This window comes from Brachycentrus maculatus, unplaced genomic scaffold (assembly GCF_059751285.1).
Source record: "Brachycentrus maculatus isolate JH-2025_06_01 unplaced genomic scaffold, ASM5975128v1 h1tg000305l, whole genome shotgun sequence".
Lineage (NCBI taxonomy): Eukaryota > Metazoa > Arthropoda > Insecta > Trichoptera > Brachycentridae > Brachycentrus > Brachycentrus maculatus.
The window spans coordinates 22,495-144,390 of record NW_028281055.1 but is presented as its reverse complement, the minus strand read 5'-3'; the positions used below and the strand labels follow the sequence as shown (position 1 = coordinate 144,390).

Genomic DNA, 121,896 nt, shown 5'->3' with positions numbered 1-121,896 from the left:
ATACCACTATTATTTTTTAAATCTATTTTGACATGTGTTTCGATGCATTCTGCATCATTTTCAAACACCTTATATATTTGAAAATGATGTGGAATGCATCAAAACATGTGTCACAATAGATTTTTTTTTAAAGTGGTATTTACCAAGTAAAACTTAAATTAAAAATGGATGGATATATTACCGCAAAGTCGTATTGATATTACCACAAATTGATATTGCCAAATTAATTCATGTAATTTTTATCTAGCCTATAACTAGTGTGGTATCTTTTCCATTTTATTCTGACCCTTATCCGCACCCAATGGTACTAAGACACTGCATCAGTCGCCATAATAATAACCTGCCTGTTAATTTCATGAAAACAAGGTGATCAGTCCATCGATCACAGAGGCAGATTTTTTATTTTACAGAGTCGTAAAATATGTATGCAGAAATAAAGTAATAGTTTAATAGGTGTATTCAAATAAGTCATATGTAGTGGTGTTGTGACAACCAAAATTTTTATCTGCAGTCCCAGCTTTCAACTTTTTACAGATAAAAATTACAATATTTTGGGTAAGTCCAAATTCTTTTAACATTTTGACATCTTAACAAAGAAGAAGAGGAATATGGTAGTCTGGGTATTTACAGGACTTACGATCTGTCATAGGCTGTTCAATAAATCACTCAATACACACATGCAATATTCACCATTCTATCCATGATTGACAACCATGCTTTGCAATTTTTTGGATTTGGATCAAATAATTCTCACATCACTTTTTGTCTAATTTATTGGCACTATCTATGGATGATTTAGGTAAGTTTTGGTTTAACAGAGACCCTTTATCATCACCACATTGTTTTACATACTGGGTTAATAATATAAATACCAAATAAATTTATATGTAAATATGATGCATGTACCTGTACTGTTTTCCATTAAGAATACCTTCAGATATTTCACGTGTCTTGAGATTATACAGATCTTGTAGCCTAATTAGGGCTTCTGACGCACCAGTTAAGTCTTCAGCATCAGGAAAAACTTGAGTCTCTTGGACCCTTTTTAAATTTTCTTCATACTCTACAAAATATTTTACGGATTATTATTTTCAATATTATTTCAAGTTTTAAGATTATTTATGTTTTTTACTTGTGCTTTGAGTACATGTTCAAAAAGTTTTATTTTTATTTTTAAAAGAATAGCCTGCAAAGCTTCAATTTTTAGAGGCTTGTCTGCAGGTAGGATAGTAAGGATACGGAAGGTAAATGTGAAAAACACATCATGACCAATTGAAAATAAATCTTGCTTGATTTATTTAGCAATCGGCGGGAATGGAACCCGTGACGCCAGTTTCTCAGTCGAGCATCTACCTAACTATGCCACGGCGAAAATAAAATAATAATAATAAAAACAGAGATTTAAACTGCTGTGACTAGTTTAAAAAAATACTTCTTTAATTAAAAAATGTCTTATTTAGGTATAGATAAATACTAGTATCTATTAATTCCTGGAGAAGAAAAGTAGTTAAAAACGATGTCTGTATTTTTTTTATACGTTGATTGGTCCCGATCAGATTTAAAGGTTTCACTATGTTTGTGAGAATCCCATGAACAGAAGCTATGTTTGTGAGAATATTAAGAACAGCAACCATATTTGTGTGAATCTCAGGAAAAGCAGCTATATTTACAAGATACATTTGGACCACAGTGACGTTCCAGTTTGTTTCAGTCCATTCAAAGTCCTCATTTTATAGTTATAAAGTTGCATGTTAAATGACTTCATTTATAAGTGACATATATTTTTTTTTAATCAATTGTATTTGTGTTTTAATTTAAAAAATATTTAGATATTTCTTACCATCAGGTAAATGATTCCTTATAATATTCTCAGTATGTTTCCAGTCTATACTAATCCGCTTTATCATTTTGAAGGCATTGATCGGATTAGAAATATAACTGGATATGTCTTTAGTTGCGGTCATGTATTCTGTATTGTATTGATCAAGCTGCCTGAAATCCGCATAAGAAATTTTTAAAGAAGTAGAAGTAGGCAAACCTTTTTCCACTCTGATCTAGAGTGGGAAAAGATCGCCGAGTTAGGCAGAGAAAATAGAACGCCACACCACTCTATCTTTGCAAAACAATCTTGATTAATTCCACGTTCCTCATATCTCTTTATACCATTCCGACTATTGACCTGACCACTTTCAAGGATTTGAAATACTTGATCACTAAAAATTTCCTCTGTCTTCCTCTGCTCATACTTCCAACTTCGCCTCATAAATTAGTTTTACTGTACTTTCTTCACTCTTTTTTTTACGTGCCCAAACCATGTCAACACACCTTTCTTAATTTTATTGATAACGCTTATCTCAACCTTATCTCTCTTAGCCAAATATATATTTGAAATGAATATAGTAAGTGCATACTTCTTAAGATACTGAAGGCGTTGTTCTTGGAAGCTGACATAGTTATCTAACATGTGCAAGAGGGCAGCTTCTGTCTGAAGAAGTGATTCCATCCCAGCCAGAGCAGAAAATACATCCCCATTGGCTCCAGAACACAATAAAACGTACGCAATCAATTTTAAGATTCTCATCGCCTTTGATTGACCTAAAAATATTATGAATTACTGTAACAAAAATATCAATTGTTGGCCCACATCAATTTAATTACAATGTTTTATATATCTAGTACGAGTATGGTCCAGATTATTATTCTATTCAGTTTTTCCTACCTACTATACTATACCTTCTCCGTTTCCTATACTATACCGTATTAAAGCTTTTCACTCCGAACTCCTTCCTGTTTTTTCTCATTTGCATCCCATCAAATATATTCCATTCCTAAATCCAAACACGCGGCACTGTTTGCCATAACTTCATATGATTGAACTAATACCGTATCCATCCAATGTAATATAGTAGTATAATTTCAAATATCTACATTTTTATTGTCAGATAAAGATCAATGTCCAATTTTGTGAATAACTATTTTTATAAAAAAATATTTAACCCTTATATGTATTTAAATGGTGCATAGGGCAACAAATTATATGTTAACTCGACAGCTTATTACTTGACGGTGTCCAGAATCTTAGATTAAGAATATATTTCGTGGGATTCAGATGATGTAAGTGAAGGAGCTCAGAGTGAAGGATGCTTCTGCTATATGTGAAATGAAATAGAGAACAGACAAAGTAACAGCAATATCTTTGGAACTTTAGGGTGGATTTTCGTACTTGCACTAGCTTATATAATTTGGCCATTACAAATTTGCATGAGTCCTTTGAGGAGTAATAAAATAAGTTTACCTACTATTTATCCAGGACTTGTTTTTCAATGATCCAGTTGTCTTTCAGTGATCAGTATTGAAACTTGTTTTTCAGTGAACCAGTTCAGTAGAAATAACAACTCTACAACTTTCAGTATTCAAATGTGGACATCCAAGTTATAAATGTTATATTATTATAGGACAGATAGAATATCTTATCTATTATATGTTATAAAAATATCATGACGGTTTTATCTAGCATTTGATACTTGTGGTTTTCATGTTATCTAGAACTCATAAATAATATTATACCATACTAAAATGAAAAGACAGTTGATAAAGACCATTGACCGATGAAGGGCTGGATTTACTGGGATTGGATCAACCGGGAACCGGATAACCCAGGATTTTTTGCATATCAAAAGTAGCCGATAAAGTAGAATCAAAAATAATAAATGAAAAATCCACAATGTTTTGTATTTGGGGTGTTTTGTTTATAAACTTACCATAGGGTGTATAAACTATTATTGTGATGCCCTTGAGGAAAAATTATGCATTTCAAAAATTTTATTACTAAGATTTCAGTTTGTTTTTCAGGAGAAATGGATTGAAATAATTGTCCGTAACATTTTGATGTATCCAAATACTTGTTCTCCACCTAGGAATTATTCATATTGAGATCTCAACATAGATGGAGAAAAATATTTAAGTTTGGGTTATTACAGGGCTGTAAATACCCAGACTTCCATATTTTTCTTCATCTATATTGAGATGTCATTATAAATAACTCCTAAGTGGAGAAACCCAGATTTGCAAACAAATATTAAGACTTTTAAAATGTTGTGAATAAAATAACTTTATAAGCTTAAAGTCAAATTATAAGCTTAATAAAAATTCTAAAATCATGTTTTTAGGCGTCTCCTATTATGTAAAATCTTGCAAACATTTCATAGAAAAATTAAACCTGCTAAATAGAAAGCCTACTCAACTCAACCATAGATGCTGTCAAGAACTCATTGATGAAATAATGTGTCAATTAAAGGATATATGTATACAAGTTGCAAATTTTTTAGTAGTGTGGTTATCAACCATGGGTAGTATGGTAAATGCAACATGTGTACAAAGTGACCATAGGTTGTAAGCCCTATTTAATTGTTTTCATGTATGTTGAGATTTTAGCGTGAAATATTTAATCAATATCCTGCTGTTCACCGTTTTTGAACATCCTCAATTCTTAGAAACTGTGTAACTTACCAATGGAACCGCTATCTGTTAAGAACTTTTTTGAAATAAATAGCTTTGCCAGTCTGACTACCGGTGATAATTCTTTGGAATTAATTTGAATAATGGCCAGAATGGTGAATGTTAGTGTACAGCGTATAAAGTGATCACTAGGGCTAGCCAGTGCCCGGTCGTAAGCCCTGTGAATGCCCGATTTTCATATTCCCAACCAATTTGGAAGAAATAAGCCGCTTGTGCAATACATGGAATTTTACCGTCCGGCAGTCCGGTTTTGAAAAATGAAAGCGACTACCACAGTTTAGCGTGATAGAATTTACGCGCAACATGTTCACGCACCGATCAAGAGCACCAATCTGAAGAAAGATGGACAAAAGCACAAGCCAAACCGAGCCAATCATCCGTTTTATGTGCTAACTGACGTGCCGGACGGTAAAATTCCATGTAGTGCACAAACGCCCATAGGGATTTATGTGTATATATTTTAGGTACTTGGGTACTTGTTAAGGGGGGAAATGTAAAATAAAAATGCACAATGATAGTGGAATAAACACCGATATACATTTATTGACCAAATATAATAATAATATAGACTTATCAGAACATCTAGTACATCAAATACATGGAGACAATTAATTGGCAAATTTGCCTTATGTAATGAGTAAACATCGAGTACGATACGCCAATACATCGATACACCAATACATCCACACACGGGGAAGATGGGAACACCTAGTTAGAACACCGAACATTGATATGACAGCCAGGAGTGCTACACCTCTACTCCGCTACTCCGCTACGAACACTACAGAGACTGATCAAGGAGAATGCACAAAGACAATGTTAAACTTTCCAACTCGGTCGTGGACCGCCGCGCTACCCTGTTTAAGGACGAAGGTACAAACTTTATCACAAATTCAGATCCTCGGGAGTATAAATAGAAATAAAATCTTGAAAGATTATACAACTTTTTGTAGAAAGAACATCCAAAAATAGATCAGTTCGAGTCATCTTAAAGAATAATTACTAAAGTTAAGTAATACCGTAGTGATTGTTCCATCTCGTAAATAATTAGTAATCAAACGGAATAAAATGGCCTCGATAATGTAAATATCACTCCTACGATCAGCCTTGGGAAGGTACGGGGACATTTATATATCTTAAACCACATTTGTCTACTTAGTAACATTTAACAGGTAAAACACCAAAATACATCCATTACATATATTTAAGATTATAGTTTGTGAAGCTGACTTGATGGATATTGTGCCTTGATTACACTAACTCTAATTGGGCGGCACCGACGGCGCGCCGGAGACTTGTAAAGGAGCCACAAATGCCGGCGCGCCGCATGTGCCCGTCAAATTATCACGACACGCCTCCGGTGTCCGGGGGTGGGAAGGGCGTTCGCAAAGGCAGGCACAACACCTTTGCGGCACCACAAGGAGGGACACTAGTTTACTCAAATAATCACAGGATGAGGAGTTTCATAATCGACCATAGACTAAATTTGGCAAGAAAAATTGGTCTTTATATTTTGTAGAATGTGAGAGTATACATAGATCAACAAAATTTTTAACGCCAATTCAGGCTTGCTGTTGAATGTAACTAAATACTTAAAACTTAACAACGTAAGAATAAAGATAATACTTTTGATAAATTACATACATAAATCAAATTTGATATGTATGCATTACATATAAATAAGATTGTGTAAAATGAAATATTGAATATTTCAGTAGACAATTTAACATCGTATAATGTATAACTTGAATATGGTAAAATCTCTTTAAAAAATATAAAAATATAGTATCAATATGTATATGTATTGATGACAAATAAATTAATATCAACAAGAATGTATATGCTTGATTTCATCAAAAATAATTTATTACATAGTTGAGGGTATAAGAAGCAAGCGCAGCAATTTTTAAAACATCTTTTATGCATTTGAAAAGTGTAAAATTCCGTACAAATTTTACGAATATCTATTTACCATAAATTGATTTTTATAACTGAAGTGTACAGTCCTCACCTTGTATCGAGCACCTCATTTAACGACCGCTTACACAACTGCTGTACCCAACAGCATCAAACCATCTGCATAAGACCTATTAAATATCTCCATCCCATGATAGCCAGCAGTAAATAAGATATTTCTCAGTCTTATTCTAGAGTCAAGTATCGAACAGTGCTAATGATTCTTTAATAAGAATATAATCTCCTAACAATTGTCCGATATAACCTGCTTATTTTACTTGACTTTAAATTTACTTAAGACACAAGTCTTTAAATAATTTGTTGAGTGAGAACTGCACTTATCGGTTTTCTAATCAAAGAAAACACTTGTTTTTCAAGTTAGCTCTACATAACACTGTCCACATATTCAGGCTACACATTTCTTAGTGAAATGCCATATTTTCATTTTTTTAAATCCCTTTAACCCTGAATATAATACATATATGTTTATAAAGGGACGCCTGAGTCCCAAGCGTGTATTCTTGTAACATTTAAATAAATGTATAGGTCAAGGGTAACCCTTTTCACACTTCAGGAGTGTTCTATATTTAGTCAAGTGCCATCAAAGTCTCCTGATTTCACCGAGGCCTGAGCAGATCATCTGCGACGGGTCTCAGGGTTATGCGTACATACACATACAATTTTTTTACGCTGCTACGTTTGCTTTGAATATCTTCAGTCGTCTTAAAGTTACGTAAAAAAGAGAATTTAATTGTTCCATAAAACTATTTAAATTATTAACAAATCAAAGTTAATAGAATTTTCCAAGTACCTATCTTAAAACATTAGTAAATTTTTAAAATATATAAATAGATCAATTGATTAATCGCTGTTCTCGGAACAGGAGAAATTCATTTATGAATAACAATAATAAAGAAATGGGTGGAATACGGGAGGGGAAAGACGAGTAGGATTTAGGATGGGTTTAGATCTCGTAGTTGCGAAACTTGGAGACAACCTCCGAGGGGGGCTCGGCGCCCTGCTGGCCGGGCCAGCGCCCGCCCCAGTGGGCGGCGCCGCCCTCGGAGGCGCGACGCGCGGCGGCCCCCGCGCCGGCGGCCCCGGCGGCCGGGCCCAGCATGCGCTCCTTGGTGCGCGGCGTGGACCAGTGCATGGACTGCTGCACGTGCTCTTTCATGCCCAGCCACTGCTTGTAGCCGATGGAGATGCCGCTGGAGCGCCACTTGTCGTACAGGCAGCGCTTCTCCGGGTCGCACAGCGTCTCCTTGGCCTCCTGATCACACATCAATCAATACAGATTTCAGAATTAAATACGAGGGAATATGAACAATACAACAATACTTTGATTAAATTATAAATAGAACACTTTTTTGTTACCACTTGAGGAATGATAAAAAGAAGTATTTTTTATATCATTTTGAGTGTGTCCAATTATGAGCTACATAAAAAATTGACAAATTATGTTTTCAGACAAGGCGTCTTAAGTATGTGAATTTAATCCATGATTTTGTTCAGAGTCTTTGCTTAAAAAAAGCTTTCCCTTTTCCAACACAGATGTCGGTAGTGATCTCACATGAACTGTGTCATGAGTGTGATCAATATATCTAGAGGTTCTGAAAATTGTGGTTGTCAATCATGGGTAGAATCAGTGAATGTTACAAGTGTGTAAAGTGGTCGCTAAAACCAGCCTATGATGGTCGTAAGCCCTGTAAATGCCCAGACTTCCATATTCTTCTTCATCAATGTTGAGATGTCAATAAAATGTATACCAAGTGTTTTATTTATATTTTAATCATGTCCTACCACAAAGTGAATGTCGAAACAGTAAATAAAATACTTCAATATGGTAGATCTTACTGCATGTTTTGCTTAAAACGGCTCAATATTTCACACAATATACCATTATGTATCTTTGATAATTTAACTTGGTAAATACCACTATTTTTTAAACCTATTGCTACACGTGTTTCGATATGCGATATGTGCAATGTAATGCTTAATGAAATAGACATCAATAATGTTTCTTTTAATACGTTTAAGAGAAATAAACTTGATGTCTATTTGACTATTTGATAAAGAAAATTTCTATTATTTGAAAAAACATGTACTGTTAGTTTACAATGATTGAAGAAAACACTTGTTTTTTACCACTTGAGTTTTATTATAGACTACATGTGTCAGAAGTTAAACTTCCATCATTCAGGTCTGTATAATAACTAAAATATAAAATATAAAATTGTTCTATAAATAATTTATATTTTAGTTATCATACAGACCTGAATGATGGAAGTTTAACTTCTGAAACATGTAGTCTATAATAAAACTCAAGCGGTAAAAAACAAGTGTTTTCTTCAATCATTGTAACATGTCTTACCACAAAGTTAATGCGGAAACAATAAATAAAATACTGTTAGTTTATTATATAGTTATACTTTTATGTACATGACAGTTTATTTTTATTTTTAGATTACTTAAGTGAAAACCTCTGATTGGATGGAATTTTTTAAATTTTATTATATTATGTTACCTTTGTTAAATATTCTGTTGGTTTTCCAATAAATAAATAAATAAATAAAAAAACACTATCCATAATTTTACAAACATTATCCATAATACATTACATTATCCATAATGTTTTAGAGTTGTGTCCTCGGGATGATGAAGGACAAAGAGGGGTAGGAGCTGTTTTTTATTTTTTATCAGTGGAAGCATAGATAATAGGGGAAAGCTTTAGTCATTTTGGGTTTATAATTATTTATATTCATACGAATTTCTATTGTTTCAAAATGTTGCAGTTTATGACTTTTTGTATTTTTTTTAAGATTTCTACGTTATCCTTGTTATACGTATGATTGTTATCTATTAAATGGTAAGTAAACTCTGAAAAAACTTTCATATTTGAGCATTCAAACACCCCTTAAAGGGAAATTTAAATTTAAAAAAATAACATAAACGTATCGCTCACTCCATTCAAGGTCATAAATAAAAAATCGTCAATTTTCAGTTGTGCATGTTTTCGGAATGCCCAGAAAATGTACTATATCTCAGCAAAAGCGGCATATTTTTAACTTTATATTTACCCGCTACAGGGCAGAAAGTGTTGTTTTTGCATTTTGATGAAAAGGTATTATTTAAGTATTTTTTTAAATATACTAAATATTTTTCAAATGGAGAAAAAACCTTCAGGTTTTACCTAAAAAGATCTGTTGCACAGTAAAATGTTCAATAAGTGGCTTGATATTTTTTGTTATTACATTGTATTATTGTATACATTGTATTATTGTGTTAAACTTTAAAAACGTTCTACTAAAAAATCAAGTTTTTTGATTTATGACGTTCTTGAAAGGAGTAAGCGATATGTATTAGGTACAAGAAAAATATTATGATACTTATTTAAGTACATATTTTTTATTTCTTTATTAAAAGGAATAATCCCCAAAGCTTCTATTTTAGCAGCTTGTCTGCAAGCTAGGAAAAATAGTTAGGAAAGATCAATTGACGGAAATCGAACCCGTAACTCCAGTTTTGCAGTAGAGTGTCTACGCAACTACGCTACGGCGCCTGTCGTAGTTTCAGTTTGAGATATTTCTTTGATAAAATTAGCCACATCCGGGTAATCCCTAACACTAATAAACGGTGCATTTTTTGTAACTACCTAGGAGAAAAATACCTCAGTCTGCATTTGTCACTTTACTCAAGTTATCTTGTGACATTTAATTTGTAAAGTTGAAATAAATGACTAATATTATAAAGAGCAAATGGCCAAGTAACAGATATGTCGGTCACATAACGTTTATTGCGAATGCAAGTTCAAATCTATTTAGCCAATTATTAACACTCAACTGTTTTCATACTTCATATTAAAATAAGTGGATCTCATGAAAGAACTATCTGAGTACTCAAAATAGAATAAATGTAGCACTGAATTTTAAAATAGTGAAAATATGAAAATATTTGAGGAAATATTAATAAAAGGTTATTATTTTAAGTATCAAAATCAGTCTCATACAAAATAAAACATTTTGTTTTGTTGCTTTTTCTTAAAAATTGTTTTTTTTCAATTTGAATTTTAAATTTGGTTTTTTTAACTTTTGAGAATTTTTTAAATTATCAATAAAAAATAATATAATGAGAATTACTATTTTTTTTTTAAATTGTTGTATGAAAAAGTTTCGGAGAGAAGACTTTCGAAATATTCTTCAAATTAAGGCAAAATTCCAATTAAAGTTGTTCAAAATAATGAGCTTTTATTGAATTTGTTTTTATATGAAATAATCATAACACACAAGATTAAAAACTTTATGTTATTGAATTATAAAAATAGTTACCTAATTGAATATCAGCGTAATAAAATCAAGGTAACACTAACTTCGCCATCAAGCATAATAAATTCAATAACATGTTATACTTTCAATTCGTTATCATCCAAGGTCGTACTTAAGAAAAGAAAGTGTTGTATGAGATTCGTATACGAATCCAACAAGTATATCGATTTAATATTTTAGGTACTTTATTTTAACAAAATAAAGACTAACCTTTAGTTTTTGAAACTTAGTTTCGGCTTCTTTATCTCCTTCATTTTTGTCCGGATGCCACTGGAGAGCGAGCGACTTATACTCCGTCGTGATTTGGTCTATCTGTAAAAAAAAAACATACTGATGGAAAAGTCTATTTTTAGATGTTGCGTTAATTATGCTAAAAAGGTGAAATGCCGTAATTTTAAAAGTATTATAAAGTATTCTTACGGTGGAGTTTTCATCGCAGCCGAGAAGGCCGTAGTAGTCTTCGTCTGGGTTTTTCTGGAAGCTGAGTATCTCATCCACGGCACTCATCTTCAGCACTGTCGACCCCCGACTTGCTGAGCCTTCCCCGGACCTACCCTAGCCCCTAGCGCTGCCCTAGATAGAAAAATCAATCTTTCCTCGAGAGCTTTCCACGGCGCAAAACAAACTACTGGAATAGCTAGCGGTGCGCAACACATGCAAACATAAACAGATTGTTTGACGTATGGCAATGTTGGTAGCCTGCGTTGTTCCGGGATTTGTGAGTCCAAGTAAAATGTGTGTTTCTTTCTCGTAGCGTAACGCGAGCATTATATTCTCAATTATAAAAATTATATTTAAATTCCATATTTTAGTTTTCGCTTTGAGTTAGCAAGAATTTTACAACCTCCTTTACCAGTAGCTACTGTTTTAAATGGAAATATTAAATAGAGATTTTTATTGATAAGCTCAAAATAGATGAAGATTTTTGGGGTAAGAATATGGAAGTCTGGGCGCTGATTTCAGTGATCACTTCATACACTATGTAATATTCACCATTAAATGGCTCCAAAGTGGATCAATCCACAATTTCAGATCAAAAATTCGAAAACATTCAATTTATTGTAAACAATTTATTCAATTTAATTTACAGTTTGCTGATAGATTTTTTTAACAAATTCAGATGAAATCTAGTATATTTAATCTAGTATATTAGACCCAGCAATGTCCCTAGGGAAGACGAGATTTAAGATCATTATTGGAGAAGAATAGCACCAATGGCTAGATTACTCGGGGTCGCGTACCATATTAGCTTGTGTAAGTTGTAAACTGCTAATATGTGCGAGTCCCTTGATGATCTATCATAGACACAAGTGAAAGAGATTGGTATAATAAACCGAGCTAGGATACAAAATCCCGAATCCTCTTTTAGTGCAGCGGAAGGCCTGTTGACGACAGTCAGCACTGTGGCTTCCTCCCAGCAATGAGCAAATGCTAAAAAAAGTTCCTGATTGGCCCACACTAGATTATTCCTCATGTTCCCAACATATTAAAATAAAGCATGTTTTTTAGTTAGAAGAAACAAAAATCCACCATAAACCTTGTATTTACGTTATAAGCAAGGTAAATAATAAATGCAATTCCCATTTTAAAGAAAAGTCAAATGTAACTGTAGGTATACGAGTATATCACCCGCGAAGTTACCTTCAACACGCCAAGTGTTATTGTCCGACCTTAATTCGGACACAGATGATACAAACATCTTACTAACTGACGTACCGGAGATGACTGATTATCCAATATATGTATTATACAGACATACTCCAACTTACACTTTCAATCACCCAGGTCGTTCACTCGACCCCTTCTCGGCAAATTGTCGCTAGCGGCGTTAGGTGAAAATCCTAACGAAAACAAATCTACTCGAAATAAATTTAAGCATATAAGTAAGTTCATTCCCAAAACATGCTGAACGGCTGATTTTCAAAATCTCTTTAGTAAAGTTATCACTTAAACCAGCCTATGACGGTCGTCAGTCCCGTAAATGCCCAGACTTCCATATTCTTCTTCATCTTTGATGAGATGTCAAAAAATAATATGAAAAATAACTCCTATAATTCAGATTTGTGAACAAGTATTTGGACATACTCAAAATGTTATATGTTTATTGTTTCATGAATATATCATATGCATTCCGCGTCTTGGAAAATTAAGTCATTTAGAAAGCATTTCATTAGTTTGTCTCAGTTATATTATTTGCTGTCAATGAAATTTGAATCTCAGAAATAACAAATAAAATACGAACTTTTATGATTAAATTCCGAAATATGTACTTTAAAGATTACATCGTAGGTAGGTACCTGCACGATGCGCACTAAACTACACAGACTACTTGCGACTCAATTTTTAAAGCACATAATATATCGCTCACTCCTTTCAAGAACGTCATAAATCAAAAAACTTCATTTTTCAGGAGAACGTTTTTAAAGTTTGATAATATAATACATTGTATTAAAAATAGATATCAAGCCACTTATTGAACTGTTTTCTGTGAAACAGATCTTTTTAGGTAAAACCTGAAGGTTTTTTCTCCATTTGAAAAATATTTAGTAAATTTTAAAAAAATAATTAAACAATACCTTTTCTTCAAAATGCAAAAACAACACATTCTGCCCTGTAGCGGGTAAATATTAAGTTAAAAATATGCCGCTTTTGCAGGGATATAGTACATTTTCTGAGCATTCTGAAAACATGCACAACTGAAAATTGACGATTTTTGATTTATGACGTTCTTGAAAGGAGTGAGCGATATGTGTTTATGTGGTTTCATAAAAGTTACTTTTATTTTTACGATGACACACTAGCATCATCATTGATATTCCAACATAAATTTTACTAAAATATACGTTGATTCGAGGTTGGCAATAAAATTACGAACCTTGTATTGTGAAATGGGGTTTAATATTTTATTATTTTATTTTATAAATTATATGTACAAACTCAAAATGGGTTTAAGGAAAGGGACAACCTAATCGTTTTTAATTACCAAAATATTTAAGTTATGAACACAAGTATTTTTTGAATCCTTATAAAAAGTAAGATATTAATTATTCGTAATAAAATAATATAAAGTTTTAATAAAATCATAAATAAATGTTTGTTTTCGCGTTTATGTGTGTATTTTTTTTAAGCCTTTTCTGGTTTTTGGCTCTAACAAACATAACACATTTTAATAATAAAAAAGAAAATATATGTAAGAAGAGATAGAGACAGGAGAAAAAACAATGACAATAATTTTTAACTTAAATATTTTTAACTTAATATCCACCCACTACAGAGCAGAAAGTGTTGTTTTTGCATTTTGAAGAAAAGTCATTTTTTTATTATTTTTTAAATAACCTAAATATTTTTCTAATGGAGAAAAAACATTCAGGTTTTACCTAAAAAAATCGGTTGCACAGTAACAAGTTCGATAAGTGGCTTGATATTTATTTTTAATACATTTTATAATATTCTTAAACTTTAGAAATGATATCCTGAAAAATCTTTTTTTTTATACATGACGTTGTTGAAAGGAGTGACCGATATAATAAATTACACGTTTAATAACACAAATTACATTTTCCCCAAACATTTTATTCGTAGTTTTTTATTCGACAAAACGGATTCAGCTGTCTATTGTGACGATGTTAGCCTGCCAAATAAAAGTAGAAATACAAATTCTAAAATTATTATTCCACGAGATATGACTAAAAGTTTTTTCAATGTATACATGAAATGTTATGGAATCTGGAAATGAGTGTATTACTCTCTATTCAAATTGCTTTCATATACATAAAGAAACATTGTCCTACCTTTACTTTTCATCGGGATAGATGTAAAAACTAAAATAATTTTAGTCATAAAAATACAATTTTTATGGATATATATATATATATATATATATATATATATATATATATATATATATATATATATATATATATATATATATATATATATATATATATATATATATATATATATATATATCCAACTTAATAAAAAGTCAGTTGTGTCCTAATAATTATGTACATCTTACTCTTACATCCAAAAATTTTCACATCGCTTACTCATAACCAACCATCATGTTAATACTGCTTCACTCTGTGTTACCTTGTGTACCAAATACAAGTCCCTCTCCTTCTTTAAGCAGATAGTACTTAGGGCACTGCATCAAATAGACACGATGATCATTAATTGTTTTATATGAAGGTAATCCGTACTGCTCTCCAGTGTTTTAGATATGAAACTGATATATTTAATCCGCTTCCATAGTGTAGTGGTTAGCGCGCTAGGCTACCATGCTGGAGGTACCGGGTTCTATTCCCAAGAAGGTCAAAATAAATATTAGTGATTTTTTAGTCTAATATTTATTTAATATCATCCTGGACTGGTACCGGATGCTCAAGATTGATCACTTTTCCTTCGTGTATTTAATGATCAAGATAACACTGCTTCTACACAATGCAGTGCCCTATGCACCATTGGGTGCGGATAAGAGTTAGAAGAAGAAGACAAATGACGTATTTGAAAAAGCTCAGGATGAAGGACATTGTTGATTTATGAGAAAGGAAATGGAGGAAAAATAGAATAGCAACATTGGCTAGGGCACTCGGGGCTCCATACTTATACGTATAAACTTGCGTAAGTTGATTATACAAGCCACCGGAAATTTATACGAGTCTTAAATAGGTCAGTAAAAATATCTATAAAAGCGCATTTCATTATTTAAAAAATATTATATGTAAATGTTGCATGTAAAAAAATAATACGTAAGTATGTACATATTATATATACGATTATGTATACGCAACGTAGTAAGCTCATGTTTTTTGTTGTGCATTGACACGACAATGCCGAGGAACACATGTGCTGTCGGATGTCGGATGTCGGTGGGGGCTGCGGGCTTGGGGAAGCGCTGACGGCCGACGTCGGAGACACCTTTATCTCTCGGCCAGATTTATACAATCTGTATGGTAGGGAGCGGATGCCGCACGGCTACGCACCGCCCCGTGCACATCACAACACACATGTGTGATCACCGATCGCCTTGTCCCGTTCAGTAGCTTACGGCTCGCGCGACCTAACTCCACGGCGGAAAACACCTCCGCCCCCGCGCGGTACTTACTCGAAAACAAACTGCAATGCGCATTCGCGAACATACGCGCTAAATTCGAAATTCAAACATCTGAAATTTTCTTTCATGCGCCTTTTGTTTTAATTTTCTTATGCGGCCGATCGAGCGGGAACTTTGACGTTTGGCGCCTGCATTTTATCGATGTTTGTTTTTTTCACGCAGTTTAAATATTAAATTAAAAATAATACGTAGTTATGACGTCGAGATAAACATAAAGTTTCGTGTTTACACTATCCCATCAGTGTGTGAGTTGGCGCATCGACTTTTGTTTACAAACTACTGTGCCGCGAGGGTGTAGATTTTGAACACGTGCGAAGTGAAATAATAGCCGAGGGTATAAAAGGAGAATGGCGGAATAATAATACAGGCCCGTCACGTCGCTGGGACCGTCTTTGGGTACCGGAAGCATAAAGCTACGAGCCGGATACAGCCATGGCTATGGGTGAGAGATATCTTACAGAATATTAAATAAAGACTAGGATGTTTATCTAATATTTGATTAGGAAGTCCCTTATAATGTCCAATAACGCGCATGTCTGTTTCGTCATAAAAACTCTTATGATGTGCCATTGAACCTAGCTGGAAAATAAAAATATTTTCTGCCTAAACTGCATTTTTTTCCTAAATTACACATATTTTGATTATAAAATTATTTTATATAATTGAATCAAGTATTTGATATACTAGTTAATTGATAAAATAAAATAAGACGAGTTAAACAATAGTAAATACACAGCATCAAATGTTTATAAATATTATGAAGAAAGAAAACATCGAAGGATAGATTTTTTTGTACATGCCTTTGTTTCATTAAAAATATTTAAAAAATCAAATTTTCCGCAGTTAATGGTACAAAGCGAATCGAATTGGATTGTTGTAATGTCATCTTGAACATTATATGCGAACGATGTAACTTACGGTTCAGGTTTTAAAATGGCCTTCGTTTTGTTTAAGTTTAATCAAATCAGTATTTACCTGATAAGTATGTTTGACTTTCACGTATACCAGTGGTCAGCAACCTTTTGAAAGACTGGGTAAAATTTTTCAACTTTGAATTTTTCATTTGATAAGTGGTTAAAAATTCTTTACAGCTTAAATATCAACAAAAAATAAAATAAAATAAAATTTCAGATCCATAGAAGATGAAAAATGCGAGGTCTGTACTGATTGAACTGAGGCTACATTGGTGTTGAAAATATAAAGATGGGATCAGCTGTGAAACATTTTTTAAAAACCAGATCAATTAGCAATTAAAATCTGGTGTTGTCAAAAGTCTACGTAATCGGAGGGCATGTATGACTAGTTGTATAGATGTGAAAGAACCTAGGACCGTATGGCAGGGCAGACGAGTGTGGCGTTCCATCCTCTCTGACTACCATTTCAGGGAAACGGCTTGATGGCAGTAATTGTTAAAAATGAGCGGGCGCGAGAATGCAATGTACCACTTCTAGTCATCTTATGTGCCACATTTGGCGCATTCGCCACTTTTTGACCACCCCTGGTACAAAACAGTCCGGATTCTAATCACATTCATTGATTAAATTTAATTTTAATGATCTCGCATTAAAAAAAAAATTAACATCAGCTATGATCTTCGAGGTCTACAGGAAGGTACTATACTTAATAGAGTTTGCAATTGGCGGGAATCGAACCCGTGACACAAGTCTCGCTTTTGTAAAACTGGACCTTTGGGGAGACGTATAATGTGTATCGTGTGATGATCAATACTGCATCAAATAAATTAAATTCAGAAGAGATGAAAGATATGAGAGAGTTGTTATTAGTATGTTGGATAGAAAAGATATACTATGCATACACTCGCCAAACAATGGGATAAAACACAAGGTTACTGAGTTCTGCATATATGTTATGTAAACATTTACCTACTCCGAAACATCAACAAAATATTTTATTATCTCTATTTTTTTCTTCATAGACAATTTAATAATTTTGATGAAGTGTAATCATTTCACTAAACTTGCATTTAAAGATATTTCTCTTTATTAAATAGGATCACAACGTAGTATTATCACAGACATTTTATTTACTATAAAGTATTTACAAACATATTCTTATCAAATTATATCGCTTTTTTTTACCGTGAATCAAATTTTATTATCGTACTAATATTGAAAATCTATGAAAATCTTTATATATACATATGTATATATATATATATATATATATATATATATATATATATATATATATATATATATATATATATATATATATATATATATATATATATATATATATATATATATATATATATATATATATATATATATATATATATATATATATATATATATATATATATATATATATATATATATATATATATATATATATATATATATATATATATATATATATATATATATATATATATATATATATATATATTTATATATCTATATATATATATATATATATATATATATATATATATATATATATATATATATATATATATATATATATATATATATATATATATATATATATATATGAATATATATATTGAATATACACATACATATATGTACTATTTTATAATACACCATAATTCGTAAAATACTATCGATTTTACTATTTGTTTGTGTGTGTGTGTGTGTGTGTGTGTGTGTGTGTGTGTGTGTGTGTATGTGTGTGTGTGTGTGCGTAATGTGTATGGATATAAACAGATAAATTAGAATATTATTATTTTATATATTATTTTCAAATCTGTTATCAAAATATGTGACTTATTAAAATGTCATCCCAAACACAATTAATAATATGGGCAACTACATATTATTAACAGGGGTAAGAAAAATGCGTATTTTTTTAGTTAAATTATATTCGTATCGAAAATATACCGATTATAATAACTGTGCCAAAGCTCATATTTTACTTAATAAAGTGCATCGCACTTTATGAAACCGCAAACCGCAGATGCATGCACTCGAGTTCACGTAGTAAAATAACGGTGTAATTTCTATTAAGGAATCAAGGACACATAATTAAATACCGCAACACAAATACAATCATTTGCATTTAACTGTCCGGTTCATGAAAAAATTATGTGCTGTATTTTTTTTTACTAAAAAAAATTTAAAACGTGTGATATTCAGACACGCACAAGAAATGTAGTCGAATATTTTGTTCTTATTTCTCCTTTTTTTATTCACAGATAGATATTCAGATTAACGGGTATTTTGGCGTTATACATTAATGCAGTTAAAATTTGACCTAGGAATGAATTCCCATAAGGTGGGCTAGTCCTCGACCTCTGTATCCTTCCCTCATCCAGTTTAAATCATTATATCTACTAGTAAATTGCCGACACTAGAAATCCATGTGTCGGGTTTTGGTCCCGTGGTTAGTGTCACGGGCTCTTAAGTCAGAGTTTCTTGGTTCACTCTACCACAATTTGATACCTATTTCTAATTATGATCCGCTTAGGCTCACAGATATTGTGTGTAAATAATAAAAAACACCTAAATTTTCTCTTTAAAAAAAAACGTGTCAAAAAACCCAAAGCAAACATAACCGCCTTCGTTAAACGAGACGAAATATCCAATAGATATTTTTTATCTCTATCTACTTGAGAAATATTTCATTAATTGTCTCTGGTGTAGTTGCTTTTCTATCGTCGATTCAAGATTTTCGTCACTCGTCCCTCGATCATTGATTTGCCCTTTATCGATTCTTCACCAATATTCAATAAAAACAATATGTAATTTTGTTATCAATGTACACTGTACATTGACAGTCATCAAACAAAATAACAGATAACATCTAAAATCAGCTGACTTAAGATAACAGGTCATGGATGCGTTTGAAATAATTTTTTTAAGCTACGAAGTTAAGCTCGTTTTGAGAATTTAACTATTTGCAATTTTCAGCATGGATTGTTACTATTATCATTTTATAGATTATATATATATATATATATATATATATATATATATATATATATATATATATATATATATATATATATATATATATATATAACACCTATAGTTAATTATAGGTGTTATATAAGATGTACGTGTATGTTTCAATCGTCTCCTTCAATATCGTCTCAATGTCAACAACGCTAATCAGACCATCAAAGAATAGATATGAAGGTAATCAATATGCCACAAGTATACAGTTACCCAAACATGGCCAACTGTAAATGCATAAATGCATACATGGCCCAGACCATAATAATTCTAGAATTTGAATAATTTTGATTATTATACAATATAACACCAAAATCAACATGAACATGGTCCTGTGATTCGTGTCGCGGACAGAGTCTGAGTCTGTCCAGAACTTGATTTTTTTTAATAACAGGTCGCTCAGACCTATAAAAATACTTTTACTAGCTCAGACCTATAAGATCACAAATATTTCCGTCAAAAAAATAACTGTAGTCCTAACTAAACCTAAATAAAGTTTAAAAATGCATTCGTGTATTGAATCTTCCCTCGTAATTTATTTGCGGAACTAGATTCCAAATGAAGATATAATCCAAATTGAGAAAAATAATATATGCTATTATTTGGTCCACTGAAAATTAGCCCATAAACTCTCTTTATTTACGAATGATATATTTATAAAATTGATCCAAAAAATGTACAAAAATTAAATACAATATACTACTGTTAAATTCGGAGTAAATTATGTTACTTAGTATTTCTATTATCTGCGCATAGTTCGCGGATTTAATTAAAATAGAAAAACACGATTTTAAAACGGGTAAAATGCGAGTTTTTAAATAATTAAAAATACTTATTTCATGATAGATATTAAAGATTTTGCCGATGAAGAAAAATGAGGCAAGTATAAAAAAGGAGCTTAGACGAGAATAAAGAACTTGTTGTGTATACACGTTATGTAGATATAGGGTGGCCCAAAAAACACATTTTATCGTTTGGTCATAAAACTTGAGTATTTTTAGGTTTTACGCCCAAGTGCGGTGGAAGTAGGTACGAGTACTTCTCCCTTCAATGTATGTTTATAAATACCTACATACATGTAATGTAAATATGTACATACATCCATAAATGTATTGTACATACATAACAGAAGTATAATCGTTTTTTTTTCACCAATATCATACCCATAAATATTGGAATTTTCAGTGCACAAAAAAACTTTTTAACATTTGATTAAGTATTTGCTATTTTTCATCATATGAATGTTGTTCAACGATATAAACTGCGCAAATCCAACAGCAGTTTTTTATTGCACGTGATGGTGTTATGTACGAGTAATTAAAAGTCGTTAAAAACTTAATGCGTTTTTAATAATCCAATTGGAGCTTCAACATAAAATAGCAACAGTAATAATGGCTACGTAAAATTAGTTCTAAAATTAGTACACGATATCTCAAAGTTGCCTTGAAGAGGCCTTTCTGAAAACGCTTCCAAGACAGAATTACACTTCAAATTCAGCCATTTCCAAAACCTGTACTAATGGAAATAAAATAATTAATTTAATACATTCATTTTTCTTGGTTGTAAATAAACAGTTATTCTGGGGATTTAAAATAACTTCCTAAACATTTTAAAGTTTCAGTATATACAAAGTTTCAGTATATTCAGTAATTTCTTTTCAATTAAATAAAGTGTATGAAAAAAAAACTTGTAATTTGTTACAACAACGAATGTCAATATAAAAGGCGTTGCGCTTAGGGCACTGGGGTTGAATTAATTTGCAAAAGATTGAATTTGATGTACACAATAAAAATCACACAAAATTAAATAAAATGTATCTGAAAACAATATTCAATTTTCATTCAGGTACTTATTAGGTGTAATTCAGATGTCTTCTCTACCACTTTGAGAAACTCAGTTGACTTTTACGCAAGAGCCAATAAAAATTATTAATTATTCACTAATTACATTTGATAAATGCAAATATGTCAAAGAAGCAGTACAGGTACTTACTTTTATAACTGGACACACACGTCACGTGTGTTGAGAATATTATGTGTGCATCTATATATGGGGATGGGGCGGCCAATATGGAGTTAATATGTAGGTACCATAATAATAATATACGTACTATGACATTCTATATCCGTAGGCTTCTCTGCAAACGTTCATGTTGAACTGTAGCGCATGTACAAAAGTACACTACTGGCCAAAACTACAAGACCTTACCAAATAAAATGAGCAATTTATGGAAAAATAAAATAATTCATTTTTCGTCCTATACACAAGCCTTTAAAACATGAGAGTCATCCATTAATTGTGTGGGTAAACATTAAACTTGTTTAGATCCAGCCTCTATTTTTAGTATGAAGAATGGGCGTAAAACTCAAGTTTTTAAGCCTTTACACAAAAAAATTATTTTCAAGTAGGCTTGAGAGTGGTTTAATGATTTGGGGGTCACGTAAGCTTTAGTGCTCTCTTATATTGGAAAAAGTTCAAAATATGTTTTAACGTATCTCTACATGATGATACTATGCGCAATATTATTAAGCATGTTCCTGGTAATTATCCAAGACAGCATCAGCATAGATTGTTATATATAGGACTAACCTGACGATCGTTATGATTTTTGAAAGACCTTTAACTATGTTATTCAATGAAATTTTTAATTTCATCGCAATTTTTTTCTTCTCTTTTTTTCATGTTTTCCATAATAGTATAGAATATATGTATACATTGAATTTGAATGGTTGTATAGTACATATATGATTTTTATCTTCTTCTTCTTTGTCAGCCATATCTCCACTGCTGGATATAGGCCTCTTCTAATTTTTTCCATACACCTACGTTTGCGAATTTTCGATCCACTTACTACCCGCGACTGGGACAATGGCATAAATCCATATTTTCTGGGACCGGGCTATTCCTTTCTTTATATCCCATGGTCTCCACCGCAGAACTCTGGATGTCATCTGTCCATTTTTTTGTGAATAAGTTATATATTCTAAATAAATTGTGTTGAAAATTAAAATTAGACGCAAGTTTCATAGTCACCAATACACCAATACTAATTATTTGTAATAACCAAAAAAAAAAATGTTTCGTTACTTTTGGGCAGTAGTGTATTCAGGAGCCAATAACATAGAGGTCCGATATCCGGCTATGGTGTCAGGATGAGTGCGATGCCCATAGAGGGGTAGGGACTGGTGGCCGGTAGAGATAGATGAACCCTGCGCACTGCATGTGCACTGCACACGACACCCGTCCATTAAGGGTACCGTTGCCGACTATTGACGTCAGGAAATGATCCGGTAACCATGTGCTGTAATCCTATTGGGAAACGTGAACATGTAAGCAATATGCGTGTATATCTTCAATATTAACGGCGGAATGTAGGTAAATACGTAATATTATGTAGGGTAGAAATATTATTCTAACCCTTATCCGAACCCAATTGTGCATAGGGCACTGCATCCTATTGACGAGCGTAATCTTGATCGTTACTTTCATGAAGGCAAGGTGACACCTGCGCTTCAGTAATAACACATAATGACGTATTCGTAAAAATGTACAATGTAAATATTCTAATATTTTAACAGAATTAAAAAAAAAACCTTTTGGTTCCGGTTTATCCAGAAAAGGGTAGACATAAATTCAAATTGAGGATGACCGAACGTTATTTGAATTCCCAGAATTACTTTATTTTCTAAAAATATATTTTTGTGTTTAGATTTAACTTGAAAACCCATGGAATGTGTTTTTATGCTGGTTATTATATGGTTGCATTTTAAAAATTTACAATAAAAATTAAAAATTTAAAAAACTTAAAACTAATTTCCTTCTGGTTTAAATGCAAAAAAATAACTCAAGATTGAATTTGTTTTTTATTCTTTGTTTATTAAATTAAATTAATGTGCTACGATTTTAATATATTGTGTATTTCTTCTTCTTCACTTAATTGTATGGTTACATGATGTCTCTAGTAACCGAAGAAAAGTATAAAAGAATAAATATTTATATCAAATGCAACCAGCTGTAAGCGCTCATTTTTATTGGAGCTAGTGTAGACTATTTTTATTGTGCTCTCAATTCCTTAAACTTTTGATGTACGAGTATTATGCAAAACGGCTGAAAACTTTAAACAAACACACATATTTATATTGCAGTAATAAAACACAAAGATCGAGAAGAGAATAAAGGAAAATGATGAATGTTGAAATATTGTTTCGTAATAATGGCTTGCGGTAAACTTAAAAACTGGGTGTGAAATTAATGTAAAATTCCGTTCAGGTTTTTTATTTACATTTTTACAATACTTTTGTGATTACCGTTTCTATTATCTTCAATCATTTCCATTACTTTTCTGCGGCATAAAAAATGTGCATGTTATTTAAAATATGCTCTAATTTTATTTGTACATATTTATGTTGTCATTTGAGATTTTCGATTAGTCGAGTCAATTTCACGCGTCCGGTGAGTTCACCTTGTTCTAAAAATAGACTGACCGTCTAGGGTTAATGTTTTTCAGAAGAATCGTCTGAATCAGAAGAAATAACATACATACATAACATTTTGCATACCTGCTGCATAGTTTCAAAATAACTCATTCTTACAAATGGTTATTTAAACGAAAAAATATGTATTCCTAATCCCACGATACTTTCTTAAAATATGATACGATAATAATTGCTTTCGTTCGGCTGATATCAGACAAAGGCTATGAAAAACAAGAAGAATCACATACTTAAACCATTTTTGTTACCGAGAAGTACTAATGAAAAACACCCTCAAAGACAGAGGAGAAAGAGGAAAACCTGCTGGGAAATCACCCGCCAAACGGCAAGTGCATACCGGTGTTTCCCTTTTAAATCAATCCATTGTTTATCGGTCCATAACGTGCATAAAGTAACAATGTACAATGTACGGTGCATTCGTGTTTTTATACTTATAGCGACGAGCTACTTTTAGCGATGCAAAACGCAGTTGCCAACCGTCCACTACCACCTACTAAAATCAATAGCCCCATCATCTGTAGAAGCGTACTCAGTATACACGTAATAAATGTGTATTTGTACGTATTAACTTCGCAATGCAAAATGCATAGAAAATCTATTTACGGTCACTTGTATTACGACGATCTCATTACTACGATTCGACAATTTATTACTTTTATACAGTTTACATCATGGATAAATAATTAATAGTTATTAATAAATCTTTCTAATAAACCTTTTAAATACATATTTTCTTATTATTCTTCTTTTTAATGGATTTTTCACCATTCTTGAGTGTTCTAGCCAGTGTCGAGTTATTAAATTTTGAAAACCAAAATTATTTTAATTTAAAAAAATTCCACTAATAAAATGAATTATCTTGCGTATTATATGGAACAATCGTATACATCGGATTAATTCAAGGATCGGTTTAAAATGTATTTTTTTTAAATTGTGTATATTTACATACTTTGAGTCGATTTTTTATATACAATAATAGTAACCATTACTTTTGTCGTTATTGTTTGTATTGTTGTATTTCATTTGTTAATTTTTATTCACGTATCGTATGTCATTTATACAGGAAAAAATATTTAAGAATCGTAGGAAGGGGGCATCAAATTGTGTTGCTTTGGCACATCAAAACATCAATACTCCTTCAAATTATATTATGCTACAGGATAGTTATGTTCACATTATTCTTGTTGCATGTGTGTTCGTACTCCGTACAATATAGACGAGATTATGACGTAAATGGTTTCCACACTATTACACATTCCACATACCGACTTCATAAATATCATCTATTTGTGTGAATCCGATTTTCCATGCATTTTATTGGAGCGAATCATCACAAATTTCTAGCAAATATATATTATTTACAGTATATAGCTTTTCCAACAGACAAACAATGATAATTGTACATTGTTCATGATTTCCGTGGAAGAAGTATTAAAAGGGATCAGGAAAGGAATTGTTGAGAAGAGTATGGTTACAAAAACTGAATGGGTCGTGCTGTCTACGTGTTTTTAGTTGGCCTCAGTGTTTTTAGGTGACCGCGTGTATTATCGATGAGAAAAAGAAAGGTGTGTGGGTTTTTATTACTAATAAGATTTTGCTTTGAAAATGAGTTTGACAGAAAGCTTAGGATTCGAGAATATGGCGGGAAGCTTTCAATGTTTATAGTCGAAGAGTAGTTGCCGCTAACCCGAAAGCATTTTTTTAAATTTTAAAAACATAAGAGATACTATACTCTGATTAAAAAAAAATGTCATGTCAAAAGACATTTTTACCTAGGATTTCGTTAAAAACGAAAGTCATGTTTTTTACACGTCTTATGAAAGTTTTAACATGGTATGAATTCTAACAGTCATCACGGGCAAGAGCATTACCAAAGACATTTTATTCATTTTATTTGTAATACTGATTAAATATTAGAATAAGTCTCACAAAATCGTAGATTTTGTTAAATTTTTGTGCTTTATTTTCATCGTGTGGTGGTGTAGTAGTAGAAGGTACACGACTTGCTTATAGTGAGTCACGTGTACGTAAGTAACCGCTGAATACTTGAATGTTTACTAAATACAATATGAACGTGTGCAAATATTATGGTTTGTGCTAGACCCAGTTAATGCTAGAGGAATGCGGAAAGCTTTGTTTATTTGTGTGCAAGTGTAAGGCTTGCATTTTGATTTACGCCTTCAATAATATTATTAAACCACAACCTACCTATTGTACCTACCGGGGATATAATATACGCTTTAGTTATATATACATATATTTACATAGATTTTCTTTGTTAGAACCTGTATAACCAACTAACTAACCATCACGCCGCTTCGCCCTCAGGAGTAAGCACATAGAACGCCATACCACTCTGTATCCACATTCTTCGCTTCCTCCACATTCATGCATCTTCTCATATATACCCGTTGATTATTTCAACTTCTGACCCGGCCGCTTTCAAGTATTTGACATGCCTGATCGTGCCAAGTTTTCCTGTATATGATATGAATATATGAAAGTATTTATATCATATACGTTAAATTGTAAATACGAAATTGTACCCTGTTCAAGACTTGTACAAAACGCATAAAAAGCATCACTACATTTGTGCAGTATCCAGGTAGGTACTTGACACTAAAACCCGTAACTAGGTTATTGCATTTTCATTTTGAGGGAGGTGATCGATATAGCGGGATGCGACAGGGATAGGTTGGCCGGTAGGACGAGATTCAAAAGGCTGGATGGACAATAGACACCAGACATGCGGTGGACATCGACGTAATACACACGTTGACAAAAAAACAAATGTTTTACCCAAGGTGATAAATACTCGTATTCAGTAAAAAAAACGAAGAATTGCTAGTAAATTAGTAAATAAATAAGAGCTTGGGCGAGTTTAAAGTAATGATATGTCCTAAAAAATGTACCTACGTCGTGTTAATGTACTCTCTTCTTCATGTGTCCTGCTGGGTCCCCCCGACGTTGACGATCACTCGGGAGAAACCTTGTCTGTCCTGGGAAGCACGAAACAGTTCTTCCACACCTCTCATCCTGGTCCATTCTCGAATGTTTCGTAACCAGGAAAGCTGCCTTCTTCCACTTCCAATCCCTCTGCGACCCTCAATCTTCATTTTTATGACCAGTTGTAGGATGGCATACTTTTCACCTATCGTTATGTGACCAAAATACGAGGTTTTACGGAGCTTGAATGTACTAAAATAATATAATTTAACGCCTTGATTTTTTTTGAAATAGAACAGTGTTTTCACAAAGTTACCAATTAATGTGCGTTTTTATTGATAATAATTCTAGGTCGGATAGCTTATGGCCCCACATTTAAAGGGTAGTGATTATTTCAAATTGGTAATATTCATTGTGCGTGGCGTATGTTTAAAATGTTTATATTCAGCCTAAAAAATTATTTTTAAAATTAAACATTCGTATTAAATAAACTCACTCTGCAGGGAACAACCTTTTCATTCATATCTTACTACACGAGAGGTTGAACAATCCCAATGTTTGGGCGAAATTGACATGGGCATATTTTATTAGGCACAGATGTTTAAAGATAGATTGAAAAAAGACCATTATATACGGTTGTTTAAAAATAATATTCAGTTTGGAAATGGGAAAAAGACTTATGTTCTTATATTTTCCTGAAACATTAACAGTCGAATAACTTTTCCTGGAAGAAGGTAAGAAATGGTAAATATAATAATACGGCTTTTCTGCTTTTTCTCATTATTGACGGAGGTAAAGCTTATGCTTATAACGTAATATTTTTGGAAAATATGCTTTTCTCTGTATTTTTCCATTTGGCTTTTCCCATCCATTACTGTACCGGGTACCTGCCTCTCAAGATCTTAAATTCTGAGTGCTTTTACAAGAGCTTTTCTCTAATCCGAGTGAGCCCTTCTTACATATTATAGTATATACCTACACCGTAAATACATGCTATTTTCCGGAGAATTAAATTCGTTTATAAAATTAATTATTTTGTTCGCGATTCTGGCAACACCGATCGAATCTAAATTTAATTTTTGGATCATCGATCGCGCATTATATTTCATCGTACATAATATACCTACTTAATACCGAACGTAGCTTTCGTCACGGCAGCATTATAATCTCACATAATTATTACAAATAGGCAAGCGTGTATCATTATCATGTTTAACAAGAAGATCTCGATTTGCTCAATTAAGAGCTTTACTTTAGAATTTTAGAACAATATAGAAATAATGTTTTAAACCATTTAAACTTATCAAAATTACTTTAATTGACTTGGTCACATTTCGAAGTGTGTTAGCTTGATGTCTTTCAATCCAAGTTCCTTCACTTATGTCATCTATATCCTGTCAAATATATTTCGCTCTTATATTAATGACCAATTTAATATATCGCCATTTTCGTGAAAAATCACCTCTAGGCGCTGTACAATTTAGTATCATATTTTACAATTGTGTATTTTAAAATTGAATTTATCGGAGCATTTATATTTACATTCTGAACAAGAGAATGGTTTCTCATCAGCATTTGTTGACATGTGTCTCAAGTTCCCTTCCTTATTTTTAAAATTTATATTCACACTTAAACATGAAAAATGTTTCTCGCCAGCATGAGTTAAGTCTAAGCCTTCATATGATTATCCACCTATCCATTGACATGGTGGCCTTTGCACCATTGGGTGCTGAGAATGGTAACTACGAATCGATGTGTTAACTAACGCTACTTTTGTCGTTGAATAGTCATAAAGAGTAGGCGCGATACATATTTACTTTATGCAGATTGTCGGGAACTTGTAAGTCGAGATTGTATGAAACCTCTTGAAGTTTTTCGCTCACGACCCCCGACCTTTTTAAAGCCGAGAAGTTCTGTTTTTACAAACAGGACTCATCTGCCACTGGTTGTTTAAAAGACCCCCGCTCTCCAAACTTTGAATAATATATCGACAGGCAAATAAGACGATTCTTGATAGGTTATTATTGTAGGTAGACTAGATCCTGTTAGAACTCTAATACAAGTTATTTACAAAACAAACAGAATTTTATAACACTAATCTAAAAAATGCTATCCCCAGTACAGTAAATGATTAAATTATTTTGTTTATTGTAACATATACCATATTAATATTAGTAACATGCATCGTTACTTAATCTGCCTCTAACTTTGTAATTTATTTTGCATTTTTTGTTTGTTTTTGTTGCTATTGTGAAAATTTATAATTATTAGATATGAAAAAGGCATAATTTTCATTGGATAATTTCATTCATTCATTGTTGTTCAGAAAATAATTACAATTAAGTGTTTTTACTTGTAACAAAATATTTTTAGGTAGGTACCACACTTAGGTGCATCTCGAAATATGTTATTCTAAAGCAATGAAAAATACATATATTTTTTAATTTGAATTTTACTTGGTAAATACCACTATTTATTCAAATCTATTGTAACGCGTGTTTTGATGCATTCCGCATAAATTTTAAACACCGTATTGTGAAGCTTAATCTTTTAGAGTTGAGTCCTTGGGACGTTGAAGGATGAAGAGGGGGTAGGATGTGTTTATTAAATTTATTCATTTATTTAATCATTATTTTTTACTTTTTATCAGTGGGAACTAGGGAAAATGGGTAGATATTACCACAAAGCGACTGCCTAATCAATTCACGTGTGAATTAAACTGTGTGTAACTTAAGAACCTCTGGATGCAAGCGGGTTGAATATGTTTCCTATATTTAGCGTACGTATGTGTTGGTAGTCCTAGTAGTAGTGGTTGTCACCCTTCACCCCCTCCGCCCCGCACCCCTACCCGCACCCATACCACCCTGACCCGTGGCTGATTCCATTCTCAGAACACAGCCTCTTTATGAGAGAGCTTTAGGAATAGGTTCAAAGTAAATATTCTGATCATGAGCAATTTTAACCAAGCCTTATGTAGGTAGGTAGTACGTTTCACGGTTGGAAAGTTTTCAAATAGGGGTAAATAAAAAGGTGGGGGGTAATAAAAATGAGAAATAATAACGATAATAATTTAGGATAATTTATAACCTACCATTTTTATAAAATAGTACCTTAAGGTAGGTACCTCATAGTACCTTTCATAGTCCCCATTTACGTAGTAATTTTTTAGACATTTTGAAACGTAAAAATATAAAATTCTCCCCAGATACGCCCTTTTTCACATCCCGCACCATTTATATATTTTTTTACATTTTGCTTATTCCTGCTGAGAAACTCCCCTCTCTTCATCGATATCAAAATCAATTGTAACTCGCTTCGATAGGTAATCTTAATTAAATGTTAGTTTAATATGTAGGCACTTATATATCCCCCTAAATCTAAAATGCATACAAATATAGCAATGTTTTCATCAGTCGTAGAATCGTATGTAGAAACTTTCTCAGTTGAATTATGTATCCGTCTGAGAAGCAATTTAGATTTCAGCACCTTAATTATTTGAATAGAGACGGTGATAGGCTCAAATTATCCGTTTCCTGGGGTCGAGCGATCAGAACTACGACTCCAGACTGAGAGAGAAAGAATCAAATAATTATAGCGAAGTCTTTGTCGACTGATGTTTTATAGTAATGGAGTTGTCTAATAAATGGTTCGTTTTTCACGTGTATATACGTATTAAAATCTTTATCTGTTAAATTATAAATATTGAATGCAACATCCGTTCGTTATCCTAAACGCCAGAAGCGCCGAAGTTGTGTTTCGAAACAGGGTAAAGATCTTCAAACACATTTTACTTTACTGGTAAAGTTCAAAATATCGGCTTAATATAAACTCGACTGACGCATTTACGGGCTGTCGGTATTAGACACCAAATACCGACGCATTTTTCAAATATCTACATGAACGGGAGCTATGCGGAGTGGCCGAAGTTACTTTATAGTAAAAACGTTCGGTGATTCCAAATTTACGACTTACAATGAGCGCGCCTTGTTGATTTATGTCCTTATACGTACGTCTAGAAAAAAATGTGGTCGTAGATAAAACAATTCTCGCAATTGGGGACCTTATGTCGTGTTAGGAATATGAAACGCCGTAAAGTGGACCCTTAGGCCTAGCAGACCCACGGGTCAGATGACAGAGGACCACAATACTGTATTATAGTTGCGCCCCGAGTGACGAGCGGACGACAGTGCAGCGAGTGCACAGTGCCAGTGATGCAAGCTCGCCATGTATAGGTACATACTCCCGTTGAATCGGTACCAGACAACTGAATAGATTCGTCAATTAATCTTTGATGTGACCGATATGACTGCTTGCCTTCGCATTGACTCACGTCCAACGAGAAGAATACAGAGTACTTCATCTGCGGCGGTCACAATAGCGCCTCGGATCACCCATTTCATTGTTACCTTGTTTACCCTATTCATTGGTTGTATATTGTATTGTTATCAATCGCCTGCCACAAAAGTTACTGAAATGTGTAACAATAGCTTTTTTTTTTATATTTACACTAAATCAAACCTAAATATTATTACGTAAAATATAATCCATGCTGTGGTTACACTAGTATAATTCCCATTATACCATATTTTTTGTTGCGGGATAATATACTCGTATTATTCTTGTAAATATTATACGGGTGATTCAATCGAGCTTATACGTTTATTTTTTCTCTTGTTTCAGATAATCCATCATATTTCGCGATGCCGAAGAACGATTTGTACATCCAGCCCGATTCGAACCCGTTCAGGCACAGAGAAATTAAAATGGGCGCCAACAAGCTCGGCGACGGCTACATCAACGCAAACAATAATATCGTCAAACCGAGAACCTTGAGTTTGGGAGAACCTTCCAGTCTCCGGAGGAGAGACTCCCCCCTGAGCCCCAAGAGCCCGACGAGCAGCGCCTACCTCATCCCGAATGGGGGGATGCCTTCTCCTAGAGCCGATCCCAACAAGAGGAGTTTCAGATCGCTGCTGAGGTCACTGTCCGCGAATGCCGCCAGCTCTGGTGACGCTCAGTCCATCTTGCTCGGAGAGCCGAGGCCCGCGGACATAGCTCCCCCTAATCATTCAGACCCGTTCTCCATGAGGACCAGCCGGCGGTTCACGCACAGCAGAAACACCTCGCTGAGGTCTTGCGCAGAAATCAGGGGTCCGGAGATTCAGCAGGCCCCCCCGGTGAAGAGGAGAGGCCAGGAGTTCGGAGGCCAAGACGACGTCTTTCACACCATGACTCTTCCAGGATCCAGTCGCAGAAGACACTCTATAGGTGCTTATCTCTCGAGGGAAAGAAAAACATCAAAGACCGTATTAAAGGTATAATTTTTTTTATAAAAGTTTGCATTCTTTAAAAAAAAAAGTTGTGTTAACCTTAGACATGTTTAGACTTTAGTCGTATGTTTTGTGAATCAACAAACCGTACATTAAAAAAAACAGAAATATTATTACTAGCGAGTAAAATTCAATTACCTAACCTTTAAATTTGAAAACCTGTGGACATTGATCGCTTTTTGTAAATCCTAATTTTTAAAAGAAGGTTTCAACTTTTAATATTGGAAGTTCTAAGGATATTTTTGAATTTTCGAACATTTCATAGATCGTGCTTCTATTTATTTGAAGAAAAAAACTGTAAAATTTCAGAAGGGCAAGTTTGTATATAAAATACAAATAAAATAATGGAAATGGATACCGCTAATAAATTAAAAAGATTCGCATGCCAAAATTGATTTTTTAGTTGGTGAGAATCTTCTTTTTACTTTTTGATTTGTTGTGTTATAAATTAAAATAATTACTGATTAATTTTTTGTTAAGGAGTCCAAAGTCACACAAATCGATTATACCTAAATACTGTATTATTATTTTATACATTTATTCCTTAGAATTTTTAAAAAATATGTTTTGATTTCCATTCCCGCAGGTGACCTCAGTTCCAAGCGAAGTGCCTCGCGTGGAGGCCCCGCGCGTGGGCAGCCCCAGCGCGCTGGTCCGCGGGCCTCCCGGGGGGCCCCGCGCCCCCGTGACCACCACGCTGCACTGCCAGGAGCCGCTCTCGGAGCCCGACCTGCCGCGACCCCTGCCCTCGTCCTCGCCCTCCTCGGGAGGGCACCGCAAGAGGAAGCAAAGGAGTCAGAGCATCAAGGGTAAGCTAAACTCTTTAATATTTTTTATGTAGAAGTAATTATGTATTAAAAAAAACGAGTACCAGAGTAAACCCCTAAGGTCCAAATATGAATATGTATTTGATGTATTGCGATAGATCATAGATTCCCTAACTTATTTGACTCGATTTCAATACTTTTCATTGCCCACCTTTGGGAATCCGTATCTCTCTGTATTCACGATAATATTTATAACATTTTGAGTGTGACCACAAATTGTTAACAAACAAGTAGTGGTCTTTTTACATTTTTTTGACATCCCAACATGGACGAAGAAGAATCTAAAAATCTGGAAATCTGGGTAAAATACCCAGATGTTCTGTAAACTGCCTTACCAGCCTATGATAGATAAAAGATATCCCTGTAAATACAGAGACAAACTTCTGAACTTCTTCAGTTGAACTTGATGGTATCAAACGTTTTGTTCAATATCGCTAGTCTGTTTTTGGTGGGTTGGAAGATATTGCTTTTTGGCAATAAGCCCGCCAATGTACTTATTTATTTTCTGTACATGAAGTTTAAATAAAATAAAAACAAATAAAATAAACATCTGTGTTGAGATGGCAAAATTAAAAAAAGGAAGTGGAGAATTCCCAGATGTGTGCACAAGTATTTGGACACACTCAAAATGTGTGATACCAATAAAACAAAGTTGATATTAACATTTTATGAGATGGGTACGCCTGGTTTTGTACTATGAATATGTCAATATTTGGCTTTATTTTTATCACTCCAATCTTCCCATTCATCTATTCGTAGTTGATTTCTCGTTTTAGTAAAAATGTGTAGTAGGAATAAAATGGAAATAATTCTTAGAACGTAACTTTTGAATCCACGAGTGTTTTTTTCAATAATTACAAATTTAGTAAATATTTAAATATATAAAAAATGCGTACATTTTTAAATCTTCGAAATCATTACATCGAATTTTTTATTCGTGTTTTGGTTAGAATAGGGGTAAGCAACCTGCCACCTAACGACTGCATTCGGCCTGTTGGCTACTGTGATACGGCCTTTTTAATTTTGCCGATTAAAAATATCTTTAAATTTAAAAATTCAGCTTCCGTAAGTAAAAACCGTAAAGTAGTCGATGGATTGACTTTTTTTACAAACGCAGCCTTGTGTTGAATCAGCTAAATGAATATGGCTTTAAAAATTAAAAGGTTTCCCACCCCTGGGCTAGAACGTTCACCAAACAATAAAACTAAAGTTTGTGTCCCAGTCTGTGGTTTATTGTACCTACAGTAGATTTAGGGAATTGTATAGCCGGATACCACTTGATATTTATTTGTACATTCAAATATACGTATCCAATCTCCCCGATGAGGCCAATACGAATCCTATTTTTTTTCTATTTCTTTTGTCATCGGTCATCGCAGTACCAGTATAAATGATAATGTGCGATTGAGACGGATGGATGATTTATGCGCCATTCAGCCATACGTGTCGAACCTACGAATGTCGCATTAGTACATCGTCCGCTTTATCTAGACTCTAAAATCGGTGGATTTTCTTTCAACATTGTTTAAAAACACTCGAGTTAGTCATGTCGCATATTCAAAAAAGAATGGTACTTCATCAAATTTATTACCTCCGTAAAGAAGCGTACTGCTGAAATTTTAATGGAAATCTCTGGACTTCAACACCTTGTTTTGATTTATTTCACAAAAAGAGCCTCGTATTTCTTCTCGGAAATACTTTATTATTATTATTTTGATATCAAATCTTATAATTAACATCACATGTGGATGTATCGCTGGTTCAGCATAACAAAAATAATATCTGTCAACATTGTTTCTTTCTCCTTCTCTTTATTTTGATTCCTATGCCCATGCAATAGTGCATGGGGCACTGTATTATATAAAAGCAGTTTTATCTTGATCGCTAATTATCTTAAATGAAGGAAGGTAATCCGTCCTGCGCTTTAAGTATCAGTCCAGTGTTATAATAAAATATCAACTAACTAACTGGTTATCACGCCGCTTACCCGCAGGGTTAGGCAGAGAGAATATAATGCCACACCAATCTGTCTTTGTACGCAATCTTTGTCTCTTCTACATTCTTGCATCTCCTCACTATTTTTTTTTCAAATATTAAAATAACAAAACCCAAACCCCCCTAGGAATTGAACCTGGGACTTCATGCACGGTTGCCAAACGGTCATATAGAGATAAAAATATATATAAAAAACGACACAATTGCTTTAATGTAATGTAGAGTGAATTGATATAGGTTTATAGGTCACACATTGTCACGAACTATGCATTCAGAAATCGTTGTAATAAACTAGAGGGCATGTTGACACTTTGTAGGAAACCACCGAGACCGGGGTCAAGAGCATTTCGAATAAACAAAAATAAAAAGTGCCAATCGGTAGTCGTAAAGGCGGCAGGCGGCGGGAACGGCGAACCATGCGCCATTAAACGCGGAAATGGGTCTGGTTTCTTCGGTTCTCCGAACTCAGATACTTGGATACTTGGAACTGCTTGCGGTGGATGTGGGTACAGTGCAGGATCATCCTAAATCAGTGGTATCATCCCCCATTTTTAATTCAAGTTTTACTCGGTAAATACCACTGTTTCTTATATCTAACTAACTAACTAACTAAACCATCACGCCGCTACCCCGCAGGGGTCGGCAGAGAGGATCGAACGCCACACCATTCTGTCTTTGCAAACATTCTTCGCCTCTTCTACATTCATGCATCTCCTCATACATACCCGACGATTATTACGACTCCTGACCCGGCCACTTTCAAGTATTTGACATACCTGATTGTGCCAGGTTTTCCTCGGTCTTCCTCTGCTTCTTTTTCCAACTACATTCGCCTCATAAATTTGTTTAACCGTTCTTTCCTCACTCATACGTTCCACATGACCAAACCATCTCTACACATCTTTCTTAATTTTATCCTACTCGTGGTGATAGGTTTCTTATATCTATTGTTATATATCTATTGTCCGCCTCCGTAGTGTAATGGTCAACACGCACGGCTACCGTTCTGGAGGTCCCGGGTTCGATTCCCAGGGGGGGTCAAATAAATCTAAGTGATTTTTTCACTGTAATATTTATTCAATATTACCCTGGACTGGTACCTGGAGCGGAGAGCTGATCACCTTTCTTTCATGTGTAAACGATCAAGATAACACTGCGTTTATATGAAGCAGTGCCCTATGCACCATTGGGGTGCGGATAAGGTTTTATTTTTATTTTATTATTATTATTGTGACACGTGTTTCGATGCATTCCGTATAATTTTCAAACGCCGTATGTGAAGCTATGTTTAAATTTTAATGTTGAAGGATTAAGAGGGAGTAGGAGTTTTTTTTACAGTTAAAACATAGACAATAGAAGGAGCCTTTAGTTATTGTCAAGTGGTTGATTATGGTCTATTATTGTTAATATTTTTATGAATTTATATTGTTTCAAAATGTTGCAAAATTAAATAAAAATGGATAGATATTACAAAGTGACTGCCGAATCAATAAATGAAAGTACATGTAATCCCATATCTGTCATGGATGCAGTCAGTCTCTCAATACATCAGTATTTTATATTATATTATGAAAATCTCTCTTCTTTGAATAATGCTCTTCACCATCAAAGAACATTTTAATTTAACATCGATTCTTAGATGTACAGATTAAAATAATTTGCGCTTCTTAGAAGAAGAAAATCAATTGGCAATGTGTCACCTCTTGAGCTCTCCATTGACGTTTATTATTGCTCTGACGATGAGTTTGTCATCAATTTGATTAATTTGAAGATTCATAAGTATAACAACTGCATTGGTTAAATAAACCTTTTCAATACCATTTGATATTAAATATTTGACAAAGCATCTCTTTATACGAAAGGAATCTGGTAGTCTGGGAATTTACGAATTTACAGGACTTGTCATAGGGTGGCATAAATCACTTAAAACACAGTGCGACGTGCTCTATTTTGGCCGTTATTGAAAAACCATTTTATCTATTTATCTAAAATCTTAATAGTTATACTGTACTTTATACTATACCAATACCAATATATTACCAATTGATTATTTGCAAATCATTTGTTTATTATTTTCAATTAATAAATAAATATATATAAAGTCCTTAGGCGTTAAATTCAATGTTAGAGTGAAATAGAACAAACAAATAGTAAAATCGATAGTATTTTACGAATATATATATATATATATATATATATATATATATATATATATATATATATATATATATATATATATATATATATATATATATATATATATATATATATATATATATATATAAAATATTAATCACGCCTACTTACATGAATATCAGCAAATTTAAGAATAGACTTGATTATGTCAAACCGAAGGCTCAATTCATTTTTAGATAACAATAGCAAAAGGATGCAACCCAAAATAGGCTTACAGTTATTAAGCACGCATTACATTATGCACATCTTTTTTCGGTTAATTATATTCAGAAGAATGTGCATCATTTGAATACCTGGCGCCGATCCTGCCTGTAATAGATCCGATATTTTTACTAACCCAGCTGAACCTAATCCTTATTCCATTTTTCCTGCGCCTTTGAATATTGATGCACCCGAGAATCATTCGACACAATGAAACTGCAAACTAGCGGTTAATCTGCATAAGTTAAAAGCTTTAACTTTAAGTTTGAGTTTAACATGATGTTTTTCAATTTGTGAGGTGACTAAGAACTTTGAAGCTCGGGACGTTCATAAAAAGTTGTCGGTGCCAATATTATTTAATGAGCTACTGATACGGTGGTGGATGTGGCTTTTGATAAAGAGTCTGTCGCTTCATTATGGTGCATCGAGATTGGCAGCTACGGACGTCAGCCGCCTTCTGAGTGACACAACTCTCTAACGCATTAATGCTGATGCGCTCAATCGATGGGTCGCAAAATTATGAGTATAAAAAATACAGGAAAAAAAACATCCAAGCCGCATTTTTTTATTATTCAGAAAATTTGCACTCTAAATTATGTGTATCATACTTTAGCTATCTTAAACCCATAATTTATTTCTTACAGTAAGAATTAATGGAAATTTATTAATAAAATAAATATCTCATAAAATTGAGACAGATTTTCTTCGATTAAACTCCACATAACATTTTTCTTATTCGGAAATTTTAAAATCATCAAGCAAAGACAGCGCGAGTGTCTCATCATATGTAATGTCCTTCGCTCTGAGTTCCTTCACGTACGTCATCTGTATGCCTTAAAATATAAACCCACTCATCTCTCAGAACTGGAGCGCAGACTGATCACATCTTCATATAATTAACGATCGAATCAACACCGTGTTGATCTGATGCGATACCCTATGCACTAATAAGGTTGCAGTAGCTCAGTCTGGTTAAATGGTAAAGAAATAAAATTGACAGCATAACATTTCTCATATAATATATTTCATTTTGAAATGCTTGCCAATCTATAAATATAAATATTTAAAAAAAATCTATTTAACAACATATTGACTGCATTTGTCAAGACTGTGTATGAGCAATGTTTAGTATTACTTGTATTGCTGTTACGATCAACAGATGGCGCTGACATTGTAATTTCGCATTTAAAAAACATTTTTACCTCTAAAATAAATACACGCGCGCATTCGAATGCAACTCTTTTTTCAAATTTTCAGTGCAATTCGTTAATAACTTTAAGAGATTGAACTTTTTTAAGAAACATTAACATTTTTATTTTAAAAGATTTATGCGAGTAAAGTTAACTATTGACATTATAAGATATTGGGGTCCGATGCACATATTTTTTTTACTATAGTGTTTTGTCTCTAAGCACGTAATGTACAAAATCTTAGGCAGTTGCTTCCTGGGTTTTGTAACTCGTAACTCCATTCAGATTGCATAATGTGTTTCGGGAATCAAATGGCTCCTTTGTGTAGGTACCTATCGCTATTATACCCCCCCAATAAAAAGTATAACCTCAAGTAGTATTTCACTTCCTTACACGGCTTACACGCTAGATACTTCCGGTAATGTTCTAGCTACCCGCCGTGTGACAGGAAGTTCTAACAGAGACATGCTCTGGTGCGAGTTGCATGTTTTTTGGTAATTCTCCCTAAATTTCAAGGAAATAATAAAGAGAGGCAATGTGTACTCGGTACACGGCTGCACACTTTCCTATGGGGACGACGTTTGTCTTATTTATTTTGCGGGTTATATGATATTTAAATATGAATTTTTCCACCTTGTTCTTTGAAATTTAAATACGTAGTTTATTTAATTGACTGAGATTTATTATTTAGGTTTTTATATTAGGGGAATACTTGAATGGTGTTTAACGAGTGATTTTTAGTGTAATGAAAAACAGCTAAATTTGAGGTAGTATTTTATGAATATCCAAAAGTATAAAAAAATCAATGGTAATTTGTCTGAGAGTATGGCGCGTATTTGACACTTTCAGAGAGTAAAACAATTTGTTTTTATTTAATATTTGTGAAGAGAAAAACACAGAGTATTTTTACTTGTAAAAAAAACAATTTGGCGTTTCTTGAATAGAGGAAATTTGAAAGTTTTTACGAATATCGAATTATTGCACATCCAGTTGGAAATTTGATTAAACATAACGAATGGGGATGCGTTTATATCGAATTACAGCGCATTGGATACGCACATGTTAGGATACAGGGGTTGAGGATCAGTATCTTATTGTAATATATGGTCTTTTTTATACGTGATAAGGTGAAACTTTTAATTGAAACAATACCGACATTAACGACTCATTGATACATTGTATGTTTAACTAGATACATCTTTCGTATGTATAACTATCTAGTGAGGAAGTGACACATTAATAAAATACATAAACAAAATATTTTTTACCAAAAATAGTAAACAACAAAACTTATTTTTGAGGGTACTTTGCGATAAGGCGTCTTATGCTCTTCCCTTATCTATGCTATAAAAAAACATACTCTCCACAATGATAACTATTGTCTAATAATTGCTTTAAAGCCAGGGGTCACTTCGCATGGTTAATGTGTGATCCCTGGCCTATTTAGCATTCAGCAGTGCGCCTAGTTAGGAATGCGAATCTCATACAGCGGCCGGCACATAATAATAAATACTTATGCCATTCATTCGCGAACACGGCCCGAGTTCACAGCACGCGCGCGCGCAGATTGCCGCCCATTTCTGAATCTTAAAAAGTGCATTTACGAACGTGGTACCTACTACAGTTGCTACCGATTATCATTTCACATCCATGGTTGGAACCGGACATCCGCTGGCGGGAGATTCAAATACCTGGCACCGCTCGAACTCGAACGTACTGAGGTATTTCAAATTCAAATACTGTTCCATTCTTTATTCAAAGATCATTCTGACATTTGACAGTTCCTGGAAAACATAATAATGGAGTTTTAAAAAGGCAATATTTTCGGCTGTTGTTGTTTTCCGAAGAGCACGTGATCACCTTGCCATCATGATATAAATGATCAAAACAACACAACATTGATTAGATGCGTCATTAGATACTTTATTTAAAATCACATTCTTATGTATGAGGTAAATGTAGTTGAAAAAAGGAGCCGAGGAAAACTTGAATCAAGTATTTCAAACACACATCAAGTATTGAAAGTGATCAGATCAGGAGTCGAAATAATCGGCAGGTATGCATAAAGAGATGTATGAATATGGAAGAGGCGAAGATTGTTTGAAAAGATAGATTAGTGAGCGTTGTATTTTCTCTGCCTACTCCTGCGGGGTGATGGTTAGCTAGTAAATGCATATTTATATCAAAACTGCAAAGAATAATTATTACCTTAACTGCTTTATAAACCTGATTTTTTCTTCTCCCTTGATTTTCGTGTGATATTTATTGTGAATCTTCTTTGCACACAGTTGTGAAAAGATAATATGTGTTTTATGTATATGTATTTTAAATATGTTTGTGTATTGTATATACACGTAGTTCAAATAAAAAGATTTTAGTAGTTCAGAGTGCATCCTAATCAATTTAATTACGTTCAGAGTTTAAAATGCGTAAAATTAAGTATCGAAATTATTTAGTTGTGTAACATACCAACTATACACACTATAAACACTCGATTTGTTACAAAAACTTTTTTATTTTTAAAAAATCTTTGGATTTGTAAAAATGATCTAGCATTTTAAATATTGCTAAAATATTATTTTCATAATTCAATTTGTAGTGAAATGTACCTTATTTTTAGTAGGTACCGCCTCCATAAAAAAACAGTTAGCGTATTTAACTACTATGTTAGAGGTCTCAGATTCTATTACCAAGAGGGGTCAAAATAAATGTAAGCGTTTTTTACCATTATACTTATTTGATATTACCCTGGACTGGACCCTGAAGCGTAGGATTGATCCCGTGCCTTTTTTTTAACATCGCATCAATTTGATGAAGTGCCCTATGCACCATTAGGTGCGGACAAGGTACAGTAGTAGTATTTAAAGTAGCTCTTGATTTTATGTAAAAATAATGATTTTTTAAAATTTTATATAACCGACAAAGAGCTCCGTCAATAAATTGAACTTTTATTCATACAATATTATCACATCCGCTATATCGCGCATATATTATATTTGAGTACAAAATAATAAAAGTGCTATTTTAGTGAACGACTAATGAATTACACACAATTTTCATAGCGTCCGAAGTAAATTGAACTAGTTTTTTTTTCACTCAATTCTTGTCTTGGCTTCTGTCGCGTCTAGAGATATTACTTCCGCCGGTATCTAATTGATTTGGCTTAGTGACCAACATTTTTTTGTTATTATTATTTTAATTTAATAATATTTTATTACAATTTTCAGTCAAACAGGTCAGTTGAACGTAAGCGGCCTGGTTTGAAAGCTCTAATGACTTGACGTGATTTTAAACACCTGGAATAGAATTTCTGACTCATAATATAATCAGTTTAAAAGAACTAGCATTTTCTGTTTCACTATACATATTTATGCGAAAATATATTTCAAGCATGAACCGTATCAAAAGTAAATTGAGTAATCGCCTTATTGATTTGAACTGCAATCGTGCCTAAAAATTATATATTAAAAAAAATATTCTTAAGGTCCTTGTCGCATCCAATGATGCATAGAGCATTGCATTAGATCATAAATTCCCAACGGAAGCGGGTGATATTTAAAATAAAATCAGCTTAAGAAATATCTAGCATTAAGTCCACTTTTGGAAATCGAACCAATGAAAATAATAATTATAATAATATTCATAATTTATGAGGCGCCATTTTTCTAAAATACTAACTCGGGCGTGTTTCGTTGTGATCAAATTGGGGAAAAGAAAATTGTGGAAATTATTTCTTTAAAATGCGTTTTCAGTTTTTTTTCTACTAACCATGTCAGTCTCACTGTTTTTGACTGCTGTTGAACAGTATTTGGTGCCATCGGTTCCAAAACAGCAAAGACCCGTTTGCCAAGTTCAGTGCGCTGAGTGCTGGTAAGATCACATTACCCATGGTAGTTGTTGTTAATCGAAGGGGTGAGACGTCTAGTAAAAGTTTGTGTGTATGCAGGTCCGTGTATGTATATATTGTACATACGTCCGACTGGCCTCTGCCCATACATCATCGTTCTTTCCTCGGATTTTCCCGTTAGTTATAATTTTTAGAATTCCCCAAACAGATTGCGCACACGTGGCGCGGCGGGCTGCTCGCATCTCGCCGGACCGACGCTCTCCAGCTTCCCGCCCGTAAAGTTGGTCGTCGTCCCATACGTATGTATATTGTAAATAGAGTACCTACGTCTTTCGTTATTACTCATAGCCAGATGACACTTCAGACATCAGCTGAGTAATGTCTGGCACATTGTCACGCACAATATGCTCTCTGGGAGCGTTCGTAAAAATACAAATTTGACAAAACAGATCGGTCATTATTTACATATAAGTAGAAAGATCTCAATTCGCTGTCAAGATGAATTCAGAATACATATTCAGAAAAAAACTCTTATCTCTATAGTAAACTTTATAAATTATTTTATTTTAATTAATTAATTATAACCTCTATTTTTTAAATATATTACAATAAGAGCCCCTTAATTAATACAACGAACGACAATGAATTATTTGAAAATTTAAATTATTCAGCAATTAAGGGTGTACTCTCGAATAAACAATTCAGTACGCGACCGACTTCTCGAGAAGCCACACGTGTATTCCGTGGACAATATATACTACTACTACTACTACTACTACTACTACTACTACTACTACCATCACGCCGTTTCCCCGCAGGGGTAGGCAGAGAGGATGGAACGCCACACTCTTCTGTCCTGACATACACTCCTAGCCTCCTTCACATCCATACATCTAGTCATATATGCCCTCCGATTACGCAGACTTTTGACACCGCCAGATTTTAGGTTCTGATTAATCTGATCGTGCCAAGTCTTTTTCGGTCGTCCACGTTCTGTTTTCCCTCTCACATTCGCCACATATATTTTCTTAGTCATTCTCTCGCTATCCATTCGCTCCACATGTCCATACCACCGCAAAGAGCTCTTTCTAATCTTTTCAATTATTCCTCGTTCAGCCTTACATTCCTTTCTTATATCTTCGTTTTTAATTTTGTCATACAATGATTTTCCACACATTCGTCTGAGGGAGCGCATTTCAACAGCATTCACTCTGCTTTCATATATTAGATATGTAGAATAATTTTTTTTAACTCCTCACTTTTTAATAACTCTTTTCTTTTCGAAACCATATATTTATTTCGATTAAAAACTTGTTTTTTTTCTACACATAATCTATTTTTTAGCAAGAAATTCAATTACGTTAAATGTTACCTGGATTTAAACAAAAATTGGTTGCGGGCTATTGATTATCCCGCCGCAATGTCCAAAATAATCAAGATGTTTTTTTTTATTTAATAAATTTCAATGACAAAAATACTTTAGTTTTTAGTTTGAGACCTAAATTTATCTTTATACTGCACATCAATATAATACTAATAGCAAAACATCTTCATTTGTATATTGACCATCCAGAAATAATGTCTATTGTGTTCAAACATTGATCATAAGTAAATAGCAAAATAAATTCAAATGTAATTAATTTAGCGACACAGTTATCAGAATTTTATCTGAACTGTCAATTAGATGTCTACTAAATGAAACAGCCAATATTACTTATTTATTTAAGTAGGCACCCACTCCACCATTCTTGAACTTTCATCCTCGAGTATGGGTTCAGTGTTATACTTATGAATCAATTGAATGTAGATATAAAAAAACGCAATTTCTTTGTTTAGTCTATGATTTATCCTTTGTTTGCCAAATGTCATTAATTAAATCGGCAGTCACTTTACGGTAATATCTATTATTTTTTTATTCAATCTTTACTCTGTAAATACCACTATTTATTCAAGTCTATTTTCGTTGCATTCAATGCATTCAGCATCACTATTGATGTTTAATAACGACGATGAATGCATCGAAATACACGAAATAGATTTTAAGGAATAGTGGTATTTACCAAGTAAAATGTTAAAATAAAAATTAATATTTTTTTATGAAAATATTTTTAACACAATGTAAGCGAATAAAATTATATGCAAACACTCGCGTAGGTTGGACAGATTATGTGGGATATAACGAAACACGGCATTGATCCAAATTTAAAAGTGTTCAAATATTTTTTATATAAATTTAATGACTTTGAATGAATGAATCAAAGTAAATTCATTCATTGATGAGAAAGAATACGCTTTACAATAAATTTTGTTTGAAAACTTTTATATAATATCGCCCTAAGAAATTCATTTCAAATTACACATGCCTATTCTGATAAATTAGAAGTATCGAGTGTTTAAAAATATCGTTATATTGTATGAGTACGGGTATGCAACCTCCCGTTCATTGTTCTAATTCTCTGTTTTCTGCCTACTATTCCTCCCCCATGACCTTTTCTATACAGCAGTAATGTCCTTCGACGTGGGATCCTTCACTTCCGCACTTTCGACCGTTTAACACTCATTGATATATTTCTATAATACCCATTTACTCAAATAAGCAGAAACCTCTCGTATTGAGTAAATATAGGGAAATAAAAAAAAATGAGAAGAAATGAAATACACAAAAATACAAAAAAAAACACAATAAAAATATGTCACCCACAAACATAAAGAATAAATAAAAGGTGTAAGTCCCTCTTCAAGCACAAGAGCTAAGTCTCTTTATTGGAGAGGAACAGCGTTATTTATTTTAAGATGGTTTGTGTCGGGTTGTGGTCCCGTGGTTAGTGTCGCGGACTCTTAAGTCAAAGTTTCTCGGTTCGAACCCACTCTACCCCAATTTGATACCTATTTCTAATAATGAGCCGCTTAGACTCACAGAAATAGTATGAAATTGAAATATTTGTGTAAATAACAAAAACACAAATATTTCTCTTAAAAAAAAAAGAAAACAAAAAAGTAGAAATGTCTGCAAAATTAATTTTAAAAAAAACCTTTGGTAACCATATTAAATCAAATAAAAAAATAATAAAATGCGTAAGAATACCAGCAAACTATTTGACCAACACCATTTATTTAATAAGAAGACCCGTATCACGAATGGAAAAAATAGTCTTTACCAACACACTGAGCTGGTGTTTTGTTAGGAGTACCTACATGGAAAATGAAGTTACAATTCAGTGGTGAGAATCACCCCATCACGCATCGCATGGTATTGCAGTAAATTATTCCGCAAAGCTGCCATCGTAATGCTATTTTTATGCGATTGTTCCTCTTGATCGTGATTTGGTGGACCATTACATTTGTATCCGCCCAACGTACCGGCCACTGCCTGCCCACTACCCACTCAGCATGCACCGCTCGACACATTTCCAGGCATGTCCGAATCCTCACTAACCTAACATGGTATTGCCAGTCCGTCTTGAGTATTGACACTTTAAAGTACATACAAGGAGCTTTCGTTTAAACTTTTGTAGAGTGAAAAAGTCATATTATTTCATGCCATTTCTATACTAATTAAAAAATTTCAAAAGTAGAAAAAGTCATATTGTTCAATCATTACTACCAAATACTTTTTTTCGTAAGTAGAATACGGTGACAAAAATCTGTTAGTGTGAAAAGTCCAAGTAATCGGAGGTACATGTATGACTATTTAGTCATACATTTGTATGGATGTGAAGGAAGCTAGGAGTGTATGTCAGAACAGAAAAGTGTGTGGCGTTCCATCTCTCTGCCTACCCCTGCAGAGAAACGGCGTGATGTTAGTAGTAGTAGTAGAATACGACGTTTATTTGATTCGCACTAAATTCTGTCCAGAATCTACGTTTATAATAGAAAGCTCCACATGGAGATAAAACTAACTAGCCGCATATTATTAAAATGATTTTCATAAGTGCATTTTTCCTCGTTGTTTTAAATACCTCTGTTTTATATTTCTACATAATCTGTAAAATTGGGGAAAAAACTGATTCATTATTTAATTTAGTTCGTTTATCTATCAAAATAAAATGTATTCAAAATTACTGATAAGCTTATGCTTTCCTGTTTTAACAGGATAAGTTTACTTATGTTTATTATATGAAAGCAAATTAACTTACACATTTCATTATTATTTTATCAGAAAAAGTAATTAAAAGGTAACTTTCCTATCAAAATCGTTCCTAGAACCTCTGGCTTGCAGGGGAAAGGGTAAAGTCTCGAGATAGCATCTAAGTGAGTCATGATTTTGTGTTGATACATCATACTTACGAGTATTTCGATATATCCGTATTTACAAATCCTGTTTACAAAATTCGAACCTGTAAAAGATATTGGGCCGATTCTCAACTCATAATTTTTTATTAATAATATTTAATAAATGCCGTTTTGTGCGACGATACTACATGTTAAATCAATATAAAGGCAGCCCGTTTCGTTACGTTTGATAAAAAATTTAACGGCAGTAGATGGAAATTAAAAAAACACAATAATTGGCGTGCTTACTCTATATTTTCGTTCGTTCAAATAACGTCACTTTTTTTATTTACTAAGCTTTCTATTAAACTATCTGAAATTTATGTGACTTTTTTATTCCAAAAATAATTACTGGAAAAAATACCGTTAAGTCTCTGGAACATCTAACGATTATATTTTTTTGCATAGATCGAAAACAAATGACATAACAGGGGTGCGTTTTTTTATTACCCTTTTTCATTATATTTAAAAGGCTTATCTGGTTTATATAGTAAAATACATCTAAAAGTCTTCCGCAATATACAAATGTATTTTGTTTCTAAGAGATTTCATCGACACCACTGATCTTGGTAGATTCCTATGTTGAGTAATAGGAATTCGGAGAGATGAAGTAGGGAGAGGGGGATTTGTTTAGTGTTGTTGACACCAATGTCGGGTTAAAATACAATCAATACATTATCAAGACAAAGTCTAACAAATAATAACTAGAAGTGATTAATATTGATCGGGTATCGTCAACCATTTATCTGCGAATCTCGAATAAATATTCAAACGCTCGTTTGGTATTTTATTTATTTTAAATACTCCGGAGCCTTATTATGCATTGATTTATACATACGTAAACATACAGAGTTTATACTCTACTTAAGTTTTTGCACAGTCCATTACGTTGACGTACATCATTTAAAAGAGTTTTTACTGTACTCCTTTTCCCCATTTGGTCACAATAAAGCGCCCTTGAAGTAGAAAATAAGTATTATTGCCCTCTTGGGAAAGCACACACCAGTGCATTTTGTGAAGTAATGGAGTGATGTGATTGAATTTGCCATAGAAATCCCAAAAATCGCAGAAGTCGGTCTCTCTGGAGCATTTAATACCGTTTGCAGTCGAATCATTTTATTGTTTGGTAGACCCATACATAATATTTTGTCATAATAATCACACTTAAGGAAAGAATGCAATGCTAAGATAACCATAATCGACAGAATTTGTTAAAAGGTAAATTTGGACATGTGGAACGAATGAGTGGGAAAGAACGGTAAAACAAATTTATAAGGCGAATGTACAATAGTTGAGCAAAAAAGCAGAGGAAGACGGTGGAAAACTTGCCACGATCAGGTTTGTCAAATACTTATAGTTAGCAGCCGGGTCAGAAGTCGAAATAATCAGCGGGTATGTATGAGAAGATGCACGAATGTGGAAGATTCGATGAACGGGTGAAGAGTACGACAATTATACGAAAAATACGTATGAATAGTCAGGTTAGGAGTCGTAATAATCGTCGGGTATGTATGAGGAGATGCATGAACGTGGAAGACGCGAATAATGTTTGCAAAGACAGAGTGGTGTGGCGTTCTATTCTCTCTGCCGGAGAAGTGGCGTGATGGTTATTAGTTACTTTAGTAATAATCACACTCTATCTCGAACTGTTGTTATTTGGTAGGTACCAGTCTCCTTGTTTGTTTGAACTTACACATCTTTTCCTTACCTACTATTAGTGGTAGGGTCCAGAAAAGCATGTGTTTATTGTAGCGCGTTGCCAAATGTTGGTTTTCCCTTCCCGGGCGAGAGATAGTGAGCAGACCTCCACTCCAGTAAACATGCATGACTGTTGGTCGCTAGCCGCCAGCTCCGGGGCTCAGTAGCGCGTCCGAGCGGTAAACAATGCGCGGCCGAAATACTCCAAACCGACTCCACTTGCTTAGATATCATTATGCCAGTTACTCGGTGCGCGCAGTAAGTCGAGGCGCGAAAAGCTCATCGAACTATTGACTCTGCGATCAATCGTAGTATATAGTGTGGAGAAAAAAACATTTTCAAGTGCATAAACGTCAGGAAGCTACCGTGATTATGGAAATCAAAGGTAATTGTTTATTTTCGTCCTCACAATATTCTATACACATTTTTTTCAAATGTCAAACCGCATTTCCACATATTTGTGTCATATTTTAAAAATACATGACATGCAAACAATGAATGATAGTTTATAGTTTGCAATTTTTACAAGATACTATCTCATAAGCGCTTTAATTAACTGTCAAACTATATTATTGATTGATTTGGCATTAACTTTGTGGAATGACATGATTATTTTATTAAAATTAAACACTTGAATATACCACTTTATCGAGTTTTATTTTTATTTACGACTAGTTTCGAAAACGACAGTTGTTTTCATTTTCTGGTACAAATTAAAACTCAATTTAATTTAATTTGTACCAGAAGATGAAAACAACTGTCGTTTTCGAAACTAGTAAATAAAAATAAAACTCGATAATGTGCTATATTCAAGTGTTAAATTTTAATATATATATATATATATATATATATATATATATATATATATATATATATATATATATATATATATATATATATATATATATATATATATATATATATATATATATATATATATATATATATATATATATATATATATATATATATATATATATATATATATATATATATATATATATATATATATATATATATATATATATATATATATATATATATATATATATATATATATATATATATATATGTATGTGTGTGTGTGTGTGTGTGTAACATTTTTTTTATACATGTAAGATTTAACAAAAATATGTTATTGTGGTTGTCTTTGATTTTAATGTAAGTTTCCTCATAACAGCTATCAATGATTATGATATAATTATTTTTTCGTACTGACATTTCTTGATGGAACTGCATTTTATATAATAAAAATAACAACTACATAGTTTTTTTGGACCAGTAACCGGGTTTTGTCGTTACCGAAATTATCGGTAACGTTTTTAGCGCTTTTCAACGTTTTTAGCGCTTTTGGTAAAAATAACTATAAAATATAACGCGCTCGATAACACTATCGAAAATATGTCGATGGAAATAGCAAACACATTTGAGGCTGAAATAGTTCAGCGCAAGTATTTTCAACCGCAATTTCACACCCACTAATGTATGAAATAGGTGTCGTATAGAATTTTCCGCAGCTTATAACATAAAGATAAAACGGCACTCTACACAAAATTGCGAGCCAAGAATTTTATCTAAACCTAAAATGGCGGGAAAATAAGATTATCCGTATTATGTGCTTTATTCCTATCAACCAACGGTTGAAAAATTATTAGAGATTGCGATACTTGCTTTTGTTGCTGTATTAAAAAAAATTCTAGTATCATATAAGTATATTGAAATACAAAAAAATATATGTATGTATATTAGGAGTCGAACGTAAGAAAGAAAAAATGAAAATGCATTATATCTAGATGAAACTTTATAACATGCTTTTCACACAAGTTCGTTTTTTTTAAATTATTATTGCAGTATTATAAATACAAAATATAATTCAGTACTGTAATATACATAAACAATATTCAAATCGACTTACATAAATTTCAAACACAAACTTTCTTTGAAGAAACAAATAAACTGAAAAAGTATCATTACCCTCATCCGCAGTAGGTGCATAGGGCACTGCGTAAAATTATATTGCTGAAGCCAAAGTAATAATAATTTTATATACGTAATTTACATATTGTTATTTTCATAAAATACTCTAATTGTGATTAAATTATTAAACAATATTAAAAACCATTCTTTAAAATAAGATGAGCACTTAAAAAAAACATATTTTATTAACATATATTTGATAACTCACATATTTGTGATTTTAAAGAAAAGTTTGTTAGAATTTTTTTTAAGTCTGACAATCTTTTGATAAATTTTTAGGATAATTCAGCATGTGTATATGATTTGTCAGCCAGTATAGGTCTCCTGTGCCCATTCACAAAAAAGCAAATATAAAAAAATAATCACTCAAATCCAAAACACGTGTTGTTTTCGAACAAGATGCAAAACACAAGCACAAGACGCTAGGCACCAGCCAGCGAAGCATCGAGACGAAACGTTATTCGGGATTCTGTCAGCGATGCCAACTTATGCTAATGCCCGATCATTGTCATGTGCACACTGTGCAAATAGATGAGTAGCCAATATTCTCCCGGATTCTATTACGGCCTAATCGTTCACTAATCACGCACCAAAAAAATGTATACATTATGTGTCGCTTTGAACAATGCGCTTGGCATTATCGCATTTAGCGATATTAAAGCTATGTATCATTTAGCTAAAAATCTTGTGAAAATAATGCTTAAGTTCCGAGACGGACTCCAACAGAGGAAATATTTCAATTTCATTAATTGATTTGGCAGTCACTTGGTGGTGAAATCTATCCATTTTTAATTAATGTTTTACTTAGTAAATACCACTATTTTGTAAAATCTACTGTGACACGTGTTTCGATGCGTTCCGCATCATTTTCAAACACCGTATACGGTGTTTGAAAATGATGATTTTAAGAAAAAATGGTATTCACTAACATTAATTAAAAATGAAATATTTTAAGCTGAAACAAGTTTTTGGTTTGTTGGTATATATTGTTTCTTAGCATTAAGCCCGCCAATGTACTTTGTTTTTCATGAATTGAAAATGATGATTTTAAGAAAAAATGGTATTCACTAACATTAATTAAAAATGAAATATTTTAAGCTGAAACAAGTTTTTGGTTTGTTGGTATATATTGTTTCTTAGCATTAAGCCCGCCAATGTACTTTGTTTTTCATGAAGTTAAAATAAATATAAAAAAATCAATAAAATACAACTTATGACGCTCAAACAACTAAATGCTAAAACAATCCTTACGTTTGCATTTAAGAATTACCATCACATAAAAAATAAAGCACCTCTCAGTAAAGTACATAAACTACAATTGACATGTTTATGTTTATGTTTAGTTTGTGGAAACGTACATAGAACTACAATATCCAAAACACAGAAACACATCAAACAAAACCTAACACATAACATCTTCTGGTCGAAAGAACTTTGATTATTATGCAATAATGTGCAACCTGCTTCCAATACCCATGAATTTATTAAAAAATTAAAGTAATTATAACTAGCCAAAATATATTTAAAAAAATAATGTTATGTGAAGATAAAAACGCGTTTTTTTTTGAGATGTGTGTACCTACCTACCTACCATAGATAGAGTTTTTTTCTGTGACCAGAGATATACCGACTACCGATTCGGCCAAGTAGCAACCTAGTGACTTGTCAGCCATTTTTTATGCCGACCGGCTTTTCTTAGAAGCGGGGAATATTTTATGGGGAAAAAAATCGCAGTACAGCTAACTTTCTCCATTGTCTTTTACTATTAATAAAAATACCAACGGAAGTCAAATTTATTGTTTCTTTATAATGTAATAATTTCTTTGTTTCCGCAGATACCGCGTTAATTGTAATAAAAAGTAAATGAATGGTAAGGTGATTAATCAAGTCTTGCCGTTCAGACATCAGTCCATGCAACCCTAAATTTGGCGATCGTGCCTTTGTTGTTGCAAGACCGATGGCAGAAAATACTCTTCCACCAGCAGTTAGAAATAGTGAGAGTGAGATGATCTTAAAAAAAACTGAAAGGTATTATATTATATGTTGTATACACAATACCTGTGTTAATAAACAAAATATAAAACATAATATATAATATGATAACGTGTGTTCCACTATATTATTTTTTGACATCTCATCAAAGATGAAGAAGAATATGGAATTCTGGGCATTTACGGGGCTGACGACCGTCGTAAGCTGGTTTAAGTGATCACTTTACACACGTGTAACATTCACCAATTCTACCCATTATTGACAACCACTCTACTTAAATTCTTGGAAGTTATATATATATATATATATATATATATATATATATATATATATATATATATATATATATATATATATATATATATATATATATATATATATATATATATGAACCAATTTAGAAATCTTGTTCTTGAATCACTAGAACTTCACTAGAGACATCTATTGGCGAGATGTAAATAAACCCTTATATTGTGTTCCACTATACTACAGTAAGTACAAAACGAATAATGGATCTAGAATTATAACTCTTCGCCTCGACCTTCCGCCGCGCGTGCTAAAGAAATTTATCTTCAATAAATACTCAATTAGTGTTATTATGAAAGCTTCCTTTGAAACAACGGTCTCGTTAATTTATATGTACATTCCAGTTTGAGGGGATTATTACAAAAAATGATACTACGCAAACATCAATCGAGTAATATTATTCCCTTATCTCTCCAATTAAACGGTTACAAGATATATGTACAAAGGATTTCTTGTGTTAATAACAGCAACGCAAGATTCGCCGTATATATCGTCTTCGGCACATTTATAAAAAAGGCGCTGAGTCGTGAATCACACGAGCTTCTTGTTTTAGCTCGCCGTACAAAGGATGACTCTATGATGAAGATGTTCCAACGATGAATATGCAATTCATTCCATAAAGAATAACAGAAAATATTTTTCAGTCTTATCGCGCGATGTATTACAATAATAAATTACTGAATTCCTTATGGATGCATGCAAATTGCAGCCCAAATATTAATGTTAAAACATCATTCGACAATGCTTATTGGTTGAGCACAAAGTACACGACGTATACTCGTAATCACAAGATGACACTAACATCTTATTTCCTACAATTCGAAGCATTGTTTTCTTTTAAGGGGGGAAAGCTCGGTAGCGCCACTCGTTTATTTGTACGTTCATGGGATGATTCAATTAATTATGTCTTATGCCAATTGACTTCCTTTGAAAATGGAAATATTTTGATTCTTGAATATATATAATTTGTAGGTTCTTGTACATGCTACAGCTCAGTAAATTAAGATATTTGGCTTGCTGAATAAGATGGAAATTAGGAAAAAATACATCTTCTGTTGTAGTTACCTATGCTGTTTGACGTATTCACAGTCAACTATTTTAAAAACTATTGCTTATAAATTAACCCTTTATACTAGCCCTTATCAGCGCCCAATGATGTATAGGGCACTGCATTTTTGTTAAATTATACGAAGACAAGGTGCAAGATGCAAGGTACCCATCTAATGTTATATAAAGTATTAGAGAGAAAAAATTACAGATCTTTATTTTTATCCCCTGGGAAACGAGCCCGGGACCTCCAGCACGGTAGCCGAACCCCCTTACTACTACACTACGGTGGCAAACTACTGTACAACAATATAAATCAGATACTATGCCGGTTATTTGAATAATAAAAAGAGCCTCCGGAAATATCATGTACGTGCCTAAATATGTTGGCAACAGAATCAGATATCACCCTAACGACACAAACTGAGTGCTAATTCATATACCTACTTTATTTTTATTTATGCAATAATGGTTTAATAGTTTTACATCCGTATAAGACCGAAATTATGGCTTCTTAATTACTATTAATATTCATATAAATAGTGCATACAGAAACGACGCAATTGACGCGTTAAATTATATAGAAGCATATATACAATGCAATTTTCATCAAATTAAAACTATCGATATACTTTATTAATTAGTTGAGTACATAGTTTCAAAGCATTATAATTCCCAATTATATTACGTACTCTAGCTCGGTGCAGTTTGCGTTGGAAGTATTATAGTAATCCGTCCGCACACAGCTAACGGCTAACGGTCGCCATAAGCCTCCCTCGACAATACGCCAGTACTCCCAGAGAGGAATTACTAACAGGAAATTGTTTATTAAAAAGGTATGGAAGCTATTTAAGAAGTGAGAATGTAGGTACACGGCACTTAGTATGCGCGCACTGGCCCGCTGATAGAGATAAGTGTACGCGCTTCGTGAACCTAATCATTCTCGAGTATAACACATTTTGGGACTCAAAAGCACCATTTAGATTTATACGCCTTTCAATTATCGTCTGTAAAATCGCTTACATTGTCATTCCATGTAGGTACCAGGCACCAGGCACCATGTTACGCACTCCGGTGCGAGCAAATAGGGATAAATTACTGATGATGGAAAGATTGATTGATATTGAAAGGAGATTGAATGCTAGGAACAGAGTGAAAGGTGCATTGAATCAGTTGTAGCAAATAAAAGCCTAACAGCGAAAGCCATACTGGCAGTGCACAATGAATAATCTTGTTTGCGTAAGGAAAGTAATTATTTTTTTATTTGATCAATATGTCGGTTCATATTTTTCCCCACTCCGCCTACTCGATACCCCGAGATCGATTAACGTCATTTTTAATTATCATCATCATCATCAAAGTCTTTTTGAATGCCCTTGAGGTAGTATTTTACGAAAATGACGCTTTATAAAGTATCCAAATTATTATTATTTGGAATTACCTAACATCCACGTCACTGACTTCTTGCTACGGTTTATGTAACACCCTTATATAGCCTTTTAACTTTGTAGCCTTTTCATAATTGTGAGTGGGTTCACTCTTTATGATTTTTGTCACAATCATTTCACGTACCGTAGAATGGGGCTACTTAAACTTTGATGTGTTACTTGAGCCCAGTACAAAAAAAATAGATCTGTATTTAATCTACAATAATGAACGTATGGACATGATTCATTATTTCCCTGATACGTGACACTTATTGTCACGATACGTTCATTATTGTAGACCAAATACAGATTAATTTTTATTTAGTAACGCATATACCCTAATGGCTGGAATACCGGCCTCAACATCTATCCTCATTACCCTACGGCCTGGAATACCGGCCTGGGAAGAAAAAACCGAGACAATACTTTTAACTTATTGCGACGTCATCACGAGTGTGAGAGGGGGAGAACTTGTTTGAACATGAACTCAGATTAATTTTGGATCGAAATTTCATTTTTAGTCAAATATATTTTTTTAGTAAAAAATTACCCAGGAGCTCAGGGTTAGGGTACTTGTACAATGAGCGCTTCAGGGTTCAAAGGGTTAATCCGCATCTAGGTTGGGATCTCATCAAAACGAAGCGGTATAATTTGATCGCCAATGATACGAAGGCGTTATAATCAGTCCCGCGCTTCAGATTCTTAGATCGAGGACTGGAAGATATTTGATGAAATACAGAAGATGCAAGTGAGACTTTCTTACATTTGAGAATGGAAATGGACGAGGAATGTTACGTAGTAAACGGAGAATAGCAAGAATGACTAAGGAACTCGAAGTTGCCTACCCGTACTCGTACCAGCTTGTGTATATTGATGAAAATTATAAAAATATGAAAAACAAACTTTTCGGTAGCTGCTACAAGGCTCTTAATTGGATAATTAAATTTGCCGAGCTTTTGAGTGCTACTCAGATTGCCCTCAAGTAGGCGTACTAAAATTCATTATCAAGTTTTCGGAATTAATTTTAAAAATCGGACCCTGTTCTAAGTATTTTTAGGAGAGAAAACTGACAGGAGCAGAAAAGATGTTGATTTTTCGAAAAATTATAAATGCAGAGAGTTTTATAAATATTTTTACATGTAGACACGAAGACACCGATTAAATCCGATATTCTTACTAGATTAACACTATTAGTTACCTACCTACTTATGTACATTAATTTATATGTTTTGGTAGTTTTTATAGAACGAACTTATACTGCTTAGGCATTTGTTCAAATAACTAAATTATTAATACGAACTAATTTTGACTGGTTTCCAGGTTATTAGCACTCTTGCTAATCCAAAATATATTTGTATGAAACATGAGCTTTACTGATAATAATAACGATTATATGATTCAAATAACAATAAAATTTTCTAACTCGTTCTCGCTCTTCTGAAGCGCATATATATTTGCACTTATTCATAGTATTGGTCGCTAATCAATAGTTATGAGTATTTATAACCGATTCTGAGTTGCCCGATCACGTGTGAGTGTGTATTTTTGTTCACACACATGTTAAACATTGAAGATTATTATAATGGCGCCATTTACTGGAAACATGCGCAGGATCACAAACATCCTGCATCCTGCACAAAATGGATGTTATTAAGATATTAAATTTATTTGTGTAACTAACAAGTACCTACGTCTCCTGTTTGCCATGAAAACTCCATGAAACATGAATATCCTCGCGGGTATATATGGGATTTAAAACAACGATTATTTGTTCAACTTTACGTATAGAGATGTGTAAATACCATTCAGATACTAACAATATATTTAAATCAATGTTTTATTAACTACCTACTGACATATTACAATAAATTGATTCAATGGCTGTCATTTTTTATCACAGTATTTATTTGATGAAATAAATACAATAGGCGATAATGTTCACGGCCGTTTCAACAATTTTTAATTGAATTATATCTCTCATTTTATAAATAACCTATCATTTCATTGACAGGCGCCAGTTGACAGGCGTAGTTGGGTGGACGCTCGACTGCGAAACTGGCGTCGCGGGTTCGATTCCCGCCAATTGCAAAGTAAATTCAGGAAATAATTATTTTCGATTGGTCTAGTTGCTTCTTTAAAAAAAAATAAAAAATTATTTCAGCCTAATGAAAACCGTTTAGAATCTTCTCTCTCTATAAAACATTAATTTAAAAAATTAACCACAGAAAATACAAAAATCGCATTGTAGAAAATATTTGAAATAGAATGTTTCTTCCTAGTCTCTTTTTATTAAAAAAACTATTATAAATTTTATATATATATATATATATATATATATATATATATATATATATATATATATATATATATATATATATATATATATATATATATATATATGTGTGTATATATATATATATATATATATATATATATATATATATATATATATATATATATATATATATATATATATATATGTATATGTATATTTGCCCCAGGTGGATAGTTTGCAAGATGCGTACCGCACGCCGGTAAACCGGAATTTCAGTAATTCCATTCCCGAAGTATTCCCGGTCTCTGGGCGGTGTGTGCGGCACGGGGAGCCAGAGCTCGGAAGGTGTTGTATTTGCAGTTAAATCGGAGCGTTTACTGTTTACTGGATCATTGCACGTGGCCGCTGGCTGCTGGCTGCTGGCTGCTGGCTCCTGCCTGCTGGCACACGTGCTCGCATTCCGTGCTTCATTCATACCGAGGCGCAAGGAACTGAGAGCAATGATCAAGGGCAGCTTTTTATTATGTGTTTAATAAGCGCAGCTGTTGTTTTTAGGCAACATCGGTTTTGACGCACATTCTCCAAACCCTTATCCGCACTTGATGGTGCATAGTGCACTGCATCATATAAACGCAGTGTTATCTTGATCGTTAACATATGAATGAAATGTGATCAGCCCTCAGGTACCAGTCCAGGGTAATATTAACGTACTTACTCTGAGATTATTTGTTCTTGAGGTAGCATTTCACAAAAATGGTGCTATAAGTGGTAGAATATAAATTATCCAAAAATATTTTTATTTTGGCCTCAGCTTTCGTTTCTTTGGTATTTTTTTCGTTCTTATTTCCATCACCTCCTATAGACTTTTTTTTTGCATTTCAATGTTTTATTAAACTTTTTTATGAGATAAAATTAATATCAGGAACAAAAACAAAAAACACAAATATCACAATTTTTCAGCGGTTAATAGGAATTAACCGCTGAGAGTTTGCGATATTTGAATATATGAAAAATATTCTCTAGTAAGAGAAAACATGATTTTTTTTAGGTTTGTATAAAAATATTGGTGAAACTTACATGTTCCAAGTTTATATACCCTTAAGATAGTATTTTACGAAAATGGCGCTCTTCAAATTATCCAAAATACATGTAATCATAGTCGAAGTTCTATTTAACATTTAGGATTTAAATAATCGTTATAAATTTAATTGACATTTAATATGAAAATGCGATATTTTCATCGTTGTGAGATAATCAGGGAAAACATTTATATACATATATTTTGACAATCGTAAGGACGAAAAATGCACCTTTACTTAATTACAAGGTTTCGTCCTCGGCCTAGATATTATTTTCTTACTTAATCATTAAATTTGTACATTAATTTATAACCATGCTTATTTTTTTGCAAAATTGTGATATTATTGTAAAGTGAGCCTCGTTCGCGTTCCCCCGCACCCGCCTAGCGCCTAGCGCCTAGAGACGGACTGGTGGGTTGGTGTAATTATAGTCTCCGGATCCAGATGTTCGGTACAGCCGCCCGCTACAGGAAGCCGCCCAGGGCGGGGGGAGAGGGAGGCGCACTCACCCGAAATATACATACCTACTCCCTACTCCCTACTCCCGATGTGTATTCCGACGTGAAATGTAATTTTAGAATATCATATTATTTGTCATATTTGCCGAGACCCGAGACCCGACACCCGAGGCTGGCGAGAGTCTGCGGATACCTGGAGAGAAATATGAAATCGCGACATATGAGAATATACCAAATTATCATATGTGAATATGAGTCATAATACTATAACAGCGAGAGATTCGCGAGCATTCTATGAAATTGGGTCAAAAATATATTTTTATTACTGGATATTTTAGACAGATTGGTGTAACGTTCTATTCTCTCTGCCTACCCTTGGGGAAAAGTGGCGTGATGGTTAGTTAGTTTTAGGTATTTTAAATCAATCAGAACCTAAAATCTGGTGGTGTCAAAAGTCTGCGTAATCGGAGGGCATGTATGACTAGATGTATGGGTGTGAAGGAAGCTAGGAGTATGTCAGGACAAAAGAGTGTGGCGTTCCATCCTCTCTGCCTACCCCTGCAAGGAAACGGCGCGATGGAAGTAGTAGTCATTTGTAAGAAATATGTATGAAAATACTATACATAAAACATAAGTCCTATTTAAAACAGAACCCAAAAAAAATATCATGGCAACGTGGAGATTTTTTTCTCCGAATTATTTTCACTTTTCAGAAACTTTCGGGTTCTTTTACTTCTATGTAGTACCATGTTAAATAAAGTGCCTGGTCGTCCAAACGACCCTTGACTAGGCGTCCTCGTTTTTTAAAAGCCCTCGACCTCCCAAAAGGCCGGTACTTAGTGGTATAGTGCCAAAGATTTAAGCACATTTATAAATATAGACATTTGAAAGTTTTTCTTTTGCAAAACCACTTTTTCAGCAATAATTATCATTTACGATTCATTACGTTATTGTAATATTAAAAAAAAAGAATATGTACATTGATATCTTTATAGTACATGCTCTTTTTATGTATGATTTTTTTGTTTTAAAATTCAAGTATACTGTTTTAGTACTAATGAAATAATAGTTGCGGCCATAGTACCATACGCTCGCGTATTGCTTATTACCGAATATTGATTCAGGCGAGAAGCAAATGTAATTCCAATTGGAACACATTACAGTTGCCAGTCCCTGATTTGTGTGCACTGAGCATTGAGCATCGAGCACTGAGCACATAACATTTGATTATTGAATCGGAATAATTGATTATGATGAACGCTGATTAAGTTAGGTCCTAAACATTAAACATGTCATCCCGGTCGTTATTCGTGCTACTAACCGTCAAATATTTTTATTCGCTCGTAAATTTGACCGCTTTATATAGTTCCTCAAACCCTCACCCGCACCAGCTGGCGCATAGGGCACTGTATCATATCGTTAACACATGAAGGAAAGGTGATGATCAGCCCTCCGCTTCAGGTCCGGGGTAATATTGAATAAATATTAGAGTGAAAAAATCACTTACATTTTATTTGACAAACAGTTTATACTGTTAGAAAAAATATTGATTGGTCAATTGTAACTTCATTTCGCGGTTCTCTGTTTGATTTTCTTCGTTTTAACGTTTCATAACTAGCTCGCATAAAGTTCATTTACCTCCAGATAAGAAATTTATCTACGAGCTAGGAGCGTCGTCCATTACTTCATAATTTACATACAATTGTAATATTATTATATCCGTACATGTACAAATTGCGTAATGTAAAAAAAATACAAGATGAACGAACTTCTCTAGGCGGATATAATTTTATTACTCGCAAATGAATAATTGATCACTGGGAAGCTGTTAAAATGGGAATATTTTCACCCATTCGTCACGCTCCGTCTCTGCTTACTATTCGTGCTGCTATTGGTTTATGACCGCACGTGACTATCCCGCTGGACATGTGTGCATATATATATATATATATATATATATATATTATTATTTAATCTAATATTTATTCAATATTACCCTTGACTGGTACCTGAAGCGGAGGGCTCATCGCCTATTCATGTGTTGACGACCAAGCTAACACTGCATTAATACGATGCAGTGCCCTATGCACCATTGGGTGCGGATAAGGGTTAGAATGAGTTGAAATGAATATATATATATATATATATATATATATATATATATATATATATATATATATATATATATATATATATATATACACATATATGTGTGTGTGTATTGTATGTATATATATTATACAAAAAACACTTAAATCATAAAAATGTGACTGATCATGTACATGTAGGTTATTACAATAACGGGTTGAAGATAACAGAAAATGTAGGGTTGAAAATATTGTGATGAAAAATGATTCAAACATCTTGTTTCCTTTTGTGTCTTTACATGTATCATAGCAAAAATGTATTAATATTTGACGTTATAAATTGTTTCAGAAATGGAGAGCATCGCGGTAGTGTCGTGTCGGGAGTCCCCCGAAGCCGTTCTGTGGGCTGAATACCTCACTTCCTGCTTCAACAAGATCGTCTCCCAGCGCGCTCGGCTGCACTACAAGTCAGTACCTACTTGCCGTAATACACCCTGCCACATCCTTATATAGGACACAAAATGCCGAACCGTCTTCTAGTGGAACGGAAGGTCTGCTGATGACAGTCAACAGTCCGCCTTCTCCTGAGGAGTGCAACGTGGTTTCCTCCCAGCAATGAGCAAATGCTGAGAAGTTCCTGTTTGGCCCACACTAGATTATTCCTCCTGTTCCCAACACAGATTCAAATAAAAACATATTAATTTAGCTAGAAGAAACAAAAATCCACTAAATGATCTATTAAAAACCTTGTACATAATAAGCAAGGTAAATAATAAATGCAATTCCCATTATAAAAAAAATCCTTATATTACATATCCACCCACAAACGTGTCCTATCAATCGATGTTTCCCCGCTCCCTGCTGACTATCCCTGACCATGTCTTACTGTATGAAAATCGTATTTTTTTATCCAGGGTATTTTCCATCCATATTGAAGACCTGTGCGAGAGCGTTGAGGAAAATGAAAATGCGAAGATGATTGCCGGCGCTAAGCTGCAGCTGATGATCATGTGTCCTAGATTATTGGTTCACGTCGAGAACCTCCCAGAAGGCCTTCTGGAGATCCTGAACATCTTCCAGCCTGACAAGGTTTTGACGATGCTGCTCGGCGTGAATGATGACATGATATCCGAAATTCATAGAAAAGGTAAGGCAGTTAAAAGTCTACACAATTTATGTTTGATATGTCGCTCGCTCCTTTCAAGAACGTCATAAATCAAAGAACTTGATTTTTCAGGAGAACGCTTTTAAAGTTTTAAAATATAATACAATTTATTAAAAATAAATATCAAGCCACTCATTGAACTTTTTACTGTGCAACAGATCTTTTTAGGTAAAACCTGAAGGTTTTTTCTCCATTTGAAAAATGTATAGGTTATTTAAAAAAATAATTAAACAATACCTTTTTTCAAAATGCAAAAACAACAGTTTCTGCCCTGAAGCGGGTAAATATTAAGTTAAAAATACGCCTCTTTTGCTGGGATATAGTACATTTTCTGGGTATTCCGAAAACATGCACAACTGAAAATTGACGTTTTTTGATTTATGACGTTCTTGAAAGGATTGAGCGTATTCTAGGAGTGTATTCTAATAATAATAAAAAAATAATACGGAAAATGTATTTCAGCATTCCCCACATACGATCTATGGCAAAGGATGGTCGTCATAGAACAAGATAACACATTCATTGATAGCTTTCTCACCAAAGCTGTCGACATTATGAGTAAGAAGCACCGACCCGTAGTAGACAAAGCTTCGTTCTCAATCATTCCAAAGAAAATAAAACCGGTTGGTATTTCAATATTAATAATCAAATAAAATGGCTTAAAGTCTGCCTATTTTCTATTTTGATATCATTTTGTAGGGTCAAAATCGAGTTATTGCTCTTCTGAATGAACCAATCACAAATGACGACGTTATAACGCTCCAAGTTGATAAAAAAGGAGAAATACTTCAAATACATTCGTTCAAGAAAAGGAATCCTTACACTCTACAGTTCGATGTTCCAGGTAAGAAAACATGATTTTTTGATACGAGTTTATTTCTCAATTTTTACTGTACAGGGTGACGCAAAATTAATCACCCTATTGGAAGATGTTATAATCTTTGGAAATGGCGTCGTACGTCAATCATATTTGACATTTGTGAACTAAACAGCTGCAGTATACAATCAAATTGATAAAACGGGCACAAATGTGTATCAACACTGGCGGCAGTCACTTGACGGATACTCGTATCATCTTTTCTACTTAACAAAAACAAATTAAAGGTTCAATTATCGCTCATTTTTTTAATTGGAAAAAAGTTATTAAAAAACAAAATCGGATGATATCTTTTTTTTCTTTAAAAAAAAAAAAAGATAAATATTTACACAAATAGTTCAATATCATACTATTTGTGTGAGCCTAAGCGACTCATTAGAAATAGGTATCAAATTGTGGTTCGAACCGAGTAACTCTGACTTAAGAGTCTGGTTTATCACTTTATTCTTCCCAATAAAAAACAGTAGTAGTTCAGTAGTTCCTTCTCTGTCCAAGCGGCCAGACTATGGAATGAATTACCTCTCCTTGTGAAAAATGCAACTTCTCTAATAACTTTTAAGAAACGTCTGACACATTTCTATTTATCATTAGAATCCATCAATCCTCCTCCCTTAGTTTTTCCCTCTACCTCCTTCCTTAAACTCCCTTTTTCCTTTGCCCTCCTTATTATCATCTTTTGTAATTTATGTTTTTTTAAATGTTCAAGTACTATCTACCCTCTGATTGCAAACAGCTACTATATAGCTATACAGCTATATACCATATATATGGTATCAAACGTTTTGATCAATATCACTAGTCTGTTTTTGGTTGGTTGGAGAATATTGCTTTTTAGCAATAAGCCCACCGATGTACTTATTTATTTTCTGTACATGAAGTTTAAATAAAAAATAAACAATAAGAGTCCGCGACACTCACCACGGGACCACAACCGGCACATTGAATATTAGATTAATTTTGCGCCTCTCTAAATCCATTTGTATACTGCAGCTGTCTAGTTCACAAATGTCAAATATGATTGACGTACAACGCTATTTGCAAAAATTATAACATCTTCCCATAGGGTGATTAATTTTGTATATTATTTTGAGAAATAAAAAGACTTTGTTTTTTGCTCCACTCACATTTTTATTAACAACCAACTAATTTCGGCAACAACCTGTTGCCCTCTTCAGGGTTTAATTTATGATTTTATTTTAAATATTTTTTTTCTTTATTATATGTTCCTTTTAAACCCTGAAGAGGGCAACAGGTTGTTTCCGAAACTAGTTGGTTGTTAATAAAAATGTGAGTGGATCAAAAAACAAAGTCTTTTTATTTCTCAAAATAATTTATCAATATGATCCACAAAGTTAATGCTTTCAATATTTAAAACATGATTAATTTTGCGCCATCCTGAATAAAGCATAGTATATCATTACAATATCTGTACCCGACGGATTCTCCAGTTCTTTGGACATGTTGCGCGTGGCAACGAGGGTAGCCTGGAATGACTAGTTGTGATCGGTAGACTGGAGGGAAAGAGAGGGAGAGGAAGATCCCCTACACGATGGACCGATCAAATTAAGGCAGCAGCAGGCACCTCAGTGGTTGGAGCGCTACGTGCAGCGCAGTCAAGGGATAACTGGAGAAGAGTCATTGCTTCTGCAAGGGTCACAACCCTCAGCAATGAGGAATAAGACGGAGAAGAAGAAGAATCATTACATGATTATTTTATTTTCCAGACTGCTGCTTGGAGGTGTCCATGCTCGTGTGGATCAAGATAGAAAAAAATGGAGTACCGTGCGGAAGTCGTCAGATCAAATGCGAAAGTAGGCTAAGGGAATTGGACCAAATTTTACGTGCTAGTGACAATCCGTTAGAGTTTATGTGTCAGGTATGTATCATAGCTCTCCAAATATTCATATATTCTAATAATATTCCTGATATTCCAAAATGAAGAACCCTAGTTTTAATGTGTTGCCAAATTTCAGACACTCGGGTTTAAAACAACCGACAAGGACCAACTGGACAGTTGGATGCTGACAGCCTTCCAAAGGAACATTCCACCACATTTCAACTTGCTCACCACCCCGCTCCAAGGCAACTTGAAAACCAATACAAACAGTAAGTTGATAAACTATTATGGAAGTCTGGACATTTACGGGGCTTACAACCGTCATAGGCTGGTTAAATGATCACTTTACACGCGTGTAACATTCACCAATTTTACCCATGATTGACAAGCACACTACTAAAATTCTCGAGTCTTCTAGATATATTGATCAAACTCGAAACACAGTATGCGAGAGTTCACTAGATACATCTATGGTGGGATGAAGAAAGCTTTAATTAGCAGACACTTTCATTTGTATGTGAGGTCCAAATTCTGGATTATATTCACATATTTGAGAAACGCTTCAAAACATCATTTTCTTATGTTGAGATGTCAAAAATAATGTAAAAAATAACTCCTAATTGGAGATAATACAGATTTGTAAACAAGTATTTGGACACACTCAAAATGTTGCATTATTATATTGTATCATCTGCCTCTGTAGTGTAATGGTCAGCACGCTCGGCTATCGTTCTGGAGGTCCCGGGTTCGATTCCCAGGGGGGGTCAAATAAATATAAGTTATTTTTTCACTCTAATATTTATTCAAGATTACCCTGGACTGGTACCTGAAGCGGAGGGCTGATCACCTTTCCTTCATGTGTTAACGATCAAGATGGCACTGCGTTTATATGATGCAGTGCCCTATGCACCATTGGGGTGCGGATAAGAGTTTTAATAATATCAATATAAATTGATGGAAAAAGCCCAACTCCGAACTCTTTGGAACACCGAAAGTGATGTATGGTATTTGCTCATGACTAGGCTCGGAAGAGTACCCCACGCTGCTCCACTTCGCCGCGCGCTTCGGCCTGGAGAAGCTCTGCTGGCAGCTGCTTGAGTGTCCCGGGGGGGAGGCAGCCTGCGCCACCCGCAACTTGCGCCACCTCGCGCCCGCCCACCTCGCCCAGCAGCACGGCCACACTCAGCTGGCGGCCGTCTTGCGAGGATACATGGTATATAGCTTTGCTACTATTGCATCTGCCTGATTGAGTCTTCGAGATAGAATAAGAAACACCAGGATCATGGAAATATGCGAGATCGAAGATGTCGTTAGGTGGGGAAGGCAACGCAGGAGACAATGGTATGCGATGTGAGGAGAATGTAATCATCCAGAATCCCCCACATTGCACTGTATGGCCAACCCCATGGTAGACGACTCCCAGGCAGATCACCAAACAGATGGGTCGATAGCTGGGAATCGACATCGCAGGAGGCTAATCCCTCTTAAAAAACAGGCCACAAGGCCTACAGCAAGATGAAGAAGAAGAAGAAGAAGCATCTGCCTGATGTACACTCCCAGCCTCCTTAACTTCCATACTTACGGTAAAACATGTCCACACATCCTCATGACCATATTTCGGGTTTTGGTTGATTTGGTCCTGCCAAAAGCTTATTATTATTGTAAGAACTATCACTATTATTTACCACCGTCAAATATTAATTTATTTATCCAACAGGCAACTCCGATTGATATACATAAAATAATTATTTTGTTTTTTTTTTCAGCAAATGAATGAGTTTTCGAATATGTACTACTATTTAAAAAATATGAGCGAAGATTCTCCGGAAGGCGCCAGCCATCACGAAAATCAACTGAAGATACTAAACACGGACCACACTCCCGAGACGTGGGCCAAATTCAGCAATTCCAAAGCCAATATTACTCCGGTCCACACTCCGGACAGCAACCGAGCCGACCCGTTCAGCGAAGAGTGTCTACAGAACCTCGAGGCCAAGCATTCTCAACACAAACTCAAGCCTCCGGGGAGTCCCAGAGTACCTACGTCGCCTAGATACCAATCCAACGAATGGCTCTACGAAAATGACATGTGCCAGATGAATTCCTCGTTTATCTCCCAGAAAAGTGTTCAAAAAGCGATCGAACATGACTATTTGATACAACCGTCTAATAGAAAAGTAGAACTCGCAGATGTCCAATCCGCAAACAGGCCAAATATGATAGATCTCAACTTGAGTAAGAAGAATAGCAACGCTAGCATCGGCTCGCCCGCCACTGAAAAACCCTCGCCTTTCCAACTGCCTCCCGAATTTTTTGAGCACAAACCGAATTTCAACAATCATCCGTACCTCAAGAACAAGCACAGCGCTTCCGTGTCAGTTTCCTCTAAGAGCTCCCACGACCACGCGACAACACCCACCGGACAAGATGAGCTGGCGGAAATCATCAACGACTTCAAGAACAATGTGTTCACCATATCCGAAGTGGAGAAGTTGGTCCTGGATTGGCGCAACAGGAACGAGACCCAGCAGTCCCTGAAGGAGAAAGAGGAACAGCTCAATAAGATGAGAGAGGAGTACGACAAGCTGCAGCGCCGCATCAAGGACGATATGAAGCGACCGACTCCTTTTGAACGAGTTCGCAAAATATTTTCGAGGGGAAAGCAAAAGAGTAAGTTCATAATGATCATAGACCAAAATTTATTACCTACCTTATTAAACTTATACCCAAATATATTATACGTAAATAAATAGATTTTTTGCAAAATTAAGGACATATTTTGAAATAATTTCCATGTTATAATCTATTGAGACATGTGTTTCAATGCATTCCGCATCATTTTCAAACTCAAAAAATGGTGCAGAATGCATTGAGACACGTGTTACAATAGATTTTAAGAAATAGTGGTATTTACTAAATAAAACTTAAATTCAAAATAAACAGATTTTACCACCAAGCGACTGTCGAATCAATTAATAAAAGTAATGTTAGCAGTTTACAACAAAAATGAATACATCATTGATTGGACTAATTTGAAAAGATGACAACGGATATTTTGTTAGTGAGGATCTGATGATATTTAAACTGCAACGAGACAAAATAAAGTAGGTTCTTATCTCTTCTTTCTTTTCTAGACGGCAAGATGGGTATAGCAGAAATAAAGCTGAATGGGCAGAGACCCAACAGTGGTCTGAGTGTCCACAGCGTATCCAGTAAGTCTACCATTAGTATGTATGCAGTCACAATGGCTCCTGCTTGGCGGACCCCGTTTACTCACTCGAGTGTGTTACAGGTTCCTCTTCGGGCAGGCTGAGCACGGCCAGCGGGGGCAGTCTGGGAGACAGTGGAACACAATCTGATAATGAAGATGCCAAGGTAATAATGTCAAGTTTTAACAAAGGATAAACTAACAAAACAAATGTGTGCGGATAGAAGGAATGATTGTTGATGCAAATGGAATGATGTTATCATTGGATTCTTTCAAGTTTCACGTGTCAAGTGTGCTATATTGACACATTGTTTCCAGGAAACGCTTAAGTGTGTTAATACTGTTGGTAGAGAGCGGGAGATGCTAAAAGCGTTATATTTGCTTACTTTTGATAGCGGGAGAAGCGCCAAAAACTGTCTGAGTATAATTAGGGTCAGGGTTAATGAAAAAACCGCCTTGCAACAATGTGTTAAAAATTATCTTAAATCTTCTTCTTCCAACCCTTATCTGCACACAATGGTGCATAGGGCACTGCATCATATAAAAGCAGTGTTATCTTGATCGTTAACACTTGAGAAAGAAAAATGATCAGACCTGCACTTAAGGAACCAGTCCAGGGTAATATATTAATGCCGGAAATCGAACCCGGGACCTCCAGTACAGTAGCCTAGTGTGCTGACCATTACACTACAGAAGCGGACAAAATCTTATTTAGTATCCTTTTATTTGTAGGTATTTATGGAGATGAACGCTGTTCCTCGCTCCCCGTCGAAGCTGAGCTCGGAGAAGTGCGCCCTGGACGACTACTTGGTCCCGCCGCCGCCGCGTCCTCTGGGTGCTGCACCCCCGGCGTGGTGCGCCCCCGCGCAGCACGCGCCCCGCCGCCAGGACCCGCTGCCCAGCGTGCCCGTGTGCCACTCCAAGCAGGACTACCAGCTGCGCGCGCCGCTGCCTATGGACACCATCAGCGAGCGGGACCCGCCGCCGCACCCCGGCCCCCTACACTACATGACGGGCGACCCCTCCGAGCACCACTACATGAACATGTCTCCCGCGTGATCACTCACACTTACTTGTACCACCAGACGGCCATATCGAACACACAAGGAGAAAACACCATTTTTTTTACACACATTCATTTTGGCGAATGCACCGTAAGGAATGTAATTAGTACGTAGTTGGGTAGACGCTCTACTGCGAAACTGGCGTCGCGGGTTCAATTCCCACCAAGTGCAAAATGAATTCAAGAAATATTTATTTTCAATTGGTCTGGGTGTTTGTGAAGTATTTTTCACATTTACCTTCCCTATCCTTACTATCCTACTTGCAGACAAGCCTCTAAAAGTAGAGGTTTTGCGGGTTATTCCTTTAAAAAAAAATAATAATAAAATATACATTGCAGAATATATAAAAACGAATGCACTTTTAAACAATGCATGTGTGCATCATCATCTCTTTGACATTTGTAATTGGATTGTTTTTCCATGTGTTTCCACGTGTCCTTCGTATTGGCGGAGGTTACATTCCTAGAATAGGGAATATTATAACGTCAATCTCGGTTATTGAGTCACCCTTTTACAAACAGAGAATGCATGAATTTTAAGAATAAAAAATAAGATTACTATATTTATAAATTACCTCTTTTTTTCATATAATCGTGTAAAACTTTATCGTCATAGAATGATATTACTATCTGCAAATATGCAAAACTGCAAATACTGAAGAACAACTGTACGGCCATATCTATCATACATATTTATCATATTCATGAGAAAAGTAAGATTTTATGTAATAAATATTGTCACTACATCCAAATATTAAAGATCTCAAAAAACGATGTAATATACTGTTGTAATCTATAAGATATTAAAGATAATAATATTTAAATGGTTTGTTTTAGAATTCCAGCTCAAAACTAACAAGAAGGTGGTAATAATTTTGCAAGCAGAATAAATCGTGGTTATTCTGGCAAAAAACGTTAACTCTTAAGTCCCTGTTTAAATAATTCCTGTTATTTTAAGCTTTTAGCCTGAATAAAATACCTGCTACATATTAAACTTAAAGTTGAATTTACTTTTAAAACTACATATATATGACATTTCAAACTACTTGGTGTATTTTGCCAGTTTATAGAATGTTGAAAACCTTATAATATGCATCAGTAAGTGAATATTGCATATTTTCGAGTTAACGGTTTTTGCTAGTACACCCACCAAATACTCTTATGTTCAATTTGCTTGGAATGTAAATACTCCTATCTGCACCTTGTATCGTAATATACAAAATGAAAAAATGCATTTAACTAATATACATATATTTTTTAATTATAATTGTATGCATAGCGAAGAAATAATATACATACATAATTTTTATTGCAACTTGTGCAACTTCCTCTATATTTAATGATTAGTTTTTAAATTTACATTTCAAGATAAAAATCATTCCTTTTGTCTACAATGCATTTTCTATTTCTTTTTACTTTCAAGTCTGATCTCCATTGTAAATATACTATAAAATAATCTGCACCATATGTATCTCATTTCAAATAAATATTCTCTATATATTTCCCTATTCAGCGACTGAATATATTACGTTAAGTACAAATTAATATAGGTACCTAGGTTAAATTTAAGTATAAATATTTAGCCTCCATATTTTAGTGGTTCGTCCGCCTCCGTAGTGTAATGGTCAGCACGCTCGGCTACCGTTCTGGAGGTCCCGGGTTCGATTCCCAAGGGGAGTAAAATAAATATAAGTGATTTTTTCACTGTAATATTTATTCAATATTAACATGGACTGGTACCTGAAGCGGAGGGCTGATCACCTTTCCTTCATGTGTAAACGATCAAGATAACACTGCGTTTATATGATAAGGGTTTTAAAAAAAATATATTTTAGTGGTTAGTAGGTTTGGGTTAGTTCCCAGGGAGGTCAAAATAAATATTAACTCAACTTAGCATTGATCTGATGCATTACCCTTTTGCACTATTAAGTGTAGAAAGGGTCGAAAGAGTGCTATGATATTAAGCCTTAAAAATGTATTCTGAGAAAAAAACAAACATTTTCGTTTTGGCAATTTAACCTGCGTATGATGATTTCTAAAATATTGATGGCAAAAGTGTAAATTTTTATATAAATGTTTTTAAAATACCCTATTGGGTGTATTTTTAAATAGCAACTGTGTATTTATTTTGGTATGACTAAGCATTGTTACTTAGCCGGCCATATTTTATTTACAAAAATATTATTTAATATAAATAATAGAATATGTTACATTGATGACCCTACGTTTATTCATAAAAGCGACAATAGTTTATATGTAGGTCATATTAACTAGTCTTGCAAGGCGGTGTTCACGCTAGAACTATGATTTAATTACTTTACATTAGTTTGACTCAAGCATCTTGTGTAACGTCTGTTCCTTTTGCGATGTCGTTTATGTTTGTAAATAATTAAATAAATTGTTGGATTCTTCAATGGATTAATTAATTGATTATAATTGCAACCCACTTTTTCCAAATATTATACTGTCTTTACTGTGTTAGTATAATAAATTAATTTCTGATATTGTTAGGATAGGATCATTTCATTTTATTAAATCTGAATAAAATAAATATTTGCATGGCCGGGAAATAATCATTTACTCTGAAATCACTCGGAGGATCGCACCAAAGTATGTTAGCAAAAAAAAATTATGTGGTGTCGTAAAAACAAATATAATATAATGATAAAAAATATTCATAAAATGTCTTTGAAGAGATGTTACCATGACTGTAAATATATTGTCTTAGTGAAACTATGTGCCATATGTATTTTTAGAAAAAAATTATCTGGAGTTCATTAAAAATTTCAGAAGTTTTTAAAAAATATTATTTTATACTCTCATTACTTGCAATACTCATAATAAATAGTATAAGTACTTGATGTAGCGTGTAATAAATGGGTTTAACTTTTTGTACATTTTGAAATTTTATACATTTTTAATATTTGTAAGTTAAGATTATTTTTATACAATTATTCACTGGGAACAATATTAAAAATTTTAATAGACCCGTCAAACTTGTATGTAGAATTCCTGAGGGCCCTACTGTTCCCATTTTTTTTTTACACATTACTGATTTTGTGTATCCAAAAATTTACAAAACCGACATTTTACAGATACGTTTGACAAAAAAATAATATAATTTTATATGAGAAAAATATTTGCATTTATAGGATTGACTGTATTTTATATGTATAACAGTAAATAACTACACAAAATTATATAAGTAATTGTAAATATTGCGATGGATGAGTCACATCTATTCAATAAAATGTCAATTAAATTATTAATCTATTTGTAGCTAGAAACTTAAAGTACATGTAATTAAATGTAAAATTGTCACAACAAATTATATTTATAATAAAAATATATTAAATAAAAATAATTTAGTTTTATTTTTCAATTAATTTATGAGATTTTTAGATTTGTATCTTTTCTCAAGATGTCTTCTCTTTTCGGATCTTCAATGTGTTTTATGTTGATGCAACTGGAATTAAATACTGGACCCAATACAAAGAGCTGATTAATCATTCGCTGCATCAAAATCACCCCTATACTATTTATAAAAACAGTTTAAATCAAGGGTGGCCATTCCGCAGCCCGCGGACCGCCATGTGTCTTCTTGCGGCCCGCGGAGCATTTCACATATTTTTTACATACAACCGTACATAAAACTGTACGTAAAAGAGTAACAGAAGAACTGAGAATTTTTCCGATTATTTCTTGTTTTGCCTAACTCTAATTGAATAATTTTTTTTGATTCTCATTTTCATTCATTTAAAAAATAAAAAATAAAATATATATATATATATATATATATATATATATATATATATATATATATATATATATATATATATATATATATATATATATATATATATATATATATATATATATATATATATATATATATATATATATATATATATATATATATATATATATATATATATATATATATATATATATATATATATATATATATATATATATATATATATATATATATATATATATATATATATATATATATATATATATATATATATATGTTTGTTTTGAATAATAGAAGAAATTTTGTTTTACGGCCTCATTTCTAAAATCTGGCCCGGCTGCTGAAAAGGTTGGCCACCCATGGTTTAAATTAAACATCTTTTACTAAGTACTACTTGGTGTGAAATAGCTTCAAGAAATAAAACAAATAAATTTAACACATATTTTTATTTGTAATAATTTAATAACAAAAATATTTTTTTATTAGAGTTGAAAACTCAAAACAAAATTAAATACATGGGGTTAGCATAAATGCAAAATGAATTAATTTATTACAACTATTTTTTACAATCCCAAGTTAGAGGCGTGCTAAAGTTAATATTTTGATAACCATCCTAACCAGATACATTCCATGTCAAGCTGTTATTGATGACTGTGTATTCCAAATAACACATAATGCAAGGTAAATATAAACTCACTTATATCTGTTCTTTAACCTCAAAATCCTACTTTTATTACAATCCAAGAGATAGATGGGATAAAACGGTTATATTACAATGAAAATATAAAAAAATATTCTTAGAAAGTATTTCATTAAACTGTCAAATGACATATGTATTTATAAACATCATTATTACATATTTTTATTCACAATAATACTGAGAACAATTTTAAGCATAAATGAAAAGTGGCTGTCAACGCCACAAGCATTTGAACTGGAAAAAGTAGGTAGAATTATGCTTTATTGGAATAAACAACACGAAAACATTATTTTTGACATCTCAATAAAGATGAAGAAGAATATGGAAATTTGGGCATTTACAGGTCATATTCTTCCATAACCTTCTTCATCTATGTTGAGATGTCAAATATAATGTAAAAAAATAACTCCTAGAGATAATCCAGATTTGTGAACAAGTATTAACTAATTGACTGGTATGCCAAAAAACAGAAATGCTAGTGACATCATGATATGGTATATTCCTGATTGACAATTTTGACAAATAACATATAATTTCAGTTATGGAGTGTATTTCTGGTAAGCAAATTAATATTGACATTTACAATACTTACACAAAAACAAGTTACTGGAACGAAATCCAGCTTTAATTGCATGAGCGGGGTGAGACTATTCAATAATTGAATGCAAGAATTCTCATTATTTTACCGGGTTGGATCAATTCAATGTCAACTTGAACATAGCTTATATGAAGGAAAGGTGATCTCACCTCTTCCATTTAAAAAAATAAGAACGAGGAAAATTTTTGAAAAGTACAGACTAGAAACAGGAAAAGGTGAGTTGGTTTTCCTAACACCATCAAAGCTGACTTTAATACAGCACGCACACACATCACTTGTATATGGAGTGTCAAAAAGCATGGCTAAAACTAGTTTTCATCAGTTTCTTAGAACACGTGCAACATTTTTATTAATTTATCTGCTTTAATAAATTATTCTAAAATCACTCAAAATCTAGATATAATACTTCATAAATAATTTTAGAATTCTGTGTAAATCGAACTTAATTTGTTGGATTTGCATGATTTACCAATATAATATGTATATAATATGTATATATATATTATTTTACGTATATTGAATTCGGGTAATTTTGAATTATTTTTCATTACTTCTTTGTTAGATTCTCCAAAACATTTATACAAACAAATTGATAGTCCACTGTTCACTCTAGTTGCGGAAAACAAGGTTATGTGGCACGGAAACGTAAGCATTTACTTAAGAATATAAAATATATTAGAACATTGTAAATTCTTTTTATGGTGTAATAATACTATAATAAAAGCTTTGCTCTCCAAGTAAAGTTAAAGAGCGGGGGCCATAACATATCGCTAAGTTGTGTTTATTGTTTTCTTTATTTTTTTTCCTATATTAATTTTTTTTCTATATTTTTTTTACTAGGTTTACGTATATCAAATTATTGGGGTTTATCAAGTGACTTTTTCTATCTATTAATGTATTTTGGAAGCAGTGAGTAAATACCAGTTCAAACCTCAAAAATACCCCTTTACAATATTGAGCAAATTTTAAAATATTAAGGTGTATTTGTAACGATAACGGTTTGTAATGTTTTTTTTCTTTCTGTTGTAAAATTTTACTTATACTCCAATTATCAACATCACATTCTAAAGGTATAATTTGCCTTGAGGGTAAAAGCTTTAAGGTTATATACCTTTTATTCTTATTCAATTTTATTTTCTTTTGGTTATTAATTTTTTGGTTGTATAGCAATTAAAAAATAAATAAATAAAAATTATGAAAAAATATAGACCCTATTAATACCATTGTAGAAAATAAAGTGTGAATATTCTATAATAAAATATATAAATAAAAAATAAAAGCTCGCCCGCCCACTGACCCGATAATGACAAACCCTTCGTGTCATCTAAGGTATATAGACCTTTTGAGTCAATAGTTGGCCCTTTGAACTACCAAAGATAGACATTATGAAAAAAATATATATATAATTTTTTTTTAAAGAAAATTTTGAAGAATTATAAATATAAGCTGGCAAAAACTGGGCATTTAAACTAAAATAACTACCATATTTGACACTACTTGTATATATACGGAGGGCACAATATAATACTATGTTTGACTAACAATTCATTGCACTAATCAATAAAATTTCTATAATTCATACTATTTATGATGATATTCATCACTGAAATATATTATTTTGTGACTTAATTTCATAAGGAATTTATATATGTACATATGTGGATAAAAGCTGACAATCACTGTTTGTGTATTTTTCCTAGATTTTTATGGATGGTAATAATAACTTAGAAATAACTAATACTAGCAGCAATAACTTTAAAAAATGAAGAAAAAAAGCGTTTAGTTATGGTTATAGACACTTCTTATTTTAAAAAATCCAAAATCAATAAAATGCTTTGAAATAAGCTAATAAAAGATGATATTTTCATTTGTTTTATAAATTACGTTAAACATAAATTTATATGAAAGCGATAAAAAAACAATCTGAATTGCATTCATTTGGGTAAATAAAATGACTTCACAATAATATTCCGAAGATTGGAAAATAGAATAATTTTTTGTATTATTTGTACATAATTTTGCCAAAAATTTAAAATATCACAAAGTTTATTCTTTGGTAAGTAATACAAAACTAGAAATCAGACTAGCGAGCAAGAACTTTAGATACATAGTTGTTAATTTTATAGGATAAGGCACATTATCATTAAGTGTTAAGTTATATTTAAGAATCGTCAATTTTAAATTATTCAATAAATCAACAACATTAAAACTAAATATGTTTTTAATGCAATTATATTGAAATAAACCTCTGACTTTTAAAACCTAAACTAAAACAACCCCGACTAAAACAACATCCTAATATGCACATATTTATAGAAAACATACATTTTCCTCAAAGAATTAAATATATACATAACAGAATTTGTATATCGTAACTTCTAGGCCCAAGATTTAACCTCTCACAAAAGAACAATATCGATTTAATTTTGATATATTGTACAATTATTTTTCAACAAGTACATGTGCATATTATTATATCATGATGAATAATCATTAAAATATCCCTCACTCCTTTCAAGAACGTCATAAATCAAAAATCGTAAATTTTCAGTTGTGCATGTTTTCGGAATGCCCTGAAAATGTACTATATCCCAGCAAAAGAGGCATATTTTTAACTTTATATTTACCCGCTACAGGGCAGAAAATGTTGTTTTTTCATTTTGAAGAAAAGGTATTGTTTAATTATTTTTTTGAATAAACTAAATATTTTTCAAATGGAGAAAATAACCATCAGGTTTCACCTAAAAAGATCTGTTGCACAGTAAAAAGTTCAATAAGTGGCTTGATATTTATTTTTAATACATTGTGTTATATTTTTTAACTTTAAAAACGTTCTCCTGAAAAATCTAGTTTTTTTTACTTATGACGTTCTTGAAAGGAGTGAGCAATATATCTAAAATATTATAAATTACCAAATTTGAAACAAAAACCTAAATACAAACATATGCAAGGCAATGTTTAAACAGAATAATGTTTATTTCTTACTAACTTACAAAAAGCAGTGAACGAAATCGAAATTATTATTCAATTTGAAAAAATAAATCTTAATCTTATTTATCATCAATATTTTTTTTTCGAATTTCGGGTGAAATATGTATTTCTCTTATTTTGAATTATCAAAATTTTTGTACAAAAATTGTCGGATGGACCACAATTTAAAAATATTTTATTAACAAATTATGGCTTACTTCGAATTAAAATTGTTTGAATTAATGAGTTTTTACTGTTATATTAAATGTTTCCTACTTTAAAAAAAAAACTTTAACTAAGAGAAAACTTTTGGTTTCATAAAGATGTATTTAGTGTCAATTTTTGTACATTGTAACTTTTATCATTAAGCAATAACCATCTTTTAAATCAAATTCTGCTCCAGTAAAGAGTTTATTAAGTGTAATATGTATTATACTATGATAAACTCTCTTCAAATACGCTACACAATGCAGTATGTTCTCTACATGTGGACGCTTTCAGTACTAATCTAGCATTTACTAAAATCTTACTTTAAACTATCATTGTTTTCAGCATAAAATGTAGTCACACTAGATAAGACTGCACATACTCCTAATTATTGTAAACATTACTGACAACAAAGGCACAAATACTAACTGACCAAATTAGTTACTGTTCATTTAGTAATACAATGTAATTTTAAATTTGGCACTTCTTCATAAAAAATATGTATTGTTTATTAACACTTTAATCACCATGTATGTCACATTGACATCCTATTTTAGCCATGCGTTATTAACCGCAAATACCACATTGACGTCCTTGGTTATACGCAACTTTCCTTACAAAAATCGAGCTTTAAAATTTTAACACTTTGAGCAAAGTTGCGTATAGCTAAGGACACCAATGTGACATATGCGGTGACGCATGGCTAAAATAGGACCCCAATGCGGAATACGAGGTGGTTAAAGTGTTAATTTTTTTTAAATATGCGGTTTCTGGCATAAGATTTCGTCAAAATCATTTGGTCAGTATATTAATTGGTTATAAACATTTATACATTTGAGAAATGTTATTTGAATGTATGTCAGATATAGACAACATACTGTCTTGGCGTATTATTATGTTATCAAATTCAATTTGAGAGCGTGTTGCATGGCCCAGATGGAGAGGGGTCTCATGTACCCGATGGAGCGATAGTTTCCGTTTTCGTATATGGCCTCGGGGGTTTCGAAGTTCATTCCGAAGGAGTCGGACAAGGCGCCGAACATGCCGCCCGACGTGCTCCACGCCTCTGCGTACATCCCCTCGTGGATCATGAGCGCGGCCAGTCCGTACGTCACGCCGGTCCAGCACTCCTCGCTCTGCACGGAGGAGGCGTCCACGTGGCCCGCCTTGTCTCCGCAGCTCGGGACGTACCCGTTCACGGCGCCCAGACCCCCACGCCCGAACTTCATCACATTATTTTCGTAAATTATCTTAAGAGCCGATAGCACGTTGCTTCTCGGAAACACGGGATGCTGGAACCCGCAAGCGCGCAGATACCACTGGCCGCAGAGCTGGTCCGCCATTATAGAGTTGCTGTGTACGTCGAAGTTATAATAACTGCCGTTCCATAGGGTGTTCTCGAAAGAAACTCTTCCCTTGTTTAGAAGTTTACTGCATAACTTGGTGTCTTCCTTTAGACCTTGCAGGGCCGCCATCGTGCTCATACACTGGAGAACTGCGAGCCATAGGCCGCCGCAATATGCGCTGAAAAATAAACAAAAGCACACTTAATTTTTTTTTATAAATGGCTTTGTAGAAAAAAGGACATAGCTAAATTCTTTTGACTCAATTATCATGCTCCAAATCAGACATGATATTAACACCACACGGTATAATTATAATTTCTTTTATGTATTTCTAATTTTCTTGAGTCCCATGAAATATTTATTACAAAACAAATCCATTTAAACTTTGAAGATGATGACATATGTGATGCCCTCGAGTTACTACAATGAAACAGAGGACGAGTGAGATGCGGATATATTTTTTCTAATTATGAGGGCTGCCAACATCAAAACTCAACTAAAGTCATTTCAATAAACTATTTAACATTAAAAGTGCAACGTGATCAGTGATCATTTCTTTTTCATAAATATAACGTAGTAATAAGCATTCTATACCATTGTAAATATTGCAGAATAAAATACGGAAGCAAGTAAGTGATTATATAATTTAATCATCAATCTTTTTAAACGCAACCTTCTGAGAGGAAATAAATGGTGGATGCGAGCGCATAATAACTCGCGCAATCAATCTTCCACCCCCACACAATCTTCTGATAAGTCTAAGAGAGCTAGGTATTCATACATCATTTTATTTCCCAAAAATAAATAAAAATCACTAGAACGCAAAGAGTATTGTCAGGCATGAGGAAGTTAAGCCAAGTCTGCCTGTATCCCCTCACCTGGGACCCGTCATGACCCAGGCGTCGAAGGTCTGGTCGGGAGAGCCGGTGTTCTCGATGAGGCCGTCGGCGTCCGTGTCCCAGTCTAGGATGCGGTCCAGGAGGGCGCGGCACGTCGGGTACATGTCCGCCAGGTACCTCTCGCTGTCCACCATGTCTTCTATCAGAGCCGCTTCCGTCATACCTAGCATTTTACTCAAATGTCAGTAAAAATCTTCCGCAGTTATCAATATTATACTACGGCACATTTTACGTTTTACTGGACCGCTATGGAAAGTACCAATATATTTGAAAGTATTTATAGATTTGGCGTTTAATTTGTAGAACTCCATTTTAATTTATATGTTAAATGTTAAAATCAAATACTAATTGTTTGAGTCTACTAAGTTGTATTTTATTGTTAAAAAACACATAAAAAATCAATTTTGTGTTGCTTGAAAATGCCATAACTAGGCGAAACAATTGTCACAAAATGCATCGAAACACGTGTCACAGTAGATTTTAAGAAATAGTGGTATTTGCTAAGTAAAATTTTAATTAAAAATGGATAGGTTTTACCACAAAGTGACTGCCGAATCAATTAATGAAAGAATTTAGGTTAACTATCAGAATGTAAGGTTATGACGCACTTAATTGTTTAAAAAAATATGTTTTAGCCCTTATTATTGTTTGGAGTGTGCCAATTAATCAGCACATTTTCAATGTCTGACAAATATTTATGTATTTTTAATGTTCTGGGTGTTTGTGATGTATTTTTCCATGTTGTAATATACTTATATTATAATTATTATTAAAAAAGAATATTTAAAAAAAATAGAAACACCAAAATTTGGTTATAATTTGGTTAAAACATTTTTCAAATTGTGATTAAATTCGAATGAATGAGCTTTTACAAAATGGAAGATGTAATAAAAGATAGAAAAATAAATATGTACCTTCACTGCATTCTGACAACTGAGTATGGAAATATCCTCGGCCGAAACAATTCTGTCGTACACTGTTAGCGTCCCCGTAATCGTTACTACTGACACTCACATGCTTTTCTCTCGGTTTAAAAGTGTTCATCATGAAATCCTCTCCGCGCTTGCAAAACCCGTTCATCTTCAAATTGGATTTGTGATTCAGAAAATGAGAGTGATTGAACACCGGCTCCGGTTGCGATTCGGCAAATACTCTTTGGTTAGTGGACCTGAGGTACAGGTCGTCGTTATCATCCGCAATGTCGTCGATGAACTCCAGAGATTGGTATCTCTCCTCAGACAGTTGCCGGATCTTGTCGGACTTCAGCATGGTGTAATCTCTGAATACTTGGAGGATGAATTTTAAATTGAGATCTCTCCACTCGCTGACGTCGTGTATATTATAAGCATTGATACTATTGAATGGATTTTCATCTGAAAAAATATACATAAAAGTTAGGGAAGAACAAAAACCCATTGTAAAAAGTCTATATGTCGAATGAAATGTGGTGCTGGAGGAGGATGCTGCGCATTCCTTGGACTGCAAGATGCACAAACGTCTCCATTCTCCGCGAACTGTCAGTGACAGAAAGACTCTCCACGACTTGCAGGAAAAGGATTCTGTCCTACTTTGGCCATATCGCCAGAAAGAACGAGAAGAGTCTTGAAAAACTGGTAGTAACAGGTACAGTTGAAGGCAAGCGGGCAAGAGGACGGTCTCCAACAAGATGGACAGACCAAATAAAGGAATTAACCGGATCCTCGCTAAACGCAGCCATCAAGTTGGCCCAGGACCGGGAAGAATGGAGAGGACTTGTGCACCAAGTGCCTGACATTCCAGAAGACCACGACGCTCAGCATTGAGCAAGAAGACGAAGAGAAGAGATGTCGATGTAAAAAATGTTTAAATCTATTTTATTTTATAATATTATTGAAATAGTTTAAAATAAATATGTATATATTTAACAACAAGTTATATATTAGCACACATAGTTTCACAATAACAAAAAGCAGCATCACGAATAAAACCCAACAAAATGAGTCATTGAAATAAGATCACAAAATGTTGGGAACTTACGGCCAATTAGCATTTTTAATTGAGGTTTTACTTGGTAAATACCATTATTTCTTCAAATCTATTGTGACACGTGTTTCGACACGTTCCGCATCATTTTCAAATACCATATGTGAAGCTAAGTCTAAATTTTTAATACAATTCTTTCAATAGTATTTATCATTAGTCATTTCAGATTCAAAATTTAAACATGGATCAAAGTGACATTTTCAAGATTTAGATATCAAGCGTAGCCAAAAATATAGATAAAACTACAGCTTTTAAAGCTATTCTCTTTATGATATCCTGTTAAATTATTTTTTTGTAAAGATTTTACACTCAACAAATCCAGATATCGCTATGTTCTATCGACAATTTTTTAGAAAAGCAAGAGAAATAAGACAACAGGCATGTTTTCTATCACATAACAAGTAGGTCGTAAAAAAGGTGTAAATATACCTGGGTCGCCCAAATCATGAGGAATACTATTGACAACTTTTCGTTTGGTTTTCTTTCCACAAAAAAGGTTTTTTCTCAAATCCCCTAGTTCTGTTAAGACACTTTCTCTAAACTGGTATTGTAATGATACCTATAAAAAAAACACTTCCACTGAAAGACACACATATGACATAAATATTCAAAGAAAAATAAAATCGATTACAATATTATTATATTCAGTCCAGTAATATATTACAGTCCGCCTCCGTAGTTTAATTAATGGTTACCGTGTTTAGCTACTGTGCTGGAGGCCAGAGTTCGATTCCCAGATGGAAAAAATAAATACTAATGATTTTTATTGCAATATTTATTTCATATTACCCTGGACTGGTACCTGAATTGCAGGATTGATCACCTTGCCTGCACGTAAGTAACAATCAAGATAACACTAAGCCAATACAATGCAGTTCCCTATGAATGAATTTAATATTTAAATCATTTTTACTATTTAAATTAGTCTATTACTTTGATGGGGTAACCATCTCAATGCGATTCATGGGACTCAAATCAAGTAGCCACTTTTTTTTAAATAAATATTTTACTTAGTAAATACCACTATTCCTTTCGTGGTATTTACTAAGTACAACATTAATTAAAAATGGATAGATTTTTAATTCATAGTCGTATGCACACGGAATTTGGAGATTTTGGTTTATTTTAAAACGGACGGTAGCCTGATATCTTTTTTTCTGGTAAAATGACCTATGTTTGTATCAATTTGATCATTTTCTATAAAAACTCTGCTATTCTTTACCAACTGAATTTCAATATGTATTATAACAATAATTAAATTATAACATTGTTTTAAAATCACTATACATATTTTATTATAACTTAATTATAATTTCTACCAGTTTCGAAGCTAACCGCTTCTTTATCAAGACTGATTAATACCGGTAGACATTAAAATTAAGTTATAATAAAATATTTATAGTGAGTTAAAAACAAAGTTACATTTTAATTATAAAATGGAAAATCACAAAGTAAGTGCTTCAAATACATATGAATTACATGTATTATAATTGTTCATCAAGTTGGCAAATGAATTGTGGATGTGTGTTACCTGCAAACGAGGCCATAGCTGCGCTAAAGCAAACGAAGCATAAAAGTGAACATCGTAAGTGTTGTACATTCTGTACTCGTGGCCTTCCAGGTAACCGAAAACTCCGTATGCCCATCTGAAAGGCAAGGCCAGACTTTACAAACAAGCCTTACAAATTTGTTTACAAAAACAGATGGCAAAAATCAATCATGATAATCTGTCCTTCAGACTGATATGATAATACGATTAGACCCAATAATAAAATTGATTGATACCAACACATTAATCAATTCTATTATTGGGTCTGGTGGTACTCATTGCACCGTTTTGTCGTATAGAAATAACAAAATACATTTAATTTTATCTATACATGTAATTCAACCATCATTTATTAACACCTTGTTTGCGGAAAACGCTTAAGTGTCTTTTACGTACTGTCGGTCAAGAGCGGGAGACCCTTAAAAGCGTTCTATTTGCTTACTTTTGGTAGAACGTGAGAAGCGCCAAAAAACATTGTACAGATCTGAATCGGGTTCGAGGTTACTTGTGATTAGTATACTTATTACAAAATTGGGTTGATGAAAAACGCCCGACAAAAAAATGTCAACATCACGATAAAAATGTTACAATTCCATGTCGGGTTGTGGTCCTGTGGTTAGTTTCGCGGACTCTCGAGTCAGAGTTTCTCAGTTCGAACCCACTCTACCACAATTTGATACCTCAATATACCTTATTAATGAGCCGCTGAGGCTCGCAGCATAGCATGAAATTAAGTATCTCCCTCAAATATAAATAAGCCTCATATGAGGCCCTTCTGAAATTTCTAAAAAATAAATAATAGTATTTTGCCTATATGTCTAATTACCTACAAAAATTCTACACTAGAGATTTTTTATAATTATTTTATTTTAAATATGTATGCATGGGTTAAATATTTATTATCATATCGCCCTGAACTGGTGCTAGAAGAGCAGGACTGATCATATTGCCTTCATATAATTAATGATCAAGTGGACATTGGTTGGTTTTCTACGATGCCCTACGCACCATACTGTGTGGATAAAAGGCAGATGATGTTGAATTGTATTACCTGGGATCATCTCTGGGACAAGTTTCCGAGACATCAAACCAAACGGTGCCGCCATCTGCTATGTAATATAGTTCGTTAAAGATGGCGCTTTTATACCAAGTAGGAAGATTTCTGGAAAAATTTTAATACATAGTTTCGGAATAAATTCAAAACGGTTGATGTACACAACAGGATGATGATAAGTTGTTTTTGAAACCGATGTAGTACTCACTCATCCTCCAGCGTAGGTCTTTGCCATTCTTCCAGATCGTCCTCCCAATCTCTGTAGTTGAGCAGAGCGTAGGAAGCAATGGTGGGACCGGCAATGCCCTCATTACCAAAGAAGCGAGTGTAATATCTGCAACGCCACAAAATGATACATTGCTTATTTCCTTACTAAGCATTAATTTACAAAAATAATAGGATCTAATGATCTAATAATAGTGTCCGCCTTCGTAGTGTAATGGTCAGCACTCTCGGCTACCGTTCTGGAGGTCCCGAGTTCGATACCCAGAGAAAGATCAAATAAATATAAGATTTTTTCATTTTAATATTTATTCAATATTACCCTGGACTGGTACCTAAAGTGGAGGGCTGATCACCTTTCCTTCATGTATTAACGCTCAAGCTAACACTGCATTTATGTGATGCAGTGCCATATGCACCATGTTCTATAAAAACTTGCCATTACCTGAATATAAGTCACATTAAAAGAAATTAACATTATACCCTTATCATCCTAGGTATTAACTAATAAAGAATTAACTGAGATACTGGAGTGATATGATTCCGTCAAAAATAACCTACATAAAACGCACTTTAAAATACTGAGTGCAAAACAAAAAAAATCTAAAAATTCATATAATTTTTTTGGTATTGTAAAAAAAAAATCTATTTATAGATGTCTCAACTTGAGAGTGATCACTTAAGCAAGCCAAATGCCAGGTTGTAAGCCCTTGGATGATCAACTTTTTTCATATAAAAACGATAGATGATTCATCACAAGATATGATATATAACCCATAAAATTGATATATCATCCGTTGGGTGATTAATCCAGCATGAATTTTTAAAAAAAAGAGGAATTCTGAGAATCCCAGGGCTTACAACCTGACACTTAAGTGATCACTTTATGCATTGCGCAAAGATCACCATTCTGCCCATTATTGAACATCCATGCTGGAAAATTTTTCAAAAGTTTAATATATACCGTGACGTAACAATCCCACTTGTATCTTAGTCGAAACAGGCATATGGTGCTGCCATTTGTGAAGAAAATAGCTTTCTCCATTTGGCACTAAATAACATTGATTATATTATAAAGGAGTAAGCAAGTAAGTAAGAAAAAAATTTCAAAAATAATATGTGAAAGACATTACACCTGCTAAATTTCTGCTTCTTTTCTCCGAAATGCACAATGGGCATATCCCACACTAGGCAGAACTCCAGAGAAGAGCTTCCCCCCGGTTCCACAGTTTCTTGGCCTGATAAACCAATTCCATTCGCTGCAAAGACAAATAAACAAAAGTTAGGAGCGATTTTCTAATGTTGAGTTGAAATCATCATTATAAATTATTAAAAAAATATTATTAACACATCTTATACGGGAGGGGAGTTTCACAGTCCTCAGTACGCCAATCGCCGTTCGCCGGAGACTGTAATCACAATTACCAATTTTCGCATAGTGGAAGACTGTTTTTGCTTATTATACTGCGATATTGAAGGTTTATAGTGACATCTGTTGAATTTTCATTAAAGCGAGTATAACTCGGGACTGTCCCACTCTTTAGTAAAGTATTGATTTTTATGACATATTATTAGTATATAATTACTATTAATGTATAATTATATTTATAAATTATTGGGTGCATGTGAGAAACTGATTTATAAAAAAACATCATATATTGTAGGTGAGTGTATATATTTCTTGACCTTCCGTTTGTCTTTTGGAACCTTAACTGTACTTAGTTTGTTTTTATTAGAACATAAAACAAATGTTGTAGTGTAATAAACAAATAAAAACAAACAAAGCAAAAATGGCGCTATATAAATTATCCATAAATATTATTTTTATTATTAAACATGAAATTCCAATAGCCTTCTAGGAAATTCCACTGATATCAAAAATGTCTTATAAATATGTACACACAGTGCAAACATACATTTAAGATTTTACATAAGCAGGTAGATGCCAATCATGATAGATAAGAATGTGATATAGTAGATGTAACATTTTTAATACTCAACGCATTGTCGGGAGTCTAAATATGTTTTATACAAATTATGGGTAAAAAGTGGGAGCTGGCAAGACTCGGTTTATACAAATAATAGGGTGGGATGCGGGAAACATGTAAACATGGGCTGTATTTAAGTACTTGATAAGTATCGCTTAGCGTTACATATCCAAGAATGTACCTACAAATTCTTAGAATTTTATACTTAAGGGACACGAGGATTATAAACATTTGAAAAACAAAAATCACAGCGCAAATGAATTATATCTACAGTTAGGGAAAAAGTTTTGTTGATAATATGATATTTTTATCAACTTTTAATTTTGAACTATTGGTTTGTATTTCTTTTGTAATTTAGTGAAAAAATGTTTTTCTAAATTACAATAAATTTATGTAATAAAATAAAAACTATAGAGTTCTTTCCACATTAATTTTATTTGACCAGTGACCGTTTTTCATCGTTATCAACAATATCAGTTTAATGATGTCGGAAACGAGGTCACTGGTCAAATAAAATAAATGTGGAAAAAACTATAAAGTCGTTATTTTATTACATGAAATGCAATTCCACCAAGAAATGTCAGTACAAAACATAAATCTTACAAATAAATTTATGAAAATGTATTTTTTATGCAATATTTTTTATTCATAATCTTCTGTATTTTGCCTATACTCTTCGGGAGTTAAAAAAAACATCAACATGTTTATTACTCAATACACAAATAATTTTTTAGCAAAAAAATATACCTTTTAAATATTTTTTAATTTAATTTTAAAAGAGAAGTATTTGTGTTTCTTGTTATTTACAAAAATACTTCCATTTCATACTATTTCTGTGAGCCTCATCGGCTCATTATAGAAATAGGTATCAAATTGTGGTAGAGTGGGTTCGAACCGAGAAACTCTGACTCAAGAGTCCACGACACTAACCATGGGACCACAACCCGACTGATATTAACCTTTAGTTCAATGGATATAGACATTTTACACCGAACCTGATTTCGAGCCTAAACCCCAAAATACCCTGACACAGACGTGTTAATAACATATATAATACTTAAAAATTAGTTGTGATGATTTTGATCACACACATACATCATATAATGCTAGGTTTACTTAAGACTTAGATGTACAAAAAATAACATACCAGGGACATTGTTATCAGTCAGTATTTCACTAGGAAGTAATCTCCCTTGGGTGTTCAAACAGTTCCAAATTGGGGCCGTTGTTTTTTTACAATTAAATTTACAGAAGCCGTCTGTCGTGGAGTCGAAAGACTGTTTGGTTTTGGCAATGGTGAATGTGCACATCATGCCCGATATTTTGGTTTCCAGCGATACCCCGCATGTATTGTTATCCGAGTACCTCTCAAATATGTTTTCTGAAAAGGATAAAAACACTGCTTAAAAAATCATTGTAAATAAAGTTTATAAAAGATATACCTTTAACCTTTCCGGGAGTACAATACTTGATATCCGACTTTCTATGGGGAGTTTCTTTAGAAACAAAAAAAAACACAAAATCTATGTATTACAAATATTATGTAAAAATTATGTAAAAATAATAAAAAAATAATAATAAAACTCACCATTTTAAGGTTTTATTTTCTGACAAAATTACATACAAATATCCACAGATGTCATTGCTATACAAGTTACATCACACCAACTGACAGACGGACTTCGACGTTTATTGACGTCGATACTCCTTTGAGGAACATTTGCACTGATGTTCATTTATTTCTATACTCCCGGAAACGTTAACAATATAAGTTGAAAAATAAGAAAAACCTTCATCAAATCTCTAGTCCGGAACATACTGTTAAATGAAAGTGAAACGAGGACTATCAGGTAGAATGGGAGCGGCTGTAGGCATTTCAGAAGTGGTGCTACAGGCGCATGTTGGGGTTTCATTGGTCGGAATATGTAAGAAACAACGAGGTATTAAGCAGGGCTGGAGAGTCTAAATGCTTACAAAATAAAATAATACAACAGCGAGCCAAATGGACAGTCCATAATATAAGACACCCAGGCCTGCTTCTTACGATTACGAAAGGCATGTGCGAAGGCACAAACTACAGAGGACGTCCTCACTTAACCTACACAGACCGAATTATCTCCGACATGTATTGTAGCAGGTACGCCGAGTTGAAGAGACGAGCGGAGGATAGAGGCGGGTGGAGACTGACAATGAAAGAAGCAAACCAATAATCACAAAGATTGTAACCCACAAAGAACTTTTACAGCTCGACCACTGTTTTTTTTTTTCAATTAGGCGTTGACAGCTCTACTCAGAACATATTAAATTTTACATCCAATGATTGACAAGAATTAAAAATGGAATGGACTTAAAGTAAAGCGTATTGAAAAAGTATTTAGTTTGAATTGTTTTTTTTCAACTGACCTTTTTCATTTTTCTTTTCATTGGACGGGCAAGCGTCCCGGAATGTGAAGGTAATGCTCACAGTCCGAGGTTCGTTGCAGACGTTTACAATATCCCAAACAAATACCGCACATGGTAGACTGCTGTCCTGGAAATTTAAAGATATGAAAAAGAAATAATCACTATGATTTGATGCTTTTAATTTTATAAATATGACTTATTATACAATACAATGGTGAGGACATTTGGAATTTCTTTATTTGTTATTATGCGTTTATATAGGTGCCTTTTAAAGTCATGCAGTATAACTCTAAAAACTGTATTTAAACATTTGAGCACATTTCGGGATATTTATGGGAATAAATAAAGTCAAACTAAGTTGGTACCTTATAGTTATGCGGCAACACGGGAGATATCTGGCGGCATGTAAGCTTGACTCCATACTGACTAAGATTGTACGTAGTCCATGCCCGGGGATACAACCCAGTGTATGCACAGTCGGACCCCTTCAAATTCCATTCCCAAGTAGATGGGGCATTCTTTGGTTTACTGAAAAGTATCATCACTCACCAGAACATTCACAAATACATACAATGTGTTGGCTAGCATGCTATCAAAAGACAATTGAAATCAAAATACAATTAGTAACTTGTGTTAAAATAAAATATCCTTAATGTAAACTTTTCGCCATGCTGAAATTATGGAAAAGGTGTGTTGGAATACATATTATGCAAATCTTCTTATATGTATTTACTGAGGACATTCACATACAATTATATTACATTGCGCACACATATAACTAGTCTGGTTAAATTAATTAACTAACTAACCATCACACCGCTTTCCGCAGGGGCAAGCAGAGAGGATAGAATGCAACACCACTCTGTTATGCCAAGTTTTCCTCTGCTCCTATTTCCAACTACATTCGCCTCATAAATTTGTTTTGCTGTTCTTTCTTCACTCATTTTTCACATGTTCAAACCATCTCAACGCACCTTTTGTAGTTTTATCGATAATGCTTATCTCAGTCTTGCATTTGAACATCTACCAGTTTTTATACAATAATAATTCTTAATATATTATTAGATTAAAACCAATATTTTTAGCTTTTCCACTTTATTTTTATTTGACCAGCGACCGGGTTTCGTCGTTACCGACATCATCAGACTGGTGGGAGGCTATACAAATTGTTATGTTATATATAAAACAAGGCAGGAGTTGATAACCATGATTTGTATAGCCTCCCACCAGTCTGATGATGTCGGTAACAACGAAACCCGGTCGCTGGTCAAATAAAAATAAAGTGGAAAAGCTAAAAATATTGGTTTTAATCTAATAATATATTAAAAATGCAATTCCATCACGAAGTGTCAGTGGATAATATAAATCTAATAATAATTCTTGTTTTATTGATTAATTCGATTGCTTTGTAATACATTTAAAAAAATTGCAAATCATTTTATAACATACATAACTGGCAACTAACTGTTTTGTTTGATTGATCAAATAATGATGAATACATAATATATTTAGCGTTGATGCATTCATCTCACGGATTGCATTTTAACTACATTCAGTCCACTGTCATCCATCTTTAAATTAATATTACTTAAAAATTAATATGAAGAATACTACTATTGATTTAAAAATAAACATTAAATGCAAAATTTATGGTAATTTTTTTAAACTTACATGTAAGTAGACATGACGCTTTGAAAAATAGTTTGGTTATTTTTATCTCTGATGTTCACAATAAATTGATTCTCCGGATACGTGATGTAGTCATACATTCCCGGACGCAGTTGGTACCTGCAAAATTCTCCCTTATATCCCCGCCCTATCGATCCGGTACCGATCCCACCGAGAGGGCAACCTGAAAGTAAATGAATATTTATGAAGATCATTCACCAAACAAGAAGTCTGATTGCACATTCAGCAAATTACACAGGAGCCCCCATATAAAAAAATATATTCAATGTTATTTCAGTATTTTAAACAAATTTCAGGCAGGTATTATTCACGCCTGCGGACCACTGGCGATGGAAAAAAATAAAGATCCAGTGCGAATTTCTTTAATTTGTTTTAAATCGCTATATCTTAAAAACCTCTGCTTAAGTCCGCCTCCGTGGTGTAATATGGGCAGCGTGTTTAGCTACCGTGCTGGAGGTCCCAGGTTCGATTCCCAGGGGGGGTAAGAGTAAATATTAGCAAATTTACTCTCTAATATTTATTAAATATTACTCTGGACAGGTCCCTGAAGCGCAGGAGTGATCACCTTGCCTTCATATAATTAACGATCAAGATAACATTGCGTCAATACGGTACAGTGCCCTATGCACCATTGGGTGCGGATAAGGGTTAGAGAGATATCTTAAAAAATCATAAAAATATTTGAATAAGAAATTCTGAACTACTAAAATGTTGCTTCCTGACAGATCTGCTCTTGCTAAGCAATTTTTTTTTTTAACTATTTGCGAAATTTATTCAAAATGTGAAACAACATAAAATTGTATCCCGATTTTACTGTGAATTTACATTTAAAAGCTTTCAATATACCTGTCACTGCCAATCTAAATAAACACAAGTTTGTAAATCCGTCACCAAATTTTCTAGAAGTACCCCGGTGTAGGCAGTGAAAGGGATTAGTATTTAGTTCAATTAGTCAGCTAGATCCGATTCCCACCCGACGTTGGCCGGTACACAGACGCCCACAACCCCGACAAGCACAGCAGACAGACACGGAATAGTGCAAAGACATTTACAGAGAATGGTCAGTCATCGCATTTCCACTCAACCATTATTCATCGACACGATTATGCGATTACACGATTATGTACATATAGTTAAGACCTTAACAAGGAGATTCCTATATATAATATTCGTATAGGGACATTGGATAATTCTTTCTTTTCTGGCTTTGAAATGAGGCCAGCGCAGAAGGTAAAAATCCCTTCTCGTCCTTCAGCATCAATCGACCCAACGGGTAGAAACACCTTTCCTGTCCGAAGTGTGTTAATTAATTTTTCCATTTAATAAAATATTTGCACAGGTTTGTTCGCGGTTGGATAGGACAAATGAAATATAGCAGTATTCTATTTTCTGCAAATTTAATAAGTGACGAAAATGTGGTGTCATACCATTCTTACGAAAAATTTTCGATGACAGCCTTATTTGTCTCACCCAATGGCAGAAAAAATTGTATACATACTTTTTAGATACATAAAACATGTATTTTTATTTATTTAAAAAATGTTACATTAAAAGAGAAACATTTGATCTCATTATCCACTAATTAGATTTTTATATTTTTACATTTTCAGCTGCAAATCGACTTACCATATATGTGTTTTGCATTTTCTAGATTCACAAAATCCATTACGGGTTTTTTACGTCTTATCTTGCATTTCCAATAATATTCCAAATACCTAAATTAACACACAAAAAAAATGTTTTTATTTTTACAATATGTAATATTTTAGAATAAAATGGATTACGTGACCTCGCACAATAAGTATTTCGTATTTTTCTAACCTTGCACCTAAGGGGATTAGTGGGAGAATTTGACTTAATTTCGGTTTGGTTTGCGGTTTATTCTTGAGTGCATAAACATGATCCAGCTTTACTTTGAAACCATATTTAGGCGGAACACTGTGCACTGCATTGTTTGAATTTTCCATGATCAATTTCCGCGGTACAAATTATAATAATGGATTATATTCATAAAAATATTTTAAACTCATATGAAAAACCCTTGGCGAATAGCAAAGTTCTGAAATATCTGCTAAACTAAAGCGGCAATAATCATACGGGCGTGTTAAATTCTTATTCTTCACGGCAAAATCACGAAAACCGAATCCACACCACATCCGAACTTGAGCAATTTTGAAAAATATTAGTATTATTGAAATTGAAACACCGACTGACACTTTGACACCCAGGTTATGTATTGCCAGTTGATAGAATATAATGAAATTTTATAATCAAACTCCATTTTTATTTTCATTCGAATATGTAGATTCATCCTCCAAATTGCGATGCTATCTTATCTGATTTTCCGTTTTATTTTTTTGAAAGATATCAAATTCTAGCAACATTAAATTCATACATTTTCCAGCATGTTTTTAGCGACGAGGAATGTATGAAATTATAGGTGTTATCTGAGTATGGAGTAAGCAGTAAACTCATCCAAGGCATTGTATCCTTGTACGAGGATAGCACTGCATGCATTGGGGTAAATGGTTCATTTTCATCCTGGTTTGAATCTCTAAAGGTGTCAAACAGGGATGTGTAATGTCGCCTTGGCTGTTTAACTGTTTAACTGTTTGGCTGTTTATACATGGATAACTGCATGAAAGAGCTGAAAAGGTTTTAATGTTGGAGCTAGAATGAATAATTTGACTGTTTGTTGCCTTTTGTATGCTGACGACGCTGTTCTTCTTGCCTACCGGCTGTTATCACAGAGAAGACCTGCATACGTTGGTGACAAAAGTGCATAATGTGTGCAAGGAAAGTAATTTATTGATGAATGTAAGCAAATCCAAGATTATGGTTTTTGAAAGAGATGAATGTAGATCTGAGTGTGAAATATTGGTAAATGGGGAGATTTTGGAACAGGTAGATGATTTCATATATTTGGGTAGTATGTTTTCTAGGGATGGAAAGATTGATAAAGACATAGAAAGGAGAGTGAATGCTGGGAACAGAGTGAATGGTGCACTAAAATCAGTTTTAGCAAATAAAAATCCATCAGCGAAAGCTAAACTGTTAGTACACAACGGAGTCCTGGTTCCAACCCTTATGTATGGAAGTGAAGCATGGAGTTGGCAAAAAAAGGATGAAAGTAGACTGAATGCAGTCGAAATGCGATCCCTCAGACGAATGTGTGGCAAAACGATGTTTGATAGATGTTCGAATGATGAAATAAGAAAAGAATGCAAGGCTGCGCATTATCGATAAAATTGAGAAAGGCGTGTTGAGATGGTTTGGACATGTAAAAAGCATGAGTGAAGAAGAAACGGTAAAAGAAATTTATAAGGTGAATGTAGTTGGAAAAAGAAGCAGGGGAAGACCGAGGAAAACTTGGCACATTCAAGTATGTCAAATACTTGAAAGCGGCCGGGTCAGGAGTCGTAATAATCGGCGGGTATGTATGAGGAGATGCATGAATGTGGAAGAGGCAAATAATGTTTGCATAGGAAGAGTGGTGCGGCGTTAGATACTCTCTGCCTACCCCTGCGGAGAAGCGGCGTCATGGTTAGTTAGTTGGAAATGTGTTATATTTGAAAAGGAATATACCCACAAATGATTTATAGTGATGCTATTTTAATGACTGCAAGAAATGTTTTATAAAATTCAAATATTTCAAATACGTCCAGTAGTTTAAAAAAAACTTTAATTAGAAATTGAACAACAATAAAAATCTGGTATTTATATTGTTTCTTTATTTTTATTTATATTGTAATGGTGTTCTTAAATCACAGAAGTACTATTCTTCTTCTTCTTTATGAGCCCTCTGACCTTTACTGCTGGATAAAGGCCTCTTTCCCTTTTTTCAATTTGCTCCGGTTGGTTGCTGCTTGCAGCCAGTTTTTACCCCCCACAGTGACAATATCATCAGACCATCTCTTTTGGGGTCTTCCTACACTTTTTTTCTCCAAGGTCTCCATCGTAGAATTCTTGGGGTCCATCTTGTGGGGTCCTGTCTCGCTATATGTCCTGCCCACTGCCATCTGAATTTTGCCACGCGATCCATGATGTCCTAAATGATGTCATGTGTTTACAAAATCATAATCAAGAATAAAAAAAGCATATACGTAAGTACTTTGTAGTTACGGTAGGTATTTATATGTGTTAATTTTTGAAGTGTATATTTTTTATTACTGGTATACCTTTAAAGCCGAAATGATTGGTGATGGCTTCTTGTTTGGTTGTCATTTTGTGTTGTAGGCGATCCTAACAAATATTTTATACCTTGTAAAGTTCTAGCATTAGTTACAAAATTATACAATGTCGGCGAGTGGTTAAATCAATAAATCATCATTATGTTTACTTTATTTTTGTTTTACCCCTAAGTTGGGTCTATGATATTTTGAGATCCTGAATATGGCGTCGGACTGTGAAGTTTTGACTAGCTCTGACCCTAATTTTGCTGTTGTATGTTCTTTTCTAAAAGTATTCGGCGAAAAATGCGCGTTAGAATCGCTCAGCATTTCCCAGTTAGTGGAAATGCTAGAAAACACACAAGAAGGTATGTTTGTCACCTGCTTGCTGGCCGAAAATTTGACATAAATAAATATTTTAGGACACAAGTTTGCGATTATATTGCGCAATTCACGATATGTTATTGTTTTTGTGGTTGTAGTCGCTGAGCCATTGCGGGATCTCCATATAAAACTCCTCAGGAGAGCTGTCAAAAGTTTTAACGCAGAAAGATGGGAGAAATTTCTGATAAAATTTTGTCATCAATGTGGTCATCTCCAGGAAGCGTGGGAGTTGGAAAGATTCGGTTACAAAAAAGCTAGCTGTCAAGTGAAACTTCAAGTACTTAAGGTAACATATTCTTCTTGTTTTGTTTGCCATAGAATATCTGATCTCTCACAAATGGCAGGACACTGAACCCAATATGTTTAAGTTTGGTTTTGTTAAGTTGATAGATATTATACTTGTTCAATTCCTGTTCTGGTCAATGATTCAGTGTACCTGCAACATAAAACGGACATCTTGCCTTTATACAGTTTACCATCACGATTGCACTGTATTCACAGAATCCAATGCCTGTATTGTTTATGTTCCTATAACAGGACCAACTTGCTGATGGTTTTTAAGTTTGTCTTTCTATCTCCATATTGTAGTGGTTACTACATTTGGTCATCATATACGAGGTCCCGAATTTGATTCCCAGTGCAGGAGGGGGGGGGGGGGTGCAGGAAGTTCGAAATAAATTTAGTGATTTTTTCACTCTAATATTTTTTTGATATTACCTGCAGTGAGAGTTTAACTGGCCACCCTGCCTTAATTAACAATTAATCATGTAATTAACAATTAATTTGAGACTGTCGATCTTACCCAATACTTCATAGGGCACCAGGATATCTAGGGTTAAAAAAAAGGAAACATGTGTATTGTATTTAGTATTTTTTAAAGGCAAAGAATGGGATTCTTTGCGTATTATGCTTACAATATATACTTTGGTAATATTAAATAAATATTAGAGTGTAAAATTGCCAATTACCTATGGGAATCGAACCGGGACCTCCAGCACGGTAGCTATACACGCTAACCATTACACCACGGAAGCGGACAAACAATATATACACCTTAAAGTTACGTTGTATTCATGTCATAATTTAAATGTACCTAAATTATGATAAGAGTCTTCTTCTTCCTGGCTACATCCCAGCTTATTGTCTTTGTAGACTGCTGGGGTCAGCTCTCCTCTTCCTCAGGTTATAGGTCATTCGGTCCTGGACAACGTCACCCAGGCCATGCCTTGGAATCATGTTATCCCTCTGCACCACACCCATGAATTCTTTGGTCTTCCTTTAGCTAACATTTGAAGAAGATCCATTTCTATTGTCTAGTTAACAACATGTTGGGGTTCTCTGCGTCCTATATGCCCATACCATCTCAATTGTCTTTCCTCTACCTTCATATTAATGTCTGTAAATAATGATAAGAGTGTTATGACTTTAATATTTCAGAACCTTTTAGAGTATCAGTTTACATGCAACAATAAGTTCAAGAACTCGGTGAACTTGCTGAGTAGCAAGGAGCTGCGGCTGTCTCCCGTGGGCCGGGACGTGAAGGGGCGCTGCTACTGGATGCACACCGACCAGCGGGCCAACGTGCGCCTCTACAGGGAGGACCAGGACGAGGAGACCTGGAAACTTATCGCCAGGTATTGCCCTTCTTCTCACCTCTAGTACGCTGGACACTGAATTTGCATACAAGCCATATACAGTAAATCCTCTACTTACGTGAATTCGTACTTACGTAAAAAAAAATGTTTTTTTTTTCTCAAGTCTTTTGTTTGCATAAACTTTTGTGTTGTGGGATAGTGAGAGAGAGAAAGAGAGAAACGGCACTGGCACCCCTCCCCCCCCTCCGCCTTTACTGTCCACAAGATGTGATTAAGGATTAAGTCATAGTTTCACATTCTCATTCTACAATTAGAACAATTATTACATTGAATTTTTGCATTGTGGATTATGTAATAAATTCAGTACTAACGCTATCTACGGTAGTTACCAAAAGTAGAGGAATATAAATAAGCAGTTTGTACTTAAATGTAACTATGTATTCACAGAAATAATTATGTACGTTTCTGATTAAATAATAACTTCCAAAAATAAAAATGTTTTATTAAAAACAAGCATGTAGATCTATTCTACTTTAACGTATGTACTTATATCCTTTGAAACTAGCGCATTTTATTACATACCACATCGCTCACTCCTTTCAAGAACGTCATAAATCAAAATACTTGATCTTTCAGGAGAACGTTTTTAAAGTTTAAAAATAAATATCAAGCCACTTATTGCACTTTTTACTGTGCAACAGATCTATTTAGGTTAAACCTGAAGGTTTTTTCTCCATTTAAACCAAACTACTTTATTTAAAAAAATAATTAAACAATACCTTTTCTTCAAAATGCAAAAACAACACTTTCTGCCCTGTACCGGGTAAATATTAAGTTAAAAATATGCTTCTTTTGCTGGGATATAGTACATTTTCTGGGCATTCCGAAAACATGCACAACTGAAAATTGACGATTTTTGATTTATGACGTTCTTGAAAGGAGTGAGCGACATATCATAAATATTTTTTTTGACTTATACGAAAACCTTTGGAATGCATTAATCATGTAAATAGAGGACTTAATGTATCGGAAAAAAGAATGGGCAAAGTTAACACTCTTTGGGAAAAGTATTTCTGCCCGTTTAGTTGGCTAATGCTCAAGGACGAGAATGTTATTTTTCCCTTCTGCGTCTGCCCCATTTCAAAGGCAGAAAAGAAGGAATTATCCAATGTTTTCATGTGAATATCCTTATGCCAATCACTTTGTTAAGGTATTAATTATATGTTCATAATTATCGAATACCATCAACAGCGGTCCACGCGTGTTAAAAATACCCATCTGAAATGTGTTAAGAAAACGATTTTTAATATGAATATAAAAAGTCTGGGTATTTATTGGGCTTACTACCTGTCATAGGCTGGTTCAAGTAATCATTTTATGCTAAGTAATATTCAACCAGTGGTTGTCAATTGTGTCAAAATAATTCCTAAATGGAGAAACCCAGATTTGTGAGTAAGAATTTGGACACACCCCAAAATGTTTTGAGCATTTTGGTTGGAAAAGAATTACATATTTTTTTTTCCTGAAAAGTTTATTTTTGACCTTTTTCTCTGGTGATAATATATTAATCCATATAAACGTGAGATGTGTTAGCACGATTGTGTCAGTGACAAGGTTAAAAAATCAAAGAATTAGCTTTAGAATATACATTATACACATTTTAGTTCAAATATACTATTTTTAGATATGTTTATTTTGTTATTTGAGAGCTTATAATTTTTTTAGTGACCGGGAAGGTTTGGTCGAGGTAATATCTAACCTTAAGTCTGGAGACAGTCCCGCAGAACCTATTCTCAATGAAGACTCCAACAGTGTAGAGAGCCTCCCCGCCCAAACTCCCGCAGTCGAGAACAAAGCAGAAGATGACACCATAGTCAGTATTTTCATTTTATCTATTAGAAAGAAATTTTAAAAAAAGTTCTTTGTTTTCACGTTTATTTATTTTTTCAGTCTAAAAATAATCCAACTAAAGAATCTAGTGATAAAACAAAATCAGCAAAAACTGAATCCGACCCTGCGAAATGTAAAACCAGTAATTCAGAGACTGATAGCAAAACAATACCTTCCCCGAAAGAACGAGAACCTAAGGACGATGTCCAGAGCAGTAACCCACCCGAGAAGGGCCCATCTACCTCCGACCAAAAGTCTAGTGATGCCCATAAACCAAAAACTCAACTAACTAGCGAACCTTCTTCAATACCTCAAGATGGCGGGAGTACGGAACCCGATTCTGAATCGAGAGGGGCGCCAGAGCTACAAAATAGCGGTGTCTCCGATGAAAGTGTCTCTTCGGATAATATTAACCACGCTTCCCCCAAAAAGCGCTTCAAAAGTTCGGAGTCTCCGATCAAAGGAAACAAAAGAAAACCTATTTTAAAATCTGAAGATGCGGAAGACTCCGAAGATGAGGATGATCACGAGGTTGAGGAGGAGGAGGATGACGGAGAGATCGATGACGAAGATAAAGAAATCGAAGAGAAGGTTATGATGATCACCGGGCCCGGAGAGGGGGCGGAATGCCAGGGTGCCCCGGAGCCGTACTTCAGCGAAGAGATTTGCGAGGAGGTCATGTACTTCTGGGGGGCGGGTTCCGGGGCGGACTGTTGTACGGGGAACCCCGAAGCGGCCGCTGCCAAAACTAAACCCGAAGCTGTGGAAAACAACAGCTTAGAAAGTAGCTCTCTTCGTCAACCCGAAGAAACAGAACAAAACTTAATAGCTAGTAAGTCTAATACGAGCGACGCCGCAATCTCCCAAACTACAAAATCAATAAATGGTGCTGATAGTTGTAAAAATATAGACTTAAGTAAACATTCTGACGGTGCTGTTGCGCCGGAAGAGAGTGCAGACGAAGCCAACAAGGAAGCGGCTTCTCTCTCCGACGCGGAGTCTGAACTGAAGAACGCATCGTCGGCACCGCTGCCCGTAACCAAAAGATTCCTCCAAAATATTCCTAAGCCAGATTCTAGCGGAAATTCCGATAGCGATAGTTCTGTTAATAAATCCAAGTTGTGGAGTGTGGATTCTCTCTGCGGTCAAGGGGATGCGCCTGAATCTCTAGACTCTGCCGTGACTGATAAGGATAGTGCGCAGGTTGCCGGTATCGCAGTATTATCTAATGATGATAGCATAATTAGTAAACATAATGAAACTCCTAGTGTAAATATTGTATTAGTCGATAATAATAAAAACAAATCTTCGGTCGAGAGTGAAGCCTTAAATAATGATAAATTACCTTCTAATAACGAATCGGTCAAGAGTGACTCGGAGGCTCGAGACGATAAACCGACGGAGAAACAGTTCTTTTTCGGTCGACCCGGCTGTTTAAAGCTCTCCCCGCACTCTTCCGCTTCTGTTAAAAAAACAGAAACGCCCGAAGATCTTTCAGTGTCCGTTAAAAAAGACTCCGATAAATCTGGTACTGAGCCGTATACGGTGACAAGCGATACTGACGCGAAAAGCAATAATTTAGAAAAAGAGCATTCATCGCTTAGTGAAAATGATAAGCAATCGGAACAATCATGTGAAAAAATAGACGAGGATAAGAAAGAATCTTCGAGTAATGGCAGTATATGTGTATCTGAAATTGCAAACGACGTTAAGGTTGAAGAAGAGAGTATAAAACCGGACAAAGTAAACGAAGATACTGATCCACTATCGGAAGCCGTCGAACAGCACAAACCAGAACTGGAAACATCTAAAATTGTCAATGATAATCTAAAAAAATCCAAAGTTTCTGAAGATGTCGAAAAGCCCACTACCGATAACTCTTTAACACCCGATGGAAACTCGACGCAAGAATGCAAACTTTCCAGTAATGAAGAGAGCCATTCGAAGAAGAAATCGAATAGTGCAACTAAATCTAACAATAAGAAAATTAATACGAAAAAAGTAGAGCGCAACAAAGTTGAAGGCGAAAACTTAACAGTGCCGAAAAAACAATCTATCAAAGCGGAAAACAAAACTAAGAAAGTCGAATCTGTTGCTAAAGACGACAGCTCTCTTTCTTCCCACGATACTAAACCCGGAAAACATAAAGCCATCGAGGATGACGCGTGTTTGCGTGACAACTCGAATGCGCCAAAACTGGAATCACTCGAGATGCAGGTTAAAAAGCCAAAATTGAGTCCGGAGAATTCTCTGGACGAAGATCAAATACCTAGTGTTTTGTTAAAGCCAATTAGGAAAACATCCGTAGATAGCGACAAGAAAAATGAAGATTCGTCGGAATCTTCTCAAAAGGTCGAGGTCCGCAAGAAACCGACTGTCGGTCCCAAAAAATCTATGAAAGATATTGCTAAAGCCATTGACGCAATATCTAGTAGAATTAAAAGCGATAAGAAAACTAAAGAAAAGACTCCCGTTAAAAATGACATAGGGGCCGACGATTCGGGAATTCAGTGTAAAAAAATTAAAGTGGACGGTGACGTCTCGGAGATAAAAATAAAACAACAAGATATTGAAATGAGAACTGTGATCGATATAAAGAAAAATAAAAAAGTCAAAGCGAAAACGAAAGTCAGTAAGGAGGAGCCTAAGAAGGTCGAACCGGCTGAAGTTAAAAAGACAATCGAAAAGCCAGTCGCGACTGCAAATGACAAGAGCAACTCTGATTCTAATGATTCCGACGAACATATTCTTTTAAATACAAAACGTAATAAGAGAATGGAATCACCCAAGGGCAAGAGCGAACCGGCGACTGTGGGAGGCAAGAAATCCAAAACGGCCAACGTTTCTTCGATCACCAGAAAGAGGACAGCCGTGAGTAACAGCAAGAACACCAGCTTGGACAGGGACAACCGGGAGCCCAAGAAAGGGAAAGGCACGGCCGGGCGCAAGAGAGGCCACGAAGAAACTGAATCCCCTTCCGAGGAAGATTACCTCGACACACAAAAAAGCAAACGGTTAAAAATGAAGCCGAAAGTGACAAATTCTAAAATACGGTAAGTTTTCATCGAGATTAGTGAATCTCAAAATACTTTGCATTGGGAACCTTAAACTATTTTATAAAGTAAATAATTTTTCAGTAAAAAGGTGGAGGAAAAGAAACAACTCCAAGAATCTTCGAGTGACGAAGACGATGACACACCAATCCTCAAAGGTAATAAAGAATTTATGCTGATGTATAGTTTTATTCGGTTTGAAATTGAGGTACATATTGACTTATGGTCCAAAAATTATCCAGATTTTGACCCAACGGAGGGACATTGAATCAATATAAAATTTTTCACATTTGCTTGAAATTTCTTTTGGATTTTTTTTCAATTTTTCTTTATTGTATTCACTAATTGTCACCTGAATACAAAACTATTGGAACTGCATGTAAGGAAATTTTGCAGGAAAGACGTACTTTCAAAATAAAGTTCTCTAAATCAGTAGTAGTATTATTCCTTTAAATATGTAAGTTCATAATATTAGAATAGCTTTTATTTTAAAGTTAGTGCTTTCTGCATAACAAAATTAGTACAATAAAGAACACGACACACAAATAAAATATAAATTGGCTTGTAAATGACATAGGATAATTCTGCATTCAGGTGACTAAGCACAGAATTTCGCTCTACATTTCACACATGGAGATTTTTTATTGATACCTCTATGAGGATGAATAAGTTTTTATTAAGATGGACATTTGTTTTTTTCTTTTTATATCATGTGTCATCATTTAACTAGTATTTGTGCGGGCAATATATGCACATGAACTAATATATATATAAAAATATGTATTTCAGTTGTCAAAGCTAAAAAAGTGCTGAAAACTCCTCAGAAAAAAGAAACTGTTAAACAAAAAACCCCCAAAGCCGTCAAAGGAAAAAAAGGTAACTTATCATATATCGCTCACTCCTTTCAACAGCGTCATATATCAAAAATCGTCAATTTTCAGTTGTACATGTTTTCGGAATGCCCAGAAAATGTACTATATCTCAGCAAAAGCTGCATATTTTTAACTTAATATTTACCCGCTACAGGGCAGAAAATGTTGTTTTTGCATTTTGAAAAAAGGGTATTGTTTAATTTTTTTTTTAAATATACTAAATATTTTTCAAATGAAGAAAAAACCTTCAGGTTTTACCTAAAAAGATGTGTTGCATTGTAAAAAGTTCAATAAGTGGCTTGATATTTATTTTCAATACATTTTATTATATTCTTAAACTTTAAAAACGATCTCCTGATAAATAAAGTTTTTTGATAAATGACGTTGTTGAAAGGAGTGAGCGATATATTCAATTCATTATTTAAATTAGAATTTTTAATACAGGTACATCATATTCAGAAGCATTTACGCTTTGCAGTCAGTTCAAGTAAAATAACCTTTAAAAATTGGTGGTTTTATTTTTTCCACGGTTATGTTCACAATTGATTGGTCAATATTATGTTGTAGGTGCCAGGAAAGGAAAGAAAAAGGATTCTGACGAATCAGGAGATGAAAAAGTGAAGGATTCCAACCCTCTTGAGGATGAAGACACTCCGGTTCGGCAGTCGCGGCGGATCGCGCAGCTCAAGATCCGGGAGGAAGCCCAACGCCGCATGCTCGAGGAGGTGGCACTCCGGGAACTGAAGGCTAAACACAACAAGGTCTTACTTTTTATCTTATATAGTTATGATTAGGGCTTTTTTTTTAAACAAAAAAGGTCCCGGAATTCACTTCATGACAAGCTAAAAAAAATATTTCATTAATTGATTCGGTAGTCACTTTGTGGTAAAATCTATCCATTTTTAATTAATGTTTTACTTAGTAAAAAGTAACATTTTGAAACAATAGGAATTCATAAAAATATAAATAACAATAAACCCATAATTAACATAGATTTATATTATCCACTGACACTTCGTGATGGAATTGCATTTTTAATTTATTATTAGATTAAAACCAATATTTTTAGCTTTTCCACTTTTTTATTTGACCAGCGACCGGGTTTCATCGTTACCGACATCATCACCAGTCTGATGATGTCGGTAACGACGAAACCCGGTCGCTGGTCAAACAAAAAAGTGGAAAAGCTAAAAATATTGGTTTTAATCTAATAATAAAATAAAAAAACCATAATTAACACTATGACAATGACAAAGCCTCCCCCCCTATTGTCTATGTTCCTAATGATAAGAAATCAAAATTAAATTAATAAATAAAAATAAGAAACAGCTACTACCCCCTCTTCAACCTTCAACGTCCCAAGGACCCAACTCTAAAATTTAGAATTAGCTTCACATACGGTGTTTAAAAATGATGAGGAATGTATCGAAACACGTGTCACAGTAGATTTTAAGAAATAGTGGTATTTACTAAGTAAAAAATTAATTTTAAAAATTATATTCAAAAACCATTTAAATATTTATAACAATAGCATATTTTATTGTTTTGATAAATTATATAAATATAGATTGTAATTATGTAAGCGCAAACATTGTTTTGTCTAATTGATTTTGAAAATTAAAAAAAATATATATCCATGAAAAAAGCTGCCGGAACGCCATTCCACCGCGCTAAACGCGCTCCACCCAAACTAAATCTTACTTTCGTCCGCCTCCGTAGTGTAATGTTCAGCACGCTTGGCTATCGTTTTGGAGGTCCCGGGTATGATTCCCAGGGGTCAAATAAATATAAGTGATTTTTTCAATCTAATATTTATTTACAACATTTTGAGTGTGTCCAAATACTTGTTCACAAAATCTGGATTATCTCCAATTACAGGAGTTCAAAAAAAAAAACTAATATTTATTCAATATTACCTGAAGCGAAGAGCTGATCACCTTTCCTTCATGTGTTAACGATCAAGTTAACACTGCATTTATATGATGCAGGGCCCTATGCACCATTGGGGTGCAGATAAGAGTTTGAAGAATAAGAAATTTTACTTTCATACAAGTGAGAACTAATGGACCATTAAGTTTTTTGTAAGCAAGTAAATTACAGCAAAAAATTTTAAACTGCGACAAAATTTAAAAAAATATCCTTAAATTCTTCACTCATTTTTTTAAAAATATATATGTTATAATGTGATGTGCAGCAATATACATACCATGTATTCGTAACATGACATGAATTACTCCTCAGTCCAGTTTATTTTTAGTTTTGAATGCCGTTACTCAATGCACACATCGCTCACTCCTTTCAAGAACGTCATAAATCAAAATTTGTCAATTTTCAGTTGGGCATGTTTTCGGAATGTCCAGAAAATTTACTATATCCCAGCAGAAGCGGCATATTTTCAACTTAATATTTACCCGCCACAGGGCAGAAAGTGTTGTTTTTGCATTTTGAAGAAAAGGTATTGTTTAATTATTTTTTAAAATAAACTAAATATTTTTTAAATGGAGATAAAACCTTCATGTTTTACTTTAAAAGATCTGTTGCACAGTAAAAAGTTCAGTAAGTGGCTTGATATTTATTTTTAATACATTGTATTATATTTTTGAACTTTAAAAATGTTCTCCTGAAAAATCGAGTTTTTTGATTTATGACGTTCTTGAAAGGAGTGAGCGACATGTCTACCCATACACCTCACGTTGTTGTATGACAATAGTGCATTTGGAAGTTCTCAGCTGCGTCAAATACCAAATTGACCTGGCAATGCTTGTTTAATGATTTATGCACGTCGTTAAATACGCATGTCAAATTATATATATTTCTGTCGCCATATCTGAATTTCAACTACTTTTTTTGCAATCCATTTGCACATGTCTCAATCAATCAAAAGACAGACTGTATTTAAAGAAAGTGATGCGCTTGCTAACTCGGCCATTTTATTAAATGAGCGGTTGAGATTAAATTAATTCATTTTTCTTGGCAAGTCTGATGTCATTTCATTATATGTACAAAAATATATGTAGCACTTCCTTTTTTAATTATTTTTTTCCCCTTCTAGTTCACGGTGCCTGATCAAAAAGTAAGCAATTTGAATTAAATATTTTATATTTATAAATTTATCTAAGAAAATGTCAGGCGCTGTGGCACAGTGTAAACATGTAATGTTAAAGTCCACTGATTGCTGAATGAATTAGGGGAAGATTTTTTTTGTTGATCTGTCATCCTTTTCTCTCCTACTTTCTGATGAGTCTTCAAAATAGAAGTTTTGCGTGTTTTCCTCTTTAATAAGAAAAATACTATTCAACGGGCTGCATTCTTATATTTTTGATTCCACAAACTTAAAAAAATTAGCTGCATCAAAATTACCAACTGGTAAAAAATGGCACATACTTATAAATATTATAGACAATTTTTTTATTTTTATATATATACAGTGGAACCTCTTATAATGAGCATAATTCGTTCCAAAATCTTACTTAAGAAGCGAAAAGTTTTTTTGGTTTGATAAGCGCGGAATCCCGGCTCACAAGTGAATGTCGTGAAAAAGGCACTTGCCCTTTCTCTGTAACTCATCATCCGAATTTTCGCTCTTTAAAGCTGCTTGTGCGCTACACGGAATTTTACCGTCCGGCAGTTCGGTTTTGAAAAATGAAAGCGACTATGACAGTTTAGTGTGATCAAATTTACGCGCAATGTGTTTACGCACCGATCAAGAGCACCAGCTCGAAGAAAGATGGACAAAAGAACAAGCCAATCCAAGCCAATCATCGTTTTAAAACGCTAACTGACGTGCTGGACGGTAAAATTCCGTGTAGTGCACAAACACCCTAAGGGAGCAACTTTTTTTACTTTTTTTCGTTATGCAAATTATTCGATATGAGAGGAGGTATATCTCTTTCACTCACAAAATTAGAATTTTTATATAAAAAAAATCTATGTAACCATCACACAGCTTTTCTGCAGGGGTAGGCAGAAATGATAGAATGCCACACTAATCTGTCTTTGCAAATAATATTCACCTCTTCCACATTCACGCATCTCTTCATACATATCAATTATTCTAACTCCTGACCTGCAGTCGAGTTAACTATGAAGATTTACACTTTATACTTTTTTCATTGCAGGAGACCAAGAAAGACCACGACTGGAAGGAAGCGAGTGGGTCCGAGCACAGCTCCGACGGGCCGCTGGTGAAGGGGAAGAAGGGGCGCGGGAAGGGCAAGAAGAAGCTCAAGGGCAAGTTCAACAAGAATCCGCTGGAGTGGAATTCCGACACCGGCGGAAGCAGCTCTGACTCTGAACCGGAGGAAGAGATTGAGGAACATGGTAAATCTAAAAAATGTATTATTTTAAAGTTTATATGCCTTTTTTAAATATTCTTCTTCTGTGCGTGTCATGTCAGGTCCCCCTGACATTGACTACCACTTGAGAGTAATTGTCCTTGTCTTGGGCAGCTCTAAACAGTGCCTCGATGGTCCTGATCCCTGTCCAATCTCGTATATTATCTTTCAACAGTTTTTTTTATAACAAAATATTATATATTAAAAAAATAATAATTCATGTTTTTTGTAGAAGTGGAGGAGGAGGTTTATACCCTCAAATCAGACCATGAGTTTTCTCCGGAATCAGATGTTGACGATGCAGAAGCCGCGCCAATCCGGAGAGCAAGAACGAAAAAGGGTAAAAAATATATATAAATAGCATTTTCCTTGGTTATTTAATACTTACTGTACTATGAATTAAATGGATTGATTTTTTTCTTGGCCCAAATAATAGTCTTGACGGGCGTGGTTATTTACTTATTTGAAAAATACTTTAAAACTACAGAAGCCATGGTGTAATTGGGTACACATCACAGGTTCTATTCCCGCCAATTACAAAATGAATTCAATATATATGTATTTTTTATTGATCTGGGTGTTTGTGACATATTTTTATTTTTTCTGAAATAAACTTTATTGTCTATTTACTTCACAATACATACATTAATATATTTTACAACTGAATTTAAAAAATAATTTTTTATGTACGGTAATAAGCAGACTTTAAATTAATCCTGTTGCATATTGTTAAGTAAATGATAAAATATTAAGATATAATATAAAAACATTCATTCATGGTACACTTTGTGTAATACCACTTAAAAAAATACTTCTTCGTGACTACCCGTTTCGGAATAATCATTCCATTGCCAGGTCAAATGTAGATTAAAATGAAATTTTTACGGTCTGACATTTTACAAAAATAAAATTTTAGAGAGAAAATTTTTCTCTCCTGATGAAGGAATGATTAATCCGAAACCGGTAGTCACGAAGTAGTGTTTTTAAAAGTGGTATTACACAAAGTGTACCGTGGATGATAAGGAGAGTGTTGTATTACCATACCACAAAGTTAACAATGCTTTTAATATACAAAATATATAATATTAATACTAAGAAAAAAAAGAAGATAGAAAAGGCATTATTAAATGATAAAAAATAAAGTATGCAGTAAACTAATAAGATTATTCTAGTGATAAAAATTTCTCCTAATTATATATATAGCTTTTAGTCTTGCGAAAGGATATCCATTACTACATATAGAAATGTAAAAATTGTGGTCTTGCAGAGGACGGGAAGAAGACTGAATCAGGGTGTATGGCGTGCGGGGGCAACGATCACCCGGAGTGGATCCTGCTGTGCGATGGCTGCGATGCCGGGTGGCACGCCTCCTGCCTCAAGCCCGTGCTGTTCCTTGTGCCGGAGGGGGACTGGTACTGCCCGCCCTGTAACCACGTGAGTATCCACTACCTCCTCCGGATATCTTCCCGACTCCTCATCATTCCTCGCCATGTCTGTTACACCAATCACTACTATTCCTATACTGCCTTTTAATCTGCACGGGAGCATTTCCGTATAGGTCACCCATACAAAACTTTCCTCAAAGGAATTTTTTTTAAAAGAATATCCCGCAAAGCCTCTATTTTAGAAGCTTCTCTGCAGGTAAGATAGTAAGGATAGGGAAGGTAAATGTGAAATCATCACAAATAACCAGACCAATTGAAAATAAATCTTTCTTGAATTTATTTTGCGATTGGCGATAATTGAACCCACTACACCATTTTCGTAGTCGAGTGTCCACCCAACTATGCCACGTCTGTCAAACATGAATGGGTGCGCTTATAACTAAAGTCTGGTGACATTTATTTCTAAAATGGCACTTGTACTATCTGTGGCTTATAAATACTACAATAAAAACCACATTTCAGATTCAGGTTTTACTCACGACTTTTGGTTGAAACAAAGTTTGTGTAATGTCGTCGTAATGACGCTGCCAAAGAAAACCCATGAAATATAAAATAAAATGAAAATCTAAATGAATTAATTTAAAATATTTATTTCAGAAAAAATTGGTTGACACCTTAACTGAACGTTTGGAAGAATACGACAAACAAGTGAAATTGGTCGAAATCGAAGACTTGAAACGGAAAAAATCTGTCAGCAATCAGTCCCTAGATAAGGCTGGAAAATCCGGCTCTGGATCAGCTAATTCAGGTTGGTTTTTTTGCATGTTATACTTAATAAAAATATATCATAAATTACTGTGAGTTTACTAGTTATTTTTTTATATTTTTTTGACATCTCAAGATATATGAAAAAATATATGAATGTCTGGGTATTTACAGGGCTTACGACCTGTTATAGGCGTGGTTAAGTGATTTTCACTTTAACTTAAACCAGCCTATGACAGGTCATAAGCCCTATAAATACCCAGACCTCCATATTCTTCATCTATGTTGAAATGTCAAAAGTCAAACAAATGTAAAAAATAACTCCAAAGTGGAAATAATCTAGATTTGTGAACAAGCATTTGGACACACTCAAAATGTCGTACTAGTTATTTGATTGTTTCTTTGTTATTTTGTAGAAGACAGTCGCAGCGGAAGTGGTAGCAGCAGCGGGAGCTCGAGTTCTTCGGAAGACTCGGAAGATGGTAAAATATACCGCTTGCGGGAGAGAAGACAACTTCCCGTCAGTTACCATTTCAAGGAGTACGACCAGCTGATTAGTTCTGCCATCAAGGTAAGAGCTCTGACCAAAGCGACACATAGGCTCCATTCATCATATATCGCACTTTACAGATTAGAGCACGGGTGGCTAACACGCGGCCCGCGGCCATGTATGAAGAATTTTTTAAACTGGTGATACATTTGTGATACACGGTTTGATGCATCAAGAATATTTATGCCCATCAAGTATTCTATGAGCCAAGTCATGCGTGTTGTTATAAAAACAGTGAACAATATCCGTTCGCACGCTCTTCAGCATTGCCAATTTAACGCATCTATCTCAAAAAATCTCGAAAACCAGTTAAAGTGTGCAACTTCAACTATTGAAATAGATTTAGAAAAATTAAGTAAGCGAAGAGAAACTCAAATCTCAAACTGAGTGGTCATTTATAAATCAGTTTTTATTAAAATAAAAATGTTAATATTGTTTGATTTATGTGTCATACATTTTTTGTGGTTCGTTGTATGTTTTCTACTCACTTCTGGTCGTAGTAATGTTTTCTTTCTTCACAATTACCATGATTTTACTTTCTGATTTCCTCTGCATTCAAATTATTTATAATACATATATACTTACAAAAAATCAATAAGTATGAAATTCGTGGTTATAAAAAAAATTCTAATGTCTGTATGCGGCCCTTGGGAAAATTTTAAGTCATCGATGCGGCCCGGGATGCTATTTGGGTTGGCCAGGCCTGGATTAGAGTGTAAACAATTGTCACATAAGCAATTATTTCCAGGAGGAATATAAAGAAGTTGATAACAGTGGAGCGGGAAATCAGGGCCGAGGGAAGGACATTTCCACCATCATAGAAGCAGACAAGGAAGAAAAGAAAGCTTTGCTTCAAGCTGCTTCCACCAAGGTATTATTCACTTCTCATTCCTCAACTCTGCGGCATTCATTTCTCTTCTCCTTCCTAAATCAAAATTCCGAGAGAAATGCGTCTGTTTTGAATCATTTATGGTCGCTGATAAATGCTATTAAATATTAGTGTATTTGGTGATAAGTGCACCTAAATATCATGTTTAAAACTTTATATACCTTTCAGATTATCATTGAAAGCTGTCCCACCGCATGCCCAGATCTGATACAGAAGCATCTAGGCCTTCCTGACAGATCTGCTCTTGCTAAGCAATTTTTTATTTTTTTTAACTAAGTTGCGAAAATTATTGAAAATGTGTAACAATATAAAATTGTATCCCGATTTTACTGTGAATTTACATTTAAAAGCTTTCAATATACCTGTCACTGCCAATCTAAATAAATACAAGATTGTAAGTCCATCACCAAATTTTCTAGAAGTACCCTAGTGTAGGCAGTGAAAAGGATTAGTGTTTAGTTCAATTAGTCAGCTAGATCCGATTCCGACTCGACGTTGGCCGGTACACAGACGGTCTATCACTTTGTTCTTCTCAGGAGAGAACAATTTCCATTCCTTGTCATAGAACATCATTCTTTGTAATTCCTTTTCTGACAAAGCGGCCAGACTATGGAATGAATTATCTCTTCATGTGAAAAATGCACCATCACTGATAACTTTCAAGAAATTAGTATTTATCATCAGAACCCTATATGTCCATCATACCATTCTCCTTTGGTTTATCTATGTCCCCTCATTTACTTACTTGATCCTACTTCCTTTACCTTCATAAATTTACCGTTAATTTAATATATTATATTATAAATATTTGTTTATGCGTGTTGCAATTAATTATGACTATAATTGTTATTTTTTTCTCATTGATTCGTATGTACAAGTGTTATCTGCTCTCTGATTACAAACTCTGACCACTATCATTAGTCTGTTTTTGATTAGTTGAAAGAAATCTCTTCTTAGCAATAAGCCTGCCAATGTACATATATTCAGTTAATAAATGGTAATAATGTGGGTATTTACTTGGGGTTGTATTATCTATAAGGGTTTAAAAATATTTGATGAGATGCCTGAATGTATGAAGAATGAAAAGAGTCTGAAAGAATATGAAAATCAATGTTTTGTGCACTGTAAGAAGATGTAAATATTTACTTACTTACTTATAACCCTTATCCGCACCCAATGGTGCGTAGGGCACTGCATCGAATTGACGCAGTGTTTTCTTGATCATTACTTACATGAAGGCAAGGTGATCACTCTTGTGCTTCTGAACCAGTCGTAGGTAATATTAAATAAATATTTCAGAGTAAAAATCACTAATATTTATTTTCACCCCCCTGGGAATCGAACCCGGGACCTCCAGCACGGTAGCTAAACACCACGAAGGCGGACGAAATATATATGATGTAAATTAAGTGTAAATAATAGCTTGTAATGTAATATAAACTAACTGAAGAAATAAAAAAATAGAAAGTTTACTGCCGATAAATGCTAATAAAGATGATTTTGTTTCGCCCGGCAGGCGGGCAGTGCCTCTGATGAGGCGGCAGAAGGAGACAAGGAGGAGAGCACTCTGGAGCAGACTCGGCGCCGCTTTTTGGTGAAGTCTCGCCGCAAGACGCGCAAACTCAACTCCCTCGAGGTGGTCTCGGAGGATGCGGACGACAATTCCGACGAGGACTTCAAGGAAACCGGGTAAGGGCTGTCTGGTAGAGTGACAACATTCCAGCGTCTTTATTTTCATATCTTCTTATTCTGTGCATATTATGTCAGGTCCCCCTGACGTCGACTATCGCGAGAGTAATTGTCTAAGAGTGATGGGCAGCTCTAAACAGCGCCTAGACAGTCCTGATCCGTCCAAACTCATATATTCCGGAGCCAGGAGATCTGCCTTCTGCCTACACCTCGTCGACCCTGTATTTTTCCTTTTATGATTATGTGCAATAGCTCGTACTTCTCTCTTCTTAGTATGTGCCCCAGATAAGACACCTTCCGGACCTTGATATCATTCAGCAACAACTTGATATCTTCTTCTTCTTTTTAATGGCTTTTCACACATCTTGGGTGTTATAGCCAGCGTCGAGTTATTTTTTATTTATACTTTTTACATTTGACTTTCAAGTGTTAGTATTCCTGTTAGTGGAGTTAGTTTTATTAGTAATGTTAGTTTGTTTGGTGAGTCATCACACACCTTTACAAATTTATACAATTAATTTTAAGATATTTACAAATTATTTTATAAACAAGTTTGTTAGGGGAGGTTAAGGTTAAGATGTTAGTGGGATATGGTATGCTGGAGAGGTCTGAAAGGAAGCTCGGGTAGCCATCATTCAACGGGCACCCAAAGAACATGTGATCTAGATCCTCCTCTTCAAGACGACATTCACACATGGCAGTATCCCGGACATGTATTCTAAACAAGTGAGCACTGCAACAGCAGTGGCTTAGTCGCATTCTGCATATAGATGTTGTCTCGAACTTGTTTAGAGTTATCCGGGAGAACCAGGGTTTCTCCGTTTCTAAAGGAGATACATATATAATATAGATATCAGGCATTCTTGTAATACAGTATACCCTCCTTAATTTAAAAAACAATAGTTTGAATTTTGCTAACGTGAAAAACATTTTGATAATATGGTCACTCCAATAACGATTTTATACAAAGCTTTGTTTATTTTTTTTTTGGGACGATTCAAAGCCAGTGAAATGTTGAAACAATACCTTAAATTGATATTGTGCTTGGTAAACAAATAAAAAATATTAACAAATTGTTTCAGATGGTCTACATCGAGTTCGGAAAACTCTGCATCAGAAAGTGAAGGCTCCAAGTCCAGTCACTCTTCAGACTCCCTTCCCATCCGTCGCTCTCAGCGTGCACCTTCAGGTATACATAACTTTTGTGTTATTTATATGCAATAAAAAAATGGGCAGCCTTGTTTATAAACAAGAGAACTAAAATCTATGGGAACTTCCATGCATATGTGTATTGATGCAATATGTTGCCAGCTAACTAAAATGATTTATTTGGATTAGCATATTTTGCAAATAAAAATTATAGATTACTAGCTGAAATACGCGGCGTTACTCGGTTTTCAGGTCTGGTTTATAATCTGACTGAGGTTTTTTTTTTCAAAATCTACCTTTGCTCCCAATGGTTTAGTTTGTCGAAAGTGTTTTTGTTTGAATTCTGTTTATTGAAGTGCTTTTGGATACACAATATTTTTTGTTTTTCCGTCTGATGCGTACACGAATACATAAGACGGTTGTCTGACATCTGAGCAGGCCACATGGGAAACAGGTGACTCATCGAAAACCATAAAAAAATTACTTGCTTGCTTTTTTCCCTACCTTAATAGTGTTGTCTTAGGCCCGGTTTTTTAATCTTAAGTAATAGTTAAAAATCGATAGTAAAAGTAGCAATTTCTAAAAAGGAGTCTTTTTAGTATGGAAAAAAATAATAACAACTCTGACTTAATATTCCGTAAAAATTCAAATTTATTCCATTGGGTAATAGGTAGGTACTTTATAGTAGGTAGGTACTTTATTATAGGTAGGTACTTTAATAACAGCGTTCTATTTTTGAAATTTCTTCCGTGACTTTTATATGACAGCATAAATTAAAATGGTGAATACCTTACAATACCTTTGTAAAATTTTGCTTTGAGGATTGGGTATGGGAGAGGTTTAAAAAAATTTAAAGTACACAGTTATCTTCTTCAAGTTTGCAATTTTTCCTCGCTATCAGGCGAGTGGTGTATGATCCTAGAAAGGATATACGAACAACATTGATTTTGAAAGACTAAGATTTGGATTTTTATAAATTATTTAAATTGTTAACGGCATAGCAACCAACTTTGCAAAACCATATGTATGTGTAATAATGCAAAATATGGCTTACCAACTAAAATGGTTTATTTGGATTATTATAAAAATAAATAATAATCGTCAGGTATGTATGAGGAGATGCATGAATGTGGAAGAGGCGAAGAGTGTTTGCAAAGACAGAGTGGTGTGGCATTCTATTCTCTCTGCCTACCACTGCAGGGAAGCAGCGTGATGGTTATTTAGTTAGTTAGTTAAAAATAAAGAGAATCTTATAATCCTTTTAAATGTAATACATATCTGATATTCGTCCCAAGTAAGGAAAGACCATTGTGTGTGTATTTTTTTCTCTCTCTCAAATCAGCTGAATAAATAATGAAAACAAATTTGTTTTGATTTTTTCAATAGGTAAGAAGAAGATTGTGGATTCACCAGATAGAAAAAAGAAACGGAAAAAGGTGTTCAATGATGAAAGTACTTCGGAGTCCAGTGGGGAAAAGGATTGGTCAAAAAGGTAAGCTTTAGTGATCTTTTTCTGATTTCTACTCTTTCCTCTTCAATTTTCTTTTCAATTCAAATGTGGACAATTACCAGTTCTCATTTGTAGTTGAATTATGAAAAATCTGAATTATTATCACAATAGGGAATTAATTGGCATCAATTTTAATAGAAATCTGCAACAAAAAAAAAACTTATTTTAATTTAACATTTTGACGTTTTTTGTTGATACTTTGTGGCACATTTTGTAAACTTGATAAAATAAAACTTAAACATTGTTTTTAACCACTTTTATTTTTGATACTTTTTTAATCACCTTGTCACCTGAAGCGCAGGACAGATTACTTTGCCTTTGTGTAACTAACAATCAAGACAACACTGCTTCAATACGATGCAGTGCCCTATGCACCATTGGATGGGATAAAGGTTAGAAGAAGATAGGTGCTGTGGGGTAGTTGGGTAGACGCTGGACTGCAAAACTGGCATAGCGGGTTCAAATCCCATCAATTGCAAAAATAAATTCAAGATTAATTTATTTTCAATTGGTCTGGGTGTTTGTGGGGTATTTTTCACATTTACCTTCCATATCCTTACTATCTTTCATGCAGACAAGCCTCTAAAAGTAGTGGCTTTGTGGTTTATTCCTTAAAAAAAAAAGAATAGTAGGGTACTGTTCAATGTTTTAGCCAAACCGCTTGCCGTTTGTGGATTCTGGCAAATGAAGTACAGTATCTAATTTTGATGTCTTTATTTTGTTACCAGGAATGCAAAAGTATCTTCTCACAGAAAATCTCACAAACTTCCTTCAGAGAAAAAGAAAAAGAAGAAAAGGAGACCCAAGAATAGTGACGGAGAGGGGGGAGAGAAACCAAAATCCAATAAGGCCAGAGTAAGTAAAAAAAATTAAATGTCGTCTATTTTTCATAGTATCAAAATAAAGTGTTTCAAGTTGAGTTTTCTCAACTTATTTATGCAATAAAAGAGGAAAAATACTCAATAGTGCAAAATAAATATTAACTGATCAACAGATTGAATTTAAGAATATAAACAAACATGAAAATAAGATCGCGCCAAATGGATTCTGAAAGTTTAATTTTACTTTAAAAGGTTAACAGGAATATTACATAAAAAATATGTAATATGAATCTCTTACATTGCATGGAACGCAAGTCACTGCATGCCGGCTGGGTTCTGCTAAATTAATAGAAGAGTCTTGGAATTTCTATCATTCTTCGCGTAATAAATGTTGGCACTCATTAAGCGGATCTTTAGCTGGAACTTTTGAATTACACGCTATTATGTAACCTGTCTGGGAGTGTGGCCGTACATGGATGTCTAAACAAAACTTTCCTGAAAGTAAAATTGGCATATACGAACGCCTACGCTTATAACTAAAGCCCGGTGACATTTATTTCTAAAATGGCACTTGTACTGCCATCTGTGGGTGTATGTAAAGACTAAAACTACTATTCAGATTATTTTTCTTTCTTACCTACGACATTTTACCCAAAACAAAGAAAACCCATGAAATAAAAAATTGATAATTTCTATATACATCATAGTTACTCGAAGAAATTTATATTTTTATTGAATATAATATATTGTTTTCAGCATTGGCAAAGATATAAAATGAAAAAATATTTAAAAAAAAGCAACTGATGAATGAGTTAAAATTTGTAAGGAAGTGTGAATAAAACTTATTTTTATCTGCAGGTAAAATATGGTGGACTGTCTGACAGTTCCAAGGAATCGCACGACTGGTCCCCGGCACATCGGACTCGTCAACGGAGAGTCAACTACATGGAGATGCCCAATACCGAATCTGAAGATGTATGACTTTTTATTAACTGACTTATTTGAAACAATCATCCTCTGACCATTCTGGTGATACTGAATCCTATTATTTATGGATTTGGCATAAACTTTGTGAAATTACATGATCATTTAAATATAAAAATAAAACACTTTACACATTGTTTTCGGGCGGTTTTTTCATCAACCCCGACACTAATTATACTCGGACAGTCTGCCATTCGACCCTCAGTTTACTAACCACAAGTAACTGCAAACCCAATTCCGATCTATTCAATATATTCTTTGGCATCTCTCGCACTCCACTAAAAGTAAGCAAATAGAGCGCTTTTAAGCATCTCCGGCTCTCTACCAACAAACAGTATGTAAGAAACACTTTTTAGCATTTCTTGCAAACAGGGTGTTAAGCGGCATTGCACATGCTTGAACTTTATTGTGATGTAGTGTTTGCATTCAGAAAGTATATCTTTTACTGTTAGTGTTTATATAAAAGGCATGCAAATATAAAAAATTTAAACCGATGGTTCAATAGGTAAATACCGTCTTGACCCAAGGCTAGGTATTGAAAATTGTGCATTTATTTAACCACTGAACCACCGTGGATATACTTCTGGAATCATAGTCCTGATTATTTTTACATTCTTCGGACTACATCTCTACAAGTCGACCAATAAACAATCCTTTGTCAGAGCAATTTATAGGAATGTTTGGTGTTTTTGTATATTCTTATAAACTAAGTAACTAACCATCACACCGCTCTTCGCAGAGGTAGGCAGAGATAAAAGAAAGCCACACCAATCTGTCTTTGCAAATAAACTTTCATATTTATGCATCTCCTCATACATGCCTGCCGATTACTCTGACTCCTGACCTGACCACTTTCAAGTACTTGAAATACTTGATCGTGCCAACTTTTCTTCGATCTCTGTTTGTCTCTGCTTCTATTACGAATTGTATTCGCCTCATAAATTTATTTTATAATTTTTTATGTAATTTTAGGAAATCAACAAGCCGAGCGGCAAACACATGGACAGCTCCGACGAGTACAAGGGCGACTCGGATTCCAACTCTGACTCGGAGAATTCCCGAAAAGGGAAGAAGTTACCTCCCGAGGAGGATTCACCTCTCAAGAAGTTCATGGAGACTCCCCTCCAGCCGGAGGAGGAAGCCGTGAAGAAGGACTCCCCCAGTTTGCTGAAGACTGCTCTCGTGCCTGTGATCAAGTTGTCCAACTTATCGCCCATCAAAACTCCAATGGATCCTGCAACAGGTGATATATCTTCACAGAAACATCTCCTTAATTCTATATTAACCACTTCACAGTCAAATTTTGGCGAGAAAATTCATCGGTGCAGGAAATCATTACTAAATAACTGGGAACAGGACTACCCAAACACTGCTCGGGTTAGTCAATAAAAACAAATTCTTCTTCTCCGTCTTATTCCTCATTACTGAGGGTTGTGACCCTTGCAAAAGCAATGACTCTTGTGTGCAAACAATGTTTGTGCTTACATAATTACAATCTTTATTTATATAATTTGACAAAATGATAAAATATGGTATTGTAATGAATATTTTGGTGATATTAGAATAATTTTTTTTAAGAAATCCGAGATTTTTTTTTTTTTTAAATAAAAGCCCTGAAAACAACGATACATGAATATACCATATCGCTCACTCCTTTCAACAACGTCAGATATCAAAAAACTTGATTTTTCAAGAGATCGTTTTTAAAGTTTAAGAATATAATGAAATGTATTAAAAATAAATATCAAGCCACTTATTGAACTTTTTACTGCGCAACAGATCTTTTTAGGTAAAACCTGAAGGTTTTTTCTCCATTTGAAAAATATTTAGTAAATTTAAATAAATAATTAAACAGTACCTTTTCTTCAAAATGCAAAAACAACACTTTCTGCCACGTAGCAGATAAATATTAAATAAAAAATATGCCGCTTTTGCTGGGATATAGTACATTTTCTGGGCATTCCGAAAACATGCACAACTAAAAATTGTCAATTTATGACGTTCTTGAAAGGAGTGAGCGATGTGTCTGTTGCAGTTGAAATATTATCGAGTTTAAAATAAAGATTTTATCAACTGTCACTCTGGTGTATCACGTGGCTGTTACAGATGCAATCTGAGGGTCGACCTGCCGTGATGAATGATGTATATATATTACAGCAATGGCTAATTAAAGTGTGTGTTGTATTTCTTTAGATAACACTGAAACAACAGTTCAAACAGCTCTGGTATCCCCTTCCGTGACACCAGTTCGCGGAAGAGGCAGCAGAGGTGGAAGAGGAAGCAGGTAATTCTAACTAACTAACTTGAAAAAAACCATAGTTTAATGGTTAGCACGCTCGGCTACCGTACTGGAGGTCCCGGGTTCGATCCCCAGTGGGGGTCAAATAAATATAAGTGATTTTTACTTATTCACTCTTAATATTTATTCAATATTACCCTAGACTGGTACCTGAAGTAGAGGGCTGATCACCTTTCCTTCGTGTGTCAACGATCAAGATAACACTGGGTTTATATAATGCAGTGCCCTATGCACCGTTGGGTGCAGATGAGGGTTTGAAGAAGAAGATGAACTAACTGACCATCACTCCGCCATCCGCAGGGTTAAGCAGAAATAATAGAACGCCACACTACTCTGTCTTTGCAATCGTTTTTCGCCTCTTTCGCATTCACGCATCTCCTCATACATACCCACCCATTATTCTGACTCTGATCACTCCAGATCAGAATTGGGTTTGCGGTTACTTGTGATTAGTATAATTAGGGTCGAAGTTGATGAAAAAACTGCCCGACAACAATGTGTTCATCAAGGTTAAAATAGTTACTTAATACTTCACAAGTTATGGTTGGCTGGAAGATCTTGCTTTTTAGCGATAAGCCTGCTATGTACTTATTTATTTTCTATACATGAGGCTTAAATAAATAAAATAAGATATTTATAAAGTTAACACATTTGCAGTTGGTACTAGGACTCGATTGTGTACTGTCAGTTTAGCTTTTGCTGTAATTCACTGTACTTCATGTGATTTACGTAATAGATCATGAATAAATTGGATTATTTCTAAAACACTTGTTTTTTACCACTTGAGTATTATATTGTAACGACTAGTTTTAGAAGCGTCTGTAGCTTCCGAAACTAATTACAACAATATAATAAATGCTCAAGTGGTAAAAAACAAGTGTTATATTTATAATTTAATCGTATCTTACCACAAAGTGAATGCTGAAACAATAAATAACATTGGATTATTTCATTAGACAAATGATTGGCGTTGTTTTCTACAGAGGGGTGTACAAGCCGCGGGGCTCCGGTCGCGGGAGGGGCGGAGCGGGGCGGGGTGGAAGCGCCACCTCCACCCCCACCCCGCGCACACCCAAACTATCCACCTCGCAGGGATCCCTCAAAGGTGAGATACAATGGATACGTGACATCATTCCGCAGCTATTGACAACAAGACTAAATGAGTTTTCCTAGACACTCCTTGATAAAAATACTGAAGAACTTTTTTGAATTACCTAATGTCCAAGTGACTCTGAAATCTAGTTACGGCTAATGCAACACCGCTTATCGTGACCCTACTCAGGCTTTAACTTTTTAAGTTTTATAGCCTATGCCTACTCGTGAGTGGATTTACTCTTTATGTTTAAAGTTACTATAATTTCCTGTAATTCATGAGCAAAAATTCTAGGCAAAAACACTCGCTATCTAGCTAGAGGCATGAGTTTATACATTTCATTAATTCTAAGTTAGCAGTGAAGTTAATTAGGTGTATGATTTTAGTTCTATGATTTTACATGTGAGTTTACATAGGATGTGCTAGTTAAGGACATTAGTACCATAAACGAAGCTAGGAAACAAAATGCTGAACCCTCTTCTAACGCAAAGGAAGACCTGTTGACGACAGTCTAGAGTCCGGTTTCTCCTGTGGAGTTTTACGTGGTTTTCTCCCAGCAATATAAGCAAAGCTGAGAAGTTCACGATGGGTCCACACTAGATTATCCCACCTATTCCCAACACAGATTAAAATAATAAACAAAATTGTTAGCTAGAAAAAACAAAAATCCACCTAATAATGTATAAACTTTGTACATATTAAGCAAGGTAAATAGTAAATGTAACTCCCATCTTAAAAGTAAAAAACACTCACTTAAAAGTAATAATAGTAATATTATGTAATTTATTTTAGATGGCGACAATTTGGATGACTTGCCGAATGATATGAAAATAGGCGACTTCTCCGATGAGCTTTCTGGACTAGAAAATGTATGTGACCCTTACATATGTATCTGATAGTACTAAGATGGTGGAAAATGATCAGTAATAACTCGCTAGTATTTGGCTTTGAGTGACGATTCTAGGAGAGATAAATTTAGAATGCATTTGGCAAACTATGCGGGTATCTACGTGATTGCAGCTTTGTTGTTGTCACCAATGTGTCACCAACATACCCACATTCCTTACAGTATCTCTTCTTTTTTGTTGTATAAATACACACATTTGTTTAGAGGAGGTTAACCGGATTCATGCGGCTCGCATAACCGTATGTGTTTTCACAAAACATTCCCTGTACGCGGCTGACATAACCGTTTGTGTTTTTACTTTACTCCAAGTTTCGAACCTCAGTTCAACTTGGAGGGATTTTTTCATGGTGTGGAACTTTGGATAAAATAATACGTCAATCCTTGGCCTTATGACATCTGTTGAAATATCTGACTAATAATTTGTAACATCACAAGGATAAATAAAAGAACAGATCCCTGATTTTTCTTGCGGTCGGTAATTAGTCCGCGCAATAATCATGCCCTATAT

At 34.0% G+C, this 121,896-nt stretch overlaps 4 protein-coding genes across 8 annotated transcripts in view; 2 read left to right on the top strand and 2 right to left on the bottom strand.

The window, feature by feature from the left end:
* Nucleotides 1-5,030: 5,030 nt before the first annotated feature.
* Nucleotides 5,031-11,439, bottom strand: jdp (DnaJ domain-containing protein). The gene is made up of 3 exons (XM_088267760.1): nt 11,220-11,439; nt 11,010-11,111; nt 5,031-7,747 (listed from the first exon to the last, which is right to left on the bottom strand). The coding sequence occupies exons 1-3, from the start codon at nt 11,304-11,306 to the stop codon at nt 7,439-7,441; spliced, it is 498 nt and encodes a 165-aa protein (XP_088123886.1). The 5' UTR covers nt 11,307-11,439; the 3' UTR covers nt 5,031-7,438.
* Nucleotides 11,440-15,799: 4,360 nt separating this feature from the next.
* Nucleotides 15,800-69,973, top strand: stumps (DBB domain-containing protein stumps). Its single transcript, XM_088267755.1, has 14 exons — nt 15,800-16,357; nt 31,973-32,607; nt 33,209-33,431; nt 61,846-61,963; nt 62,411-62,643; nt 63,124-63,284; nt 63,361-63,505; nt 65,263-65,414; nt 65,512-65,644; nt 66,398-66,588; nt 67,142-68,045; nt 68,510-68,587; nt 68,668-68,750; nt 69,316-69,973. The coding sequence occupies exons 1-14, from the start codon at nt 16,348-16,350 to the stop codon at nt 69,640-69,642; spliced, it is 3,393 nt and encodes a 1,130-aa protein (XP_088123881.1). The 5' UTR covers nt 15,800-16,347; the 3' UTR covers nt 69,643-69,973.
* Nucleotides 69,974-77,807: 7,834 nt separating this feature from the next.
* On the bottom strand, nt 77,808-93,288 carry LOC148304757 (non-lysosomal glucosylceramidase). Its single transcript, XM_088267756.1, has 14 exons — nt 92,872-93,288; nt 92,677-92,765; nt 91,033-91,213; nt 89,727-89,889; nt 89,362-89,488; nt 88,106-88,339; nt 86,106-86,229; nt 84,957-85,082; nt 84,746-84,856; nt 83,677-83,791; nt 82,575-82,704; nt 81,038-81,496; nt 80,103-80,286; nt 77,808-79,402 (listed from the first exon to the last, which is right to left on the bottom strand). The coding sequence occupies exons 1-14, from the start codon at nt 93,015-93,017 to the stop codon at nt 78,772-78,774; spliced, it is 2,820 nt and encodes a 939-aa protein (XP_088123882.1). The 5' UTR covers nt 93,018-93,288; the 3' UTR covers nt 77,808-78,771.
* A 1,950-nt stretch (nt 93,289-95,238) lies between these two features.
* LOC148304756 (uncharacterized) overlaps nt 95,239-121,896 on the top strand; it is a 35,775-nt gene continuing 9,117 nt past the window's right edge. For 2 of the 5 annotated variants that reach the window (XM_088267771.1, XM_088267767.1), the window contains exons 1-24: nt 95,239-95,587; nt 95,702-95,889; nt 97,041-97,237; nt 98,924-99,071; nt 99,149-102,141; nt 102,226-102,299; nt 102,931-103,017; nt 103,581-103,774; nt 106,066-106,086; nt 107,132-107,333; nt 107,580-107,687; nt 108,615-108,781; nt 109,390-109,540; nt 109,914-110,068; nt 110,796-110,918; nt 112,453-112,625; nt 113,708-113,814; nt 115,161-115,266; nt 116,013-116,139; nt 116,964-117,080; nt 118,062-118,332; nt 119,283-119,373; nt 120,372-120,493; nt 121,274-121,350. In XM_088267771.1, coding sequence (XP_088123897.1) covers nt 95,443-95,587; nt 95,702-95,889; nt 97,041-97,237; nt 98,924-99,071; nt 99,149-102,141; nt 102,226-102,299; nt 102,931-103,017; nt 103,581-103,774; nt 106,066-106,086; nt 107,132-107,333; nt 107,580-107,687; nt 108,615-108,781; nt 109,390-109,540; nt 109,914-110,068; nt 110,796-110,918; nt 112,453-112,625; nt 113,708-113,814; nt 115,161-115,266; nt 116,013-116,139; nt 116,964-117,080; nt 118,062-118,332; nt 119,283-119,373; nt 120,372-120,493; nt 121,274-121,350 — 6,144 coding nt within the window. In that variant the 5' untranslated portion in view covers nt 95,239-95,442. The remainder of the gene's footprint in view (nt 95,588-95,701; nt 95,890-97,040; nt 97,238-98,923; nt 99,072-99,148; nt 102,142-102,225; nt 102,300-102,930; nt 103,018-103,580; nt 103,775-106,065; nt 106,087-107,131; nt 107,334-107,579; nt 107,688-108,614; nt 108,782-109,389; nt 109,541-109,913; nt 110,069-110,795; nt 110,919-112,452; nt 112,626-113,707; nt 113,815-115,160; nt 115,267-116,012; nt 116,140-116,963; nt 117,081-118,061; nt 118,333-119,282; nt 119,374-120,371; nt 120,494-121,273; nt 121,351-121,896) is intronic. The other 3 variants (XM_088267768.1, XM_088267770.1, XM_088267769.1) reach the window with 3 other exon arrangements.

Bases quoted from the DNA above. Each gene is read 5' to 3' on its own strand.
- LOC148304757 (XM_088267756.1), bottom strand. From the start codon at position 93,017: ATGGAAAATTCAAACAATGCAGTGCACAGTGTTCCGCCTAAATATGGT. The intron at 89,489-89,726 runs GTACCAACTTAG...TTAAATTTCCAG, and splicing joins TGTTGCCGCATAACTATAAG to GACAGCAGTCTACCATGTGC. The intron at 80,287-81,037 runs GTACATATTTAT...GTAAAATGCTAG, and splicing joins GTTGTCAGAATGCAGTGAAG to GTATGACGGAAGCGGCTCTG.
- stumps (XM_088267755.1), top strand. The intron at 65,415-65,511 runs GTATGTATCATA...GCCAAATTTCAG, and splicing joins CGTTAGAGTTTATGTGTCAG to ACACTCGGGTTTAAAACAAC. The intron at 68,588-68,667 runs GTAAGTCTACCA...AGTGTGTTACAG, and splicing joins GAGTGTCCACAGCGTATCCA to GTTCCTCTTCGGGCAGGCTG.
- jdp (XM_088267760.1), bottom strand. From the start codon at position 11,306: ATGAGTGCCGTGGATGAGATACTCAGCTTCCAGAAAAACCCAGACGAA. The intron at 11,112-11,219 runs GTAAGAATACTT...TTTTTTTTACAG, and splicing joins GCTGCGATGAAAACTCCACC to ATAGACCAAATCACGACGGA. The intron at 7,748-11,009 runs GTTAGTCTTTAT...ATGTGTGATCAG, and splicing joins CTAAGTTTCAAAAACTAAAG to GAGGCCAAGGAGACGCTGTG.